At 40.1% G+C, this 144,179-nt stretch overlaps 3 protein-coding genes across 3 annotated transcripts; 2 read left to right on the forward strand and 1 right to left on the reverse strand.

Annotated features, from left to right (window-relative positions):
- The first annotated feature begins 3,587 nt into the window (after nucleotides 1-3,587).
- On the forward strand, nucleotides 3,588-59,483 carry zdhhc5a (zinc finger DHHC-type palmitoyltransferase 5a). The gene is made up of 12 exons (XM_059334415.1): nucleotides 3,588-4,093; nucleotides 16,556-18,651; nucleotides 26,584-26,705; nucleotides 30,597-30,754; nucleotides 33,084-33,256; nucleotides 34,344-34,446; nucleotides 36,782-36,873; nucleotides 37,637-37,763; nucleotides 39,407-39,515; nucleotides 39,654-39,763; nucleotides 44,859-46,015; nucleotides 52,184-59,483. The coding sequence occupies exons 2-12, from the start codon at nucleotides 18,488-18,490 to the stop codon at nucleotides 52,413-52,415; spliced, it is 2,547 nt and encodes an 848-aa protein (XP_059190398.1). The 5' UTR covers nucleotides 3,588-4,093; nucleotides 16,556-18,487; the 3' UTR covers nucleotides 52,416-59,483.
- A 2,845-nt stretch (nucleotides 59,484-62,328) lies between these two features.
- On the reverse strand, nucleotides 62,329-85,296 carry tmx2b (thioredoxin-related transmembrane protein 2b). Its single transcript, XM_059334431.1, has 8 exons — nucleotides 84,986-85,296; nucleotides 83,120-83,180; nucleotides 82,665-82,778; nucleotides 79,616-79,692; nucleotides 79,407-79,513; nucleotides 79,249-79,314; nucleotides 79,016-79,145; nucleotides 62,329-64,959 (listed from the first exon to the last, which is right to left on the reverse strand). Exons 1-8 carry the CDS (start codon nucleotides 85,172-85,174, stop codon nucleotides 64,780-64,782), a joined length of 924 nt encoding a protein of 307 aa, XP_059190414.1. The 5' UTR covers nucleotides 85,175-85,296; the 3' UTR covers nucleotides 62,329-64,779.
- Nucleotides 85,297-93,220: 7,924 nt separating this feature from the next.
- On the forward strand, nucleotides 93,221-127,783 carry LOC131972743 (dual specificity testis-specific protein kinase 1-like). Its single transcript, XM_059334441.1, has 10 exons — nucleotides 93,221-93,926; nucleotides 107,795-107,916; nucleotides 113,709-113,757; nucleotides 114,708-114,854; nucleotides 116,595-116,677; nucleotides 118,609-118,699; nucleotides 121,362-121,445; nucleotides 121,729-121,815; nucleotides 121,929-122,022; nucleotides 125,617-127,783. Exons 1-10 carry the CDS (start codon nucleotides 93,720-93,722, stop codon nucleotides 126,813-126,815), a joined length of 2,163 nt encoding a protein of 720 aa, XP_059190424.1. The 5' UTR covers nucleotides 93,221-93,719; the 3' UTR covers nucleotides 126,816-127,783.
- Nucleotides 127,784-144,179: the final 16,396 nt, after the last annotated feature.

Consider the following 144,179-nt stretch of genomic DNA (forward strand, 5'->3'; position numbering starts at 1 on the left):
GAGGGAGCGGAGGAGAGGTGTTGTGTGTGAAAATTTGGGAAGATTGAAGATCAATCGAGCAGCTGCATTCTGGATGAGTTGTAGAGGTCGGATGGCTTTGGCAGGCAGACCTGCCATGAGGGAGTTGCAGTAGTCCAGGCGTGAGATGACCAGTGCCTGGACCAGGACCTGAGCTGCCTTCTGGGTGAGAAACGGGCGGATTCTCCTGATGTTATGCAGCAAGAATCTGCAAGATCTGGTGGTGGCGGTGATGTTTGTTGAGAGGGACAGTTGGTTGTCAAGAGTTACGCCAAGGTTTTTGGCGGTTTCTGTGGAGGCAACCACTGTGTCCTGGACAGTGATGTGGAAGTCAGTGGTGGGAGAGCCTTTCCCTGGGAGGTAAAGTAGCTCAGTCTTTCCCAGGTTGAGTTTGAGGTGGTGCGAGGACATCCACTGGGAGATGTCGGCCAGACATGCAGAGATACGTGCTGCTGCACGTGTTTCAGACTGGGGAAATGAGAAGATTAGCTGGGTGTCGTCGGCATAGCTATGATAGGAGAAGCCATGCGAGTGGATGAGGGAGCCAAGGGAGTTGGTGTAAATCGAGAAGAGGAGCGGACCAAGGACCGAGCCTTGAGGGACCCCGGTGGTGAGTAGACAGGGTTCTGAAACAGAACCCCTCCAAGTTACACGGAAGGTGCGGTCCTTGAGATAGGATTTGAGCAGAGAGAGGGCGGAGCCAGATACTCCCAGGTGATGAAGGGTGGAGATGAGGATCTGGTGATCCACAGTGTCAAAAGCTGCAGAAAGGTCCAGTAGAACCACAACAGATGAGAGAGAGGCCGCCTTCGCCTTGTGAAGCTGTTCAGTCACAGCGAGAAGGGCAGTCTCTGTTGAGTGGCCCTTCTTGAAACCAGACTGGTGAGGGTCAAGGAGGTTGTTCCCATGCAGATAGGAGGACAGCTGATTGAAGATAGCCCGTTCCAGAGTTTTGGAGAGGAACGGCAGGAGAGAGACGGGTCTGTAATTGTCCACTAAGGATGGGTCGAGGGTGGATCTCTTTAGGAGAGGATTCACCCTCGCTTCCTAAGCGTGTTAGATCGTTCTAACACAGCTATTTTTTCATTTTTCTTTAAAAAAAAACATATGTAGACGTTCAGGAAGAACTCAGGACGCTCAAAGTGAAGTCGGATCAATGATAGGTATTATGGTTTTGCTAAAAATGCTTTCTGTTTGAGGACAGAAATTGCAGTCTGTCCACCTCTGCTTTCACTGGAACAGGTGTCAGTTAATTCTGTTGATTGCTTTGATCTGATTGCCTTTGATCTTTGATGTGATTACAGTTACAGATACACACACGCGCGTAAACGCGCACACTCCTCACACATGCATACACATGCTTCAAAAACACGCGCACACACGCGCCGCACACACACACACACAGACACACAGGTAACTTTATGTGATTTTAATTACACACACATACACACACACAAGTTACTTTATGCGATTTTCGCTACACACACACACACACAAATACAGTTACTCTCACACACACACACACACACACACACACACACACACACATTTTGAGGTTAAAGGGCATAGTTTGAAATCTCTGAAGAATCTGATCATAGTGTACACAGACCGGCAGTAGCCCCCGTGGCCCTTTCAGAATTTCCCCAGAGGAAATTTTCTAGTTTCTCATGTTTTTTTTCTATTTAACCTTTATTTAACCAGATAAAAAACCCATTGAGATCGAGACCTCTTTTACAAGGGTGACCTGGCCAAGAAGGCAGCAGCACACGTCAAAAGTTACAAGACAGACGAACAATAACAATAAACAGGCAGCGAAAAGTCCAACATATGTAAGTAATATGTACATAAGTACTAAAGTGCGAGTGAATAGGCGGTATAAATAGGTACTATAAATAAGCAGTATAAAGTGCAGCAGTGATAAATACAGTAGCAAATTAGGAACATGAGCACTGTGCAAAAGATTTACATTGACGTTTTTTGAGAGTTGTGCGAAATGCTCCCAAAGGAATAAATTCTGATAGTTTCAGCTCAGATTGAAGGGTATTCCAAGCAGAGGGGGCAGAGAAACTGAAAGCTTTTTTACCTTTTTCGGTCCAGACACGAGGGACAGAAAGGTGCACAATATCATTGGATCTGAGGTCATAACGGCTACCAGATCTCTTAAGGAAAGTGCATAGGTATATGGGAAGCAGGCCAAGAAGAGCCTTATAGATCATGGTCATCCAGTGCATATGACGTCTTACAGTAAGGGAGGGCATGCCAGCTTTAGCGTAGAGTTCACAATGGTGGGTGAGGCGGCTACAGCCAGTGATGAATCTCAGGGCACAGTGGTACACAGGAGTTAAAGATTGTAGGCAGGTGGCTGAAGCTGACATGTATACAACATCGCCATAGTCAAGTACAGACAAGAAGGTGGCTGAGACCAGAAGCTACTTCTATGTTACTTCATGCTGGCTGTGTGTTTCTTTGCTCTATCTTTTTAAATAGTATTCTTTGAATATATATATATTTTTAAATACAACAGATCATTATATGCATTTTTCCTTTCATACTTTATGAAAAAAATAGTTTTTGTATTATTTTATAAATTTTACACACATGGGTCAAAAATGACTAATACATCCAAATTTGATTTAAAATTAAATGACCTAATACTATGATAGTTATTTGTTTCAAATAGTTACTTTAGCAGTAAGAGGGGCCAAACACTCATCAATTTAATATATTTAACATGTTTATAATATAATTTTGTCACACATACAGTGTATTTGGAAGCGCTTCACATTTTCCACATTGTGTTATGTTACAACCTTATTCCAAAATTCATTCATTAATTTTCATTAAAATGATACACACAATACCCCATAATGAAATTTTTGACCAATGTTGTGCATTAGAAGCGTAATGATACAAAAAGGGTTTTTATTCAAAAAGTAAGAAATGAAAACAAAAAAATAGGATGTATGATGATCAAAAACAAGTTGATTGAGGAAAACCTGGAATACTGAATGGCGAAATTAATTTATTGCAAAGATATAGAAAATAAAAACTCTGATTCACATGGGTCTAAAGTGACCTAAGGGTTAATGTGGAGTTTGGTTGTGTGGCAACACAAAGGGGAGATTAAAATGACAGCAGGTCCTCTGAGGATAAACGCAGTGTGTGTGTGTGTGTGTGTGTGTGTGTGTGTGTGTGTGTCCACATCATGAGAATAAACACATACACACAACACAAGCACAGGTTAGTGTGTCACTTTGTCACATGAGAGGATTAAAATCTCATGTCAGACAGTTTATGTGATCGCAAGCGACAATAAATTATTCCATCAGCAGGCGTTGTCCCTGGTGGGGCTCAGCCAGCCAGTCCCGGACCAGCCAGTCCCTGACCGGACTCTGTGTTGCTGTGCTGGGGAATACATTTAATCACGATTTAGTGCAATCATGACGTTACTGTAAAGGAGGGAGGGTCACTGCCGGAGAACCAATAGGATACGCTATAGCTTGATTGACATCGTTACCGTCCAATCAGCGCTATTTCTATTGCGACAATCCTGCTGTTGTACCGAGGCATTAGAGTTTTGTAGTACTGACAAATATGTCGGCCGCTGGAAATCTCTTATCCCCCAATTTATTTTGACATATGAGAAGAACACACAGTTATTGTGGGATTATTGTCACCTGATTTTCTTCTATTTAGCTGACGTATTTGTAAACTGGCCTGCAAACAGATGCGAGCTATTTTAAAGTGAAGTGACAAGGCAAGCAGCTTCCACCCAGCTAACAGTAGAGCTAGGTGGGTAGTAGAAACGTCAGCCGTATGTGTGTGTGGCTAGCTAGTCAACATTAACGGTATGTGTACCAGCTCGGTACCGGACTAGCTAACGGTAGCCACCACAGCAAGATTCGTGACGTTACAGGTCGCTGTCACCGCTGAATGAGTCGCATGGATATAAATGGATGTAACGCTCAGGAGCTGTCTCTGCTGATTATTATCACAAGAGGAACCTACAGCACCAGGACTGGCACGGCCCGGTCACCGGGCTTGGACCCAGAACCAGAGTAAAGCCTCCGTACAGGTGAAGTGGTGTGGTAGCCTGCTGCTAGCCAGCGCTAACCACAGGAGAGCCGTTAGCTTTAGGCTAGCTAATGTAAATGTTAAGCTCATACAGTACTGAACCTTACTATTTACACCAACCAACCATCAGTTAGCTCTGCTTTGATGTGACTAATCTTATATGTAATACATTTCCCCTATATCCTTTGAGATGATTCTCATTATTATGATGCTAATACCGTTAACGCTAGTTATCTCCACCCTTCTTCCCTTTCATCCTGATGGACTCGTTAACGTTACCGTCAGCACTGCCATTAAAGGGAACACCGGGATTTGACTTATAGTGTCACTTTGCTTTTCATCGGGCGCAGTAATGTGCTGCCCACTGCTCCTTGCATGGTGTGTTCACTTGTGTGTAAAAAAAAAAAAAGAAAAAAGGATGGGTTAAATTTCCCCATTGTGGGATTAGTAAAAAGCAATTAACTAATCCCAGGTGTGTAGCTATTATCATCCTCATTGTTCGTCCCAAACCCAGCTTCACTAAAACCCAAGGTCCACTGTGGGCTGGATGTGGTTTACCTGGATCCATTGAAGCCCTGACTGCACCATTATATATGCACGCCGATTTGTGTTGTGATATGTTGATGTACACTTGCTAATCACAATTGTAGTGTAGTGACGACCCTTTGAAAGTGAATGGCTCATGTTTAGACTGAGTGGTGTCCACTAGCTGTCCAACCAGACGCTGCTGGGCCGTTTGACAGATCAGAGTTGCCACCTGTCCCTGTCACCTGGCTCAGCTGCATCCTCTTCCTGCCTTCTACACGTTAGTAAGGTGCAACGCTGCAACATTTCACTAAAATGGCAATCCAGAATTGGAGACTCGTGGTCAGGAAATTAGGTTGTTGGCAAGGCATCGTTTTATTTGGTGCATGTAGTGATGCTCCAGCACTGCCGTGACTGCAGCAGGCCATACACACCCAGGATCTATGTGTGGAAGTGCTGGCAGTGCTGTAGGCTCCTTTGAGATATAAGAAGGTGCCTTTGTGTCTGGGGATTTTCAAGCACCTACAGCATTGTAGAGCAGACATGGTGTCTGTTTAGGGCTGAGCGATATGGACCAAAAGTCCCGATATATTTAGGCTGAATATCGACATACGATATATATCCCGATATTTTTATCACAAAGTGAGAGCAAATGTTCAGTCAAAGTTAAAGCCAAATATGACATGTCACAAGTAGTTTTATTGAAATGGTTTATTTAAGTGAACATAAATACTGTAAAACAACAGGAGGACCTTTTTTTAAAAAAATTAAAGCTCCATAAAGTGCACATTTAAATAGAAAATATCCTTAATATTAATAGCCTATGAAATAAAATAGGACAATCTTTTTCTGAAATAAATATAATTATATGAGAAATGAATAATGAACCTTACAAGATAACTAAATATGACAACCCAAGTAAGGGCAGCATTTATATATAAAGCACTTATTAAGGTCTCATTCTATGTTTACTCTCTGAATGTAATCTGCTGTCATTTATTTAATTTTATTTTTATTTGTTAATACAGTCCACGATTTTTACATCCCTTATTGCACAGGAGTATTGGACATCATGGGTTACCAGGTCCATTTGACAGAGCTACAAATGTTAATTTTGGCCTTGCCATGTCATATTGTGACTGCCTGCCAAGTTTAAGCTAATACTGGGTAATAAACAGGAAGCCATATCCTGAATGGCTTTTAGGTTGAATAGAAGGGTGCACTTTATAAATCCCCTCCATACCTTTCATATTCATCTTATATTTGTTCTTGTACAAAGCAATAAGAGGAAAATAAGAAAATCCTTCATGTGATTTATCAAGCATGCACAGTTATGAATTAGCAGGGTAATGCATCCAGGGAGAACAGGCTGTGGGAGGGTGGTGAGGGTCCTTAAGGATGGAGGTAGTGAAGGAGTGGGAAAAACCTGCCTTTCTGAGACTCTGAAGGGGCGAGACACTGCTGGGTAGGGCTGTCAAAATTGCTCCAAAATGACATTCGAATATTCGCTCTAAAAAACACATAGGCTCAAACCATTTGAATATTTGCGCATGCCCATTACGCAATAACAGGAGGAGAAACTCATATGAGACATACCTACTTAAATAGATATTTTTATTTAAGTTTTACCATGAAACATACCTAAACAAAAGTTAAATAAATGAACTAACTGTAAAACTTAGACCTCTCTCTCACTCGCCCGCCTCTCTCTCTCTATGTGCGATGTGCATACTGATTTAACCCTTTGATGCACAACATATTTACCTTCTAATGCAGATCATGGATCAAAAATGACCCGCATTCATTTCTCTTGTTGTTTCATGCTGGCTGTGTGTTTGAATATCTTTTTTTTATTACAACAGATTATCAGATCATTATATCTATTTTTCCTTTCATACTTGTGTATGTTTTTTGTATTACACACATGGGTCAAAAATAACCTTGTGCATTAGAAGATTATTTATACAAAAAGTGATTAAATTGGCAATTTGAGTATATGTGTAACTGTTGTTGGAAACACTAGATTACATTGGAAAATCACATCTTTTAACATTTGAGACTAGAGCAACAAATAATAATTTCCATTGGAAAAACACCAATTTAAGAAAATAAGATAGTTAATATTTGTGTTTTCTTTGTCAGATTTTAAATTGGTGATTGGTGAATTGATGCACAACATATAAACACCTTCTAATGCACAACATGGGTCAAAAATTAGGATGTATGATGATCAAAAACAGTTATTTGAGGAAAACCTGCAATACTGAATGATGAAATTAATTTATTGCAAAGATATAGAATGTCTGTCATTGAACGGTCCGAGCGAGCTGTGCTGTGATAAACATGGAACAGCAACTTTTCTTTGACTTGAAACGGTAAATAATCAAACCAGTGGGGACCTGCAGTGCATAAAGCAAATGTCTCTGTGTGAATCAGGAGCGTGCGTACGAGCAGGCGAGAGAAAGAGAGAAGACACTGGGCGTGTAAAGGAAAAAATTGAAACGGGCCGGTCAGGAATGAAAAGAGGAAAATCACAGAATAAGTCCAGGACGTGAGTGAGTGAGGGAGGGAGGATCAGATGGTGGTTCAGGGAGCGACGAGGAACTGTAAGTAGCTGGACAGACTAGATCCTAATTGTGTTGGATATAAAGCGCCATATAGTCATCCCTACTGATTATTGACTGCTGGCAAGTCCTGTAATAAATGGTCTCTGTGGGGAGTGTCTGTTGTGAGTTTAGGGGGACACGCCAGCCAGAGCTGTAGTGAGTCTGACAACCCTGGTCACTTTCAGCAGTGAGTGACGCTGTGCAAATGCAGCTCCTGAGACCTGTCCCTGACATGTCATGCAGTGCGCCCACTCTTAAAGCAGCCACTGATGTGTTTTTTCCACAGTCAAATATTAATTTTCACAACCGAATCTTCGTTTAAAAAAAATTAGGGCTAGGACTCGATTAAAAAAATTAATCTAATTAATAAGAGGCTTTGTAATTAATTAATCGAAATTAATCGCATTTTAATCGCATATAAATATTTGACCTGAGAACAGTGAGAAGTAATTTTTTTTCACATGGATTTTTAGTCTACCATTGAATAATGACTGAATACATAAGCTTTAGCAACAAAAATATTGTTTATTTTTGTTCAAGTCCAACAGACCAGCGCAATTTTTGCCATCAAGTGTAGCAATAGTATATTTAGACACTAGCTGCTACATGTTTTGCATTGAGGTGATATTTGAGGCTCGATGTGCTGCGGTGATATGTGAATTCCTTGTTGCATAGCAACACAACCATGCTCTTATCGACGCTTCCATCCGTTGGTTTTTTGTAACAAAATGTCCCATCATCCATGGGGCCAACCAAAGCGCTCTCATCAGCTTCTTCCTTCATGTTCACTGTGGTTTGTTGTTGTCTGAACTCATGAACGCTAGTTGGTGCTCCAGTGTAATCGGTCCGCCTGAAACTCATCCAGTGAGAAACGTTCCGCGGTGCAAAAATAAGTGTGATTAAAATGTGTACATTTTTTAAGGCGTTAATTTTTGTGTAATTAATTAATCTTAATTAACGCATGAAAGTCCTGGCCCTAAAAAAAATATTTGAATATATATTTGAATTTCGAATATTGGTTGACAGCCCTACTGCTGGGCTGTTTTGATGGAAGCTGTGTTGTTGATGGTAGAGGTCAGGTGACTCAGAAGGGGTGTTCCATCAAGGTGGACTAGGTAAAAGCCTGGCTTATTATGATAAGTCTCACTAATTTAAGTGACAGATGCGTTCAATTAAAGTGGTTTATGTGACTCCCCGCTCAGTACCCATGGTAACTTATACCGCCAAACTAGCCTGCTCCGGGGCAGGCTAACTGTCGAGCTAACTTTAGCTGTGTGTCAAACTGTTTCTGATGGGCGGAAAGAAAATCCCAGAAGTCAGTTCCGCCATGTTTATGTTCGCTCGCACGTCACTTTTGTCATGTCCGTGCGGAAAGTTTAGACTCAGTTTTTTTTAATGTTACAGTCTGGTTTAGACCTTTTACCTCACAATGTGACGAGGCATGAATTTACACACCCATTTCAGTTATTCCATCTTTTAATTCATGCAACTTTTGGAGTGAACCCTTTAATTGAAAGCTAAGCATGTGGGTCAATGACGTATAAGGATTTTCAACAGGCCAAATTTAAACTACAAAAAAATAGCATGTCTATCGCAATTGTTCAAACATTCGGAATGTTGTGCACACTGAAATTAAAATAAAAAAGGAAATAAAGCGTTTTTTGTGCGTTTTTCATCTATATGAATTGGCCATGGCCAATATATCATGTAGTGCGACTGTGATTTATCTTAAAATGAGTTATTTTCCATAATGTGCTTAACATTGTTTGTTTTTTTTACAAGTTCTTAGTTATTTAAAGTGTTTAGAAACAAAGTATTTCAATTTCTTTTGATATTTTGTCATTTATGATTTCATATTTTTGTTCCATAATGTTACAGTCCCGTTCATAATTGTACTGACACAACAATAATTCTTCTAAATTACATTAAACGGATTTGAAAAAATAAAAGCTACCAGTCACTTCAGTATACTGGATCAGTGATTAATATTTCAGCTACAGAAACTAGATATTATATTTTGAATTCAGTACAGTTACTACTTTTATTGCTCGCACCACATGAGTGGTCACACCAAATGACATGAAGATATTATATAATAAATCTAGGTCAATAAATACGTCAATAAACAATACTTTTATTAAAAAACATAGAATTACATCCGGTAATAATGAAATCACAATAATAACAATACAAATAAAACAATTTAATAAATTTTTTGGAAACATGAAAAATCTCAAACATAAATGCACTTTGTGTTGAACAAATATTTCATATTTGATAATAAAAATCTGAATGTGCACAAGTATCTCTATCCATGGTCTTTGGCTCAGTGATATAAAAAGGCCATTTTCTGGCAAACTGTCTGAAGGATATGGAGAGATGCTGTTCTACCTGTTTGATACTGTGCATGGAGCTCAAGGAGGGACTTTGTTAAATCTCTTCTTTGTATTTTCATTTTTTTTTTGGTGATGCTGTCTTTTTTTTCCACCTAGAAGACAACTATTTTCATCTCTGGACAGAAAGTTGACAACTGCTTGCTTCCTTTCTGTTGACAGTTTCTTGGACCACCTTTGCTTGAATTTTTTGTCTTGCCATTAACCTCTTCTCTTTCCTTTTGAATTTGTTGTTTCGTTTTTTCATCTCAATTAGTTGTTTCCTGAGATGTATGACCTGCTTTTTCAGTTCACACTTCTCTTTCGTACGGGGCCCCTAAAGGGACATGGTGAAAATAAAAAAAAAACTTTGGCACTTTTCTCGTGAGCATGAGATGCATATTGCATGCGCGCATGGTGTCTGTAAGAACACCCTCTGCATTTCAGCTTGTTTCTGTATGACAATGACATTACAGGAGTTAGTTCGGCTATATTTTGACCTGGGGCTTCATTATAAGGACATTGCTGCTTTACTTGAAAAAAAAAGACAGTTGTTTTCCCAAGATAACGATATAATTAATTTGAGATCTTGAGAAAACCAAACAATAGTGTAGTCCAGACGCGTAGCCAGTAATGTAATGTATTTGTAACCCGGCCCGTGTGGGATGAGCCTCTCCACACCCTGGGACTCTGCGTTGTGTTGTTTATGATGATGAAGGGCGGAGGAGGGACCAGTCGGACACGGGTGGTCGTTATATTGCGGCTCGGACCGCGTCGTGCTTTATTTCTCACAACGTCTGGCAGCTCAACCTTAAACAGTACAAGTAAACACTGGCGTGAGACAACAGAAAGTCTAAAGGCTTCCACACTAACTGGTTGCCGTAGATCTGCGCAGTTTCTGTTACGCATGAGCTGTCCGTGGTATTGAAACAACAATCGCCATTAATGTGATAATTTTCTGTCTGATGCAGGTCTATGTTATGCTGTACGTTAACACTTTATCGAGCCTACTGATTGGGTACATCTGTAGTCGGCACTTTGTGCAATAAAATGATTTATTGTGCCGTGCGATAGAGCCGATACTGCATGTTTTGTCTTTACTGTTGTATTGTGTACAGCCTTTATCAAGCTCTGTTGTGAAAGTGTGCAAAAGTTTTTTAGTGTTCTTTATTTATTAATTTTGTTCTAGCTGTTAAGACAAAAAAACCCAAACGCACTAAATACAGTCTAAACCAGGACTTCTGCTGCTGCTCTGGTAAAATGTATACTGACATCATTCTCTAGTTTCTTTATCTCCAACTTAATTCATCACATTTTAGCTTTTTGTCTCCATATCAAGTTTTTGTTTTTCATTTCCCATAAACGTATGACGCTTGCAGATCGCGCCGACATCCTGTAAAAGAAAACGTGTCAAAGAGTAGCTGATTAGTTGCCAATTATTATTTAATTTCTCCGTTTCATCATTGCTTGCTGCTGTAGTTGTTCCAGCTGTGTCCTGCAGCAAGGTGCATGGTTATTATACACACTCTGTAGAATGACGATACAGCCCAAACATTATTACGTTTTCAGTTGTCCAAGTCCTTTTATGGCTGTTCAGATTTCTCCTGTTGAGATGTATCAGAATAATTAATATAGGACAGGGTTACTTCACCAAGTTAGGCCAATTAAATGTAAATTCATTGTAGTTGTGAGTTCTCCCAAGTTAGCCTACATCATAATTGTGAAAATACATCTGTTATCAGTCTGCAATTTTTTTGCCATGCCATCTCCCTGGCTGTTACTGGGAGCAGTATTGTCTTTTATTGTGACTGTCACTTTATATTGCTTATAAAGCTCCAACAGCATCATTTGCACGGTCGCTGAGGAAAAAGCAGCGCTCTTTTTGTGACTCACTTGATATCCTTCATAAAGATCCTTCAGTGTTGCTTTTCACCACTTTTTGCGTCATCTTATTGGCTGTTTCCGGCTGTTGCACAATTGATTAATACGGGCTGCTTATAAACTCCGCATTTGCACACAATGCTGTCTTGTCTAACCTGGGTTGAGTTAGCGTTGACTAGACTCTGCTGAGCTGAGCTGTGTTAGTAGAACGACTTAAACCTCAAGTGAAAGTTGGTGTTAATTTTAACCAGGCTTTTTCAATGAAGCCGCGGTTTGTCTAGCTGTGTTGATAGAACACCCCCCTGGTCGTCAGCTATATGAGCTCCCAGGAACTTAAGTTGCGGACCCTCTCCACACAGCACCATCAACTAGGGATGACGCCAATCGATCGGCAACTGATCGGATTGGCCCGATATGATGAAAAAACGTTCGATCGAAAAATCAGATCAAAGGTTAAAATCACCGATCGCACTATACATGTGCTTTACAAGTGTTTGTTATGGTGTGATATACATTCCGGATCCAAAGGTGGCGGTAGTGCGCCGAAAAGCTGCCGGTTTAAAACGAAGAAGTGTTGTGTTGTGGTCATGCAGCCTGCATGCACCTACACACACCATCAACATGTCTGCCATATGGAACTTTTTCCAAGTGAGTGAGTCCGATGTCACACACGCTAGCTGCAATTTATGCAAGCTTTTAGACATTTAGAGAAATGTTAGTATGAGAGTGAGCAATATTAATATGTTACACTGTACTGTGTAACAATGTGCAATAATGCCACCAATGTTCAGACTGCATTTTGAGTTTGTTTAGCCTGTTAAATAGACTCAATTTTATTTGAATTTTATTTGATACGATATATGCAACAATACAGCCATTTAAAATGGATAGTATCAATAAATGAACTTTCAACATGAAGCTCTTACCTGTTCTTGACTGCCCTATAGAGGTCAATCTAGGTAAGAGTAATGGTGGAGATGGCATCTGTGGATTGGTTGTTTCTGTCAGCAAACTGTAGTTAGGTCCAGCTTCTCAGGGAGACGGTTTTTAAGCTGAGCAGGATGTTTATAATGTCTTCAAAATCATCTTTCAGTTTCTCTCTACAGTCCTTTAGAACAGCCATTCTCAACCTTGGGATCCCAACCCCAATTGGGGTCGCGAGATGATGTCTGGGGGTCGCCAAATCATTTTGGAAAAAATATGAATAAAAATTAATATTAAATGACATAATTTCAGACAGGGAGATGTTTTAGTTGTTCTCTGCTTCATTATTAGTCCAGAATTCGTTGTATCAACTATGATCTGAACTGTGTGCGTGAGATTCTGTTCAGTGAGCACAGCGGAAAAAATAAACAAACAAAAAGAAAAAAAACTGGCGCGTTCTTGCTTTACCGCAGCTGCAGTTTGCTAGCAGCTAGCCATAACTGATGCTGGAAAAATGGAGTGATGGCTGCAAAGAAAAGCTCCAGACTTGGGTCAGCAGCAGTAGCAGCAGCAGGGGTCACAGGTCGACCAGCAGAAAGACTAACGGGACCACCAGCTGAGAAACGGAGGGCAGTGGGGCCGACACCGGCTAGGCTCCGTAAATATCAACCTGACTTCTTGAAGTATGGCTTTTCGTGCATGACAAAAAACAACACAGAATATCCACAGTGTGTCATTTGCTCTGAAGTGCTGGCAAACGAAAGCTTGAAACCAGAAAAACGAGAAGAGACAAGAGGGGGTGGGGGGTCGCCTGAATCTGTTGGCTGGTTGATGGCGGTGCACCTGCACCTGAGTCGTTTGTTGGTCTCAAACCGTTCATTGTTTAGTTCATCTGGTAGAGAGGGGTCATTGTGACATATCTGCGCAAACAGCCTCTTTGTCTCCCTGATCCCTGGGACTTTTTTCATAGCCAGACTGTATGCTGCAGTGTCCCCAGATTTAAATGCAGCATTACGGGCCCTTAAGGACTGGATGAATGGAGCAAAAGTAAGATAAAGTGTAAGAAGACAGGTCAATCCATCATGTCTGGCCTGAACAGGTGAACTCATTTGCCTATTGATTGAAGGGTTGAAGTCTCAAATTCATAAAGTGAACAACTGTGCACAGGCACTGTCTCTGCCTGTCTCCTCTGGTGAAGGTGCTGATTTTAAGAGGAGCAGTTGAGCTGTGTACAGCTCTGCTCAGACTTAAGTCCTGCACAGCAAAAGTGTTCTCATTGAAGACACGTACAACACATTGTCCTATAATAGGCTTTCACTGTAGATAATCTCTTGTTGAAAAGTGTAGTGTGTACACTCAATACTCTGGTCCTCTGAAAACTATGTTGTTTTATTCAAGCGCACAGTTTTTCAAGTTGAGAGCATGACTTATTGATTTCACATTCTGATTTTCTAATGCTTTCACTCACTCACTTAAATTGGGCTGCAGTTATCAATTTATTTTAGTAATCAAGTATTTTTCCACTCATTATTTACATGGTATTGTGGTAAACTAGTGTGGTTTTTGACATGCAAAACTGTGCAGAGTTTTTGTTTTATTCCATTTCGAAATAATCCCAAACTTTGGAGACAAATAATCACCTACTTTCTGACATTTTCTCTGGCCTGTCTCTTCTCTTCGCCCCTTGCTCTGTCTTCCTCTATTTTCCAATCCAGCCCAACATATCACGTTTTCTTCTTCTTATTTGAATTACTGTTGATTCTCTATCATATCGAACCAGTCTGGCCATTACCCTCTGACCTCTGGCATCACAAGGCATTTTGGCCCAGAGAACTGCCGCTCACTGTATATTTTCTCTTTTTCAGACCATTCTCTGTAAACCCTAGAGATTGTTGTGCGTAGATCAGCAGTTTGTGAAATACTCAGACCAGCCCGTGTGGCACCAACAACCATGCCACGTTCAAAGTCGGTTAACTCCCCATTCTGAAGCTTGCTTTGAACTTCAGCAGGCAGCAGGTCATCTTGACCATAGGCCTTTTCAAACTGCTGTTTCAACCCGCAACATTTATGGTTCCGTAACGTCTCACCTGCATAGAAAGCGCCAAAAGCAGCTCTTCAGAGGTCGTAACAGTGGCGTAGAATTGGTGGGACTGTTGGAAGAGGGACCACTATGAATCGGCCATCCCTGCAAGGCATAAAGTATGTGACGTATCATCAGAAACACGCCTCCCACTGAGTCCGACAGCAATCAAATCATGTTCAGTAACATGCACAACTACGGATGCCATCGCTTACTGTATACAAAGTGTTCGCCGCTTATTGTAAACAAACCGGCATGCCAATTGTGCACAGAGTATCCACCGCTTATTGTAAACAAAACGGCATCCTAACTGTACACAAATTGTCCACTCGTTGTTGTAAACAAACAGACATAGCTTCCTGTACACAAAGTGTCCACTGCTGATTGTAAACAAACAGAGGTCGGTAACCGAACACATACTGCTGCAGAGCTAACTGTGCAGCCTATTAGCACTGGTGCTGCTCTGTTGCACGTCACTATCATCTCCTTTCACCTTGTTCTGCGACATATATATGTGTGTATAATATCTATATCTATATATAGAGATGTACATAGATATAGATATACACTAATATATAGTTGTATGTGTAGAGGAAACTATAACTATACTTGATACAGGATACCTAAAGCCAGCACTGATATCAATATTTGTGAATTAAACAAATCTGATATAGTCTAATAGTAGTAGACATTCATAACATAAACACAACATTAATTTTCTGTTTATCTTAATATTTATGGTGAGATAGCAGATTAACAGTAAATGCCACATTGAATAAGTATGCACCATCTGAAAGCTGGGAACCTGAAGATTTATTATAGTTACAGCTCAGCCCTGTGTGTCAAGATGTTATAGTTATAATCTGTAATATATAATCTAACTAATTAATTAAAATGATTAAAGCAGGGACACTTCCTTTGCCCAGATCAGCAACTGGGCCTTTTTAAAGGGGAGAAAAAAGCCCCTGCTCTTTGTCAGGGATGAAAAAAGTCTGATCCGGACAGCTCATATTCAAATTAGGGGCGTTTCGGCGAGTGAAATGCGCCTCACTCCGGGTATTGGGCGGTAGTGGAAATAGCCCTAGTGTCCGTATACATAGGAAAGCTTTACCTCCCCTGCATGCCCTAGGACTCTTGCTTGTGGTTCAAGGTTTCATGAAGCTGTGAATATCCATATCTGCAGTAGGGTAATATCAGCCAATATGTCAGCCTGTCTGGTTGTTCAGTTTACAGCTTTCATAAAAACTAACTGCACCAAATAGGAAAATGCACTCTAAGCTAACAGTAGTGCTGAGATTCAAAGTCAGATGTTGACAATATAAGACAACTGACTTTCCAATTGTCTTTAATATCTCATCTAAAATGATTACCAAAACTGTGTCTTGTAAAAACCCATCACAGATGGGTTGGATTTTGTCAGACCCATGCCCTGGTTTCTTTACCACCAGCAAGAACTGTAAATGAACATATCCCTTCTGTTTTAAGGGCAACTACTGACTGATGGCCCTTTTGACCAAAATGTTTCAGGAAACCAAAGTGTTCCAGGAACTATGGAACCAGAAGAACTAGTCTCAGGAACGACAAGTCCATTCTGTGCATTCCTATTCGAGTTTTGACCTAATCCGAAGCAACCTGACAATAAGACAAATTAGACCCGGATACTTACTACTTAGTTTTAACACTAGGCAGAGTCATCCTGTTGTACTGATATCTAATTTGAATGTCAACATTATAAATTATGCTTTTAACTATTTGGTCCTGCCCTAATAAGGATCTATTTCTTTTACTTTAGCCACCTGCTGGAGACTGAAGGGGACACTGGCCCTATAGTTACTTTGGTAAAAAAAAAAAAAAATGCACAGATTTGTATTAAACCATACAACCACTTTCTCAGAAGGCTGTTCTGTTCATTTTTCCAGTGATCAAAACTCCTTTGAATTGGTGCTATTGAACATACGTGAGCATGAAAAAAACTAGTCAAACTAATCTGAATGTACTGTACCTGTATAATAAAGGTTTACAGACTAGAGTATTGAATCTTTTCTCAACTCTTGTTCCTCTCATTGCTACTGCAGGTGCAGCATCCTGACCAACCAGACTGGATTCACTTTTTTTTGTGACCCTGGACGGCCTTTTGAAATTCCTATTCACTAGTGCCACCTCCGTGTTTCATTCAAACACGCAAAGTGGTTCACGTCAACAGTTGAGGAGCCCACTGATCAGCACTGGATTCTGTTTTCAAGGTGGAGCAGGATACTTCAAACCTCAAACACTTCAGGATACAATGGCCCTAGGAATCACCATCTTCCAGACATAAAAGCTACTGCTTTTCCAATTGTTGTTGACGTCCTATTTAGGACGTTGCTCCAGAGAGGCTGTATCCTCCAGGGGAGTGTTGTGGGAGCATGTTATCCAAGCCTCAGTGCTCTGCACTGGGGATGGAGTCAGAGGGAAGGCCCTGATAGTCCCTGGAGAAGAAAAGAAGGCAAAACACAAATCGGCCTGTAGCTGGAAGACTGACAGTTACATAACGAACACCAGTGGGAGAACTGAGTTTTTCTATTTTGCCATTGCTGGCTTGTATGAAATAATACAATTATCTCACACATACCCCCCCAGCGCTCCAAATCAAGACTGTTAGTTTAGTTCTTTCTCAAAAATTGAATTTCCATGTACACTAATGGATGTTCTACTGGATTTTCCCCCAGATGTTTTGGAAAAAATCACATGCCCACTTCCTGCTTTTTATCTTCCAATCACATCCCTGGGGCAACTGGCAGGTGAGGTGGTTTGAATTGGCCACCGGCAGGGTTTAGGGATGCCCCGACACAGGAAAACCAGGTTACCCCACTGGCCGGTTTACAGACTGCTGTTTCTAATACGAGTCCTGGACTGAAAGCACGTAGTCTCCTCTAACAGAGAGCAAGGGGTTGTCACATTTTATTTTCAAGACATTTTCTAACATTGCTACGGCTGCCCAGACTGCTCATCTCTGGGTGCTAAAAACGTGAAATGAATGGGATTCTCCATACATTCTGCTAGCACAGGCTATAAACAAGCCCATTTCCCCTTTGAGGTCTTGACCTGCAATTTTTCTACACTGAGGACAGTCGTCATCCCAGCCTTTTTCTTCCAAGCTTCCCTCTCCATTTTCTCTTTCTTTCAGCCTCATTTCATGTCGTGCAGTTTCTTTTGGTCCATCTTGTAAATCCATCACCTACCAAAACGGCCTACCTCTGCCAACTCTTGTACCTCACGAAACTCCCATTTATAGACCCATCGAATCAAACGGGAGGAGTTTTAGCTGAGGTCTTCTGTCTGTCACGATGTGATTGGACTTTACAGTACCAAAACACTTAGGAACTAAGTTATTGTGTTTTAATGGAAGGATCAAAATAGTTTTTTAAAATCTCAGTCACGGTCATGTTTTTTTATTGCACTTTTATTATGTTTTTCACTCAGCCTTTATTCGCCTTGCTGTACAACAAATAGATATTTTTTTTTTTTAGACTGATTTTACTTTTGTGGAAACTGACCTGTGAGAATGATTAGTTTCTATTAGCTTGTATTTGTAATGGATTGACATGTTGTGTGGAACAGAGTCAAACTAGTGTTGTGTATTTACCTGTAATTTTTGTATGAGATAGTTGTCCAGACACCACCTACAATTTACAATCTCTGCGACTTGAACTTAAACACACACACACACACACACACACACACACACAAAGGATCATCAGGAATGACCTAAGAAAACACGTAATTGCTCCTCATCTCATTGTGGTGAAGAAGAGTATTTTCCTCTTTTCTACCTGAAAGAAGAAGCCCTCCTCAATTATCCCTCCATCTATTTTATCCTTTATATGTTTCCTTTTTACCACTTGTTAATTTCTGTGCCAATACTACTGATCCATTCATTGCAACACACCTAAAGGAACTCTGAATGATACATTCCTCAGCATAGCAGCAGTTGCTTAAAAGACACATACTCCTACACAAAGGAAGTGATGCCAGGTGGCAGCAGTAAGAGTGGAGGGCGGGGTCCGTCCTCATCTCCTCTCCCCCACGCCGTTGTCCAGCCCAGCAGACCACTGAGACCCTCCCGCTACGTCCCGGTGTCAGCAGCCACTTTCTTCCTGGTTGGCTCCACCACGCTCTTTTTCTGCTTCACGTGAGTGGCCACAGTGCATTGTCTTTATTATCATGCAATGTTTGAAGAAGAAATGTTTCACAACAGAGGTGATAATACAGAGCTGGGGCCTCATGTATCAAAGAGTGTGAAAGATGGCGTACTCTCAAAACTAGCAAGGTACCGAGGCAAACTTACCTACACATGTATCAAACTGTGCTTCCACCAGGTTCTGCTCACCTTTCCTTCATACATCCCAATCATCAGTACATTTTATTTAAAGAAGCCATTAAAACCAGTTAATATTCTTTTAGGTATTATTCCATCAGAAATTGAGAAGGAAGGAGATAAATATATGTATACAGTGATATGTAGCTGCATTAAAACAGATCACACGAAATTGGTTGGACGTTAATTCACCGTGCATCAACAAATCGAAAATAACAGTAGATGAGATTAAGGAAATGGAAAGAATCACCTATAAGTTGGCACCGCCTCTTGTAAAAAATGCATAAATGTGGCAGGGTGAATTGAATATGTGACGAAGCTGCTCATATTTGTAATCTCATAACCTGCAATAAAGTAAAAAAAACAAAAAAAAAACAAACATCACAATCGGCATGGAACTGAGCGCACATACAGGAGCCACCAACCACGCCCCGGTTCCTCCCGCAGATAAATACACAGATGACATACAAATTACTATAGATTGCCGGCATATATATATATATATAGAGAGAGAGAGAGAGAGAGAGATATATAAAAATAAATAAATTATTAAATTAGAGTAGTAAAAAACATAGATAACAATAAATAAGTAATAAATACAATTAAAGGGAAAACAAACAAAAAAACAAATATATATATATATATATATATATATATATATATATATATATATAATAATGGTTCTTTGTACATATACAATTGAGTTTGCTTGATTGGATTGGTGGTGATTTGACACCCTTGCTAGTTCAGCTCTGTAAGATCCTTTAAGCTGCATTAATCGATATTCTTTGATTAACAATTTATCAAAAGACTTCAACTTGTATCAGTGGCAGCTGGTGATTAGTTTGGCTGGTTGGTGAAACTAGGCAGGACATGAAGAATACCAGCCCATTATGTGATGTTATTTTACACTAGTCGGCTTATCTCTGCCAGTGGTGGAATAAGCTCATATCCTTTAAGTAAAAGTAACAATACTACAGTGTAAAATACTAATAATGGAACACATAGTCAATACAGAATTAATATTCAAAATTCACTTTACATGTTGGAGATCATCTTCAAAGTTGCTGTGAGACCTGATGTTATGTCTAGAGAGAAGGAAAGGCTGGCTGTCTTCTTTGACTCCAGTAAGGTCAGAAGAGGTCAATAAATAGTCAGTAAAATACCAAAACTAAGATGATAGTGATTTGAGGATAACATTGGTGCGTGTAATGCAGTGTATTACCTTCACCTACTACTAATTATTTGGCCTATTTACCCATCATCTCTTGTTAAGAGCAAGAGTGCGGCGGCAGGGATGCGAACTGGCGTCCCGTGGTTTAAAATGAAATAGATTGCAATGTACTTAACCATTACACTATTATAACATTGCTATGCCACTAAGAGTACTTGTACTATATAAAATATATCCTGCTATTATAAAATTTGACCAAATCTAAACTATGATAACTCTTTTTAGGATTACTTAAGATTAATTATAGATAAATATGCTGGTGCTATATTATGCTAATATAGGTGACGATTTAAATAGCTTGCTAATATGGCAAATGGATGCGTAGAACCTGATAATGTAATAAATTCCAGATAATGTAATAAAGTGCATTTCCCAATAATGTAATACACTTTTTTTTTTTTTTACCAATAATGTAATAAAGTATCACCAAGCACCTTTAGATTTCAAGAAGCTGTTGAATGCACTTGTGTGTCATGGATACCTTGATTGTGAAAAACGGATGAACCCTTCAGTGGCAGAGGAGCCAGACGTTTTTCACTAGAAGAGCGTAGTGGGTGGGAGGGTTTGTGGACCTGAACAAAGGAGTTTGAGCTGTGCCTGTTGCTATTTTGTAGGCAAGAGACAAGGCTTTGAATTTGATGAGGGTGGCAACGTTGAGGGGGGGTCACGAGCAGGTTTGGATGTTAGAGGATGGAGGTAGAGAGTGTCTGTGGCCTCGTTAACAGCAGGTGATGAAAATTCCTTAGGAGGAGGCAGGCTGGTCAAGATCTCGTTTGAGAGCTGGGTTGATGTAAGGGTCAGAACCTTTGACAAAAAAAGACCCATTTAGGAGGAACTTGAGTGTTCTCCAGCAGAGAGACCATGAATTTAATAAAGAAGTGGTCAGATAGATGTAGGGTGAGGATAACAGTCAAGTTTGCTGTGGAGCATTTGCGAGTCAAGATCAGATCCAGTGTATTGCTCGCTTTATGAGTAGGAAGGGTGGCGACCTGTTTGAGGTCAAAGGATGACAGAAGAAACAGGAAGTCAAAAGCTCATCAGGGAGGGCCGAGAGTGGCATGTCAAGCTCTACAAAGAAGTCCTCCAGTTGGCACCCTAGCTCTCGATTTACCGATCCATCTACGTTCCAACCCTCACCTATGGTCATGAGCTTTAGGTAGTGACCGAAAGAACAAGATCGCGGATACAAGCGGCCGAAATGAGCTTCCTCTGTAGGGTGGCTGGGCTCAGCCTTAGAGATAGGGTGAGGAGCTCAGACATCCGGAGGAAGCTTGGAGTAGAGCCGCTGCTCCTTCGCATCGAAAGGAGCCAGCTGAGGTGGTTTGGGCATCTGGTAAGAATCCTCCCGGGCGCCTCCTATTAGAGGTGTTCCGGGCACGTCCAACATGGTGGAGGGATTCTGCCTCTCACCTGGCCTGGGAACGCCTCGGGGTCCCCCAGGAGGAGCTGGACGTTTTGGCTGGGGAGAGGGGCACCTGGAATGCCCTGCTTATCCTGCTGCCCCAGCGACCCGGCCCCGGATAAGCGGACGAGAATGGATGGATGGATGGATGGATGAATGACAGGGATGTTTTCATAGCACGTTTCTTGAGTGAGTAGAAAATAAGTAAAAAGTGATTTACAGTCAGTGTCCTTGCTTGGTGGACTCGCACAGATGGACTTTACAGGTCTTTACCCAATTCAGTCTTCACACTGGGCTGACACTTCTGCTCAGTAAAGCAGTGTCTACATATCTCAGGGCGGTCCACTGCTGAACACACCCCTTCACGTCACTCAACCACGTAAGCCAATCGATGGCTAGCAAGTGCGCCATCACTTCCTGGCTAATGCAATATCTACAATATGCCCTTACAACCACATAACCATATGAAACCTAGTCAAACTCGAACAAAAATATGTAATAATTGATTATTATTTTATATTTGTACTCTCCCCTGCAGTTATGGTGTTTGTAGCCAAAGGGAAGTAGCAGGTAATCATGAGTAAAATTGTACAATCCACGCTCAACCAATAATATTAGAGCTTATCATGTTTTGGACCTTATTTTACAGCAACAGTAGAATCATGACAGGAAATGAGAGGAAAGGGAGAATCAAAACATTCAATGATCTAAGCAAGATGTGCACAAGGCACATTCCAATTCATGTTCTACACCCTTACCCCAAATATATATATATATATATAGTTAGGGTGTGCGTGTGTGCGTGTGTGTGTGTGTGTGTGTGTACGCGTGTACTTTCAGCTCTATGCTTCAGATTAGTGGGATGAAAATAGGCCAACATCTGTCACTCTGACAAATGCCTATCATCCAGTTTTTCTCCCGGAGTCTGTTGGTGTTCGTATCCCTGCAGTAACTCTTACACTTCTTCTTATTTTCTTACAATCTTATTAAGTGACCTAATTCATTCATTCATTTATTATCATTAACCGCTTATCCACACTTGTGTTGCGTGCAACCTGGTCTCACAGAAATCTGTGAAATAGCCACAGATTTGCTTAACTCAAAATCCGTGGAATAACCACGGAATCACTCAAATTTCTGTGAAACTGACACGGATTTCGCTACAATGCAAGTTAATGTCATATCCCAACCTGGTATTTTGTCCTATTGGTTCCGGCAGTCAGAACAAAAATCATGGTGGACAGTTCTCTCATTTTTAGTGAAAAAAAATCAATATTTTGACTTTGTTTCTGCATAAAAATGGATTTTGATTACATTTCTAGCGAGAAATATATGTTTTATTTTCTAAATATTCACTCAGTGAATGTACATAATCACTTTGTGGCGAAGATCTCACCAGAAAAAGACGATCCACTGTGTTTTATTTTGAAATCTCCCTGATCCTCTGTGTATTTAACGGATCAAACCTTCGCCCATTACATGCCTTGTGTCTGAGGTTGATTTGCTGATCAACATATTATTCTGTTGCAGCGGGAGACACTAATGTTAACAAAGTGACGACTTATGATCTACGAGTTACAACCTACGTTTGTCCGCTGTTTTATTTTGTAATCTACCGGATGTGTTGTGCGATCCTACCGGAAGTGCGATCTCATTGAATCGCGCTTCACTGTAAATGCCCCGGACTCTGCTCTCTTGTTTTAGTTAAAATATCTTCATTAAACAAACATTGTTGTTTTTTTTAGCATAGATAATATACATGCAGTATAATTATTTATTAGACAGTGTGTGATATTCCATGTATTGGGTAGAAATAGGTTTTCACAACCCTAAAACGGAAGAACTACAACAAGTATGCTGAGGTCTAGGGAGTTGTAGTTTTTTTAATAAAACAGGGTTTCCCCTAAAATTGGAAGTTGGAAATACTTAATTAGTGGCTTTCCAGGGTTTTGAGGGGATGTCAATCACATTTTTGGCATCAGACTTTAAATATTGTCTTGTTCAATGGGGGATTTTTTATTTTTTCAGCATATCCTAAACTCTCTCCCGCTCTGGTGTCAGCAAGCGAGAGGAGGACTTTATCGTGGCTCGTAACTTGTAGATCATAAGTCATCACTTTGTTAACATTAGTGTCTCCCGCTACAACAGAATAATATGTTGATCAGCAAATCAACCTCAGACACAAGACATGTAATGGGCGAAGGTTTGATCCGTTAAATACACAGAGGATCAGGGAGATTTCAAAATAAAATACAGCGGATCGTCTTTTTCTGGCGAGATCTTCGCCACAAAGTGATTATGTACATTCACTGAGTGAATATTTAGGAAATAAAACATATATTTCCCGCTAGAAATGTAATCAAATTCCATTTTTATGCAGAAACAAGTCAAAATATAGATTTTTTTTCCAGTAAAAATTAGACAACTGTCCATGTTTTTTGTTCTGACCGCCGGAACCTTGAAAGTCACGTGACTTGGACACAAACAGTCGTACCAATGGTAACCAATGGAAATTTGGGTTGGTTCTTTTTTAATTGTATTAATTTATTTATCTTGTATAGGTATGTAGCTGTAAACTGTAAAGGAGTCTCCAAACCTGAAAAGGTGCCAATGCTTTGGGGAAAAACAATATGTATAGTAATAAAAATTTTTGTCAGCAAATCGTATGAAAAGACCCAAACCATTGATAAATGTATCTGTGTGTATGACAGCCTGATATCGCTTCTGCCCTTTGTTGTTAATGACACATCAATGAGTCACACATTTGTTCCTTCATTAACATGAACACACATACTCTAGTTTATTTTTTACTCAGTCCCACATATACCGTCACAAATACTCACTACAACACCAAATTTGGATTTATCCGCCACTGAAAAAAAATCCTATCAAAGTGACTATTTATTTCTGTTTGAGCATTTTTTCTAAAAGTAAAATGACCAGCTGACCAAATTGATTTGCATTGCATTTAAGGTGTAAACCATTTTTCATAGATCTGTTTCAGTTAGGCAGTAAGACTACTGAGGGACAAACTAACAAATGTTTTGGTTTGGTCTTTCCATGACATTTGTTGATAAAAAGAAAAAATAGCTGAAAATGCCAGCCAACAGGTTTGAGCCTACGAACATGTAATAACAGCTCCATAGAATGTTAAACCAACTCTAAATCCAGGTTAATGCAAATCTATCTGCAGTCCTATCAACACAACTCCCAGTTATCCACATATGGGGAGCAATACCCTGGACCCCCTTCATTTTTGGTGTAACACATGAAATAGATATCAGTCTAAGACCTAACCAAACAAGAATTGGGTGAAATTATTATTATTATTATTATTATTATTATTAATAAGTATTATCATTATAATAATTATGATAATGTTAATAATGATCCTACTACTACTACTACTACTAATAATAATAATACTCTGTAAAAGGACCAAAACATATCCCCGCAACTTTTCTTCCAACTGCCTTGTATTGTCATTCTATTTGGACCATATACAGTCATGTGAAAAAATTAGGACACCCCATTAAATATTCAGTTCTTTATTAAGAAATGTTAACATACTGATGTCTAATCTTGTTTTTATTTATCTCTGGGAAAGAATATGATTTAATTGCAGATAAACAACAAAAAATAACCTTGATTTACTCATTAAACAAAAGATAACAACAAAAATGCATATTTTAACTGAGGAAAAAGTTAGGACACCCTACCCCCTAATAGCTAGTATTACCCCCTTTGGCTGAAATAACTTCAGTGAGACGCTTCTTGCAGCCATCTACCAGTCTCTGACATCGGTCTGAGGAAAGTTTGCCCCACTCTTCAACAAATTCTTTCAGCTGTGAGATGTTTGAGGGGTTTCTTGCATGTACAGCCCGTTTCAAGTCACCCCACAGCATCTCAATGGGATTAAGATCTGGGCTTTGGCTCGGCCATTCCACGACTCTCCATTTCTTAGTTTCCAGCCAGTCCCTGGTGGATTTTCTGGTATGTCCAGTTCCTCTTCAGCGTTAACTTTTTCACAGATGGTCTCACATGTTCCTCAAGCACTCTCTGATACACGGTAGAATTCATGGTGGATTCTATGACGGTGAGCTGGCCAGGTCCTGCTGCAGCAAAGCATCCCCAAACCATGACACTTCCACCTCCATGCTTCAAAGTTGGTATGAGGTTCTTTTTCTGGAATGCTGTATTTGGTTTAGGCCAAATATGTCTTCTGTTCTGGTGTCCAAATAATTCAATTTTGGACTCATCTGTCCAAAGAATATTATTCCAGAAGTCATGGTCTTTGTCTATGTTCTCGCTGGCAAACTTCATTCTGGCCTTTATGTTTTTCTTAGAGAGCAATGGTTTCCTCCTTGCACACCTCCCATGAAAGTTAAACTTGTGTAGTCTCTCTCTGATTGTAGGGGCACTTTCACATCAACAGTAGCAAGAGCCTGCTGTAGGTCCCGTAATGACATTTTAGGGTCTTTGGTGACTAATTTCAGCATCTTGCGGTCTGCTCTCCGGGTGAACTTGCTTGGACAGCCAGACCTGGGCATGTTGGCAGTTGTTTTGAATGTCCTCCACTTATAGATTATTTTCCGGACAGTGGAATGGTTGATGTCAAATTCTTTGGAGATTTTAAATCCCTTACCAGACTCACTAGCTGCTACAATCTTCTTTCTGAAGGCCTCAGACAGCTCTTTTGATCTCACCATGGTCTTCACTCTCACTTCAACAGTCAGCAGCACACCAAACTAAATGTCTGAGGTTTAAATAGGGCAAGCCTCCTTCAAAATGCTGAGTAACGATGTTCTAATCATGTGCACCTAATGTGATACACCTGTGTGTGATTTTAGCCATTTTAAGTAGGAATAAATGTGGGGGTGTCCTAATTTATTCCCCACCAGAAATTTCATTTTTTTTAAATTATATTTTACAGAAGGTTTTAAAATATAATTTATTCAGTTTAAATTGTTTAGTTGTATTACTTGAATCTCTCAGTATTGTTGAAATTGATATTAAATATCCATATGTCCAAATATGTGAAAAAAAACCACTTCTTTCCTTGTCTTGTTTTTCCTTTGAGCATCAGCCACTGTCTCTGTTCATGTTTCAGGTGTCCATGGCTTTCAGAGCGTTTCTCAGTAGCTGTGCCCATCTACAATGGAGTCATCTTCTTGTTTGTTTTGGCTAACTTCTGTATGGCCACATTCATGGACCCCGGCATCTTCCCGAGAGGTGAGTGCATGGATTGTTGAATAAACTGAACGTGATGTTCATGGGATATCGACAAAGTCCTGTCTTGAGTATGTTGATATTATTGTTGTCCTGAAATGTCAAGTTTGCATTTTGGCTTAATTTTTTAAAGTGTATGCATTTCTTGCTTATCCACACACAGGAATGTTCCCTTGTTACAGCCTCCAAACTCCTGTTTTCATTTTAACAGCATCGAAAAGATTGAAAACTTGGTGGATCATTGTCCATCAAGTGCAGAAGTTGACAATTCAGTTTGGTTTGGGTTGATTTGATTTTAAATGTGATCACCCGAGAGGAAGCCACAAATGTTGAAACTGGAGGTGAGGGCAAAGGTGTGAAATGCTGCAGAAGTGGAAAAAGGGCCAGTAAGCTTGTGCAACTCTTTCAGCGCTTCCAGCTGTTCACCTCAACGAGCTCTCCTGCAAATTGAAAGGTGGAGGAATGTGTTTTTACTAGGGCCGGGACTCGATTAAAAAAATTAATCTAAATAATTAGAGGCTTTGTAATTAATTAACCGAAATTAATCGCATATAAATATTTGATCTGAGAACAGTGAGAAGTAATTTTTTTCACATGGATTTTTAGTATACCATTGAATAATGACTGAATACATAAGCTTAAGCAACAAAAATATTGTTTATTTTTGTTCAAGTCCGACAGACCAGTGCAATTTTTGCCATTAAGTGTAGCAATAGCATATTTAGAAATATAGTACATTTCAGAAATTCAGGTAGCCTATTGGTAGGTAGACCTTCTGTAAACTATAATACTTTGGTTTTTTAAGTAAAACACAATCCACGCTAGCTACCACACTAGCCGCTAGCTGCTATATGTTTTGCATTGAGGTGATTCTTGAGACTGGATGTGCTGCGGTGACATGTGAATTCCTTGTTGCATAGCAACACAACCATGCTCTTATCGACGCTTCCATCCGTTGTTTTTTTGTAACTAAATGTCCCATCATCCACGGGGCCAACCAAAGCACTCTCATCAGCTTCTGTCTTCATGTTCACTGTGGTTTGTTGTTGTCTGAACTCATGAACGCTAGTTGGTGCTCCAGTATAATCGGTCCACCTGAAACTCATCCAGTGAGAAACGTTGCGATTAAAATGTGTCAATTTTTTTAACACGTTAATTTTTGTTTAATTAATTAATCTTAACGCGTTAAAGTCCTGGCCTTAGTTTTTACACTAACAGTGGCTGGTGTAGTCATGCGACAGTCTGTTCTCCTGTTTCTCCTAAACTGTTAACTTTTCTATTCCCCCATGATCTGCCACATACTGGTCAGTGTTTACATTCTGCTGAAGGCCAACGTACACGACGCACAGCCCACCTGGTACTGTGTGTGGAGCGAACAAACCCGGACTTGTTAGTAACCGTCCTCTGTATTTGGGTTCATGAGTTCATGACTGCTGTTACCTTTGTTAAAACCACAGACAGTTAATTAAATGTCCGACCAGAGAGGAGAATATTTCGGATCATTGTTTCACTACCGTCAGCAGAACCTGCGCAGCGAGCGGCCACTGGACTCATCTCTGGGGGGGATGAGACTGCCTACAGGTGCCAGATGGGAGTTCAAACAACCTGGAGCTCTAATGACGGAGGAGATGGTTCTGGATTTTAGGAAGAACACATCCCCACCTGCTCCCATCACCCAGTGTGACTCCCCAGTTGAAACTGTGGAAGCCTTCTGCTCCCTGGGCATCAAACTCACCTGGCACCTCACCTCACCAAGTGGAAGCTGAACATTAGCTCGCTCATCAGAAAAGCACAGCAGAGGATATACGTCCTGCAATAACTAGTTCCACCTGCCAAAGCCTATGGTGGTGCACTTCTACACTGTGATAGAGTCCACCCTCACCTCCTCCATCACCACCTGGTACCTTGCTGCCACCACCAAGGACAAGGGTAGACTGCAGCATTTAATTTGCTCTGTGGAGAAGGTGATTGGCTGTGGTCTCCAATCCCCCCAGACGCAAACTTTTTAATTAGGGCCTGATCACTAACGGGGCGAGGAACCTATTGTAATGGGTCCGTCTATTATTATAACAGCAAATTAATCACATTTTAAGGGGCTTTATCACACTCACCAAAGTTGTAACATAATTCAATCCCAGTGAAAATTTCTGTATCTTATTGGTCTCAGAAATGGGCCTGGCCCCTGGCACAGGTTTGTCTTAGAGACACGAAATTTCGTACATACATGTATCATGGGAAGACGCACCGAAAAGTCTCAAGAAGTCATACCCAAAAACGAACAAGAAGTCGGACATCTTGGATCGAAAGTGGCGTTCCATTTCCACGCCCCATACTTGAATGAACTCCTCCTACAGATTTGATCTGATCCACTTCAGACTAGGTCAGTGCCATCATAAGGCCTTTGCGATCAAAAGTTATTAAAAGCTCTACCGACCATCACACTATGTGGGAGTGGCATTGCGGCAAAATATGCTGTTTTTTCATAAAACACAAGACTGTAGAATTTGACCATACGTGTCTAATCTGCCTCAAACTTCTCCTTCATGATGAGGGTCCATCACTGAACAGTTCTACATAAAATATTTCACAAAGTGCCGCCCATTATGCTTTAACCACGCCCCCTTCATAACGAATGAACAGTTTGTCGTAGAGACTTGTATGAGGTGTCTGTGTACTCAGCAGAGCGTCCCTGTTTAACTGTTGATCCATTACCCCGCCCCTTTTGATTGTCCACGCCCATTTTTCTACAAACTTGTATGAGGTGTCAGTGTACTTAGAAGACACAGCCAAATTTCTTTGCTTCGCCCATTTTTGCTAGCCACACCCCCTTTAAAAACTCATCAGCCATTTGCCATACACTCTTTTCAGAGGTGTCGTTGCACTCGCCACACTGGTCCTATTTCATTGGTGTCACCTTGCCCCGCTCCCTTAACTTGGCCACGCCCCCTCGCATAACCAGCGGCCTCTTTGTCCTGGGTTCTTTTGGGAGGCGGCCGGCGATCGCGAGACCTGATGTGGCCTCAATGATGTCGAGAGCACAGGAAAAAAAACATAATGAAAGAACAAACAACAACAGACAGAACACCATCACTTGAGCGTGTTGGATAATTACTATGTGACCAGTTTAGTAAAGTGCTGAGGCTTGGTGTCATGTTGCCTATCAAGACTTTATAAAAGGAACCAATCTATATCTCGTTTCACAGATAAAGGTCCATCCCACCTTGTTTTACAATATGCAATGATGGCTGGAGTAACTGTCACCAGTGATGAATGGGAGTGCAGAGTGATAAACAGAGTCCAGTGGAGTGAGAGTGGAGGCAGAAGCATGTCTATAGATAAAATCAGAATAATCCAGAACTGATAAAAAGATAACCTGAATGATCTGTTTCCTACAGAACGAAGGGAAGTTTGTTTCGTATCCAATTTTTTGTTTTATTTTTCTTGCATGTATGTCAATATGAAATTTAAATGTGAGTTTGTGATCTAACCAGATGCCCAGATATTTGTATTCTGAAACCCTTTCATTACTGTATCCTGTTTAAGTGTTGATATGTAGACCATCATCTGCAATATTTCTGGCTCTTGAGAATATCATTATTCAATATGGGGTCTTGTCTGAATTGAGAAATAATTACAGGTTAAGAATTTGGAATACTCTCCTCTGGAAGTTTCTGGCCACTATACAGAACAGTTTCTTCCAATCTCACCAAGTTTCTTTAGTGTTATGTAAAAATTGAGTATGTGAACCTTTCTAGAGCTAAGGTTTTATTGGGAAAAAATGTGCTAAACCCTTGTTAGCTGTTAGGGTGATGAATTTGAATAGGTCAACAAAAACAGTATGCATATTCTGATTTGTTGTATGTCACCGTGTGTCTTCTGTTTCTGCCCCTGCAGCTGAGGAGGATGAGGATAAGGAGGATGATTTCCGTGCTCCCCTCTACAAGACGGTGGAGATCAGAGGGATCCAGGTCAGAATGAAGTGGTGTTCAACCTGCCGCTTCTACAGACCGCCACGCTGCTCCCACTGCTCTGTCTGCGACAACTGTGTCGAGGTGTGCTCACACTTACCCATTCACCTTTTACATAGAATGAATTAGGACATTATTCATGTACAGTCTCTGTATAAATGAAAAAAAGGACTGTAGAACCTGATAATGTAATAAATTCCTGATATTATAATAACCCCGATAATGTAATAAAAATCTGCACTTGAGTCCATTGAAAATTTAATACAACCTGATAATGTAATAACTTCCCAATGTAATAAAGTGCATTTCCCAATAATGTAATACACTTTTTACCAATAATTATTGGGGTTATTACATTATCTGTAATTTATTACATTATCAGTTTCTACAAGGAGGGGTGGAGGGGGGAAAAAACTGCTCAAGTTTTCATATTGCATATTGGAGTCTAAGCAGTTGAAGGCCACCTGTTTAATAAAACAAAATTAAAAAGAGAAAAAAAAAACAAAGAGAGAGAGGGGTAAATGAGCCAACTTGCAGTCTCAAGCATTTTCTGTTGAACATGAATTTATAGGCTGACAGCTGTCTGGCCATGTGAATTAGGGGTGTGCCATATCGTATCGTTCACGATTATACCGGTATATTTTTTTTTATGGGTAAAAAAAATGCATATCACGATATTGGCAACATGCCCTACTTCTTGACATAGTGGCATAAGGATTTCCTATTAATTACCTAGACCTTGGCGGCCCGCCAGAGTCTCTTGTGCTGCGCTAACTATTTATAATATAAAGTTATTTTGCGTTGTGTCTCTGCTCAGCAGTGTCTGTCACCCGTCAGTCAGTCAAAACCCCGACCCACCTCTCTGTCCTCCTCCGAGACATGCGCACGCATTCACACACACGCACTGAATATACCGAGCTGCCCTCCCACTGCGCTTCAAAACAAGCACCTACCTGTCTGTAATGTGTCAGTCCCGTCCCCACTCTCTCTCTGTGCGTCTGTGTGTGCGTGAGCCGATCTTAATACTATCAACTTGTCCTGTCAGAGGTCCAAACGGTCCAAACACACTGTTGCATTGTGCCGTTCGTTAGCCGCGAGCTAACATTAGCTAACAATTAAAGTTGTTTTAATCACAAAAAGCTACTATTACTTCCTGTCGCTATACAAATGCAGCTTTCAAAATAAGAGCACAGAATCCACCACAGAAATTACAAGAAGACTGTCAAAATAAGATGCCTTAAATAAAACATAGAATAACCTTTATTCTCCTTTACAATAATTAATTAAAATAGGCAATGATGTGTTTGTGAGGTGTTTGCTCACATTTAGCTCTCAAAGTGGACGAGATTGATCACATTGTACTATAAAATGTACAGACCCCCTAGAAGGTTATTTTTTATTATTATTCGCTAATACTCAAGTAAGTAATTTTTTTGTATTTGGCAACTGTTGAGATTTGCAATTTACACTACATTTAGATTTATGATTGATTTGTATTTTGTTGTACAATTTTTACTTATTTATACAGGCTAAAAAATAATTTTCTATATATTTTTCAGTATTTTTTAATATCGTCAAGAATATCGTTATCGCGAAAATACTCTGAAATATCGTGATAATCTTTTAGGGCCATATCGCCCACCCCTAATGTGAATATGTAATGCAAAATGCATCAACCTAACTGAGGGAATTAATGTAGGTGAGAACTTTCTTCGGATTATCAAATGCTCAACTGCAGCCAGCAGTAGCACTTGAGATGCCTATTACAGCCGCAAAATGTTTCTGTAACAGACACAAAGAAATTGTGTTTTCTCCCGACTCACTTAAAGGATTACATTACTGTGACAGCCAACACCAAAGTGCATTTGAGTCAATAACGATCAAAATGTATCAGGCTATATACAGCAGATACCAGCCCATTAAAAACATTTACAGTCTTTCAGACCGACTTGGGACATCCCTGATGTATTTACTGTATCTCACAAGTGAGTACACTCCTCAAATTTTTGTAAATATTTTATTATATCTTTTCATGAGACAACACTGTACACTGACTACTTAGCAGTGTATCAAAGTGTCATGTCTTCAGCTTGTATAACAGTGTTAAATTTACTGTCCTCTCATAATAACTCAATGCACAGCCAAAACTGTCTAAACTGCTGGCAACAAAAGTGAGTACACCCCTAAGTGAAAATCACACAAAATAATAGCTAGTCAGATATAAAAAAAATTCTCCATCTTTGTCTTCGTAGGCTCATCCAATGTGTGTATTGAAATTGAATGTTAATTGCAGATGCTGAATGAGAAAGTATTGAATGACAAAACACTTAATAATAACTGTTTTCATGCTATGAAGTGCAAACAAATACCAGAACTATTTCTTAGCGGTGTCTTTTAACCCTCCATAATCTAGGACTTTGACCACCATTGTCCTTGGGTGAACAACTGTATCGGCAGGAGGAACTACCGCTACTTCTTCCTCTTCCTCCTGTCTCTGACAGCTCACATCATGGCGGTGTTCGGATTTGGGCTGCTCTTTATCCTCTACCATCGGCAGAACATTGACCGCCTGCACGCCATCGTCACGTATCTTTCCCATGTATTGCTGTCCTATCCATTGTAAGATTGGGAATACTGATAAGTTATGATGTGGACTAGGGCTGCACGATTATGGCCAAAATGATAATCACGATTATTTTGATCAATATTGTAATCACCATTAATAATCACAATTATTTGTCACGTTGGGGAAAACATCTGTATACAATAGGAACAGTTTTTAGTCTGTGCACAGAGTTTAAGCTAACACCTCCTGTAGCAGCAGCACATACACACTGTACTGCTACAGAGATAACTCTTAGCCTGTTAGCAATTTGCAGACTGGACGCTAAGGGGTTAACATCCCCTCCGGCTCTGCAGCTGGGAAAGACTGCTGCAGGAGGACTTCAACTCGTTCTTACTCTTCTTAACGACCCATGACTCGTTAAGAAGAGTAAGAACGAGTCCTCAAAAGTCTCCAGTAACACCAGAAAAAGTCGCTGGATTTGTCGCCAGTCGCTTTTTTGAAAAATAGTCGCTAAGGGGGTCTGAAAAGTCGCTAAAAATAGCAACAAAGTTGCTAAGTTGGCAACACCGCTTCGCCGGCTTTTACAAATACCGCGTGTTATTGTGGCGTCGAGTACTACGTCACATCCTGCTTAGTGTTCTATCCAATCAGCAACCAGGCTTTTTTAGCGGAAAAAACGGCCCCGCCCCCTGGTGGTTGGTGGACTACTGGTGTAGAAAGTGCTTGATTAGATATGCAGGAGAGCCGCATTTTAAAATGGAAATATCGCCGATCAGGTTAATTTAATCGTGGTGGCCAAAATCGTGATCACAATTAAAATTTGATTAATTGTGCAACCCTAATGTGGACTGAAGCTCCTGCTTGGCTTCACCAGGTTCTTTTTGATGACTTATTTCAGTTCCTTGGAGGGTGTGCAGGACTGCACCCACAATTCTGAGACAAGTGATGAAGCTTGCCCTTTTTTTGCTTGAAGGTTAACCTTAAACACATTGTTTTAGTCCAGTTTATAGTTGCACATTGTTGGCTAAATCAAAATAGGGCAGGGCAATTTTCTGTCTGTTTAATCTGGCCTCTTAACTTTTTCCTTGACCCCCCTGGTGCTCTCAGGCTGGCAGTAATGTGTGTTGCAGGTCTCTTCTTCATCCCTGTTGCTGGCCTCACTGGCTTCCACATAGTGCTTGTGGCCAGAGGCAGGACAACCAATGAACAGGTGAGAAACTCATTTATTTCGTTGTGTGTTTAGTCATTCAACTATTTCCAAATGTAGAAACTTTATTCAAACATGAATAGATGGAATGTTGTTTTAATGCATTTTCAACTGCTATCTACTCATTCTTCAGCTTCAACTTTTAACAACATTCAAACTTCAAAATGTTCCACATCTTTATATAGTTATATGGGTGTAAATCACCTTTCAACTGTCTTTGGTTTTTTTCAAATATTCAAACTTCTTTGAAGCTTAGTTAAATGCTTTTTCAGATTTACATTAATGTGTTTTGAATGGACTGTTCAGAGGTTGAATGGGGGACTCAATAAAAATCTTACAGGGAAAAAATCCTTTGCACTATTTTCACTCGTCATATGTAATTTTCGGCTAAAATGTAGGAAAATGTGTGCTCTTTTAAACAAGGTAGTCGAGGAATAAAATTGACTTTTGCATTTGGCTCTGTAAGGAAAGTAACAGGAACTCCTATCAAGACCAGAAATGTATGGAGAAAGCAGATAGACAGTTGGGCATGGAAGCAAGTTAGAATTGCTTCCATGCCCAAATGTTTGACATAACACACACATTTGTGTAAATTAAGTGTTCAGTTGTTCAATTTGACTCATTTAGCAAATGGCTCCCCATGATTCATGCTACGTGACTGCTTGTTTAGTCATGACTGCAAAACCTCAGTGAGTCTGCAACTTGCCACAAATGGGTTTATACAGAAGAAGCCTGCTACAATGGGTTGTTATGGCAATGGTACACATGAAAATGGCCCCCACTAAGACCATATTGCTATGTGAATGTCCATGCTAGTCTTATTCCTATTCTTTGTGAACACTTTATGTAAAAGCAAGTGCACAAGAGTGACATGATACTACCAATAACTATAACATGACATCTGTTATAGTTATTGGCTATGGGCTATCGGCTGTGGCTCAGTTGGTAGAGCAGCTATACATTGATCGGATGGTTGGTGGTTCGATCCCCGACCATGGCAGCCTACATGTCGAAGTATCCTTGGGCAAGATACTGAATCCCAAATGGCTCCCGATGCTGCGTTCATCAGTGTGTGAATGAATTCCCAATGGTGCACTGCAAGAAAAGTGTTGATTTCTTATTTTAAGTGTTCAACATGTTTCTAGATTTAGTAATCTTAATCTTGTCAAGTGAAATTATCTGTCCATGCAGCAAGATCATTTCCCTCAGATTTAGTGTTTTTATCTTGTTTTCAGACACACCTTTTTTGCTGTGTGGCATGTGGCATGTTGTGCCCTGGTAGCCTCAGCCACCAGTATAAATGTGTGTGTGAATGGGTGAATGAGCGTAGTGTGTAGTGTAAAGTGCTTTGGATAAAATCGCCATATAAGTGCACTCCATTTACCATTCATGAACATGAAGGGGTCTATATGTCTGATGCTATAAGTGTCATTCTGTACATTCACAAAAGCAAGCTGATTGTGATAACCTATTAGTAGTGTTTGACACACACACACACACACACACACACACACACACAAAGGACTTAGACAGGACTTAGACATTTTCAGGATTCTTTAAAGCATTTTGAAAGTCTTTTAGTTAGAAACTCAATTCACACTGTACAATGTCCACATTTCTCAAACATTTTGGGAATTATTCAACATTTGAAAAGCAGTAATTCAGTACAACATTGGCTTTCAAATTCCAGCATTCACACTGCATTTTCTTCAGAAATGCCCTGTGTCTTCTCTAGTTGATATTTGAATATGTACAGTAAGACATCTTATAAATAAAAGCATTAGTTGGAGGGAAAATGGTGGGCAAAACCAGACATTTACACAATTTTACATTTTGACAATGTGCTGTTTCACATTTTACATACAATATGATAATCCTACTAGGCACATACATGTTCTCTCGGTAGCTATATTTGTTCTGCTGAGCAAGCCCCACATAGCAGTAACCAACCACAATTTAAAAAAATACCATTTTTAAAACTATGATTTCCCAAAACTGGCCTTAAATTGGGTAATGATAAATAACAACAACAACCATTTTTTGTCATTTGTCCAGAATTATATTAATTTCTAAGTTGCACAGTAACTGCCACTAATTCTACAGTTCTGCTAGGAGCTACTTTTTCCACCATCACTAAATGACCTGTCACCTCTACTTACAGATACATATTAAAAAGATTTCAGTAGCAGTGATGTTATTTAGGACAGATTTGGAGTCCATGCCATCCCGTATTTATTTTTAAATTTTTGAAACAAGTGACTCGATAAACAACACTTTATACTTTATTCATCCTCCCTCATATTTTGAATGCCTCTTTTGTTCTCTTTTTATTTTTCAGGTAACAGGGAAGTTCAGAGGAGGTGTTAACCCTTTCACCAATGGCTGTTGGAAGAATGTCTCTCATGTCCTCTGCAGCTCACAGGCACCCAGGTAAGAATTTTAACTTTTTAACCCATTAAAGCCGGGAAAGCATTACCGCATTTCTACCATTAAAACCAGGGGCGCTGTTGCGTTATTCTACTATTAAAGCTGGGAAAGTGGATACGTCGTTTTGTAGTATTTGTATTTTTTTCCACCTATTTTCGGTCTCTTGGCCAATGAAATGCATCAGAATACATGTGGGAGTGTCGCAATGCAACACGTTGATTTAAAAAAAATAAAATAAACTTAACTTCTCATGAAAGCCACAGGTATAAGCTCTCAAATACTTTTTGAATTTCATTTCCATCTGCTACAGAGGCTGAAAAATCTATTTTTTAGTAGACGTTGACAATTCTGTTGAATTTCCGGAACAACTTCAGGTTTTAGGGGGTTATTTTAAAATCGCCCAGAGGTTTTACAGGTATTTCCTTTCCAGGCGTTTTAGGCCTAAATGGGTTAACCTATTAGTTTCAGTGGTCGTCTGTTCATGATTGAACACATTACAGCCTTACAAATGCTTGTCTGTCCCCAAAGGCCATCAACGTGCTCCACTGCACAACAAAAGTTACATAGACATAAAACATTCGAATACCATCATTTGGGGAGTAAAATGGATTGTTAGGAACATCTGCAAGGATTTCATATTGAAAACTGCACTGATGATGAACAGCATATTTCAAGACTCAGTTAATGTTGCCAGTCCATTCAAAACAAAGCTTGTAACAACAGTGCAGTTGTGAAGCGCTTGGTCTATATGATGTGCTCTCTCCAGGTATCTGGGCAGAAAGAAGTGTGTGCAGAGTGTGTGTGTGCAGCCTCCCTTTCTGCGGCCACAGCTGACAGAGGCCCAACTGGCTGCAAAGATCCTGGACAACGGCATACAGGGAGACCTGCACCGGGTATGAACAGCAGAATGGGTTCTCATAGTGCCATAAATACCGCAGTTTTATCATCATTTTTTAATTTGATCATGAGATAAAGAAAATAATTGCTTTTTCTGTAGGTAATGTCATGTAAGGCTGAAGCTCAAATGTTTCTAATTTTCAAACTTCAAGTTTCAAATCTGTACTTTGCTTTCTGTAAGTTTGCTTTTAGGCTTATCCAGGTTTTAAAAACTGTTTCAATACATATATTCACATTCATATATTCAATACCAGAGTGTATATTCAATTTGTCATTTTTGATTATGCAGAAATCTAGGTTTGTAGAAATATTGCAGTGACGGTGGAGATGCACCACATTGGGAAAATGGCAAATAGCCACCTTCTCCAGACCTTTGACGTGACTGGTGGCTCCTTTTGGATGACTGGATGAGGATTGGTGGATTGTAATGTCAATCATTACTCTACAAAGTGGGTCACTTTGTAGAGTGATGTAACATTAAGCCATATAAACTTTTTTCATTGCTCCATCTTAAAGGAAAACAAAAGGGAAATATCGGATATTGATCCTTGTTTTCATTTTTTTATTCTAGCTTTGTCATATTGGCATGAGCAATTTCAGAAAAGCATATTAAGATCTTAACTCATATACAACAACTTCCTTACTTCCTACTAATTAGCAATAATTCTGAGGTTATTGAGGGAAAACTCTTAGTCAACTCTAGTCTACCAACACATTTTGAATGAACAGGCATGGTGTCCATGGCAGGACACCATGGAGGAGGCTGCTGCTTTCCAAAGAAACACTGCTGCCTGAAGTTTACCAAAGAGCAACGTGACACTCAACAACACTACTGGGAAAATGTTTAGTGGACTGATGGAACTAAGGTGGCACTGTTCATGAAGAACATGCAGCACTACATATGGTGTAAAAAGGACCCTGCTTTCCAACATGAGAACATCATCCCAACAGTGAAGTATGATGGAGGAGCATCATGACTTGGGGCTGTTTTGCTGCCTCAGGGCCTGGACCTCTTACTATCATTGAGGGGAAAATGTATTCCCAGTTTTATCAAGGTATTCTACAGGTTAATGTCAGGGTGTCTGTCTGCCAGCTGATCATCAGTAGAAGTTGGCTGATGCAGCAGGACAATGACCCTAAAAAATAAAGTAAATCTACTTCAGAATGACTTCCAATAGGTAAATCCACCTTTTGGAGAGTCCCAGTCGGAGCCCAGACCTCAATCCAACTGATACCGATACCTCCAGAGAGCCGTTCACACCAGACATCATTTCCATATGTCTGAGTTGAAGCAATTCTGAAAGCAAGAATGGTCCAAAATTCCTCCTGAACGTTCTGATCAGCAGCTATCAGAAGTGTTTGGTTGAGGTTATTGCTGCTAAAGGAGGTTCGACCAGTTATTAAATCAAGGGTTCACTTACTTTTTCCACCATCCCTTGAATGTTTAATGGATATGTTCAATAAAAACATGAAATGTTCTAATTGCTTGTGTGGTATTAGGTTAAGCACATTGTGTGTGTCTATTCGCATACTTTTTCTTGCAACTGTACATACATTATATCCAGTGATAATAAGACCTTTATTAAGTAATAGTAATTTAGTAAGTAATTCCTTGACTTTCTGTCTCTATTCTATTCAGTCAAAGTCCAGTCTGGAAATGATGGAGAGCCAGTCATGTGATGCAGAGCCACCTCCTCCTCCTAAACCAGAACTCCGCTACCCTGGAATCACCAGAGGAAATACAGAGGGTAATGCTCTCTAACTTCATACACCAGCTCTGACTGTCACCAGCTGTGCGCAGATGGACTTTGTCGTAACCTCTGGTTGTAAAACACGAAACATTGACTTCACAGTGATTTTTTTTTGTTCTCTGTCTTCCCTTTCAGAGTGCAGTCTGCTGAACAAAGCCCCTCCCACCCCCACCATGTACAAATACAGGCCCAACTACAGCCCTGGCAAGAACCACACAGCGCTCACACACGCTTACGCCAACCAGGTAATGCACACAAAAACATGCAGGAGAGACAGGTGATGTAGGACAGCCATTTTGGGTCAATTTTTGTAGCTCAAAATCACAATGAAAAATTAGCCTAAGAGGGCTTTATAATCTGTACAACATATGACAACGTCTGTCCTTTGACCCTCACTTAAGATAACTCCAGAACAAAACCTTTAAAAATGGAAAGAAAAAGAATAAAAACTCAGGACAAGCAACAGAGGAAGATTTTCAGAAGTGCAATAGATATTGGGCCTCATTCACCAATATCTTCTTAAGAATCTTCTCAGATTCTTTCTAAAGTCCTTCTTAAGAAGATTTTAAGATGACCCTACGTCAGATTCATCAACGTGTTCTTAAGCCGCTGAATTGTTCGCAGCCGTGTTCTTAAATTGATGAATGCCATCTCCTCGTAAATGTAGCGCACGTGCCAGGTGAGTCAAATTAACATAGGATTAGCATAGGTAACCGCCCATTAATGCCCATAAAAAGGACTGCAGGGCCGTGTGTAGACTCCACACAGAGGAAACAGCAACAGAATGCCTAAAGCAAAGCCTAAATCTGTTGGAGCACAGGTAAAAAGAAAAAAAAGCTTTAACAGTTCAGAACTAGAAGTTCTGCTGCAGGAGATCACTTGGAGGAAGAAAATTATATTTAGCAGCCTTAGTGCAGGTTGCAACAACACAAACAAAAAGGAGGCCTGGGAGGCAGTAACGCGTGCAGTGGAGGCATTAAAATGAACAAGAAATTGAAGAAACGATGTTCTAATAATTCTTTCCATGACTGTATATACACTGCTCAAAAAAATAAAGGGAACACTTAAACAACACAATGTACAGTAATTCCAAGTCAATCACATTTCTGTGAAATCAAACTGTATCACTAATGGACTGCATGATTTCCCATCTACGTGATTCATGTTAAAGCGTTGGCACATTTAATTTAATTAAAATGAAAAATGAAATGAATAAATAAATACATAAATATGAGGGAAATGTCACTGTAATGTATTTTAGTGAACTTAACAAAAGAAGACAACACAACCGTGCCAACATGTCAGCACTGAAATGTGCTTAAGAGTACTCCTGAGTGTTCCTAGGATTTGTTCTTACCTAAGAAAAATCCTGGATAGGAAAAAAATTCATGAATGCCACAATCTTCGTAAAATCTTCGTAAGTAGGACTTAAGAACAAATTTGTTCTTAAGAACGGTTCGTGAATGAGGCCCATTGTTTTTACAGAATAAGCAACAGAGTAAAATTACAATTTTGAAAATCCATGGATTTTTTTCAGGACACAAATTATACCAAGGATATTTATACTGGAGTTAGTGGGTTCCTGTACAAACCGAGTGAAACCAAAAGTATCAAGAAGGAGCGAAAATGCTATACATAGAAGTTTTATCAGCTGAATTCAGGGCAATATCGAAATGATAATTAAAATCACACCACAGTGAGTAACAGGGTCTGAGATGAATTCTCCAAATGGGGAATAAGGGCCAGGCAGCATGGAGCTTGTTGTCCTGGACAAGAAAACCTGATGAGTTATTAATTGAAACAGGATGCCTTATATTATATGATGGAAATATTAGTGTTCTGTGGACATGTTGGTGTGGGGATACAGTTATGATGCCCTTTCGTTTGGCAGTGGTAAAGATAATAATCCTATTTTTATGGTTTACATATTTGGTGAAAAATAATTAATGAGAAACACCATTGGCTTTAATCTGTTTTTACAGTAAAAAACCAGCAGCTGTGGTTGCCAGAACTTTACCGTAATAAATATGGTGCAACTTTTTCTAATATTACGGTAAAATGATATCAGCACTGTTGATTTCACGTTTAAGATTGCCATTTTATTCCATATTTTACCATAAAAAATAAAAAGTTTTTCCATCAAATGAAATGCTGTTCTGCCATATAATTGACAAGAAAATACTCTATAAGCTGATAAATTAAAGATTTTACCATTAAATATTACAGTATATTTTTGTTAGAGATATGGTGTTTAGTACATTTAACAGTGAGAAAAAGTATTTTTTACAAAAGATAAATGCAAAAATTACAGTGGTGGCTTGTATACATATATTACATTAAATAAATATTACAGTGTATTTAACAGTGGGGTAATGTATATATATTTTTTTTAATTAAAAAAATACTGTCTTGGCTGATTTATACATTTACGGTGTTTCGTTGTTACTGAAACTGAATTAACCCATTTATCATTTTACGGTCTTTTACTGTCATGGTTTAGCAGTTTTTCACCGTAAAATCTACAGACATTTTTTACACCACACTAACTATAAGCCTAGGAGTAATGATGGGGAGGGCACTCATATTTAAAATTGCCTGACTCTTATGTATGTGTTTCGGAGCATTTGTCCTTGTCTCTGCTTCTTTTGTCTCTTTGATTTCAGTCTAATGCATCTCCATTTTTGTTTGTTTTTCCTTTTTATTTCCTGTTGGTCGTCGGTTTGGTTTCTCAGTGGCTTTCTGTTGATCAGTATCAGTAAGTGATTGTTCTGAATGCATTATTTCCTTTCTTATCTTCACTTTGTTTCCTGCCCCTCTCTGTTTCCCCTTCTTTGGACATGGGTGGAGTACTGCTTAAATACATTTAAAGTGATTACAGACTAGTTTCATCTGTCTTGTCATTACAGCTTGGACAGAATGAAGATATCAGGCGTATAGAGAGAGTCGCTTTAAGTTCAAATCAAAGGATTGTTTGGGTGTACATTAGGGGTGTGCCATATCATATCGTTCACGATTATACCGGTATAATTTTTTTAGGGGTAAAAAAAAATGCATATGATATTGTCAACATTCATTCTTCTTGACGTAGTGGTATTAGGATTTTCCATTAATGACCTAGATTGTGGCGGCCCGCTATAGTCTGAGAGAGAGATGAGATTGATCACACTGTACTATAAAATGTACAAAATTTTCTCCTGGGGGGCCCCCGGACCCCCTAGATGGTTATTTTTATTATTTGCTAATGCTCAAGAGTCAACAGTAAAATTTTTGTGTTTGGCAACTGTTGAGATTTGCAATTTACACTACATTTAGATTTATGGTTGATTTTTATTTTGTTGGACAATTTTTGTTTATTTATATATTATTTTTTAATATCGTCAAGTATATCGTTGTCGCAAAAATACTCTGAAATATCGTGATAATCTTGTAGGGCCATATCGCCCACCCCTAGTGTACATCCGGACTGTTACAGATAAGTTCATTCTACTTAGTACTCTACCCATGTCTGTTCCATATCTTCCTTCCTGTCGACCCAGCACTCTGTAAAAGTATGGTTTTGATTCTTCTTCTTTTCCTTTTTCCTGTAGATTCTCAGCAGAGTTTGTAAAAAGAAGTTGTTCTCCTATAGCTCAGAAACGTTAAAAGCTCAAATTCACCTCAATCATCTGTTTCACTTCTGTCCTGCAAGTATCTTATTAAATCTAATTCTGAGGTTTCATGTTGCTGTCACCTGACTTGGTTTCTGTGGTTTGAGAAGACATTCCCTGATGACTCAGAAAGACAAAGATCAACGTCTCCTCTTCTCCTGTATTGTGGGCTTTTAGAGGTATTGGAGGAAGTGTATATACATTTGAAATTCAGTAACAAACATTAGCCCTTTTCATTCTGCATTCCTGCAAAAGTGCCAGCATTACCTTAGGATATTCATACTAATTACGTAACAGCATAATATTGACGTCCATTCACCTTGCCATGGAGCGTTGTGGAACAGAGTGGGAGGAGACGGTAGTGGCGTGTAATAGAGCAGCAGCAGTCATGTCAAATAAGCGACGGCAGCGACGAGTGCATTCAAAACAATGATGGCGGAATAACTGCATGTTGTGCTGTTTCTCGCTGTAGAGATTCTACAGACTCAAAGTTATTCTGCAATTCCCTTAACATGATTCGATTACTGTAGGACTCAAGTGAGAGACTCGTTGGTTGCACAAATAACGTATGTCACATATTTTCTATATTGCTGGCTCCACCGGTTCACATTGTTCCCACCTCGAAAAGTCTCGCCCCTGTAACGCCTCTGTTACTACTGCCAAAGGTGGTACAGAGCTGTGATCACGTTGTCCCACTGTTTGACATTCAGCTTCAAGAGGCGTAAACATTGTGGCTTGAAACGGCAGTCTGCTAGGGGCTATTAGCCCTGTTTCCACTAGGGGGGAAAATGGCCACCGGGAAAGTCTCAGGCCACACCCTCTCAAAAGTCCACTCACTCTGCGTGTCTCCATTACAAGTTAGCCTCCAGAGGGATTAAGAGACTCCAGAGGTGACGTTTGGTTTTTGATCGTTAGCAGCAGCACATACACACTGTACTGCTACAGAGCTAACTGTTAGCCTATTAGGAATTTGCAGACTGGACTGGAAGGGGTTAACATACCCTCCAGCTCTGCAGCTGGGAGAGACTGCTGCAGGAGGACTGTGCTGCTTCGACCGGCCCCGCAGCTCGTAAGAACGACTCTCCAATAACATCAGAAAAGTTGCTGGATTTGTCTCCAGTTGCTTTCCTGAAAAATAGTCGCTAAGGGGGTCTGAAAAGTCGCTAAATTTAGCAACAAAGTCACTAAGTTGGCAACACTGCTTCACCGGTTTTTACAAATGGTGTGTGTTGTTGTCGTGGAGAGTACTACGTCACATTCCGCTTAGCGATCTATCCAATCAGTAACCAGGCGGTTCTCAGGGGAGAAAAAAGTCCCGACTAAAGTCCACTCTGGACGACTCGTATTTAAATTAGGGTTGTTTCGGCGAGTGAGACCCGTCTCATTCAGGGTATTGGGCGGTAGTGGAAACAGCCCCATTGTCTATAAAAGTACCAACACAATGAACTCTGACATTTTTTCTGTTCCATTTAAGTTTGAACACTAGTTTTTTTTTTAACTCGAGGAATATTGTGTCTTAATTGTGATGGAAATATTAGCTAAAGCAACAGTTGAACTATTGTGTAAGGATATCAACAACAGATTGAGTTCTCACTCTAATTTGCTCAGCTTCTTGTTGTTTCTTTTCCCCTCTGTTGCCCCTTCTCTCCTCTACCTTCCTTCCTCTTTCTCTTCCTCCCCCTGCCTCCTCCAGTTGAGCCGAGGGGAGAGTGTTGGCAGTGCCAGGGACTCCTCTTCCTCCACCTCCTCCCTCCTTCAGGCCAGCCAGCAGCCAGGTTTCCGCTCCCAGCCCAGCTTGGACCGTAGGGACACTTCATCTGATCGAGTGGGTGAGGGAGGAGGTGGGGAGAGGAGGGAGGGGAGGAGAGAGGTGGGGGGAGGGGGAATCCCTGGCTATTCCCTTGGCGGACGCTCGTACCCCTCCTTCTCCGACCCTACGGTCCTGTCAGCAGTGACGTCGCGGTCTTCCAGCTCCACACACACCTCAGCAGGCGCCGTCCACGTCTCTGAGGCAACCACCAACTCAGCCAGCTTCAAGAGCTTAGCCAATCAGACACCCCCGCCTCACCACCCGTCCCGCAATGGTAGCCTGTCCTACGACAGCTTACTGGCAGGTGGGGAGGATTTCGACAAAGGGGTGGTTGTTGCTTCAGCAGCACCTGAAGTTTCCTCAGGGAGACCCTGCACACCAGCAGCAGGCGGCTACAGCTCCCCCTTCCAGTCGTCACAGCAGAGAGATGCTGAGATGCACTCCCAGTCCTCCAAGTCACCCCATCACTACCACCACTCCTCCCACCACCACCACCACCACTCCTACCTCCATCGCTCCTCCTCCTCCACGTCTTCCTCCCCACCGCCTCCTCCAGAGAGGGAGCGACTGTTGAGCGAGCTCCAATCTGGGGCTCACCCTCTACCTGGCAATCAGGCCTCGGCACCTCCATCATCCTCTGCGCCTCCTCCCCCACACCATCATCACCACCACCACCACCACCATCACCACCACCACGGCCATCACCACCACCACTCATCCTCCTCTTCCTCTACATCCCGCCCTCCTCGCTTTGCTGCTCCCCATGCACCACCCCACCACGCTTATCCCTACCGCACTCGATCCACTGACACCCCTCTGGGCTCCTCCTCCACCTCCACGACTCACCCTCCCCGCTCCCCGCACCCCCCGCCTCTGGGCAAATCGCTTTCTTACTCGAGCGCTGCCGCCGCTGAAATGCAGTACCGACTGGTCCGAAAGGCATCTGCGTCAGCTGGAGCGAATGCGGCGGGGGTAGGAGGAGGAAGTGGAGTGATAGGAGGAGGAGGAGGAGGAGGAGGAGGAGGAATACAAGCGCCAAAGTGAGTATGAATTGCGCCTTTTGTCAGGATGATTGGTTTGCTGTTAGCCCTGAAAAAACTCCTGCCCGCCTGAAAACCTGACTACTTGATTGACTGCTCCTCCTGCTCCTCCTCTTCCCTTCTCTCCTCCTCCTCCTACTGCCAGATTTCCTGTGAGTTCTTCCTTCTTTTCCCTTTGCATGTCTTTCATTAGTCTAAGGTTTCGTACTGTTAAATGCGTCATGCTTTTTGTTGTAGTCTTTGACATTATTATCCTAATTACTATAACCACTTCATTATTTAGTGCCTTTAGCAGACAAATCAGTCTCCATAACTACTGCATGAAGTGTCTGTCCATATGAAAGTTGTTTAATGTTGCAGCAGTGAATAGAGAAAGGGATGAGTTTATCACATTCGTCAGGCAATTCATCATGGCAATACATGTAACATGAATTAAGATGTAGAAAAACATAAAATGACAGCAACAGCACTGGAACAGAATGTAAAACTGTAGACTGAAAACATGTGAATTGACAATTTCAGGAATAACATTTCTACCATGTTATCAAAGATCTGTAACACATTGGGGTGTGACGAGATCTCGTGCCACGAGATTTGTGAGCTATCCAAACTTCTAATTGTGACCTATGGGGGCAGTGTTAGAGAAATGCATTGACGAAACCTTTAAAGTTAAATTATCTGACTCCAAAAGTAAATCCTCTTACCAATTCTCTGCGCAGATCGTTTGATGGGGAATGATGAGCAGGACACATCCAAGTTCTTAGTTTTTACATTTTATTACAATATGTCAAGAAATGTGCAGTTACAGAGTCACTGGGTTCAATCTACACGTCCCTGAGCGGAGAGAGAGGGCACACACACAGTGAATTACGCATGCAGATAGTCACCTTCGTCAAACAGATAGTGACACATGCACAGAGACAGAAAACAGAGACAGAATAACAGAGACAGAAAACAGAGACAGAATAACAGATTATCTCTAACAGCAGTAAAAGGAAAAGAAGAAGAGGAGGGGAAGCAGCAAGCAGCCAGAATGAAGTCGCAGGGGCGGCAGCTCCTTAAGAAGCGCTAGCCTATTAGCAGGACTGTGCCGCTTCAATTTGTTCTAACAGTTTTATTTAATTTTTTTATTTAACCTTTATTTAACCAGGTCGGTTCCACTGAGACACAAAGACCTCTTTTTCAGGGGAAGCCTGGCCAAGACAGCAGCAGGGTTAAACGTTACAACAATAAGACAGACAGTGCATCATGACAAGAACAGACAATAAAACATGGACGTACAATAAAATACAAGCAAGCCAGACAACACAGTAAGATAGGCATGGACAGTACAAGATCATGACATCATAAAAAACAAGTGCAAAGGCGACACGAGTCTGCTTCCAGATCTCTCAAGAGTTTTTTAAAGGATGTGACCGTATTAAGGTCCTGAAGATTGAGACTGCTCTGGAGCAGATTCCAGGATGAGGGAGCCCGATACATAAAAGCCTGTTTACCGAGTACAGTGCGGACTTTGGGAACAGTCAACCGGTATGTATCGTTGGAACGAAGACTGTATGTGCTATGGGTCCTGTTAATGTAGTCACGCAGGTATGTGGGGAGTAAACCTAGAATGGCCTTATAAATGAAACAATGCCAGTGAGTTAACCTGCGAGCGGCTAAGGACGGACACTCAACCCGGGCATATAAGGAGCAGTGATGTGTGAGAGCTTTGAAGCCTGTAACAAACCTAAAGGCACCATGGTACACAGTATCAAGGGATTGAAGACAATGTACAGGGGCATGCATATACAACAGATCACCATAGTCAAGCACAGGGAGAAAGGTAGCAGAAACTATTTTTTTCCTTGCAGCAAAGGAGAAACATGACTTGTTCCTGAAGAAAAAGCCCAGCTTAATTTTCAGCTTTATGATGAGGCTCTCAATGTGGGTTTTAAAAGTTAGGCGGTCATCAATTAAAATTCCCAAGTACTTGTAATGTGTAACCAACTCCATCTGGTTTCCCTGCAAGGAAAATATGCTGGGTGGAGGATCACTGACCTTTCTGCAGTTAGCTCTGTAGCAGTACAGTGTGTATGTTCTGCTGCTGCAGGAGGTGTTCACTTAGTGATCTCTGTTTGTTTACAACAAGCAGCGGACACTCTGTGCACAGTTAGTGATGGCGGTTAATTCAAGATCGCTATGTTTATTATAATTGGCCATGCTGCTATGATTTGATCAGCTGCTGATGTGCACAGTTAGCGATGGTGGCCACAGTTGAGTCCCCGTGTTTAATCCGTCGCTTATGTGATCACGGTCAAAACTGTCGCTAAGTGATTACGCCACGATGGAAAACCATAGTCATATATTGTGTCGTAGTTTTCTTAAAATCTCGTCTCGTCTCGTTCTTGTGAACCCAGTTTCGTGTCTCGTCTCGTGAGCTGAGAGTATCGTCACACCCCTAGTAACACATAAAAAGAGATTTTATCTGACAATGATGATTGTTTAGAATGGGTATTAGGTTAATTCTTGTTGGCACATCAAACTTTTGCATGACAACAGTTACCATGTGTGGTCTGTTCTTCTTCTGTCCTGCTCACTGTACTCCACAGCTGCATGGCTTTAGTTGCTCTGCTGTAGTTCTTTGACTGCATGAATGTCTCGTTGTCTGTCTGTGACCTCAATGGCTAAATGAACTGGACTGTGTAGAGTTTGCATTCGGCATATATTCTAGTTCACAGATCTGAAACTATTACAGGAAATGCTGTTCTTGATCATTTCTCCAGCAGAGCTAAAATTTCTTATCAACTATTAGGTGGGTGTGCTAGTGTAAAAGCTTACAGTGGAATTTAAATAAGACCAGGATAATTTTAGCATGCTTTAAAAGGTCAAACTAATAAATCCATCCGTCAATACCCTGTTCAATCAATCAATCAGCCAGAAGCACCTCATTAAGTCCATCAACCCCTTAGACGGGTCATCAAAACTCTTTGCCACTTTTCTTTTTCAAACTGTAGTGGGCTCAGTTTAAATGCTACAATGTTAACTGCTAAAGATACTGGTATCATATGAAACTAGAAAACCTAAAGAACCCATCTGTAACCATGTCAAGTTATTTTGTCAGGAAGGTGGTAAAAAAAAAACACTGACATTTTCAAATGGGTCCCTTGTCGTCCAATCTCCAGATTGAAAATTAGTTCTATGGGTACCTATGAATCTTCTCTTTACAAACACACCCACGAATGCTAATCCCATGCAGTAATGGACATGATCCAGAGCCATATATTTTTTTTCTCATGCAGTAAAATGTGTCATTTTGGCCTATTGTGTTTGAATATTTCTGCATTCTGGGGTCCCCAAACTGTGAATCTGTGAATTGCATATATTGGATATGACTGGAAAGCGGAGACTCTCGTGGATTCAACGGGGTTAATTTTATTTATGTGTGATGATGTTAGTCCCTGTAGTAGCCAGCTCATTGCGTTTTTTGAAACTTGACATCATTGTATAAAATAAGCTGCTGTTACCTCTAGGATAATCACAGCCGCAACAAACTAATTATAACTATAATCGTAATTGAATCGACACCTTCAACAAGGCCATGACCTACCTCTAAATGTTAGCAAAAGTGAAAAATAAATGGTGTATCTGCCCAATGCAGATTTCATGCAAGTATCTGCTATTCCTCAATCACATAGCACCATAGACTGTATATAAATAATAGATGTAGTCACCGTGACGTCCCCCATTGGTTTGTGGCCTGTTGGAAGCCTCGAGTTCAGCGTTATACTCGTCGCCATCTTGTTTCCGATATGCGGAGCAGACCATAATTGGACTGTGGCGGAGCGCGAGGGATCTGACGACACTGACTACAGCCTCTCTACACTGGCAACCCGACTGAGAGAAGCTGCTGCTAATTCATGTTAGCATTAATTGGAGCATTAACTGGGATGTTAGTTTTGGCTAGCAAAAAAACAAAAACAAAAAGTAGCTTTCTTACCTCAGAAAACTGAGCAGCGACTCCTTGGAGTGTCTGTTAGTCCAGCCAAACACTGAACAAGACATTTTTGCTGAACAAAACGTTCAAATAATAAAAAATAAACTTAAGTGTCATTAAGTGTAATAAGTCATTAAGTGAAAATACAGTATGAAAGGGTCAAAGTTATGAGACTAAATCGGTAAACGTCCTCTTTTCTATCTATATAACGTTATAGATAACTTTATTGACACGTTGCCGTGGATACGCATTGCTCTGCTTCTCTCCTGGTGACGGCTCGCCTTGTTTAGTGTCCTGTAGCCACGCCCCAAATCATACGATTCTTTATCTTCTATTATCTTCTAAATGGGGCCATTATTAGAACTATTGACATCCAATTGTCTTGAAGATGATTTTTTACTAGCGATTGAGACCATAATGTTGTCCTGAAATTTTTTTCTGAGGTAATAAATCAAGTCAGAAGTTTTCAAATTTTGCACTGAAATGAATGTGCAGATTTTTTTGCAGCCAAACTTAGCACCCCCTGCTGGAATTCTCCATGCTCAGACACGGAGATTGCTGCCTGCATAGCTCACTGCTTACTGCAGGGCTACTGAGGCCACGCCCCCTACATGCACTGTGCCTTCCTCCATCACATGCACACATGATTTCTAGAACCCTGGACCACACCTTTGAGCCCAGAGCACACCTATAGAGAGCAAACGAAACAACGTATTTTTGTAGGCCAACCCAGACAAAGCATCTCCATAAGGTCTATTGAGAATTCGCCTTAGGGATATTTGCAATGGATTTTTGATCATGGCAGAAAATAAACTCTGTGGCAAACAGACGTTTGGTTGCGTACGTCTTTATTCAGCAGGATAATCATCATAAATGAACGCTACTTTAATGATGTTTGAAGCGTTAATGCAGCCAACAGAAGTCAAATGCTAACATTATCCTTTAGTGAACTACACCAAGTTCACATGACTTCAGCGTCACTACTGTTGTGGTTCAGATGGTCTTTGACAAGATAACCAGCGGTTTTGACAAGCTAGCAAATCTGTAGCATAATGTATTGTTTGTTAACATAAATTACAGTCTGCAAGAGCACTGAGAAACATGACTAGAGACTCTAGTTGACTAGTGAGAGGGTTGTCCTCGCTGGTGTGATGACATTTAATGTCCCCCTTCAACCACTCTAGTCTCATTTATACGGTGGCCCTGAAGTGCAAAACACAACGGCAGTTGTTTTCTGTTTTGTGTTGTTGTTGTGTTTTCTGATTTGCAGTTGTGTTTTGCATTTCAGGGCCACCGTACATTTAGCCACTTGTTAGCAACCGCATTTTTAAGGACACATTAAAACAGGTCATTTTACTTCATCTTTGAGTGGGTGGGGTTGTTGTTCAATGAAAACAAATATTTCTGAAATTCCCAAGCTTAACTTTCCATGGGAAGTTTATGGACATTTTCCATCCCTTTGCAACCCTATTAATAACATGAAATCAATCAATAGTAATAAAGCTCATAATCAGCTTTTTTTGTGTAGAACATTATCATACACAGATGCCTTTTGGTCAGGGGTCTCAAATTCAAATTTCCTCGGGGCCGCTGGAGGCTGGACACAAAATTACTAAAAAAAAGACACAAAATTACTTAAAAAAAAGACAAAATTATTTTAAAAAGACAGAATTACCAAAAAAGATACAAAATTATTAAAAAAGACACAAAATTAATAAAAAGACACAAAATTATTAAATAGACACAAAATTATTAAAAAAGACACAAAATTAATAAAAAGACACAAAATTATTAAAAAAAAGACACCAAATTACCAAAAAAAAGTAATTAAAGGGACCTTCCACACACAACACGGTAAAGTGACATTCATATATAACTCACATTAAACTTTTATATCAAGGTGGGGGCCACAAAATATCATCACGAGGGCCGCAATTGATCCGCGGGCCGCAAGTTTGAGACCCATGCTCTAGGTGCTCTGCTGTCAATCACTCTGTGGCTGCTGCTGATGAATTGTCCAATCAACCATTTAGCTGTCAGTCTCTTGGTTTGTTAGCGAGAACACAAACCTTTGTTCCAGACTAAGTGAACTGAGACTGTACTAGTGACTTATGTGTTGTGGGAGTGACACAGCTGAAATGAACTTCCTCTCCTCAACTGTCACACTGATCTTTGTGTGTTTCTATAATCAGGGATGAGCTGATCCAGATGAAACCCCTGAGTCGGACCAATGGCGGCCAGCCCTTCTCCACCTCGTCTTGCTCCGCCCCTTCCTCTCCCGCTCACCCAGTCAGCGTGTCCCCCCGCCACAGAGTGGCCTATCCCAGTTCGGCATTGATGCAGAGTCCCACCCACAAGTCACAGGGTGGCGGCGTGAAGAAGGTGACAGGTGTCGGGGGCACTACCTACGAGATTTCTGTCTGAGTGACAAGCAGCCTTCTCTTAAGGACCAATGAGACAAAGTGGAGATTATGCTGTCTCCTGGGGTTTTACAATCCAACAAAGCACTGAGCGACTGTAGACCTGGACCTCTGAGGACCTCTGCAACTTTTTGTCCAGATCTCATTCCTCATGGCTGACTGTCCTGCCACATAGACCTCCACCTCAATAACTCTGCTGCTAAAATAAGAGGAAGACCAAGGTAGCCAGGATCTGCTGCCACTGGGCTATTTAAGACTACTGGACAAAAAAGGAAATGGATTTTCTCCTCACTGCAGCATAGTAGCGTGGTCATTGTGTGGGTATAGCAGCGCAAGGCATTAGCACTGCCGTCGCGGTGACTTTGATCCACCAATGAGCTCTGACTGGAGTTTAACTTAAAGTCATCAAAGGTTTTAATCAGCAATTTTGGACTCTGCATTAACCCATAAGAGCCCAGACCAGTTATCCTGAAAGGAAAATGATGGGGGATATACCACAGAACAAGTGGACCACACAGAACACAATTATGATGTTTTTAAAGAAAAATACTACCCCTAAATCAAGATCAAAGATCTGAGATGTGACATATACATTACAATTGGCGTTTATGGTATTTATGTTTATATTTCTTATTTAAAAAAACAAAAAAACTACAGAAACACAAAGCATTTTTTTCTGCTTACAGAAACAAATTTTTCTTTGCATCTCCAAAACATTAATCAACATTTTTTTTCAGATTTGTAACAAAATAATAATAAAAAATCAATAATAAATAAAAACAAGTAACCATTTGCCTTTTTGTCTGCATCTCCACAACATTTATCAAAATTGCGACACTAATAGGGCTGTTTAACGACAAATTATTTTTTGTTTTTAAGCAACAAAATAATAATAAATCAATAAATAAAAACAAATAACCATTTGCCTTTTTGTTTGCATCTCCATAACATATATGAAAATTGTGACTTTAATTTGTTCAGGAAATATAGTCAGAACAAGTTAATGCAATACAGGACACCCTATTAATGGATTAGAGTTGTTAAATGGGTTTAAATTTAGCCTCGTAAACAAAAAATACGCTTTTTAAAATTAGCTACATTTTCACATTTCTGTTTCCAGTCACAGCCACATTTTGGAGAAGTCACTTCTTGTCACAGTCACATGACCACCACACCAGGGTGTTGAGTATGTGTCGCTTAGGGATTTAATGAGTTAAGATGAAGCATAAAGCTGAATATGGGAGATTTTAGAAGATTTAAAGTGTTACACAGTCTCACCATGGGTTCTTATGGGTTAATATAAAAATTGGTGCAGATGTTTAATATTTCAACATTTTTCCACCATCACACTCACATTTCGAACATCATTGAACACATAAGGATAATGATAATGATTATGATGATGATAGTAATCACATGCATTAAAAGAGATCCAAATCAGAGTAGAATCCATTCAAAGTGAAGGGCTTCTCATAGACAACCAGTCTAGTATAAACTAAACGTGTCATCAGTCATATCAGATGGAGTCTGAGATAGTTCCTACAACAAGTTCTGGCAACATTTGTCTTCATCCACCAACTGCAGTGATTTCATTGGACCATGAACACAGATGGTGTGTGTGTGTGATGCAGAATCAGTGACTGCTGCCACTCGGCTCCAGGCCCCCATCTCCTTCACAGAAATGCACAACAGGAGCTCAGTAATCCAGCAACTAGTAGGATTTATTGTGAATGAGCTGGAAGGAGTCACACAGGAACTTTTCCATTGATGTTGCTGCGGGTATTGACTTGCCTTTCAATGGAGGGATGGAAAAGAACTAAACGCTGATTCCCTGTTTGAGTCATTTGTTGATTTATTCTTAGATGTGAATATGATTCCATGTTTGTACAGAGTGATGTGATTTTAAATGTGGATTTCTTTTTTCATACCAGACTGCAGCATGCACTACTATTACTACTAGCCAGTATAGGCCACTGTGGTCTGTTGGAACAAACAGGAAGTGAGGAAACTAAAGTGAACAAGAAAATCACGTGCAGACCTTTTGTTGTTAATAAGCTCCTAAAGAAAAGGCCGGTCTTTCTACAAAATTCATTCCTCGAGCAATTGCCTTGAAAATTAAAGTGTTTTTTATGTCACCTAATTCATTTGAAATTCTTTCATGGGAATTTCTATGGTGTTCTAGCTGTTGATAAATGAGTTTTTAATGATTACTTTTAAAATGGTGGTAAACAGAAGAAAGCAGCCTGTCTGATTGGTTCAGGTTGAATGCCTTATTTCTCACATCGTCACAAAAAAAAGGCTCTTAATCTTTGTAGCCGTCTATAAAATCGCCACCTGCATATGATCTTTATTCTATGACAGAGTACCATGGCTTCTGTTTTAAAACTTGATTTCAAGTATTAAGCCAGTGGCTCCATTTCTCTGTCTTACTATTTAGACTGGGGACTACATAAGCTTTAACCCTTTGATGCACAACATATTGACACCCTCTAATGCACAACATGGGTCAAAAATGACCTGCATTCCTTTCCCATGTTATGTAATGCTTGCTGTGTGTTTCTGTGCTCTCTTTTCTTTAAATATCTTGTTTTTGATAACAATAGATCATTATTTCCATTTTGCCTCTCATACTTTATGAAGAAAAAAAGTTTTTGTATTATTACATAGCTAACTATTTGGCTAAGTAGTGTGCTAAGCTAACTACGTAGCCAAGAAGTTAGCTAAGTAGTTAGCTTAGCAAGCTACTTAGCTAACTACTTAGCCAAGCTACTTAGCCAAGTAGTTAGCTTAGCAAGTTACTTAGCTAAATACTTATCCAAGAAGTTAGCTAGGTAGTTAGGATAGCAAGCTACTTAGCTAAAGCATTAGAAGAGTTGTGACACAAAATGGGATTTTATCAAAAAATGAATCACGAAAAAACATAAAATTAGGATGTATGATGATCAAAAATGGGGAAAACCTGGAATACTGAATGATATAAATAATTTCTTGCAAAGATATAGAACATACAAACTCATATATATCGGGTTACTTTAGACCCATGTTGTGCATCAAATAGTTAACTAAGCATAGCTTTAACTTAATGTTGGACTCATTTTACATGCTTAACCCTCTTGGTCCACTGTGGACATTTCCAGCCATATGTCATTTTCTACTTTTGTTTTGGCAATAATTTTGGCTGCGATACTGCAAATGACATGATTTTTGGAAGAAGGATTTCTTTCTTGATATATTTTGAAATTACATTTTTTCTAATGGGTCAATAATACACTGTGTACAAATTTACTACCCTGTCAGACCCTTCGGGCTGAAAATGTCCTCCTCCAAAAAATTTGCTATAAATATTTTTTTCTACTTTTTTTCTGCATAAACCTCTTAAACAACTTCTGCCCTGCTCAAAACTACCAAAGATTCAAAGATTTTGAGGATTTTAACCCTTAAAATGCCAGTTTGATTGCACAATGTCACTGTTTTTCCAAGAAAAAAAAAAAAAAAATTAGTTTGTTGAGTTAACTAAAAATGCATCAAAATCAATTTTGTTCTTATTTTTTGACATATCCAAGGCTGTGATAAAAACCAATGCCCCAGCCAAAAATTATTTATTATATGGAAAATAACTACATTTTTGTTTTGTTTTTCATAAAAAACATTGGTGACATTGTGCAATCAAATTGGCATTTAAAGGGTTAAAATGCCCAAAATGTTTAAACATTTGGTAGTTTTGAGCAGGGCTGAAGTTGTTCAAGAGGTTTATACAGAAAAAAGTGGAAAAAAATATTAATCTGTAAAGTTTTTATGGCATTTTTTTTGGAAGTGGACATTTTCAGGCCGAAGGGTCTGAAAGGGTCGTAAGTTTTAAATCTGACACTACACAAAAACTAAAAATGCATTCAAATAAATTTTGTCGCTTATCTTTGACATATCCAAGGCTGTGATAAAAACCAATGCCCCAGCCAAGAACTATTTATTATATGGAAAATAACTACAATTTTGTGTTTTTTTTCATAAAATACTTCAGTGACATTGTACAATCAAACTGGCATTTAAAGGGTTAAAATCCTTTGAATGTTTGGTAGTTTTGATTGGGGTAGAAGTTGTTTAGGAGGTTTATGCAGAATAAAGTAGAAAGGTAAAACATAGAAGAGGCTCCTGGTCGACTAAATCCAGTAGTGACGAGCTCACAGACATCTCTCCTTGTTGAACCATTGTTTGCAAAAGATTTCACATCCAAATTTGAGCATCAGATGGGATATATGGGATCAAGTCAAAGAACTGTGTTGCCCCAATTAAACTTGGAATCAGCTGTACAGTAAAAATAAAACTCTTTATGTGAGCGTTGTATTTTAGACTGACTTGAAATCTGAACAAATCCGTTTAACTTCATCGTAAATCTTTAAAAGTCAAATTGAGAGATTTCTGTCTCCTCTGCCTGTGAGTGAATGACACCACTTGTCTTAACTGCACATCAAAACACCTCACAGTATCATGTGGGTGTAAATATAAAAAATATTAGTATTACATCTGGATAAATAAACTATAATGGTATTGACAGAGAGCAGCAGCAGCAGCTGGACGACTGGACACTAGTAGTAACATTGCATGAGGAAACCTTGAAAATTGAATAATCTGACACCAACAGAAACTCCTCAGCATTTCTCTCTGCACAGATTGCTGATGGGGAATGATGAGCAGGAGACGTCCAAGTTCTCAGTTTAACAAAAGTTTATTACAATACGTCAAAAAATGTGCAGTTACAGAGCTCTGGGTTCAAATCTACATGTCCCTGAAACACAGATGGGTTCAGTTCGTGAAGTCTGAGCCACGTCTAATTTCCCTGAACCCATTAAATCCTCACAATTGTTTACAAAACATGCTGGTCGAATTCTTCCAGGAAGTTCCGCCTTCATCCGCTGATTCGCCAGTTTTAATCAATACAAAGGCACGTCATGCCACCTGGTTGCTTGCTGCCCGGAACAAGGCCGTGACATCAAGTCCTGACCTGCTGACAAACTTGTTAGGACAAACATTCTGCCTTGTTATGTCTTACAGAGATCCCTCACACAGGATTTTCATTCCGCTTTCCGCTTTCCGTGGTCTCACCGCTCTCTCCACACACACACACACACACATACACACACTCACAAATGCACACACGCACAGCAAAAACTGCATCAATATATCTGGATGTCATTGTTTGCAACATAATGAGAAGGCCAAAGGATTTTCACTGTCTTACATGGATTCTAAAGTCTAAAAAATATGAAACAGACAATAATATTCTTTGTGATCATAGAATCTTAATCAGTTTAAGCAAATTAAATATATGTAATCAAAGTAAATAAACTCAAACTCAAACCTCTCCAAGGTTTAGTGAATTATGCATACATAGTGACCTTTGATAGTGACCTGCGTTGCGCACAGAGACAGACAACAGAGACAGACAAAATAGACAGAATAATAAAATTATTTTAACAATTCCCTCTTTTGACCTCACATTCAAGAGGTCAGCTCAAACAAAATTATGAACAGTAGCAATATCAGTGAGCAGCAAAGCATGCATTTCAGAGTGGATTAATGTAATTTGATATGGGGAAGGGGATTTACCTTCGATGACCCTGGAGATGAGGCAGACACAGACACAGATAGAGAAATACACACAACACCACTATGCTTGTGTCGTCAATCTGTCAATTCCTATATATAATATAGTAATAATATAATAATACTAGAAAAATTCCTCTGGGGAAATTCTGAAAGGGCCACGGGGGCTACTGCCGGTGTGTGTACACTATGATGAGATTCTTCAGAGATTTATAACTATGCCCTTTAACCTCAAAATGTGTGTGCGCGCGCGCGCGCGCAGCGAAAATCGCATAAAGTTACCTGTGTGTGTAATTAAAATCACATAAAGTTACCTGTGTGTGTAATTAAAATCACACAAAGTTACCTGTGTGTGTGTTTGAAGCATATGTATGCATGTGTGAGGAGTGTGCGCGCTTACGCGCATGTGTGTGTGTGTGTGTGTGTGTGTCTGTAACTGTAATCACATCAAAGATCAAAGGCAATCAGATCAAAGCAATCAACAGAATTAACTGACACCTATTCCGGCAGAGTGCCAGCAGAGGTTGACAGACTAGAATTTCTGGCCTTGAACAGAAAGCATTTTTGGCAAAACCATAATACCTATCATTGATCCGACTTCACTTTGAGCCTCCTAAATTCTTCCTGAACGTCTACATATGTTTTTTTTTAAGAAAAATTTAAAAATAGCTTTGTTAGAGCGATCTAAAAAAACTGTTACATCTTCCTTCTTTAGAAATCTTCCTGCGTTTTTAATATGGGAGCCAATGAGGCTGTTGGTGTGTGTTGGTGGCACATCTGTGCGTCCTACGCCCAAACTGTAATTCTGACAGCTTTACCAGAGGATTGTGAGTGAGAAGACAAAATTTCCTACGTTTCTATGTATAAATTATTTCTGTAGAGTGGAATTTGCGGCCTGGAGCGCAGTTTTCAAATTTATTTTTTGACAATTTTTTCTCTCCCTACACTCTGGCGATGATGTCACACACTGTGACACGAACATTCCGTGCAATACACACCCATTATAATCTCAGAATTTCTCCAAAAATGATCATGGTCATTGAACAGGGATTGATAAAAAACTATATGACCTATCGGAATGTGGATTAATACACTGATACACAAGACTTGTGTCTACTGTTTAAAGTTTAAATGGAGTCTCTAGGTGAAATTATGCCGGAGAAGTAGACGTTTAAAAATCTCCAATTATTGTTCTTTTTCGCTCATTTTATTTCAGCCGTCCCATTCATTTCAATGCAAAATTTTGGGCAGTTTTTCGCGACTTACGTTGCGACTTACGTTGCGACTTACGTTACGACTTACGTTGCGAAAAATTCATATTCTGTAGAGAAAAGTAATAGCACACCGATCCCAATCAAACCGCACGTTTTGATATATAATTTGTCCTTCGCCCTTATAACCACTTTTATATATAGCGTGTTGTGCGTTCAGAGCTGGTCTTCTGCTGTTTTGTCCAACCGTGTCCGGTTGGTTCGCGACGAACTGTTTGTCATTCTGGAATCTGACGTCCAACAGGATCTTAGCCCTGTTGGTCATGTTCAGTGGTATGCCCCATCAGAATTCTTATCACACTGCAAAAACTGAAATCTGAGTAAAAATATCTTGAATCAAGGGGATATAGCTTATTTTTTGTCTGATAAGATAGTTCTTCTTAGTCAGCATCTCTTATGTTCGACTGTTTCACTTGTTTTAAGTGTTTTGGTCCTTAATTATCTAAATAAGATATTACAGCTTGTTACTGAGATTTTATGACCTATACTGAGTAAATACATGCTTGAAACTAGAATATCAAAAGTTACAAAGCTGTTTCATCAACACTTACAAGTATAAAACTGCTATTTCAAAGTAATAGTTTGTTATTTCAAGCATAACTAAGAAATCATAACTTTGACATAATTTTACCTCTTCACATACTTAAAACAAGCAGCCAGATGGAATCAATTGTTTTATTATCAATGAAACAATAAAAGTGTGTATTGTTGTGTAGTGTGTATGTTATTAACTAGCACATAGCTGTAAATTGACACTTGATATTTCAATATTTAACAAAAAAAAATTTTAAAATCACTTTTTATTAGTTAGAATAAACTAATTCTAAGGTATTTATGGTTTTGTTAAGATTAGATATTTTTACTTACTACCAAATTTTCTTGTTCCATTGGCAGATAATTTTGCTATTTTTTAAGCAAAATACACCTAATTTTTGTACTCTTTTTCTTATTTTTGAGAGGTGGCTTTTTGCAGTGCACAGTTCTCTGAGTCTTTATCAAGTCTAGTACTAACTAGAAAATTTCCTCTGGGGAAATTCTGAAAGGGCCACGGGGGCTACTGCCGGTGTGTGTACACTATGATGAGATTCTTCAGAGATTTCAAACAATTAATACTAGTAATGTTATGATACTATATAATATACACCTACAACAAGCATTCCTTTTCAAGTATTTATTCATACAGCAACCTATGACCTTTAACCTCAAAGTGTGTGTGTGTGTGTGAAACGTGTATCTGGAGGAGTGTGCACGCTTACGCGCATGTGTGTATCATCTGTAACTGTAATCACAGCAAAGATCAAAGGCAATCAGGGCAGAGCAATCAACAGAATTAACTGCCACCTGAATGTCCGGAACAGTGACAGCAGTCAGACTGGAATTTCTGGCCTCGAACACAAAGCATTTTTGGCAAAACCATAATACCTATCATTGATCTGACTTCACTTTGAGCGTCCTGAGTTCTTCCTGAACGTCTACATATGTTTTTTTTTAAGAAAAATGAAAAAATTGCTTTGTTAGAGCGATCTAAATAAACTGTTACATCTCCCTTTTTCAGAAATCTTCCTGTGTTTTTAATATGGGACCCAATGAGGCTGTTGGTGGTGTTGGTGGCACATCTGTGCATCCTACGCCCAAACTATAACTCTGACAGCTTTACCAGAGGATTGTGAGTGAGAAGACAAATTTTCCTATGTTTCTATGTATAAATTATTTCTGTAGAGTGGATATTTGCTGCCTGGAGCACAGTTTTCAAATGTATTTTTTGACATTTTTTTCTCTCCCTCTACACTCTGGTGATGATGTCACACACTGTGACACGAACATTCCGTGCAATACACACCCATTATAATCTCAGAATTTCTCACACACACACACACACACATATGACCTATCGAAACGCGGATTAATACACCGATACACAAGACTTGTCTCTACTGTTAAAAGTTTAAATGGAGTCTAGGTGAAATTATGCTGGAGAAGTAGACGTTTAGAAATCCCCAATTATTGTTCTTTTTCCCTCATTTTTTTTTGGCTGTCCCAAACATGTCAATGCAAAATTTTGCTTCGCCCCGAGCACTGGTCCCTACAGCTATTGCTGTATGGGACCAGTGCTCGGTGCGATTGCCCCGTGGCCCTAATTACAGATAAGGTAACTATTGTAGGTGATTTTAATATTCATGTTGACGTTGATAATAGCCTTAGTACTGCTTTTATCTCTTTATTAGATTTGATTGGCTTTAATCAGAAAGTCCATGAAGCCACTCATTCTTTTACCACCCTCGACCTTGTGCTGACGTATGGGATTGAAATTGAACATTTAATAGTTTTCCCACAGAATCATGTTTTATCAGACCATTATTTTATAATAATCTGATAGTGTTTTAGCTAAATCAAAGCAAGTGATTCCACCTGTGTTTAATTCTTTGTTATGCTCCAACATAAGAGGATCCCTAATTGATAATTTTGTTGATAGCACTGCAGATTCACTGTCAATGACGCTTTGAACGGCTTTATTGCCCCACTAAAAAAGAAAATAATAAAACAGAAAGTTAACTCCATGGTATGATTCTCAAACTCCTGAACTGAAGTAAATTTCCCGAAAGCTTGAAAGGAAATGTCATTACACCAACCTGGATAAATATCTTCTAACCTGGCAGGACAGTCTTAAAACATATAAGAAAGTCCTCCATAAAGCCAGATCAGCCTATTATTTGTCATTAATAGAGAAAAATAAGAACTCAAGATTTCTTTTCAGCACTGTAGCTAGGCTGACAGAGAGCCACAGCTCTATTGAACCATGTATTCCTATTGCCCTCACTAGAAAGTAATTTATGAGCTTCTTTAACAAGAAAATTTTATCTATTAGAGATAAAAATGCACCACTTTCACTGCTCACTCACACTGCTACATCTTTAAACCCAGGAACCTTAGAAACAGCTACGAACCCTGATATATAGATTGTGTTGCTGTTTAATGACATTATAAAATGTTTGGAGGTGATTCTGTTCCTCTGGTAATGGAAGAATGATTGCTGCATTTAAATGCTTCATGTGCACATTGTTTTATTGCATGAATAACAAAACAGGCCAGACTTCTTCATTCATTTGCAGGCACAAATATACATACAAGCCTTAATGCAGCTCAAATAAAATGCAACATGACAAAATATCAAATTAATTTCACAAGTAAAACACAAAACAACCATTTTAGTAATAAAATAATGATTAAGGAATAAACTCAGTCTCTTCAAAATGCTAATTTAAATAGAGAGAGTGTGTGTGTGTACCAGTGTACTACTACTACTACAAAAAAAATAGGAATGTTAGCAAGAGGGAAGCAGAAAATGATTTTAAAATACAATGGGTCAGAATTATTGATGTGCAAATGAGGCCTCATGAAGCATTTTCTTTATTTTCTGAGCCCACTAGATGGCGCCCTTGGTTCATTGAAAAAGGCTCTAGCAATGGTAATCAAGTGTGTTTTCAGCCCTTTGTTGAACAGAGAGCTCCATCTAGTGGAGTCAGAAAATACAGAAAATGCTTCATGAGGCTTCATTGGCACATCACTAGTCAGAAGCTCTCTTCACCCTTGGTCCAGTATTCAGCCAATCATTGTGCATGATGAGTGTCTGACATCATTTGGACATCAGAATCTGAGTAGAAGGCTGCGGGTCACATAAGAATGTAACACTGAATTAGCCTTAACTAATAACAAAGATGCGTGTCAAGTTGACCCCACTTAACTGTTAAACGGACTACAAAAGAGCAGCTGCTATCTCTGTGCATCACATCATGTCGGTCAGACGTGGGACTGCAGCTGGAAAGTGGAATGCAGTCAGTCCTGAAATGCTCATATCTCATGGAACACCGAGGACAATATAGCGTATAGAGTGTATTCAGGTGAGCCGGTTTCGCAATCCTCAGGACCCAGTGTGGATGTTGACTATGTTCCCCATCATGGTTTAGTATATTAGCTAGTGATGTGCCAATGAAGCCTCATGAAGCATTTTCTGTATTTTCTGACTCCACTAGATGGAGCTCTCTGTTCAACAAAGGGCTGAAAACACACTTGATTACCATTGCTGGAGACTTTTTCAATGAACCAATCTAGCTCCATCTAGTGGGCTCAGAAAATAAAGAAAATGCTTCATGAGGCTTCATTGGCACATCAATAGTATTAGCATGCTAATAACAGCAAATCTTCAGTAAACACATATTCCAGCCGTCTGCAGGTATTTGGTCACAAACCAAAAATATTGAACACTTTAAACAACAGACTCATCAGGAGTGCTGTGAATCCATCCAATAGCTGCACACATACTAAATGTAACATAGGGTTAGGGAATGTATGATGTCAATGAAAGAAAGACGGAGGAGTAGATGTGTTTTTGTGTGTGTGTGTGTGTGTGTGTGTGTGTGTGTGTGTGTGTGTGTTCATCTTCTTTTGTCTGTTCTAGTTTCCATTAGTTATATTGATTGATTGATTATTATTTATCACTTGACCCATACTGCCACAGCAACAAATAATACAGTAATGTGCATTAATAAGGGGATAAAGCAGATACTTCAAAGTAATGTAAAAGTTACTTGGTAACAAATTACTTTAAGATATGGAATAATTGGTAGAGTAGTTCAATGACTTACTGAGAGATGGAACTAGTAACTATAAATGACTAATTTCACTAAATTGCGCTTTAGTGAACAAAAACAACTGGAGGTTGAGAAAGTGGAAAGCTGCTCTTCAAAAAAAAATCTCTAACATTCTAACAGCTTATTAAGTGCAGCCCAAAGAAATGAAGAGCTGAAGAAAATGAGACACACATTGCAACAAGTGATGGAATGATGCTGAGCCGAGCCTGCTTTGTTCACTTTCGAGTCCATAGAGAGAAATAGAGATGCTGTTTAACACCACCCGTCTCAGGCAGATGTCTTCATGTTATACAAGCGCTCCTAAACTGGATCTCATTTCAAACCAAAACCAGCAGGAACCTGAATTAACTGTTTCATCAATTCTATGTAAAAACATGTGTACCACTGAGTTACAACTTAATTGACAGGAATATACACTTATTTGTAGAAGGTTTTGAAAAATTCTACCCTAACCTAATTAAATTAGTTGCATGAAAAAATCTAAAACATTAAAGTAGCATCACATTCACTGCTTCCTCACTGTTAATTAATAAGAAGTCAGCAGTCACTTCACAGCTTTAACCATTAGAAATGTCAGGCCTTACACTGGTATACTGGACTGGTTTTAGCTGTTTCCCAGTTTGCTCCTCTGCTGAAGTGTCCACTTGTTCTCTATTACAGAGGGGGAAACGCACATCTTGAATTATTTCCTTTAACTGGGGTTAAAGAGGCAGGAGGACTGTGGGAAACCTTCTCTTGATGACCCACAGAGACATCAGCCCTGCGAACAAAGTTAACATTTTGAAGAGGAGAGGGAAGAAGAAGAGGAGTTCCATTCAGAAGTGAGAGCTGATTGAACCAAAGGTTGTTATTTGTCTTTCTTGGACTCGGACTGCAGCTCCTCTTCATGGGCTCCTGGCTGCTCGGACTCATCTTCCTCAGGAACTGCTGGGAACTGGGACTGGCTAACCTTTTCTCCTTTGGTCTTGTTGAGCTTCTTGGATTTCTGGTAGAGTTCATTCAGGTTGAACTCTCGGATGATGTTCTCCTGTTGGAGAAAGACAGATTGAAATAAACTTCCACAGCAAGTCTCTGACAGTTTAAAGGGTTAGTTCAGATTTTTTTAAAGTGGGGTTTGTATGTTTTGTATGTAGGTGCATACCGACAGTCAATAGCTGCAAAAGATGGTCTGCGCCTTCCCAGTTTAGAGAACCAGGTGCACGTCTTATCAATGCTATACCCATTTACGTCTAAACTATATTTAGAATATGTCCACCATTTGGCACTATTTCTCAACAGATGAACTCAACCATATTCTTACACATTGGCGCACCTATCCTAACGATCTGCAGCAGTTTAATTTTGCGTAGGTACATTGAAGTTCTACTGTGAAGTTAGCGACACCGGCCACCATTTACCACCATTTAAGATGCATCCCAGGGGCCAGAGCTGGCGACATTGAATTCCATTTTAAACTACTGGCTAAGTGCAAATACATGCACAGTTTAATCAAGCTATGCTTAAAAATCGATTTTGGCATCTAATAGGACTTCTGTCATTGTCCCAGTTAACATGCAACTGAGAAAATTGAGGAACAGGAACGTCTCCTCCTCCTCAACACTGGGTGGAGATTGCATCATTTCAGCGGGTTAATACGGCACCCTTTCTGTTGACCTCAGTTTCACACTTTGTGCCGTTGCTACTGACCGGCTAATTTGACCGGCTAATGTGACACCAGCTAATGTGACCGGCTATTGCGACCGGCTATTGCGACCGGCTAATGCCACCGGCTAATGCGCCACCGGCCAATGCAAGATTTCTTGGATGTTTCTGTTCCGGGGTCATACGCCAGCGCGGGGGTGGAGCATCCGGAGCATGCTCACATGCGTTGTCTTTTCATACATGCCGGCGAAAAATCCTATCCCAATCACATTATCTGGGCTTCCTAATCAGAGTTGGAGAACTCCGACATCAGTCAGACTAACACGTTTATATGCTTACGTTTAGACTAACAGTTGTCCAGTTATAGTCAGATTAAGGCAATAATTTGTTTTCTTCAAGTGTCATTTAAACGTACTGAGTAAAGTGGTTATTCACGTCGGCAGTAATGAAACCCAGTTATGTCATTAGAGGGAACTAAAGTTAATGTGAAATCCAAATGTGACCAGCGATTATATGTTTAACCACGTCATCGTTGTCCAGCAAACAACGTGATCAACAAATACCGATCTTTATCATCTTAAGCTTTATTAGTAAACGAGTTAATATCAGATTGTGATATTGACTTATTTTGTATTACTGAAACCTGGCTGCAGGAGTTGCAGCTTTATATAAACCTTACAACCTTCGAACCTTCTAATCACTCAAAATCTAAATTAAACTACAAATCATCAGTTCTCAGTCTTTCACACCCAACCTGAACCCAACAGCCAGTCCTATTTGTCATAGTTCTGGTAATGTCAAGTTTAATACTAACTAGAAAATTTCTAAAGAAATTTTGATTGTGTGCTTGCCTCTGGACCATCATTCTCGTGGCTCAAATCAGCAGTCAAACAGGGACTCTGTCCTGAGTTCACAGACACCTCATACAAGTCTGTAGGACAAACGGTTCATTAGTTATGAAAGGGGGCGTGGCTAATCAAAAAGGGCGGGACTTTATGAAACATTGTTATGTATAAGTGGTCAGTGATGAACCATCATCATGCTTGACAAGTTTGAGGAAGATTGGACAATGTATGGTGAAGTTATAAGGTCTCATGTTTTATGAAGAACAACATGTCTGTTCACTTAGAGTAAACTGACAGTTATCAGTTAGAATGTCTGTGTTGGAGGAGGGAGGGGGGAGGGGGGAGGCTTTGGTAGCTAAGCAACCACGTGGCCAGGTGGAGTCGACCAATAAGAGCAGAGCAATCAACTGAAATTAACTGCTGTTGGAGACAGTTCCGCAGACAGAGGTGGACAAACTGAAAATTCTGGCCTCGAACAGAAAGCATTTTTGGTAAAACCATAATACCTATCATTGATCCGACTTCACTTTGAGCATCCTGAGTTCTTCCTCAACGTCTACATATATTTTTTTTTAAGAAAAATGAAAAAATAGCTTTGTTAGAGCGAATTCAAAAAACTCTTACATCTCCTTTTTTGAGATATCATCCTGCATTTTTAATATGGGAGCCAATGAGACTGTTTTTGGGTTTTGGTGGTGCATCTCTGCATCTCACGCCTAAACTATGACTCTGACAGCTTTACCAGAGGATTGTGAGTGAGAGGACAAATTTTCCTACGTTTCTATGTATAAATTATTTCTGTAGAGTGAAATTTGCGGCCTGGAGCACAGTTTTCAAATTTATTTTTTGACAATTCGTTCTCTCCCTCTACACTCTGTTTGATGACATCACCGCTCTAGACTCTCCATAGGGTTACATTGGGGGGATTTTTTGACGTGTTTTTGCCCAATAATTTGAAAACCGTTTGTCGAAACCCTTATAAAAGTCATAGCACCCTTGTCATGGGCGAGCCGGTCGATTTGATACCTTTTTTGTGTATGTGCGGCCAAAACTCTGGGAGGAGTAGTCGACCGAAAAATGACACGGAAGAAACGGAAGAAGAACTAGAAAATTTCTAAAGAAATTTTGATTATGTGCTTGCCTCTGGCCCTTGATTCTCGTTGCTTAGATCACCAGTTAAACAGGGACTCTGTCCTGAGTTCACAGACACCTCATACAAGTATCTAGGACAAACGGTTCAAAAGTTATGAAAGGGGGCGTGGCTAGTCAAAAGGGGCGGGGTTATCAATCACCAGTTAAACAGGGACTCCATGCCAAGTAAACTGACACTTTATACTAGTTTCTAGGACAAACGGTTCATTAGTTATTAAAGGGGCGTGGCTAATCAAAAAGGGCGGGAATTTATGAAATATTGTTATGTAAAAGTGGTCAGTGATGAACCATCATTATGCATGACAAGTTTGAGGAAGATTGGACAATGTATGGTCAAGTTATAAGGTCTCATGTTTTATGAAGTCTGTTCACTTAGAGTAAACTGACAGTTATCAGTTAGAATGTCTGTGTTGGAGGAGGGAGGGGGGAGGGGGGAGGCTTTGGTAGCTAAGCAACCACGTGGCCGGATGGAGTCGACCAATAAGAGCAGAGCAATCAACTGAAATTAACTGCTGTTGGAGACAGTTCCGCAGACAGAGGTGGACAAACTGAAAATTCTGGCCTTGAACAGAAAGCATTTTTGGCAAAACCATAATACCTATCATTGATCCGACTTCACTTTGAGCGTCCTGAGTTCTTCCTCAACGTCTACATATATTTTTTTTTAAGAAAAATGAAAAAATAGCTTCGTTAGAGCGATTTTAAAAAACTGTTAAATTTTTTTTTTTGAGAAATCTTTCTGCATTTTTAATATTGGAGCCAATGAGGCAGTTGGTGCGTTTTGTTTGTGCTTCTCTGTGTCCTGCGCCCAAACTATAACTCTGACAGCTTTACCAGAGGATTGTGAGTGAGAGGACAAATTTTCCTACGTTTCTGTGTATAAATTATTTCTGTAGAGTGAAATGTGCGGCCTGGAGCGCAGTTTTCAAATTTATTTTTTGACAATTCTTTCTCTCCCTCTACACTCTGTTTGATGACATCACCACTCTAGAGTCTCCATAGGGTTACATTGGGGGGATTTTTTGATGTGTTTTTGCCCAATAATTTGAAAACCGTTTGTCGAAACCCTCATAAAAGTCATAGCACACTTGTCATGGGAGAGCCGGTCGATTTGATACCTTTTTTGTATATGTGTGACCAAAACTCTGGGAGGAGTGGTCGACCGAAAAAACACCACGGAAGAAACGGAAGAATAACTAGAAACAGTGCCACGGGACTACTGCCGGATGATTCTCGTGGTTTAAATCAGCAGTTAAACAGGGACTCTGTCCTGAGTTCACAGACACCTCATACAAGTCTGTAGGACAAACGGTTCACTAGTTAGTAAAAAGGGGCGTGGCTACTCAAAGGGGGCGTGGCTTCAATCACCAGTCAAACAGGGACTCTGTCCTGAGTCCACAGACACCTCATACAAGTCTGTAGGACAAACGGTTCACTAGTTAGTAAAAAGGGGCGTGGCTACTCAAAGGGGGCGTGGCTTCAATCACCAGTCAAACAGGGACTCTGTCCTGAGTTCACAGACACCTCATACAAGTCTGTAGGACAAACGGTTCACTAGTTAGTAAAAGGGGCGTGGCTTATCAAAAGGGGCGGGGTTATCAATTAACAGTTAGACAGAGACGCCATGCTGAGTAATCTGACACCTCATACAAGTTTCTAGGACAAACGGTTCATTAGTTAAGAAAGGGGGCGTGGCTAATCAAAAAGGGCGGGAATTTATGAAATATTGTTATGTACAACTGGTCAGTGATGAGCCATCATCATGCATGACAAGTTTGAAGCAGATTGGACAATGTATGGTCAAGTTATAAGGTCTCGTGTTTAATGAAAGAACGCCATATCTGTTCAGTGAGAATGGGGTAAAATGGGGCGTGGCTTCAATTACCAGTCAAACAGGGACTCTGTCCTGAGTCCACAGACACCTCATACAAGTCTGTAGGACAAACGGTTCACTAGTTAAGAAAGGGGGCGTGGCTAATCAAAAAGGGCGGGAATTTATGAAATATTGTTATGTAGACAATCAGTGATGAGCCATCATCATGTATGACAAGTTTGAGGCAGATTGGACCATAGATATATATATATAAACACTAGATGGCTCACGCTCGCTGTTAGCCAACGGAGACCGACGTCCGTACACGGCTGCCATCTTACCACAGGCAGCTCGCCCACTCTTAACATCAGTCATGGTGCACGTAGCATTTAAATAACCATAGTTTGCTTAATTTGAACCGATTTTCAAACGGTTTGGTTTGTTATAAACCTCAGAGTTGTGGTTATGTGCCTGCATACTGAAGAATAATTTTAACCATGGACTTTCATAAAAAAACATTAAGCAGATAGGTAGAGTAATAGCTATAGGCCTACACACACAAGGTAGTTAGCCTATATTAAATCATTTATAAAACATTTAATCATTCCATGTATATTATGTTAGTAATATTTCTTTTATTATAACAATAATGACACATAAAATTAACATATATGTATTTATTTTCATTATAAATATGTCTTATGCCTTCCTGTATATCCATATACATAAACACACACATACATATATATGTACACACACACACACACACACACACATATATATCTCACAGAACGGATATAAAGAAAGGTGCATGTATATCCGTATCCAGGGCCGGAGTGGGGCCACTTTTCAGCCCGGGAATTTCAGGCCCAAGACCGGCCCACTTTTTCCATGGTAGTGGAAATTGGATAAATGAAGCAACAGTTCAGCTCTTACTATCCTGTAGTTTTTTTTATTAATACCATGGTTCAACAGATAATGTAAAGGTTAAATAATAATCCACTTAAGATGAGAAGTTAACAAAAAAAATTTCACTATTCCACAAGGATACAGTAGGTTGATAAATTAACAAAAGCATAAAATAAATAAAGCATTTGAAACATATCCCACTCTTCAATAAAGATGCATATTGAACTACTGTTTACAGTTCAACTCACAGTAGCTACACTATTTCTTACATTAAATAACTTTAATTCATATTGTTTACTCTGTTATCTTCTCTACCTGTCCCTGTAGTCATGGCCTCCTCATTGCAAATTTCGGGCTCATCATTTTCAGCAGGAGACTGACTTATCTGCTGCTCAGAAGCTACAAAGAAAAAATAATTTCACTGCATAGCCACAGATCAAGTTTGAGTTTTGTTATCAATATTTTCATAATATTTGCGAAGTCTATGAATCGCCATATATCAGGTGATATAAAAAGGCTTATATTTTAATTCAATTCAATGTTTTGCTTGCGAATAGGTTGACAACGCTTCAACGATATTAACCACGTTACAACGTTAGCCGAACAGTTACGTTGCATTAAGCCTATGTCTCTCTTTACCAGTTGCCACCTGTGTTTGTCCTCTCGAAAATAAATGTGTAAGCTTGGCACATTTGGCAGCATCCTCCTCCAATGCCTTTCTTTTCTTCAACCTGGCTTTTTCAGCCCCTCCTGGCCTCTTCCTCCCATCCATCCTCCCCGACGTGTATCGTTGAGATAGGGCTGGCCCAGCTATCGGTAGCCTACCTGAGAAAACTTTTTGGGAAAGACGGCTATGGACCCAACCAACTTTATTTGGGAGGGGAGAACTCCCTCGCATGGTACAACCCATGCTGAGGCTGCGGTGTCAGAATGCAAAACGTGTTTAGCGTACTTTAAGAGGAGATGGACTAACGTGAAAAATGTCAAATAAATAAATAAATAAATTATCGGCCGGCCCAAAAGTGAAGCGGCCCACCGGGAACTCTCCCGATTCTCCCGATTACCCACCCCGGCCTGTCCGTATCCAGACATGTGTGTGTGTGTGTGTGTGTGTGTTTATGTATATGGATATACAGGAAGGCATATTTACACACATTTATTTAGACATATTTATATTGAAAATAACAACTCTGAGGTTTATAACAAACCAAACCGTTTGAAAATCGGTTCAAATTAAGCAAACTATGGTTATTTAAATGCTACGTGCACCATGACTGATGTTAAGAGTGGGCGAGCTGCCTGTGGTAAGATGGCCGCCGTGTACGGACGCTGGTGACTCCGCCTCGAGCCATCTAGCCTTTCTTATATATATCTATGGATTGGACAATGTATGGTCAAGTTAAAAGAGTTAACTGTTTTCAGTTAAAATGTCTGTGTTGGAGGAGGGGAGAGGGAGGGGGGGAGCTTTGGTAGCTAAGCAACCACATGGCCAGGTGGAGTCGACCAATCAGAGCAGAGCAATCAACAGAAACTAACTGTCACTGACAATGCTTTGCTAAAGTGAGCAGCCAGAGTTGGACAAACTGAAAATTCTGGCCTCAAACAGAAAGCATTTTTGGCAAAACCATAATACCTATCACTGATCCGACTTCACTTTGAGCGTCCTGAGTTCTTCCTGAACGTCTACATGTATTTTTTTTTAAGAAAAATGAAAAAATAGCTTTGTTAGAGCGATCTAAAAAAACTGTTAAATCAGATTTTTTTTAAAATCCTCACGTGTTTTTAATATGGGACTCAATGGGGCAGTTGGTGTATTTTGGTGGGGCTTCTCTGTGTCCTGCGCCCAAACTATGACTCTGACAGCTTTACCAGAGGATTGTGAGTGAGACCACAAAATTTCCTACGTTTCTACGTATAAATTATTACTGTAGAGTGAAATTTGCGGCCTGGAGCGCAGTTTTCAAATTTATATTTTGACAATTCCTTCTCTCCCTCTCCACTCTGCTTGATGACATCACCACTCTGGACTCTGAACATTCCGCGCAATACACACACATGGGAAAATCGCCCTCCCCATTAGTTTGGAAAAATGGAAATGTTTTCACACTTCGTGCGAAAACTATACGTGCAATCGCTTTGAAATTTCACAGGACTAGAGTTAAATTCAGGCCCTACAACTTTCTGAATCGCTTCGGAATTTTACGAGCAACGGTTTGCAAATGGTGAGGCCCCAAAGTTGGCGCAATGCGTTCCGGATGGGCCAAAAAGTGCACGTTTGTGAACGTTGTGCGAAAACGTGCGCGCCGATCGCTAAAAAAAGTCATTCCACACGATTCCCGATTAGGGCGCAACTTTTGACGTTTTTACTTTTCGCGATTTCTCAAAGCTGCGAGACTAGTTACGCGCCAAAGTTTTTACGGAAGAATAATCTATAAAGAAACAAAATTCCAGGGAAATTTTGGAGTGCCACGGGACTACTGCCGGATGATTCTCGTGGATTAAATCAGCAGTTAAACCGGGACTCTGTCCTGAGTCCACAGACACCTCATACAAGTCTGTAGGACAAACGGTTCACTAGTTAGTAAAAAGGGGCGTGGCTAATCAAAGGGGGCGTGGCTTCAATCACCAGTCAAACAGGGACTCTGTCCTGAGTCCACAGACACCTCATACAAGTCTGTAGGACAAACATTACATTACATTACATTACATTACATTACATGTCATTTAGCAGACGCTTTTGTCCAAAGCGACTTACAATAACGGTTCACTAGTTAGTAAAAAGGGGCGTGGCTACTCAAAGGGGGCGTGGCTTCAATCACCAGTCAAACAGGGACTCTGTCCTGAGTTCACAGACACCTCATACAAGTCTGTAGGACAAACGGTTCACTAGTTAGTAAAAGGGGCGTGGCTTATCAAAAGGGGCGGGGTTATCAATCAACAGTTAGACAGGGACGCCATGCTGAGTAATCTGACACCTCATACAAATTTCTAGGACAAACGGTTCATTAGTTAAGAAAGGGGGCGTGGCTAATCAAAAAGGGCGGGAATTTATGAAATATTGTTATGTAGACAATCAGTGATGAGCCATCATCATGTATGACAAGTTTGAGGCAGATTGGACAATGTATGGTCAAGTTAAAAGAGTTAACTGTTTTCAGTTAAAATGTCTGTGTTGGAGGAGGGGAGAGGGAGGGGGGGGGGGCTTTGGTAGCTAAGCAACCACGTGGCCAGGTGGAGTCGACCAATCAGAGCAGAGCAATCAACAGAAATTAACTGTCACTGACAATGCTTTGCTAAAGTGAGCAGCCAGAGGTGGCCAAACTGAAAATTCTGGCCTCGAACAGAAAGCATTTTTGGCAAAACCATAACACCTATCACTAATCTGACTTCACTTTGAGCGTCCTGAGTTCTTCCTGAACGTCTACATATATTTTTTTTTAAGAAAAATGAAAAAATAGCTTTGTTAGAGCGATTTAAAAAAACTCTTACATCTGATTTTTTCAAAAATCCTCACGTGTTTTTAATATGGGACTCAATGGGGCAGTTGATGCGTTTTGGTGGCACTTGTCTGTGTCCTGCGCCCAAACTATAACTCTGACAGCTTTACCAGAGGATTGTGAGTGAGAAGACAAATTTTCCTCCGTTTCTATGTATAAATTATTTCTGTAGAGTGGAATTTGCGGCCTGGAGCGCAGTTTTCAAATTTATTTTTTGACAATTCCTTCTCTCCCTCTCCACTCTGCTTGATGACATCATCACTCTGGACTCTGAACATTCCGCGCAATACACACACATGGGAAAATCGCCCTCCCCATTAGTTTGGAAAAATGGAAATGTTTTCGCACTTCGTGCGAAAACTATACGTGCAATCGCTTTGAAATTTCACAGGACTAGAGTTAAATTCAGGCCCTACAACTTTCTAAATCGGTTCGGAATTTTACGAGCAACGGTTTGCGAATGGTGAGGCCCCAAAGTTGGCGCAATGCGTTCCGGATGGGCCAAAAAGTGCACGTTTGTGCACGTTGTGCGAAAACGTGCACGCCGATCGCTAAAAAAAGTCATTCCACACGATTCCCGATTAGGGCGCAACTTTTGACGTTTTTACTTTTCCCGATTTCTCAAAGCTGTGGGACTAGTTACGCGCCAAAGTTTTTACGGAAGAATAATCTATAATATATAAATAATAATAAACATGAGCAATAATAAGAGATGCCTCGCTGCTCAGCCGTGGCACTAATAATAATAAACACTAGAAACAAAATTCCAGGGAAATTTTGGAGTGCCACGGGAATACTGCCGGATGATTCTCGTGGTTTAAATCAGCAGTTAAACAGGGACTCTGTCCTGAGTTCACAGACACCTCATACAAGTCTGTAGGACAAACGGTTCACTAGTTAGTAAAAAGGGGCGTGGCTACTCAAAGGGGGCATGGCTTCAATCACCAGTCAAACAGGGACTCTGTCCTGAGTCCACAGACACCTCATACAAGTCTGTAGGACAAACGGTTCACTAGTTAGTAAAAAGGGGCGTGGCTACTCAAAGGGGGCGTGGCTTCAATCACCAGTCAAACAGGGAGTTCTGTCCTGAGTTCACAGACACCTCATACAAGTCTGTGGCACAAACGGGTCACTAGTTAGTAAAAAGGGGCGTGGCTACTCAAAGGGGGCGTGGCTTCAATCACCAGTCAAACAGGGACTCTGTCCTGAGTTCACAGGCACCTCATACAAGTCTGTAGGACAAACGGTTCACTAGTTAGTAAAAGGGGCGTGGCTTATCAAAAGGGGCGGGGTTATCAATTAACAGTTAGACAGAGACGCCATGCTGAGTAATCTGACACCTCATACAAGTTTCTAGGACAAACGGTTCATTAGTTAAGAAAGGGGGCGTGGCTAATCAAAAAGGGCGGGAATTTATGAAATATTGTTATTTAGAAGTGTTAAGGGCTGGACTCTGATGAACCATGAGAAGTTTGGACAAGATTGGACAAAGAATGGGAAAATTATAAGGATCTGATGTTTTATGGCGAGACGCCATATTTTGGCGCCATGCCACGCCCACATAGTGTGACCGTCGGTAAAGCTTTATACAACTTTTGATCCCAAAGGCCTTGTGATGCTACTGACCAAGTTTGAAGTCGATCGGGTAATATCTGTAGGAGGAGTTCGTTAAAGTATGCGACCTGGAAATGGGCAAAAACGATGACGAGTGCGAAATTCAATCCAAGATCGCCGACTTCCTGTACGTTTTCGGGTATGGGTTCTTGAGACTTTTTGGTGCGTCTTCCCATGATACATGTATGTACCAAATTTCGTGTGTGTACGTGAAAAAATCCTATATTGCTCTTTCGAAATTTTCAAGGGGGCGCTAGTGAGTCATTTTGCAAAGTCCATTCCCGAAAATACCAGAATACGAAAATTTCACGGGAGATTGACGTATATTCCAAATATGGTGAGTTTTTCAATTTGAGAAAGGCCCCAAAAAGGCGATTCATTACCCGGAAAAATTATAATAAAAAACGGACCAATTTCAATAGGGTCCTTGCACCGTTAGTGCTCGGTCCCTAATAATAATAAACGGACCAATTTCAATAGGGTCCTCGCACCGTTAGTGCTCGGTCCCTAAAAACACATGTAGCTTTCAAAATAAGAGCACATGGATGTGTTAGCAGAGTCCACCACAGAATTTACAAGAAGACTGTCAAAAGATAGAAAAGATTTAAGATGCCTTAAATAAAACATCTCTTTAACAATAATTCTCTAAAATATGCATATGCAAAGATGGAATAGTGGCATTAGAATGTGTGAGAGGGACCAAATTTAGGCTTTTAGGGCAAAAATGTTCTCTGGGGGACAGACTGACAGATTTATTTATTAAAGTTGCTATTTGCACTACTGTTTTGTATACTGTTTTATTGAATATTAAATGTAAAAAATAAATGGCTTGAATCTGCTGTATTTATTCATGTTTTACAAAGGGTTTAAAGGAACACTCCACCGTTTTTTCATATTAAAACATGTTAGTCAGTCAAGTAAGACGAGTTGATACAGACCTCTTGCGTCTCAATGCGTGCACTCAATCGCCCTGGCGCGCGGCGCCACTTGGCTAGCACTTAGCTTAGCCCAGTTCATTCATTAGGATCCAAACAGATGGACAGTTAGAAGCGACCAAACTCCTCCACGTTTTCCCTATTTAAATACAGCTACACGAGTAGTTAAACGACCAAGTATGGCGACACAAAATAAAACGTGGCGCTTTTCGAAGCGGATAAAAAGGAGAACTATAATGTATGGCGGAATAGCACTTGGGAGCACTTCGACTCGGCGCAGTAATATCATCACTCCTGAGGGGAGAAGATTTTTCAGGAGTGATGATATTACTGCGCCGAGTCGAAGTGCTCCCAAGTGCTATTCCGCCATACATTATAGGTCTCCTTTTTATCCGCTTCGAAAAGAGCCACGTTTTATTTTGTGTCGCCATACTTGGTCGTTTAACTACTCGTGTAGCTGGAGTTTGGTCGCTTCTAACTGTCCATCTGTTTGGATCCTAATGAATGAACTGGGCTAAGCTAAGTGCTAGCCAAGTGGCGCCGCGCGCCAGGGCGATTGAGTGCACGCATTGAGACGCAAGAGGTCTGTATCAACTCGTCTTACTTGACCGAATAACAAGTTTTAATATGAAAAAACGGTGGAGTGTTCCTTTAACCTGAGCAAGGCCTTACCACAATGATAATCATATCACAGTCATGCAGGTGTAGTATAACATTTTTTTAATAACATACTGGTATCGGATTGGTACTCTGTATTGGCCGACACCCACAGCACAAGTATCGGAATCGGTATCGGGAGGGAAAAATGGTATCAGAACATCTCTAACATATATGGACACTTTATTTGGCGAACACTGTCAGCTAAACTCTTGACAAGTCGTAAGTAAACTAAACACTAAACCACATACACACATATGCCAAAAAGTCCCCTACCAGCAATGTGTGACATATCCTCGTGTCTTTTTAAAAAAAACATTTTTAAGGAAGAGGCTACTTTTCAGCTGCTGCAGATTGACACTCATAATGCATAATTCAAATTCATCCTGCAGTGTTAATGTTTCCTTACAATAGCTTCAGGAGGAATCATTTGGTTAAAAAAAAACAAAAACAAACAGCTATGCAGTAGCATGGTTAGAATGAGCAGCCTGGGGTTTGATGTTTTGAAAAGACAGTGAAGTAGGGAAACATCCAAGTAATCGATTACATAAATAAGTCAATTTACATAATGTAAAGTGTGGGAGAGACCAAACAACATGGTGCTCTGCAAGCTCTGCAGATTAGAAATGGCGTATCACAGCAGTACTACTGCCATGCACAAGCATGTGAAGAAGGGCTGGGCGATATGGCCCTAAAGGAATATTACCATATTTCAGGGTATTTTTGCGATAACGATATTCTTGATATTACAAAATACTGAAAAATATATAGAAAATATGACTTTTTAGTCTGTATAAATAAAAATCATCCATAAATCTAAACGCAGAGTAAATTGCAAATCTTGACAGTTGCCAAATACAAAAAAAATACTCTAGACTCTTAAGTATTAGCAAATAATAAAAATAACCACCTAGGCGGTCTGGGGTCCCCCAGGGAGAGCATTTTCTACATTTTTAGGTAAACTGCATCAATTTCGTGCAATTTGAGAGCTAAATGTGAGCAAACTCCTCACATAACATTTTTCACAGTCAACAGGGCTTTCCACTAGGACATGGAGCAGCCAGACAGTGCTGACAAACAGCTGGCTAGGGGGGTCCTCTTGTAAATTCTGTGGTGGATTCTGTTAATACACTGTGCTCTTATTTTGAAAGCTGCATGTGTTTACTTTTTTTAGAAGTTGATTTTCTCATGGACTGCAAATCTTGAGTTTTTTTGTGTTCTTCTAGAAAGCAACTTAAATTTTCAACTTATTTTTCAGTGCATCCATCCATTATCCTTAAACACTTATCCAAAGTCTGGCGTGGGGTGCTGGGCTGATCCCAGCTGACATTGGGTGAGAGGCGGGTTACACCCTGGACATGTCGCCAGACTACCACAGGGCTGACATATAGAGACAGACAATCATTCATGCTCTCATTCACTTCTACCAGCAACTTAGAGTCACTATTAAACATTATACTGTATATGTATGAACAATGACTGTATATGACTCAATACTTGGTTGGGGCTATTTGACCTGAACTACTGGAAATGGAATACTGCATGTTTTTGGACTGTGGGAGGAAGCTGGAGGACCCGGAGAGAACCCACACACATGCAAACTGCACACAGAAGAGCCGCAAACCGACAACCCTCTTGCTGTTTTTCCATTATTGTTTGTTGTTTGATCGCTAAATGTAGATAACATTGCACTAAATTTATTTTACTTGAATGAAACAAGCTGTTGCATGAATTTTATTTTGGAAAGACTTTATATATTGGACTGTAAAACACAGACGGGGAAGGGCTATTTTCTGTTGGGAAATAATGCCTACATACTTCGTTATATTTTTTGTTTTAAAGAGAAGATGATTGAATACAACACTGAATATAATGACATGTTTTTAAAATGTATTTTGGGTAAATTTGTTGTTATACTATTCCAAAAGATATCGACATATTAATTGATAAAAATATTGTATAATTACTGAATACACAAGCCATGCATTTTCTGAAAGAGATGTGAAGTGTCCAGTCTGACCTCAGTGAAGCTCCAGGATACAGCTCTACCCTTCTTGTCCACCTGGGGGCGCCGCATTACCTCCATCCCTCCCTGAAACAATACCAAGGAGGGGAGCTGTTTGGACAGTGGTGAGGTCGACACCTTGTACCTACAGGACACAATTAAATCCAAACATGACACGGCATCAGTCTCTGACACAAACTTCTTAAAGACAACTGGGAATAAAAACACAGAGAGAGAAAATGTCTTACTTTTTGGAAACCTCTCCATAACGTCCAATGTCCACTTTACCAAACTTGAGCCCAGCACAGTTATACCTGAAATACAAGAACAAACAGCTAAGTCAATTGAGTTATCCTAATGTCAATGAGCAGACTCACAGTTCACTGGGTTGGCCAGGGAGTCTTACTTGAGAGAGAGATCAGCATAGACAGAAGCGAAGGACTGGCACTCTGGAGACCAGTTGGCAAAAAATTCAACAATCCATGTGACACGACTGTCTCTGTCCAGCTCATCCTAGACACACACAGTTTGAATTTATGATAAAAAAGAAATGGTAGTGATCATTGCTGAGGGTCAACACAAACTGCTGCTGCAAATTGTTCCATTGTGACTCACATCGATGGTTTTGTCGCTGAAGTACTTGATGTACTCTGGTCCCATGTAAAGAGGAGGCTTACAGGTCATCAGGAACACTAAGACACACAAAGAACCAACACAAGACATTGACCGATTTGCAGAATGAGGGCTGACAATTAATTCATTGACTGATAAGTTGACAGAAAAATAATGGTTGATAAGTTTATTATTTAAGTCATCCTCTGGATGGCAGCAAGACAGTGTGTGTGGGACTGACTGGGGATTTCCACCGGGCGCGTTACAGCAGCGTCACGTCAGCTTAGCGAGCCGGTCGTACGAGATCACGCGATAATCCTGACCATACGGGAGACCGCGAGATCCCGAGATAACTCTATTTATACAGTCTATGGATAAACTGTGTGTATAAAGTAAACAACAACAACAACAACAACCAACAGCTTACTTTGCTTCTCTGATGTGAAAGATCTGTTGATCTGACCATCTATCCTTATAAAAACAATATGTTATGTCATTAATGATTGTATGATGTTCCACTTCAACAATCAGTCTCTTGTCGTCCGTGTCGCCGATCCTCTGAGACCCTTTGATTGATTGATTGCTGATCTGGTGCCCCGGTCATAACATGATGTTGATGTGAAGTAGTTTTAGGCAGCATGAACTGCATATTGTGTTTTATTTTGAAAGGGGGCCGAAGTGTTTTACGTTGATTCTGAGTCGGACTTCCTGTCTGGTGCGATCTGCTCTGTTGAGATTTACGCGGTTTGGCAGCGGAGAAATAGAAGTCCTACCTAATGCTCGCGTAGAGAGCTGCTGAGACGCTGCTGTAACGTTCCGCAGCGCGCCCGGTGGAAATGCTCTCATTGATTAGAGTGTTACCTATTTGCAACGGCGAACAAGGCGCTGACGTGACGCTGCTGTAACGCGCCCGGTGGAAATCAGGCTTGAGTCAAAATAAAACACAGTGGCCCTCATCAATCAAAACCATAGGGTTCACATTTGATTCATTAAACGTTCGCATATCGCTAATCAGTGTGACTATGACCTGGCGTTGATAAATGTGGCGGATAAAAAACAAGCGTCATAATCACACCCTAATATATACTGGGTTTAGAGGCCTCGCCTCCAGGGTTTGACATCGAAGGATGCAATACAGTCAAGAAGAGCATTTTTTCACCTTTATTAGTTCCAGGGTATATACAGAAATACATATACGTTGAATTTAATACCTTTATTAATACCTTCACAATATATTTAAATACCGGCAACAAGAATAGATCTGCAACTGTATGGCAACCTTTTTAACTTCAGTGTTGGAGGTAACTAATTATAAATTAACTGATTACTGTATTTTCTTACTTCAAGGCAAATCAAGTACCTATATCACAGTTATTTGATACTTTCTGCTTTTATAGCAGCACTGAGCTATACACAGTTAACTGTTATTTAACCCTAACCCAAGACAAAATTATATTTCATTATGTGTAGGGAGAGCACACAGCACTTCTCCACCACTACACTATCATTCTTTCTAAATAAAGGGGCAGAAAATGATGGTTTAAAAAAGTTAAAAACAGAAAGGTTCAATGAAAGTACTTAAAAAGACTTAAAAAGTCAAAAGTAAAGTGACGAGTAAAGGAGTAAAAAAAATCCATCACGATTTAAAAAGGTACCTTGCACAAATTACTGTAACTGTAACCACAGAACCCAGTGTTTCCTGTAGGACATCTTTTCATCAGCGGGGGTAAAGGGTTATTTGTCCCCTGGCTGCTGCGAGTGTGTAAATATCAATCAGCAATTCATAAAGTATAAAAAATTAAACTCGACTGCAAAAGATGCATTAGAACCAGTGTTTCCCACAGGAGTTTCTGAGACTATGATGGGGCATCCCCGGATACATTTTTTGGCCCTAAAAGCCTAAATTTTGGGCCTCTCGCACATTCTAATGCCACTATTCCATCTTAATCATTGCATATTTAATGAACAGAATAAGGGTTCTTCTGTTTTATTCTAGGCATCATATTTTGACAGTCTTTTTTGTAAATTATGTGGTGGACTCTGCTAACACATCCACATGCTCTTATTTTGAAAGCTACAACACTTAGTAAATACATTCACCAGAAAACAAGACGGATGGTTCAAAAAATTTAATACCTCGTCAGATGACGTTTATTACTTTTTAATAGCCTTATTTTTGGCTAATTTCATCTACTACCTTTTGATACCTTTTAAAACACCGCGGCAACACTGACCATTTTACAAATAACACATAGGAGCAAAATATACATTTTAAGCAGGCACAGAAACATGCAGCGCCAGGGGTTTATGTTGGTTGAACAAATTTAACAGGGAATATAAAACATCCAGTAAAAAATTAAATAAAAGTATATTGTTATATTTATATTTATTACTCAAACAAGTCCAGTGAATATTTTAAAGTCAGAGCAAACTTAAAAGTTTTTTGGTTGCAGGAGATAAACAATGTTTTAAAGTAAGTTTTAATTTCAAAAGAAGAGGAATTTTTCAGAGGTAGAAATTGAAACGATGACATCCTAGGTGCAAGAGAACCGACTGTTTTTTGTTTGCCAGCCTAGAAAGTGGGATTAAAAAATTAGTCAAAAAATGCAGTGTGGAAGAAAATCAGTGCTGTAGTCAACACTCCTGGTGACGTTGATAGATTTCATTTATAGATCCGGAATATGTAAAGCCAATCAACCTATATAAAAACTGTTCCTATTGTTTGTTTAAAAGTAGTGCAATAAAAATACAGATATTTTCCCTAACATGACGAATAATCCTGATTAATAATTGTGATTACAATATTGATCAAAATAATCGCGATTATCATTTTAGCCATAATTGTGCAGCCCTACTTCATGGTGATGACGAAACAATAGTGTTTTTTTTTACAAAAAGAGTAAGAAGACATGAATGGTGTGATACACACACAGCACTTGTTAGGAGAATCATTCACTGTTGGTTAGATCCTTTCATTGGAAACTATACAAAGTCTGCAGATGATAAATCCCATCAGACCCTGGTTTCTCTACATTCATAATAGTAGACCTACCTATGCAGAGTGTCAGGTAGAGCAGTCCCATCCTGATGTCCAGTCTGAAGAACAGGATCACATTGGCCACTTTGCTGAACAGGATGATGTTGCCCACATGCTGCTCCACCGTTACTGACATGAACACATACAGAGAATCTTTACAGGCTAATGTCCAAAATCCATAACAATCAGCAGAAAGGATGATGCTTATCTGTCATCTCAACTTGCTAGCAGTGTTGCTTCTAGGATGTAACCAGTACAGGTTTTAGGGGATCATATTAACAGTCACAGTGGAGGATTACACTGACAGACAGATATCTGACTGTTAAGCATTAATGCTGGGCCTAGTGCATTGGTCTACTCTCACTTGTATCATAATGCATTGCTTCAAAATGGATTGCATCATAACATAGCATCATATTGCTGTTCAGGAGATCTAAATACAGAAGAAAACAGAAAAGACATTTACTCACTTGCTCGTCTGTTCTTCATCATAACGATGGCACTGAGGAACATGAGGATCTCCACCTCCCTCTGAGAACACAGACATGACATGTCTTCAAACCACTCTGTTTATTCTGAGGAGGGCTGGGCGATATATCGATATAAAAAGATATATTGATATATTTTAAATGTGATATGGAATTAGACCATATCACCGCTCAGGAAGGAAACGGGTTCTGTGTCCCAGAGATGAACATGCTTTGCTCCAAAATGTGCATATCAACCCAAGAACAAAAGCAAAAGACCTTGTGAAGATGCTGGCTGAAGCTGGTAAGAGTGAGTCATTATCCACAGTGAAACGAGTCCTGGGCTGAAAGGCCACTCTGCCAGGAAGAAGCCATTACTCCAAAAGAAACATAGAACAGCCAGATAACAGTTTTGTCAGACCACAGGACATGTCTCCAGAAATTAAGGTCTTTGTCCCTGTGTGCATTTGCAAACTGTAATCTGGCTTTTTTATGTTTCTTTTGGAGTTAATCTCTGGGACACAGAGTCCGTCTCCTTCCTGAGCGGTATGATGGCTGGACATTCCCATGGTGTTTATACTTGGGTATAATTATTTGAACAGATGAATGTGGCACCTTCAGGCATCTGGAAATTGCACCCAAGGATGAACCAGACTTGTGCAAGTCCACAATTCTCTTCCTGATATCTTGGTTGATTTCTTTTGACTTTCCCATGATGTTACACAAAGAAGCAGTGTGTTTCAGGTGTGCCTTAAAATACATCCACAGATGTGTCTTGAATTAACTCAGATGTTGTCAATAAACCTATCAGAAGCTTCCAAAGACATGACAGCATCATCTGGGCTTTCCCAAATTGTTTCAAGGCATAATAATGTTAGTGTATGTAAACTTTGAAGACTTTGAAGAAAGTATTAAAAAATTGTCTAGAAAAATCCTTCTCTCATTATTCTGGCATTTAGCAAATAGAAATAATTTTGGTAATCCTAACGGACCTAAAACAGGAAAAGTGATTGTCTGATTTCATGTCAGACAGTGAGAAAAAAAAGCATGTGTGTCTTTTTATATAGAGTATGTAAACTTCTGGTTTCAACTGTATATAAACTGTTTCAATAAAACTACTTGTAACATGTCATATTTGACTTTGACTGAACATTTGCTCTCACTTTGCGATAAAAATATTGGGATATATACTGTATATCGATATTCAGCCTAAATATATCGGGATATGAAGTTTGGTCCATATCACCCAGCCCTAATGGGTGATTCTCATGAACATGGTACAGCTCATAGCCAAACTCCAAGAGCATTGAATACATATTTTCTTTGACCCTTTATAACATGTACAATCTAAAGTCACTATATAATATGAATTTATAATCCATTTTAAAAAATGTAAGGCATTTTCTGACATTTTAGAGACACTGTGAGCAAAATTCATCAGCGTAACACATTTTTAAATAAAAAAAAATAACGAAAGGGGTTTTTTTTATGCTCAAGGGTAGCTGGTATGACCAAAATGTATTCTCTCGTTGTTAATAAAGATCTGGGGAAAAAAATGTCTCCATTTCTTTTCAATTATTTCAATAAACGCTGATTTACAAAGGCGGTGGGCTGTATAGAATAAATTATCTTAATTAATTTTAGTAAGTTACTAATTGCATTTTGTAATTTCAGAATCTCTGCCATTAACAAATCATGACATTTGTTGCCCGTTACGTCTGGCCTGTCATGATGAACAGCTAATGTCAGCTAACAGCTAAGCTAACTAAGCTAGCCTTAGCTGTCCGCCATGTCCAGGACCAGCTAGATAACGCTCATAATACCAGTCCTGTAAAAACACTGAGTGTGATGCCAGCTTGTTGTACAGACCCAGTCGAAGTCGCAGGAGTTGCCGTCCTCTCGCTGTGTGCTCAAATGGTCGCAGATGCCTGGCGTCTTGCGGACAGCTAGGAAGGCTACAGACATGAAGAGAGAGGCTATGTAGTAAGGCTTCAGCAGCCATTTGTACACCTGCGGCAGGTGGTAGAGGAAAGCGAATAACGGCGTTAGCAGAGCCATTTTTCTATTCAACTGACAAACTACAACTAATAAAGCCCGAACAGACCGAGGCAGCAGTGATGGAGCACTTCTCTTAATATCAATGGCTTCCAGACAGCTAGCGTGTGGAAGCAGCCGGAAGAAGAACTACCAAAATAAAACCAGTAATGATTACAAATTAAGCACTTTGTGAAATTAACATTCATGTTATTGTGCTTTAAAGTGAATTTTTAAACAAAAATCATATTGACACGTTTTTACACCCACGGTGGCCTTTTTTCATCAAGCTTAACATATAATCAATGCCTTTAATATGAAAGTGAAAGACGTAACTTCCTTTGCAGCTGTGGCTAACTCTTGGTAGCTTGTTTAAGCTTTGCCGTTTGCAAAATCATCAGAAGCGGAGAGAGGTGAGGACTGGAGGTCAATCAGGACGAACGTGAGCATTTATGTGGTCTAACCAGCTGCTCCTGGTCGTACAGGGGTCCAGACTCTGGACTCGTGGGGACAGAGTCTTCTCTGTGGCGGCCCCAAAGCTGTGGACCAGCCGACCTCTCCAGGTCAGAGCTGAACAGTCTGCTGAGCACTTTAAAACATTAACATTGGTGTTCAGTCCCAGCTAGGCAAGAATCCTGAGAGGCACCCTCCACTGTCAGGCCCGGGAGTGAGGACGTTTTTTGGGGCGTGGGGAGGTGGGGAGGACATTTTGGGAGGGTCATTTTCACCTGCCCTTTGAATTCGAGAGAGACCAGCGAGAGCGCAAATGTTCGAAAAGAAGAAGAGTATGCATATTCTGCGAGTAGCGGTGAGTTTCTGATTTTTATTATCCAGAGAAAGTAAATGCATGGTTTGTGTTCTTCGTCAATATACGTGCCGTTGTAATAGTAGTTATAGAAGTCATTAATGACGCAAATTACCGAATGTTATATGTCGGTTTGGGTTGTCGTTTTGAAGCTAAGTTAGATGACTTCAAAGTTTACTTTCACCAATGGTGGTTTGCATCAACACCTAATGATTCTTAACTTTTTAGTGCATAACGTAAAGTAACTGTTCGCATTTGTTTGTATGGAAGTTATGAAATATTTTTGTAAACTCTCCGTGCATTAATTGAGCATATTCACAAAGTTGAAAACATATTTTTGAACTCGTGGAATCAACATGTGGCAGAACTACATGGAACATTTTTACTTTTATTTTTCCACCTCTGTTGTATACTACAGTGTATAAAAAACCGAATAGTAACTGAAATGCTTCTGCACCATCAGTACTTTTATTTTTGATACTTGAGTATATTTTGCTTTTAACTGTCGCAGAAATTATCGAGTCCAGTTGAGAGGTTTGCTGTGGTGGTGTGTTTATTAAGAAGCATGCCGGCTTTCGTACTTTCGTAGTCATTATTACTTCTTCTACATAAGTATGGCCTCATTTACACTACCTGGTGCAAGTGGCCATTTTACCTGTAAGCAAAGACAAGAGGCTGTATACATTAATTTGAATTGAAGTTCATGTACTATAATTCAAACACATGATATAGCTTATTTTATGCTTTACAGTATGGTACGCTGTGGAAAGAAGACTTGGACGAGAACGAAAGAGAAGCAACCCTGGAGCCATTCAAATTCACATTTCACAACCCTGATGACATTTGGAGATTTTGTGAAGAAATAATAGAGAAAATAAATTATTTGGCTTATTGTGAATGTCCCACTGAGTGTGTGTGTGTGTGTGTGTGTGTGTGTGTGTGTGTGTGTGTGTGTGTGTGTGTGTGTGTGTGTGTGTGTGTGAGTAAAGGTATACAGAACATTAACTTGATCATGTTGTGACTTGGTGTTTTTTTTGTGTGTTTTTGTTTTCTCGTTGATCACTTAATAATTTTACATGGCTTATACTGTAGATATCAAGAGTTAGGGTAGTATTTCGTGTTACTTAGGTGTTCCAGCAGCACGAGAACATAATTAGCATAGACATAGAACCAAACATGAAATTTATGGTGGTTAACAATAAAAACACAGAATAATACAACAGAAAAACTAACTGAAACAAATGCATAGAAAAAGAGCAGTGCAATAAAGTCAAAATTAAATCATAATGAAAAAGGCGGTGAAGTAGGACCTACTCTGTATACTAATATAATGTACAGTATAGGCCTATGACATCTTATGAGATGTTGGCTTATGAATATGAGTAATAACTTAAGAGCAAATGTGTGCACTGACGAATCAAAAGTTTACTATACAAATAAAAACATTATATACAATAGACCGGGGATTGATATATTTTGTCATATTGTTTACAAATTAATTCATTTGTGAAGAAAACGATTCAACCGGAAGTGCATTCGCGATTTTATTTTGAAATGTATCCCTTGCATTTCCGGGCCTGAGAGTGGCGCCTGCGGCGGTACGGACATCACAGTGGAGGTCTGCAGTTTTATTTTGAAATGTATGCCGTGCACTTCCGGGCCTGACAGAGGAGGTCTGCAGTTTTATTTTGAAATGTATCCTGTGCACTTCCGGGCCTGACAGTGGAGGTCTGCAGCCAGGACCTCTTGAGAATCCTTGGCTTTTTTACTCTTTTCTTTTCTTTTTTAACTCTATTTTTAGATTTAGTTTTTATTAGTATTTTATTGTTTTACTGTTTTTATTATTTTATTGTTTTCATTGATTTTATTTATAACTATATTTGTTTATGATTGTATTGTATTTTAATAACTGTACAGCACTTTGGTCAACTTAGATTGTTTTTAAATGTGCTCTATAAATAAACCTTGACTTGATTTGAATGTGTCAAAACAGGTGCTGATTAGGGGGCACGGTGGCGCAGTTGGTAGCGCTCTCGCCTCACAGCTAGAAGGTCCTGGGTTCGATTCCCGCCAGGACGCTGTGGGCATTGGAGGCGTGTCCCCAGTCCGTAGAGCTGGTCGATGTCGCCAAAAGGGCCTTTCTGTGTGGAGTTTGCATGTTCTCCCCGTGTCCCCTAAGGATTGCCTTACTGGGACCTCTCACAAAAACATGCATTGATCCTGGTTGCTATAGAGCCTCCCTCTGGTCGGTCGGGGCGCCTGACGGGGGGGAGAGGAACCGGTGGGAATAACCCTCCCACGCGCTACGTCCCACCGGGGAATCTCCCCTTGTCCGGTGTCAAGAAGGCCACATGTATCGGAGGGAGCATGTGCTCAGTTCAGGGCTCTCCCCAGGTAGCGCCCAGGATCAAGATAGATAGGACAAACTGGGTGATAAAATGATAAAATGGGTTACAAAAATCGTGGGATAAAAATATAAAAAAAAAAAAACAGGTTGCTAAGATTGCTTAGAGAAGAGGTCACAGCTGATTCGTTCACATAATGTTATACCTGGTATAACGTATTAGTGAACTGAGATGTAATGCACTGGCCCTTGTTGGGGTTTCAGAGTGCAGGTGCAGAAATGTGCTTCCCTCCGTTCCTAAACACAATGGCCCTCATTTATCAAACGAGCGTACAACAGAAAGTGAACGTAAAGTGGGCGTACGATCATTTCTACGCAAGGCTCGGCATTTATCTATTTGGACGTGAGCGGAGGGTATGATCTCAGTCTGCTCTCAGCCCGACTGAGATCTGAAATGTGAATGTATAAGTTGAAAATATAAAATATAACTTTATTTGTTTAAGAAATAAGTATACCTTTGTTTGGTAACGTTACAATAAACTAAGTTAATTGATATACGGAAACTATATATATAAATATATGTATGTATATATATATATATGTATGTATATATATGTATATATATATATGTATGTATATATATATATATATATGTGTATATATATATATATATATGTGTGTGTGTATATATATGTATATATATATATATATATGTGTGTATATATATATATATATATATATATATCTCATGGGTGGATGTTGTACAAAAAAAATCAAAACATTTCTTCCGGTACAGTGACTGTCTTATACATGCTTTATCATCAATAAAAAGACCATTGGAAGAGAAAGAGATATTTTCATCTCTTTTGACCGTTTCAAGCTCCCGTACCGTAACACCATGAATAGACGTGCATCAAAATCCAAATGGCGGCTGGCTTGATGGCAGTAACGGAGCATTATCAGACATTATACGTATTTTTTCACATGACATGAGAAGAGGTTTTTATTGGATGGTACAGTAGCATGGTTCCATTGGTTAAAGTAAGGCTGGTCTATGGTCCAGGCCGGCAGACACTGCGGTGTTCTGTTCCCTCATCACTTCCTCCAGCGTCACCAAGGAGGCTAGCAGTAGCAACCATAGTAGCAGCTCTAGCATCCCTATCCTCTGCTCGGGGCTCCAGCCTGAGCCTCCAGACACACTGCGCATGTCCCAGACGCCATTTGAGCCCGTGTCTTCTCCTCCTTTTACACTCCTTGCGCCTCAAAAATTCTTTGTGGTTAATAAGGTGAAAGAAGTGTCATTTAACTCTATAGAGTTTGGGCTATTATGTCCATTTTTTAAATCATTTTCATCCTCCCTGTATACAACACTTAAAAATGTTTAAATGCCATGATGGTATATTTTTTTTCAGCACAACCTCCCCTATATGACCTAATAATAATTTATTTTTTATTCTGACTTACTGGATCAACATTTTGAACCAAAAAGAAACAAAGGAAAATCAACATAAATGTGATCTTGTGATTGTGATCCTGTCATCCAACTCTGGTTTTTATTCTAGTGTGACTCTATTTTATTTGTGTCTTGTGTGTTTAGCGTAACAATTTTGGTCATTTTGTGTATTTTTTTGGTCATTTTGTGTATTCTTTTAGTCATTTTGTGTCTTTTTTTGGTCATTTTTTGTCTTTTTAGTCCTAGCTTGTAGTACCCATAGACTGTAAAAATAAAGGTGGTACCCATACAGTCTGTTACAGTAATTGTTGTAACCTCTTTGGCTGTACCTGGTTGTACCCGTACCCGAGAGTATGACTCAAAAATTCTTTGTAGTTAATAAGGTTCAGAAAAGATTTGTTAGAACTGCAACATTCTCAAAACAACTAGATCCTTCTGCTCCCCTTTTCCAAAAATTCAAGATTATGACATTTTTCAGAATAATATATACTAAATATGCATAAGTATATGTATATTCCAAATTCCATTCCGAAAGCTTTCAGTGAATATTTCCCTGTCAACTCACAATTACATAAGTACAATACTAGACAATTAACAAGATTTCACCCTCATCACTATCATACTAGCCTTGGTTAATTCTCCTTAAAGTACAGAGGATCATTATTCGGTCGGGGCGCCTGACGGGGGGGAGAGGAACCGGTGGGAATAACGTGATCCTCCCACGCGCTACGTCCCACCGGGGAATCTCCCCCTGTCCGGTGTCAAGAAGGCCACACAGGGCCGGTTCTAGCCCATTGGCTGCCCTAGGCGATATTGAGATTTTGCGCCCCCCCCGAACCACATCCATTCCATGTATTCATTCTGATATAGGTACACTATGTTATATGTATTATGCTGTACACTAATATTCGATACATGAACTACAAGCAAGGTAATGGTCTCAGAACATTTTTATTTTTCGAAACTTTGGAACTTTACCAACAACTGAATTGAAAATACGAATAAATAAAAAAAACACAGATCTTCATCAAATTAAGAATGGCAAAGACTGAAAATAAATAAAATGTAGACATACAAATGCAATAAAAATAAACACAAATGAAATTTAAATTCCCCATGCTTTTTAAAAAATGTTTCGTTAATGAATGTTGTTAAAACAAAGATGTATGCTTGTGGCGCCCCCTGCCAATTTGGCGCCCTAGGCAGCCGCCTTGGTGGCCTGTAGGAATAACCGGCCCTGAGGCCACATGTATCGGAGGGAGCATGTGCTCAGTTCAGGGCTCTCCCCAGACCGACAGAGACGAGGTAGCGCCCAGGATCAAGATAGATAGGACAAACTGGGTGATAAAATGATAAAATGGGTTACAAAAATCGTGGGATAAAAATATAAAAAAAAAAAACAGGTTGCTAAGATTGCTTAGAGAAGAGGTCACAGCTGATTCGTTCACATAATGTTATACCTGGTATAACGTATTAGTGAACTGAGATGTAATGCACTGGCACTGTCAACTCACAATTACATAAGTACAATACTAGACAATTAACAAGATTTCACCCTCATCACTATCATACTAGCCTTGGTTAATTCTCCTTAAAATACAGAGGATCATTATTCTGGAATGATCAGTTTAATAGTTCAATACAGTTTTCCTCTCTGAATACACACATTTCTACACTTGTTTTATTTTACTTTTGTGTCATTATTTATTTATTTATCTATTTTCAAGTCAATATCTAATGCTAAAAACAAGAAAGCTATAAAACTGTGAGATTATGCTCCCACTTCAAAATGTTTGACTAAATTTAATTTGAATTACATTTTTTAATTATTATTTTACTACTATTAATGTATTAATGTTTACCCTGCTACTTCTGTTACTGCACTACTGCTGTGTATGTTCTGTAAATGAATGCGAAATAAAGGTTATAAAAAAAAAACTTTTACACTCCTTGCGGAAAACCTTTTATTTCTCAGTCTATAGTACCCATAGACTGTAAAAATAAGGTGGTACCCATACAGTCTCTTACAATAATTATTGTAACCTCTTTGGTTGTACCCTTTTTTCCCCAAAAAACTTTATGAGAAGTTCCAATTCCAGTCAGAACATTCATCTTGGGTAGAACAAAACAAAGTCTGGCATCACAAATTGAGAAAATAAATAAATATGAGACAAAGTGAATGAAATGCATAAGTCAGTACAGATGTAAATTAAACATAATAAAATAATTAAAAAGGAAGGAGAGGGAAAAAAGAAAAGGCAAGACATATTACATTTCTTCAAATATTTCTTGAACTATGTTAACAGTGTATACATTTGTTATTATCAATTATTTTGATACATTCAAGGTCGTTGTTGAATTCAATTTTAAAAACAGGAACAGGTTGACCTTTGGAAAATTTGGCTTTATGTATGTGGAATTTCGCTATTAGAATAATCAAATTAATCAAGTGTTGAATTTTCCTATCTTTATTGCTGTAATATAAAAGTATATCTATGGCTTTCAAATTAGTTCATAGGTTGGGATGTGAGGTGATGTAAACTTCAATTTTTTTTTCAAAAGGTGCCTGATTGTTTCCACTTAAGCATTACAAAATATTAAATACAATAATCTTTACTCTTTGGTTGTACCCGGTTGTACCCATACCCGAGAATATGACGTTATTTGACCCCGTGTCTTCTCCTTCTACTACCCTCCTTGCACAGCAGGAGTGGGAGAGGATCACAGGATCATGATTTATCTTCCTTTTGGCTTCTTTTATTTTGAAATTATTGTCTGCATTAGAGACGGCGGTCAAATGACGTCATATGCGTGGGATACCACCAGGATAGGATGGAAAGTCATTGTGAAGGTATAGGTACATGGACTCTTTAGGTTAGACATATTTTATTGTGAAGTGACAGGAAGCCGTGTGTGTTACTGCCGCTAGCTTGACTAGACGCCGCGCATGTTCATTACGGTATTGGTCCCACCGAGCGGCTGATGAAGCAGATCCAGACCGGATTAGAGACCGCAGAGACCGCCGAGCTGCCGACACATATCCCGGCCTCCAGCCTGGAGCTCCAGCCCGCCGTGGTGGAGAGGTAAGCCGTCGACTGAGCCTCTGCAGCTCGCTTGTCATTGACAGCTCCAATTATGAACAAGCTATATTTTGTATGGGCCAGGATAAATATGTGGTTTGGGTTTATTTATCGTTCGCCTGGGTCATATTAATATTTACTAGACGCAGTTGTTAAACCGTGGCCAAACGAGGCCTCTGAGTGTTTAGCTGCAGGTCTGGAGGTTATTATGGCTTATCGCCTGCTAGCACTGTGGCTACTATCCTCATGGCTCCGGTATGACTTATGTCTATATAGCATAATGTATGTACACCGTACAGGCCCGGTATGTCTCTCTGTCTGTTATACACTATACTGTATATGATTATTTTATATAATAAACGTAATAAATACTTCAACAGGGACCCCCCAACCCCTCCAGTGCAGCTGCAGCATCCATCATCAACCTCCAACCTGACCCAGCCTCCTCTCTGACCAGCACGGCCAGGTGACGTTCACGGACTGCAGGGATTTCTAATACCAGCGGGGCAGCAAATTGGATATATAAGTAATTTTACTTTTCCTGGGAGCCACAAGGACACTGGAGCCCAAATTAGGGGCACTTTAGAGGTGTGGATGAATGAAACACTCGCTAAAGTGGAATATTGATGATGCTTGTTGTATAATAAGATCTCCTGCAGCCTTCATCACAGTGGAGCATGGAACATAGATGTAATCAGAGTTCTCTGTGAGAAAAGATCTATTATCAGGCCATCCATATAATCCACAGGAGACGCTTTGATCACCTGACATCATGATGGTAAGAGCCACCATTGCTTGGTGTCTCAGGACTACTGTGGTCTAAAAGACATTTTGGTTCCACTGTGGGAACCAACCGAACACCTGGAGCGTGGTGGTCTGGCAGCACCATGGACTACCACGCCGAGTGCTGCTTCTGTGATCCAGAGGAGGGCCACAGCGGCCCGGATGAGCCGCCACTCCACAGTATCCATGCACCCAACCGGATCCGCCCGTCCTCGTACCGAGCCCTGAGGAGTGCTGTGTCAAGTCTGGCCCGCATCGATGACTTCTTCTGTGAGAAGATAGGTTCAGGCTTCTTCTCTGAGGTCTTCAAGGTATGTGACCGGTCCCACTTCTCCCTCCTCCCTCTGTAGGTTTCACATTACTGCTCAAACACTCAGTGTAGGGTCGGCCTGTCAGCCAGTCATCATCCACTTTCAGCAGCATCTTTCTCATCTGTCCATTTATCAAATCACCAAAACCAGTTGACAAGTAGACAACCTCTGAATCGTGGAGCCCTGGGGGGTCTGGGGCCCACCTGGCCTGGTTGGTCCTTTAGATTTTATGCCTGAGTAGGGCTGCACGACTATGGCCAAAATGATAATCACGATTATTTTAATCAATATTGTAACAGGTAGGGTATTTTTATTGCACTACTTTTAAACAAATAATAGGAACAGTTTTTACTGTGTGTACAGAGTGTCTGATGCTTGTTGTAAAGTAAACAAACAGAGATCGCTAAGTGAACACCTCCTGCAGCAGCAGCACATACACACTGTACTGCGACAGAGCTAACTGTTAGCTTATTAGCAATTTGCAGACTGGATGCTAAGGGGTTAACATCCCCTCCGGCTCTGCAGCTGGGAGAGACTGCTGGAGGAGGACTGTGCTACTTTGACTCGCTCTTAACAAGTCAACGGCCCCCGTGGCTCATTAATAAGAGTAAGAACAAGTCTCCAAAAGTCATCAATAACACCAGAAAAAGTCACTGGATTTGTTGCCAGTTTTTGAATAATAGTCGCTAAGGGGGTCTGAAAAGTTGCTAAATATAGCAACAAAGTTGCTAAGTTGGCAACACTGCTTCGCTGGCTTTTACAAATGGCGCGTGTTGTTGTGGCGTGGAGTACAACGTCACATCCTGCTTAGCCTTCGCTCGTTATTTATTTAGGCAGCTACATGAAACCTTAACTATGTGTCGCCCCCTGGGGGTTGGTGGACTACTGGTGTAGAAAGTGCTTGATTAGATATGCAGGAGAGCCGCATTTTAAAATGGAAATATCACCGACGATCAGGTTAATTTAATCGTGGCGGCCAAAATCGTTATCGCGATTAAAATTCAGTGAATTGTGCAGCCCTAGTTGATGAATGTCTTCTGATATAAGTTATGATTGTATGCAGGTGGTGACAGAAAAGGCCTAATGCTGCCTCATACCAAAATAAGGATAGATGACATCCACACGATGACATTTCCACATTCTATCAGTGCATCCCTTTGACTGATACCTTCACAAAGCCAAAGATATTTAGTTCATCAAGACGTAAGCACGAGGAAATGTTCACATCTGAGTGGTTGAAACTTGTTGTTGTCTTTTCTTAATAAAAGACTTTAACATGAGACGGATAGTGAACTGTGGACAACATTTATAACATGAAATAATGTTTTCAGTTACATTATTCAGACACAGAAAGAAACTACAAACCAAAAACACCCAAACTTGAATTTACCCATCAGCATGTTATATTGTAACGTTTTTGGTTCATATATAAGTGTACACACACACATACAGACTTACCTAAAACAACATAATATACCACACACTTAATCAAAGCTGCATTTCTGATCGTGTTCATGAATACAGTAGTGTTCAATATAATAGCAGTCCAATGTGACTAACCAGATTAATCCAGGTTTTTAGTATATTTTTTATTGCTACATGGCAAACAAGGTACCAGTAGGTCCAGTAGATTCTCAGAAAACCAACAAGACCCAGCATTCATGATATGTACACTCTTAAGGCTGTGCAATTGGGCAATTAGTTGAAAGGGTTTTAGTGCTGATCAGAGGTGTTAAAAGTATTCACATTCATTACTCCAGTAGAAGTATAGATACTAGGGTTTGGTACATGAGAGCCTCGTCTCTACCACAGACATCTTCCTGCTAGGCTACGTCTGCTTTCCCTGCTGGAGTGTGACGTGTGTCATGTGCAGGTATGATGAATGGTACAAACCAATAAGGTGTCAGAATGGTATGTTTCTACTTCTCATCCAACCGCAATCGCATTCACTCTATCTGGATGGAGCAATTTATCTGGATAGGGGTTTTTGTGTGTAATGAAAACAAGCCGAAATGAAATGGGAGTAAGAAGGCTAATTTTAAAATTTGAGGAGTAGAAAGTACTGATGAATTGCGTGAAAATGTAAGGAGTTAAGTAAATAGTCAGCTAAAAAATAATTACTTCAGGAAAGTATAAATTCCCAAAATGTCTTTTTTTTGTTTTTGGATCAATTTTTTTTATTGTTTTTTCCATTTAGTTTAAAAATAAACAAACAAGCAGGTGTGGCAAGCATCAATTGGGCAATAATAGCAACAGCAACAAAGAAGATAAAATGGTAGTGTAGCATAACAAAAAAAAAAAAAAGAATAAATAACTGGCAATACTACCAAATTTCTGCTTAAGGAAGGTAACGAAGTATTTGTACTTTGTTACTTGACACCTCTGGAGCTGATGAGCATAAGTTAGCGTGCTAGCATATAAGGTCTGGGCTTGTTGGTGCTCGGTGACAGTTTTTTGTCCCAGTTTTAGGTGACAACATTTCCACTGATCACCTCCACTACATCAGGAAGTGTGATCCAGCTAGTAGTTGTCATGCTACACAGGCCTCGCTCTGTGCACAGTGGAACCTGGTTAACAGAGCAGCAGACACATCCTGCTGGCCCCCTCTGTGTTCAGGCTCATATTCATGTTTATAGGTTTTAAGAGATTGTCCGTTTGTGTGTATTTGTTGTGTGTGCGGTGACAAGCTGATAGGGGGGCGGGTCCTTCTGTCCAGACTAAGTAGATGACTCTCACACTGTGTGTGTGTGTGTGTGTGTGTGTGTGTGTGTGGTCTGTTTTTCTCCTCCTAGTAACCTTTTATGTATGTACGTAAATGATCACCAGTCCAAACAGCCTCCACATCTATTAGGGCTGCACAATGAACTGAAATTCGATTGTATGAGCTGCAGAGAAACCATATTCTTCAGAATGGGGAAAAAATGTGTTTGGATCAGATGGAGTGCCAGTTGGAATCAAGTTTGTTAACCCTTTGCTGCACAACATGGGTCTAAAGTGACCCAATACCGTTGTTATGTTCTATATCTTTGCAATAAATTATTTTCATCATTCAGTATTCCAGGTTTTCCTCAATTAGTTTTTTTTGATCATCATACATCCTAATTTTCTGTTTTCCTTTATTAGTTTTTGAATAAAATCCCTTTTTGTGTCACTACTCTTCTGCACAACATTGGTGAAAAATGACCCATATCCATTTTTTAGCTAAGTAGCTTGCTAAGCTAACTACTTAGCTAACTTCTTGGCTAGGTAGTTAGCTTAGCAAGCTACTTAGCCAAGTAGTTATCTATGTAATAATACAAAGACTTTTTTTCTTCATAAAATATGAGAGGCAAAATGGAAATAATGATCTGTTGTTATCAAAACAAAGATATTTAAAGTATACTTGGAATATTCAATCATAAAATAAGTTGATATCAAAAGATAGAGCACAGAAACGCACAGCAGCATTAAATAACATTTTTGTCCATGTTGTGTATTAGAAGGGGGGTCAATATGTTGTGCATCAAAGGGTTAATTTCTTTGAACTGTTTGGTAATGTCAGGGTTGATACTAGGGCTGGGCGATATAGACCAAAAGTCATATCCCAATATATTTAGGCTGAATATCGATATACGATATATATTCAGATATTTTTATCGCAAAGTGGTTGAATGGACATGGACTTCTTTTGCCTGCGAACACTTTAAGCCCATAGTGCAGCAGTGGCCTTTTTAATAATTTTTATTTTTAAGTTTGATTTAGATTATTTGACAAATGGCCACTACAACAGCAATGACAGGATCATTTGAAATACTAAAAGTTTTTGGATAACATGATTCTGTAGAAACATGACAAAAGATAGAGAAACGCAGATAAACGGCAATTTAACAAATTATTAATTAACAAAGCATACTAATTGAGCAAAACGTAAACCAAAGATATGATAAGGTGTCATTATCAGTAGTGTGGGTGAGTGTATGCATGAGTGTAGCTGTCATGTGAAAAGAGGATGATTTGTGTCCGCAAACAAAACAACAAATGCGGATGAGTGACCGCCCCAGGCTCCAGGTAGGCGGGGTTATATAGTTATATTGTTGTTATTATAGTCAAGCATTTCTCATGAAGTCCATTTAAATAAAGCATATCCTTAACCTTGAAAACATAACAGTTTAAACAAAGCATTTTTTGAAACTTTGCAATCAATGTGCAAACCCTGTAGAGAGTGTATTGAAGAGGTTCATTAGGCCTACTGATTTTTTACACTGTTTCTCTATATTGTATCGTAGTGGAAACAGCCCTTATGTACAGTAGTGTTCAAAATAATGGCAGCCCAATGTGACTAACCAGATTAATCCAGGTTGTCAGTATATTTTTATTGCTACATGGCAAACAAGGTACCAGTAGCTGAGGTCAATTTACAAGATAAATTAAAGCTGCAAGCAGCGATGAACTGGCCCGAGCAGAGTGCACTGCAAATTATTTGTTTCTTGCCAAGATAAAAAAAACTTTTGATTTAGAAGTGTTAGAAAATGTATCTCGTTTTAAGAGTTCATTTATTATTCTAAGCGTTCAACATGCTTATTTCTAGATTCAATAATCTTAATTTAAGAAATCTTGTCAAGTGAAATTATCTGTCCATGCAGCAAGATCATTTCCCTCAGATTTAGTCTTTTTATCTGGTTTTTAGACACCTTTTTTGCAGTGCAGAGTTGTACTATTGTCAATAGATGCGGTAGGACCTCCAGGCCTCTAGCGGTATGTAGGGACATGCTGGTCCCCATTCATCTATGTGTGACGCCCACACTGCAGCGTCACAAACCCGGTCCAAAAGTACAGAGTTTCCCTTTTATCTCTCTTCTTCGTCCTCATCCAGGTCTAATAGCAGGTGAGGGAACAGTGTTTAGATTTTTAGATTCCCAATGCGATCCATTTATCAATATAATGCATATAAACTAGAGCATCACACCATGCTGGTAGAAGAGTGGGTAGCTGCACCAGAGACACACCTTCAGTTAGCAGCTGCAACAACTTGAATTCTACTGGGAATCCACACTGGGTTATATGGGAAGCAATACACTGAGAAAACACTACAAAGTATTGTCTGTCCTCAGATGTGATTTCAAGCTAAAAAACAACAAAAAACTGATCGCTGCAGGGTAGCTGCTGAATGCTCCAAAATCACTCCATATTGTGTGAGTATTTTTAGAACTTGGGATGATATTTTACGGTCTCATGGCAGGTGATTGTAGGACTGTACCAATTAGGGGTGGAGGCATTCTTGTACTCCCTTCCCAAACATTTCCTGTAACCTATTTATCTGTTTGAATGTTAAGACAGACCAGGATTTTTTCCAAACTTCACAATAGTGACATTCTGGGAATGTCAGAGTGACATGTAATTCATTTTCATATCAAGACATGACACACCTTTCTTTGCTGACTTTGAAAAATGTGCATGCCACAGTATTCCTTGTTAAGTTGTTTAAAAGAGCTAATTAATTATCATATTTTCAAGGATGGAAAGTGCCACAAATTACACATTTCCTACTGGGAGACTTCACCGAAAAATGAAAAATATTTGTCATTTACACTGAATCTGACATGAATATACATGTTCCATGCATTCCACCAAAAACGTAAGTTTAAACCGGTACACAATCATCTATTCCCACACTGAACCTCACAGACAGAGACAGGCTTGTTGGTTCATGTGTGCTGTACTGTAAAAAAATGTTACAATGAGGTTGCATTTGTTTTGGGCGGCACCAAAGAAACATGTTATTGTAACAAATGTGTATGCTGAGCTTTATTGTGGTGGGTTTTTTTTTATCATTCATGACCAAACTGGACAGAGGCTTAAGTGTTTATCATATGTGTTTATTATAAGTTATACGTTTCCCAGTCTTAATGGTCAGTTTATACTGGTTAGCTTATAATACATTTGAGACGTGTGCTAATGCTCATTGTAATAGGATCTGCTCTCTGATAACGCTGTCTCTTATCCTGTATGGTCAGGTTTTATGGTATACCTCTCACAACAAATACATCATTTCTGACAGATAAAGTTCATAGCATAACAGCAGCTGATACAATTAATACATTACTTGACAATGAAGTGTGTTCACCCATATTTTGTAGTATAGTGAAAAGCCAGTTCAACAGCTGTTTCAACTGCTGTTTTTGCCCATTTGGATTAATCAATTAATGTATTATGTACTATGTATTACTGTATTAATTCCTATTGCTAAAAACATGTAGCTTTCAAAATAAGAGCACATGGATGTGTTAACAGAGTCCACCACACAATTTACTAGAAGACTTTGTTCAGGTCCCCCCATTATAGTTTCTCAAAATACTGTGGAAAACACTGGTTCTAAAGCTTGTTTTGCAGTCAAGTGTAATTTTTTATACTTTCTAAATTGCTGATGGACATTTACACGCGAACAGCATCAAAGGGACAAATAACCCTTTACCCCTACTACCTAAAAAAAAAAAACCTTGGAGGAACACTGCATCACATAGAAGATTAGTTTGTACAAATTCTCTTTTACTGTAGAGTTGAGTTGTTGATGAAGCCTTTGTGTCTGATTTCAGTTGTGCTCCCAAAATTGCTCTGCCCACCATTAAATACATCAGAACTTTTTAAACAGTTAACAAATGCCACCACAAACTAGGGGTGTGCCATATTTTTTTATGGGTAAAAAAAATGCATATCATGATATTAGCAACATTCCTACTTCTTGACGTAGTGGTGTAAGGACTTCCCATTAATGACCTAGACTGTGGCGGCCCGCAATAGTCTCATGTGCTGCGCTAATGTCACATTTCAAGCTACTGAAAGTATATCTACACTATTTATAATATCAATTTATTTTGCGTTTTGTCTCTCTGTACTAGTGTCTGTCACCTGACCCGCACCTCTTCATCCTCCTCCGAGACATGCGCACGCATTCACACATTTAAACACGCGCGCTGGATACAGCAAGCTGCCGTGCCCATAGATATATCTATGGCCGTGCCTTCCTACTCCCCATGTGCATCTGCGTGTGCGCACGCCAATATAAATCCTATCAACCTGTCCGATCTTGTCAGAGGTCCAAACGGCCTAAACACACTGTTGCATTATGCCGTTCGTTAGCCGCAAGCTAACAATAGCTAACAATTAAAGTTGTTTTAAACACAAAAAGCTACTATTACTTCTTGTCGCTAAACAATGCAGCTTTCAAAAGAAAAGATAAGCCCTCAAAATAAGATGCCTTAAATAAAACATGGAAGAACCCTTATTCTCCTTTACAACAATGAATTAAATTAGGCAATGATTAAGATCAGTGTATATGATGGAATAGTGGCATTAGAATGTGTGAGAGGCACTAAATTTGGGCTTTTATGAAAAAAAATTCTCTAGTCCGCACTGTCTGGCTGTTCCATGTCCTAGTGGAAAGCCCTGTTGACTGAAAAATGTTATGTGAGTTGTTTGCTTACATTTCACATGCTCTCAAAATGGATGAGATTGATCACATTGTACTATAAATGTACAACATTTTCTCCCGGGTACCCCCTGGACCCCCTAGATGGTTATTTTTATTATTTGCTAATACACACGAGTAAAGAGTACATTTTTTGTATTTGGCAACTGTTCTTGCAATTTACGCTACATTTAGATTTATGATTGATTTTTATTTGTTGTACGATTTTTTATTTATTTATACAGACTAAAAAATCTTTTTCTATATATTTTTCAGTATTTTTTTATATTGTCAAGTATATCGTTATCGCAAAAATACTATATTACAATAAATATAGTGATAATCTTTTAGGGCCATATCGCCCACCCCTACCACAAACAAGCGTCCAGTGGTCAGTGGTCGATGACAGTTATCGGGATTTTCCCAACTCTGTAATGCACATGACAGTGTTATTCAGGTTTAATATTCTTGCTGTTTTCCTATTCATCCTGCTCTGTATCAGAGTGTGTGTGTGTGTGTGTGTGTGTGTGTGTGTGTGTGTGTGTGTGTGTGTGTGTGTGTGTGTGTGTGTGTGTGTGTGTGTGTGTGTGTGTGTGTGTGTGTGTGTGTGTGTGTGTGTGTGTGTGTGTGTGTGTGTGTGTGTGTGTGTGTGTGTGTGTGTGCGTGCGTGCGTGCACCTTCTTTCTGCTGCTGGGCCAGGACTCAGTAATGGCCCAGTGGATTTGTTCAGATCAGGAGGAGTGATGGGAAATCCAGAAAGCCTATTAGTGCTAAGCTATTAATACACACACACAGACACACACACAGACACACACACAGACACACACACACACACACACATAGATGCATTCACTCGCAGGTCCAGACACTGGCTGAACTTTAGCAGGCACACATTAGCAATCAGTGACCCCTCCAGTCAGTCACATTAGAACAAACCCAGTGTCACTGCAGCTGCACATGATTATGAACTGTGACACTCCTTTAAGAAGTGAAAACCTAGGGGTTTATTTCCAGACTTGTCAAATTATCAGAATAAATAACTGCCGTCCTGCAACTTAAATTATGTTATTTTTAGCCTGCTACACTAAAATTGTCAACAAATCTTAGACATGTAGACTGCCTTGGTCCACGATTGAACCACAGACCTTCCAATCAGGGGCGGGTCAGCCACAGCCGCTCCAGGTCTGTTGCCTGTTCTGTTTTCATGATAAACTATTTAAACAAATACCTGTTTTTTATTTTAATGAATGAGTAACTAGAACAGTATTAATTGCACTCAAAATAAGTAAGGGTTTCTTATACAGCTGTTGGCAGCTGTGACATACAGTATAAATATATAAATATATGATTAGAGAAACAACAAATGCAGATGCTCCACACAGGTGCACTCCATACTACTATCAAGCAATCAACATCCACTCATACGCTGTTGGCTTAATCTATAAAAATGCTAAGCTCAGCTCATTCTGATTTTTCAGGGGAGACGATCTAAATGACATTAAAAGAGTCATTGTTGGGGCAGTGATGGCAGGAGCTTTGGTCACAGAAAGTGCTCAACTGGCTTTGTATCCATAGGACAACTTAGTAAAGGGACATCTGCATTTAGAGCCATGGGAAATTGAAATTGAAAACTGCAAAAATGATATATTTCATTTAATGTTTGAAAATACATGCTTATTTTGAATTTAATGCCAACAACAACTTTTAAAAAAGTTTGGAGAGAGCCAACAAAAAAAAACAGTTTGGAACATTCCACAGGTAAATGGGTTAACTGTTAAACTGTTAAAAGGTGATAGTACAGTCAGGGAAAAATATATTAGACCACCCTTGATTTCTTCTATGTTTTGTTCATTTTAATGCCTGGTACAACTATTGAAGGCAGAACGATTTGGGAAAATAATCGTATTGCTATTTTTTTTCACTAATATTGCGATTTGCGATTGAATATGTGATTCTTTTTTTAAATTCCTCATCTCTTGTCTTGTCACAGGCAATAAATCATTCTACAGTCTAACCAACACAACACTATAGACTCGGCATATAAACTGTTGTTTCCTGTTGGCAACCTCTATAGATTTTAATGAATCCATCTATGGATGGATGGAGTTATACTTTCAAACATTTCTGTCGGTGATCACCGTCGGGTGGTACTGGGCTGACTTGTTACACTGCGGTGGTCAGATTTTTTTTTTTAACGAGGCCATTGTCACAGCAGCAGCACATCAAGTTGTTGCTTCTTCTTCGTTTTAGCAGCCTGTGCTGCTCTTGTACTCCTTCTCTTCTTACCTTATAATCGCAGCCTTGATGATAGAAATCGCGTTCTATTATATCGTGATATGATTGCAAATGCAATTAATCGTTCAGCCCTACAGCTAAAGGTACATTTAGTTGGACAAATATAATAATAACAACAAAAATAGCTCATAAGAGTTTAATTTAAGAGCTAATATCTAGCCATTTTCCATGGTTTTCTTGATAAGGATTTTGGGTATTATTATTATACTGGGTGCATGATTGGTGAATCATATTATGTATGCAGATTATGTTCCTGTAACGCTGGTCTCTAGCTGCTACTTACTAAATGTTCTGTGTATGGTTTTGAAAGTAATATCAGATTTAATGCCAGATGGAGTGTTGTTATGATCTGACCATGGCAGCCTATATGTCGAAGTATCCTTGAGCAAGATACTAAACCCCAAATTGCTCCTGCGTTCATCAGTGTGAGAATGAATTCCCAATGGTGGCAGGTGGCACCGTTTAGGGTAGCCTCTGCCACCTGTATGAATGTCTGTGTGAACGGGTGAATGAGCGCAGTCTGTAGTGTAAAGCGCCTTGAGTGGTCACAAAGCGAGTAGAAAAGTGCTATATGTAAGTGCATGTCCATTTACCATTAAAACCAAGAAGACAAATGTCTAAGATGTCCAAACTTTAAATTGTCTGATAAAAATAGAGTTTGTAATAAGGTAGTAAGGAAGTAATAAGGTTATCTCGTCCATTTTATGGACTACCGTGAAGGACCGTTACAAAGCCGTGAAGGACAGTTGCATTCTGCTCATCAGGGAGACTTGGCTTCACTCACTGCTATTGAGCTAGCACCGCACAGCGTCAGGACAGAACTGTAGACTCCGGTAAGAGTAGAGGAGGGGGGCTCTGTGTGTATGTGAACAACAGGTGGCGCACCAACACAGTGAATGTAGACAGCCACTGCTCCCTGGACATGGAGCACATGGCTGCTAGATGCAGACCCATTTACCTCCGGAGAAAGTTTATTGTGGTCATGATAACTGCTGTTTACATTCCACCGGACGCTAATGCTAGCTTGGCTATCGGACCTTTGCATGGGAGCATTAGCAAACAGCAGAGCATGTATCCAGGTGCTGTGCAGATTGTAGCTGGGGACTTTAACCATGCAGATTTAAAGGCAGCATAATCCCTGCATATACCCCCACAGGAAAACTGCTGCTATCATCACAAAAACTGTACAAACCTGGCCTGAGATTGCCTCTCAGCAGCTGCAGGACTGTTTTACCAGGACTAACTGGGGGGTATTTGAAGACCAGGACCTGGTGTTTGAAGACAGTGTTCTATGCTATAATAAGAACTGCATAGACACTGTCACATTGGACAAACGCATCTGGATATACCCCAATCAGAAACCCTGGATGACTCAGGAGGTTCAGCAATTTCTAAAAGAAAGGAATACTCCCTTCAGGTCTGGTGACAGAGCCCTCTACGGCACAGCCTGAGCTAATCTGAAGAGAGGCATAGTCAAAGCAGACTGCGGAAGGAGGATTGAGGACCAATTGGACAGCGACAACAGCAGAAAAGTGTGGCAGGGGGTACAGCAGCTCACCAGCTAGAGAGACAGCAACAGAGCTGCCAGAGGTGACATGAGGAGTTTCACCTCTTCTTTGCCCGTTTTGAGGTGACACCACCTTGGTCACCAGCTAACAGTAGAGGAGCATGAGGTGAGGCGCTCACTGCAAGCCGTCAACCCTACGAAGGCTGCTCGACCTGATGGTGTCCTTGGACACGTTCTGATGGACTGTGCATTCCAGTTGGCTGGGGTCTTCACCAGGATTTACAACTGGTCCCTAGCCATGTCTGAAATCCTTCCACGATAGTCTCCCTGCCTAAACCCCCCACATCTGATGACTGGCCAGTCGCACTAACCCTGATTATGATGACGTGCTTTGAAAAGCTGGTCGGGAGTCACATCACAGCTCATCTCCCCAGTAGTCTTGACCCCCACCTGTTTGCCTACAGAGGGAACCGATCCACAGAGTAGCCACAGCCCTCTATGCTGCTCTGTCCCACCTGGAGCAGCAGGGGAGCTATACACAAATAATCTTTGTGGATTACAGTTCTGCATTCAACACCATCCTCCCACACAAACTTGTGGTAACACTGGAGGGCTTTCACCAACCACCTGCTCATGGATTAACAGCTTCCTGTCTGGCCGTAAACACAAAGTCAGAGTGGGAAAACATACATCCAAGTCTCCCCCTGCTCTACTCCCTATACATGCACAACTGTACCCCCACCCACCACAACAACACCATTGTGAAGTTTGCTGATGACAACACAATGGTGGGGCTCATCAACGAGGGAGATGAGTCAGCATATAGAGATGAGGTGGAGCAACTGACATCATGGGCCAGAGACAATAATCATCCATCCATCCTTCCTTTTTAATCCGCTTATCTGGGGCCGGGTTGCGACGGGCAGCAGGCTAAGCAGGGCATTCCAGATGTCCCTCTCCCTAGCCACAACGTCCAGCTCCTCCTGGGGGACCCCGAGGCGTTCCCAGGCCAAGAGAGAGATATAATCCCTCCACCGTGTTCTGGGTCTTCCCCAGGGCCTCTTACCAGTTGGACGTGCCTGGAACACCGTTAACGGGAGGTGCCTGGGAGGCATCCTTACCAGATGCCCAAACCACCAGGCAGCATTTTAACTACCTCGACGACCCTTGCCAGGGATGCTGATGAGTCTTCCCCTGAGTCTTCAGACTCTGCCTCCTCCACAGAGGACGTGTTGGCTGGATTAAGGAGTTCCTCAAAGTGCTCTTTCCACCGTCTGATGACATCCCTAGGTCGGGTCAGCAGATCTCCTCCCCCGCTGAACACAGCTTGAGCCAAGCCCTCCTCTCTTCAGCGGAGTGTCCCAAACATGCAGCCACAGATCTGATGATACGATAATGAAATTGATCATCGATCTTTAGAGTGCTCTGGTACCAGGTACACTTATGAGCAGCTCTATGTTCAAACATGGTGTTTGTTATGGACAATCCATGACTAGCACAGAAGTCCAATAACAAAACACCACTCGGGTTCAGATTGGGCAGGCCGTTCCTCCCAATCACCCCCCTCCAGTGACAATAACCTGCTCCTTAATACCACAAAAACTAAGGAGTAGATTATTGACTTTAGGAGAAACCGGACATTCCCCCACTAGTCATCAGTGGGAACTGCGTGGAGAGGGTAGGAGACTTCTGCTTCCTGGGGGTCCAAAACAGGAGGGCCTGAAAAAGGCCCAACAGAGACTCTACTTCCTGAGGACTTTGAGAAGTAACAACATAACTCAGAGCCACAATTGAGAGTATACTGATTTACTGCATGTGTGTGTGGTGCACAAGCTGCACAGTGGCTAAGACGAAAGTGCTCCAAAGGGTCATAGACACAGCCCAGAAAATCACTGGCTGCCTCTTGGGCGGCTGTGGCTCAGTTGAGCTGTGGCTCAGTCAGTTGCCCCCCAACCGAAGGGTTGGTGGTTCGATCCCTGACCGTCGCAGCCTACATGTCGAAGTATCCTTGAGCAAGATGCTGAACCCCAAATTGCTCCTGATGCTGCGTTCATTGGTGTGTGAATGAATTCCCAATGGTGGCAGGTGGCACCGTTTAGGGTAGCCTCTGCCACCTGTATCAATGTGTGTGTGAAAGGGTGAATGAGCGCAGTCTGTAGTGTAAAGGGCTTTGAGTGGTCACAAAGCAACTAGAAAAGCGATATATAAGTGCAGGTCCATTTACTTCTCCTCACACTGGAAGAACTACACAGTTCCTGCTGCCTGAAAAAGGCTGAGGACATAATTAATGACAATTCCAACCCCGGACACTCACTTTTTGAACTGTTGCCATCAGGCAAAATATACAGATCCATAAAAACAAGGACAAACAGATTCAGGAACAGTTTTTATCCAAAGAATTAACCAACACAAAAAAATGTTTTCTGATCGTCGGCAATAGGCAAACCTATTTGAACATTTATACACTGGCACAACCGTAGTAGTTGTTGTTGTGCTTTTATCTTTGATGTTACCCCAACCCTTACCCAACAAATGACAGTATTTTCATTTATTTTTTCTGTTGAAGCACCACACAATGACATACCTCTGTTTGACTATAAACTTTCTCTGGTTGTTCTCCAGGTGCAGCATCGGATCACAGGGCAGGTGATGGCACTGAAAATGAACACTCTGGCTAGCAACAAAGCTAACATGCTACGAGAAGTGCAGCTCATGAACAGGCTTTGCCACCCCAACATACTCAGGTAGGCAATAATGTATATCCAAGCCTTTTTGTTGCTCTGATCAGCTTCAGTCAGTGTTGATTTTTATTGTAATCCACTTTTTAATATTCAGTGTGATGATGGCAAGTTTTTTTTTTTCAACATACTTGAGATTTTGTGTTTTTGTATTTTCTGTTCCCTCTAATCAGAGTCTACCCTGTACTTCCACAGTTGTGCAATATCTTCTCCTTCTTTGTGTTCATGCAAAGACTTCCTACTTGCAATATAGATCCAAATTTCAAGAGGTTTTTTGATGATACAAATTAAGCAATATCTGATCAAATTTCGGCAAATCGGCATATCAGTAAAAAAAAAAATTCTGTCAAGCAAATAAAGTAAGAGCTTCTTATTTGCTTAATTGTGTCCATCAATAAATTACCGTATTTCCTAGTTTCCATAGTTGGAGGGGCTTCTATTAATAAAAAATCAGTTTGGGACCTGGCTAATAATAGGGGCAGGCTATTATTTGAAGGAGGCTTTTATTAAAAAAAGAAAATCAAAGCAGCTCTGACGGCACTTTTTAGAGTGTTTTACACAGCACATTGTAGCCAGTTACCCGGATGTCAGCCATATTGGAAGTACTCGGATGTAAACAAACAATGAACAGCACACTGAATGTTCATTTTAAGCAGGATTTAAAATGTCTAAACTACTAAAAAGCCCAGAAGAATGCGTAAACAGCTCAACTTTACAGAGAATGACTAGGACAGCGGGAGAAACAACCATATTTACCTACAGTACTAACTCGTGTGGCCAAACTTCAAAATACAGGTGTTGTGTGGAAATCTGTTACCCGTCAAATGATGTTTCCTGAATGGTGTTCTCCGTAGCATCACCTCCCCGGTTGGAGTTAGGATTTAAGTTTAAGGTTAGGCCTTGTAGAGATAACTGTTTGGGGTTAAGGTAAACTTGGGCTCATGTTAACAACTTAAAGGAGGACTGGTTGGGGTCAGGGGTCAGGTTGGTGCAGGTTAAGGTAAGGGGGACACATATCGACGGGGGAACAGACTTTGACATAACACCGGTAAGACACACGAAAGAGGCCGGCTTTTATTTACTAAAAATTGTTTTTACACCCGGTTACTAAATGAGGCCGGTCATTAATAGGGGCCCGGCTTTAAATTGAAGAAATACGGTAAGTAACTGAGCCTGGACAGTGAAGCCAAGGTGGAAGTGCCTTAAACCTGCATTCTTTCTAATGGCCAGCAGGGGATGACACCACTGGTTGCAAAACGGAATTCATTTCAATAGGAACATGACCCCACTTCTGACTTGGATTTATTACCTTAGTAAACATTCTCAAAGAGTTTTAAGTCTTTAAGTTTTTAAGTCTTCTTCAATACAGCAAGATGTTCATTTCGTAAATCTTGGTCTAATTTACAGTGAAATAGCCAATAAAGCAGGGAATACTTCAGGATGATGGGACCTCGTGATGACAGGTCACTACCACAGTTTACTGTGTATTTTTGTTGAAAAACTTTCACAGTAGATGGAGTTATTTATCTTTAATTTGTGTATTACCTACAGTAGATGGAGGTACTTATCAATAGTCTGTGTATTACCTACAGTATATGGAGGTATTTATCAATAGTCTGTGTATTACCTACAGTATATGGAGGTATTTATCTATAGTCTGTGTATTACCTACAGTAGATGGAGGTATTTATCTATAGTCAGTGTATTACCTACAGTAGATGGAGGTATTTATCTATAGTCAGCATATTATGTACAGTAGATGGAGGTATTTATCTATAGTCTGTGTATTACCTACAGTAGATGGAGGTATTTATCTATAGTCTGTGTATTACCTACAGTAGATGGAGGTATTTACGTCCAGGTTCTCAATTTAACATAGTTTTATTACAATGCGTCAAGAAATGTGCATTATACAGAGATCTCCGGGTCCAAAACTCTACATGTCCCTGATACACACAGACGGGTTTCAGTTCGTGAAGTCTGAACCTCGCCTCTTTCCCTCAGACCCAATATTTATCCTAACAATTGTTTACTAAACATGAAGGTAGATTTCTTCCAGGAAGTTCCGCCTTCTTGATCCGTTGATTCGTCAGTTTTAATCAATACAGGGAAACATCATGACACCGGGCCACAATCTTCTGATGGCCGGCACATCAAGTCCTGACCTGGCCTCTTCTCCAGAACATTCAACAAAACCTCCTGCCTTGTTATGTCTTACAGATATAATTTGGAGCCACTTATTTTTTCAATGTCTAAATGTATTCTAAAGTCTAAAAAATATGAAACACAATATATTCTTTGTGATTATAGAATCTTAATCAGTTTAAGCAAATTAAATATATGTAATCAAAGTAATCACAGTTTCTAAACCAACATTAACACACAAACATAATCATTGTATCAAAATCATATTGCCTGATTAATATATAAATGCATAGAGAGGGAGATAGTACCAAGGCTGACCTTTGATAGTGACCTGCGTCACGCACAGAGACAGACAACAGAGACAGACAACAGGGAGTCACAAAAAGAAGCAGAATAATCAAGCAATCAAATCATTTAACAAAATAGGGAATAATCAATTTATTCTAACAATCCCTCTTTTGACCTCTCATCCAAGAGGTCAACTAAAACATGTCTTCGTCTTCCGCATTGTCACAATTATGAACAGTAGCAATATCAGTGAGCAGCAAAGCATGCATTTCAGAGTGGATTAATGTAATTTGATATGGGGAAGGGGATTTACCTTTGATGACCCTGGAGATGAGGCAGATACAGACAGAACAGATACAAAAGACACACACACAACACACAACACCACTATGGTTGTGTCGTCAATATGTCAATTCCTATATATAATATAGTAATAATATAATAATATTACCACCATACGGTACTCTGTGTCCTGGTGTGGGTGGTCCACTCTCCCCCCTCAGCTCCAGGTGACACAGAACAGAGAGCACCATAACCAGAGATATCTAGCAGAGCAACACAGCCGTATCCAAAGCAATCTTTCTGTAATATTTATCCCAAAAATGTTTGCAGTATATAATGTCAAGCACAATTGATTATATGAATATAATTTTGTCATGAATGTATGATTCTCACAGCATATACGTTGCTGTTTCAACCTGATATGGACCTGCCCAACGTGGTTCTGTCCACTTCCTTTTGATGACCTTCAGCCACACCCACTCAGAGGGTCTTGCACCCATACCCGAGCTTTTCTCTGTCTGGAGCTGTCATGTCTCCTGGACCTGTGTAGACTGAAGGCTTCCAGTGCAATTAATGTACAGCAAAAGGAAGTGGACGGAATTTATTCTAACAGTATTACCTACAGTAGATGGAGGTATTTATCTATAGACTTTTTCTTGATCGTGTACCTGCCATCATGGTTTCCCAGAAATACCAGGCCATGCCTGGTATGCCATCTGTTGACAAATTAAACCTTGGTGATCATTGGCCTTTTGAGCAAGACAATGATCCCAAGTACACCTCCAAGTCAACCAAAGTGTGGTTGAGAAAAAGATCTTGGAACGTGTTGGAGTGGCCATTTGAAATCCAACAGCCGCTTAGGAAAATTGGTCCAATCATAGGACCACCTACCTCTCTAACTTTTTTTTTATTTTTTAACTCTGCTTGTAACTGCAGTAACCATTTAAGCTCTAGTTTTTATCATTGAACAATGCATCTTTTCCAACTTCAACACAAGGTTGTGTTAAACTAAGTGACAAAGCGTGAACATCAGGGCAAGCTTTCACATACCTGTTATTTATATATGAGGATGGGGAAATTTCTCAAGTCATTAAATAGTTCCGTCCGTTTTAAATCCAGTTTTCATGTTAAGGATAAACAAATATACCCGGCGTAACAAGTGAAATGACAAAAACGGAGGTCCCATCCTTTGGCCTGGGACGTTGCATGATTTAATTTCATTAAAGATGGTTTGAATTATTGTTAAACATCATATCTAATTATGGATGCATGGTGTAGATTCATGTAAAGGAAAGCAAAGAAGAAAATGTTACGGAATACTGCCTAATGCAGTAAGGTTCTCAGGTATTCTGCATTGCTTTTAAAAAACATATTCTCCTGTGTTTTCAAGGTCCATCTGAATGCATCATGCCCCAAAAAAACTGTACAAAGCCATGTATTCTGTAAAGTTGAGATTGAGTGAAGCAGTAATAAAATGCTATACAGAAACAAAATTTTACCAAAAAATAAGTAACTAAGACTTCAAAAGCTTTAAGTAACTAAAACCCGTCAGAACCTGCTCAAATGTTTTCCCAGCAGCACAACTGTGTTGTCAGCTTACTACTTAAGTACAAACACAGCACAGCAACATTAATGTGTATGCTCTTTTTATCTTTAGCGGATAGTCACACTAAGGCCAGACTATATCTCAAATGATAGTCTGGAGACCACCTATTTCTCCGTAGTGGAGGCATGGTTTACGATCCTCCAGAGCCGTTTATTGGGTGCTACGAATGTATATCATAAGCGTCTGTACGTAGCTCTTAGCCAATTGTGTCAATTATACCAGACATATGTAGAGCGACAGAAATTCGACGAGGAAGCATCGAGGAAGAAGACGACTGATGTTTACATGATGGTGCTGAACGATTATTGCTGTTTGTCCAAGATATATATCAAGGAAGAAGGACACTCCACATATGCACACTCTTCAGACATATATTTTTCCAAAAAAACTACGAGATAGGGTTTAACTAGACGACCACAACGACCGGGGTCTTGCTAAACCCCATTAGCTTAGCCACTAACGGGGCTAGTTGGTAGATTAGGCTTTTGCCAAATCCTGTCGGAAGCAAGGCTAAAACATCCTTTTTGGTGGTGATAAAGGAGTGTAAAGCCGAACGTTGTTCTTCTTTTAAAGTAAACTTTGGCTCTAAACTATCTAGAACACTGTCTACAGCTAGATCCAAAGAGAGCTTCCCCTCTGCTGCAGCCATGTTGGATCTGTAAGCAAACTACAAGCTTCCATCTGTCTAATAGTATGTGTCATCGTCTTGGCATCCCTCCTCGTTCTGTGATTGATACCAAAAGCAGGGCTAAGAAAAGTCTTGCAGTTCGAAACTAAATCGAGTGCGCAAGGCAACATGGATATACCCAGGCGAAGTCAATCAGATAGAATGTTAATACATTTTTCACCAGCAGCACCACTGTGTTGTTAGCCAGCAGCTAACTGTACCTGGCAGATAATAAACACTGACATGCATGATTACTAAGTTTACTCCCATTTACGGTGCTGTGCTAGTGCAGTAGCTTAACTCGTTTTCATAACGAGTAAAACAAAAGGATAGAAAAACAAAAAAATAAGTGTGTTTATGATTGACTGAATCCAGGTTTTAAAAACAGCAGCCTGGACAACCACGCCGTAAACTATTCTTTACCACTGACAGTGCAGATGTACCTCCATTTGGTTGAAAGAGTTAAGCACGAGTTACGTCGAAGATGATGCCAAGGCGGCTTCATGTGGCATTGCCAGTGTAAGCTGAGAATCCTGCTTAAACCGTGGGAACTATTAGTCATAAACAAAGTCGACCTGGTACCAATATTGAGCTGACTTGAGTCGAGCTGTACCAGGCATCGGAAATGAGGCAAGGAAGGACAAGGCTCAAACTTGGACATTCCAGTATGCCAATTCCAAGCACTTTAAAGGTCTTGGTTATTTTTTTTTTTTTTTTTGGATCCAAGCACTTTCCAGACCCAAGGCAAACAGGATTCTAGAAAATCGCCTGAAGTATTTTTAAAAGTCATATTTCTTTCCCTCTCCTCAGGTTTCTTGGGGTCTGTGTGCATGAAGGTCAACTCCACGCCCTGACTGAGGTAAAACCTATATCTTCTCATGTTGCCATATTTGTTCAGCTTCTTGAAAAGTCTAAAGTATTCTTGGTGTTGGTCTCTCTCTACTATTCTCTATGGCCTATGGCCTTTGGCTTTTCCCCATTTATTCTCCACCCATTTCCTTGTACATCTGAAAATAAAGGATAAAGCACTAGAAACACCATATGGCAGAAAAAAATGTTGAAGTTACTCAAACACAATCACAAATGCAGCTGCTAGACTTCCAAAGGCTGTATGTGTCTAGGGTTAGACTGAACATAGTGATCCTCTCCACCAGAGGACTGTTCACTTTGAACTTACCCAGTCTTATCTTTTAAAAAAGGCAAATATTTTTCAGTACAAACACAGTGAGGCTCATAATTTTCTAACAACAATACACCTAAGAAAACAAAGATGACATCATTTCATCATAAACCTGCTCTTTATTAAAAGTCATATACAGTAATAGAAAATAAGGACTGTAAAACACATGACAGAGTTTGAGTTAGTTAATCCACACTACCAAAAGACTAATACACAAAATACACTGTGGCTCTGATTAACAAACACACCCAGACCAACAAATCCACAATGTTCAAGATCACTTTTTTCAGAATCAGAATCGGAAAACCTTTATTGTCATTGCACAGGGTAGTACAACGAAAATTCAACCCGTCCAAAACGTATAAAAAACACACAAACAATATAACAGAGGTGAACAGGACAGGAAGACAAAGATGAAGAGAGAAAGAAAGAAATACAGTTAAATAAGACTGAAGGATTCTTACTTATTCCACCAATCACATAGAGGAGGTATCCTTGACAATGTTATGAGCAGTGCTTGTATCTTTGGAATGGCAATAAATGATTAATGCGCAGTGTTTTATTTTGACACACATAACACACATAAATATCTGCGTTAAGATGAATACATGTTGCTGTTCTCTCTGTAGTACATCAATGGAGGAAACCTGGAGCAGCTGTTGGACAGTGACCTGTACCTGTCTTGGTGCGTCAGAATTGGTCTGTCTCTGGATATCGCCAGAGGGCTGCAGTACCTGCACAACAAGGGTATATTCCACAGAGACCTCACCTCCAAGGTACAGCACACAGGAACGAGCGCCCTTCATCAGGGCTGTATGTGCTGCTTTGCTTAGTAGTCTAATTTAAGACTTTGCCTAGAGACAGAACAAGTGATGCTTAAGATCTGTAAAGTCGAGAGAACAGTTACTTGCATCCGTTACTGTTGCTAGGAGATGAGGTGAATGTCTTTGATCCTGTCGCCTGTTAACCCATTTAGGCCTAAAACGCCTGGAAAAAATGCCTGTAAAACTTATGGGCGATTTTAAAATAACCCCTTAAAACCTGAAGTTTTTCTGGGAATTCAGCCTCCGTAGCAGATAGAAATGAAATTCAAAAAGTATTTGAGAGCTTATAGCTGTTATATCTGAGCTCCCTCCGCTATAGTCATCTTCCACCATGATTTCAAAGTTCTGGAAAAAATCCCATGTTGCATTGTGACACTCCCACATGTATTCTGATGCATTTCATTGGACAAGAGACCGAAATGCGGTAATGCTTTCCTGGCTTAAATAGGATAACACAAAGCAGAAAAGTAGCTTTTAAAGTAAATGAATGACAGCTAACCTCATCTGAAAGTTTCTGTAGCCATGGCAGCAAGGAGGGAGCATATCAGTTTCCACTTAACCCTCTGGGTCCACTGTGGACATTTTCAGCCATTTCAGTCATTTTTCACTTTTGTTTTGGCAATAATTTTGGCTGATACTGAAAATGACATGATTTTTGGAAGAAGGATTTTTTTTCTTGATATATTTTGAAATTAAATTTTTTTTTCTAATGGGTCAATAATAACTGTACAAATTTACTACACTTTCAGACCCTTCGGGCTAAAAACGTCCACCTCCGAAAAAAATGCTATAAAAACTTTACAGATTAATATTTTTTTCTACTTTTTTCTGCATAAACCTCTTAAACAACTTCTGCCCTGTTCAAACCTACCAATCATTTAAAGACTTTGAGGATTTTAGCCCTTTAAATGCCAGTTTGATTGCACGGTGTCATTGTTTTTCAAAGAAAAAACAGAAAAAAATTGAGCTATTTTCGATCTAATAAATAATTTTTGGCTGGGGCATTGGTTTTTATCACAGCCTTGGATATGTCAAAGATTAAGAAAAAAATTATTTTGATGCATTTTTAGTTTTTGTGTAGTGTCATATTTAAAATGTAAAAATCTCTTTATGGCCATTTGATGGCAGACATGTCCGTTCTAAATAATGCTATAAAAATATTACTGATATATATTTTATCAACTATTTTGGGTTAATCTTTCAATCAACTTCAGTCCTAATAAAAAATCAAATATTTATTTTCAGTATTTTAACCCTTTAAATGGCAGTTTGATTCCATGATGTCACTGTATGTATGTATGTATGTTAGCAAATAAATAAATAAAAGAGATGATGTGATGACATGAGCAGAAAAATCTCTAAAAATGGTTGAAGTAAAAGCCAAATTAAAAAGATAAGTCTTAAGTTTGCTCTTTAAAATCTGAACAGTCTCTGATGGCCTCAGGTCTTCAGGGCGGCTGTTCCACAAATGTGGACCACAGTGAGAAAACGACGCCTCACCATGGGTTTTAGTTCTTACTTTTGGTTTTATTAAACAGAGGACTCATGTTCCACAATGATTTATTTCATCAGGACCTGGACAAATTAAACCCAAGTTATCTGCATGGCATGACTGGAGGTCAGAAAGAAAGTATTTAATGAATGAATAACAGTTGTTTGTAGATCTCACCTCGTGTTTCTTCTCCTGTCCAGAACTGTCTGGTGCGCTGTGATAATGGCATGTTCACCGCTGTGGTGGGAGACTTTGGCCTGGCAGAGAAGATTCCTGATTACAGGTCAGTGGGGTCCTTATAAGAGAATTGCTGTCTGCAATAAAGTCTGATGTCATTCTTCACTAGAAAACATTGTGTGAGCCAAAAGGAGATGACGCCTTACTCAAACATGCTGTGAATGAGACAACTGAATGATTTGTACAAAAAGCAAACAGATGCGTATCTATTGACAAGCCAATATAGATGTGTTTCAGAATTAGACCCATGTTAGTGTGTCTTTTTTTCTGTATTATATGTTGATGAATTCCTTCTCAATGAGCGTATTCTTTCATGGGTTGGGTATTTGGCTTTTCTTCATTTAGCATTAGTTCCTTAATTTATGAAGTAATTGCTGGCACAGAGGTGGATTGTGCACCAATTTTGCACAAATATGACTTAGTAAGATACTCAGATTGTTAATTCTTTAAAAAAGTATACATTGCACATTGTTTTGCATTGTCAGCCAGTTCTATAACTGAAAACACAGAGATAAATAAATGAAAATGAAAGTTGCAAGCAGCATTGATCGGGCCCTCACAAATGGGGTGAGACTGGAAGATGCAACTGTGTATTTCCATGACCATTGGCTACTGGACACAAGTTGGATGTTTTTCTTTTGTTGGCATAATTATCTCAAGAAATGTACAGTAGTTACAATAGGGCTGTTTCCACTACCGCCCAATACCCAGAATGAGGCGGGTCTCACTCACCAAAACCCCCCTAATTTGAATACGAGCCGTCCGGAGCAGACTTTTGTCGGGACTTTTATCGTCCCTGTGGAAGAGCAGGGTCTTTTTTCTCCCCCGAAAAACAGCCTGGATACTGATTGGATAGATCACTAAGCGGGATGTGACTCTACGCGACACACGCCATTTGTAAAAGCCGGTGAAGCAGTATTTCCAACTTACCAACTTTGTTGCTATATTTAGCGACTTTTCAGACCCCCCTCAAGAAAGCGACTGGAGACAAATCCAGCAACTTTTTCTCGTGTTATTGGAGACTCATTCTTACTCTTTTAGTAAGAATGACTCGAAGTGGCACAGTCCTCCTGCAGCAGTCTCTCCCAGCTGCAGAGCCAGAGGGGATGTTTACCCCTTAGCGTCCAGTCTGCAAATTGCTAATAGGCTAACAGTTAGCTCTGTAGCAGTACAGTGTGTATGTGCTGCTGCTACAGGAGGTGTTCACTTAGTGATCTCGGTTTGTTTACAAAAGGCACCGGACACTGTACACAGTCATTTCAGTCAATTCACGATCACTGTGTTTATGATCAGCGGAGACTCTGTGCATAATTAGCCATGCTGCTTTCTTTATGATCAGCTGCTGACGTTTTGCACAGTTAGCAATGGCGGCCACAGTTGAGTGTTTAATCCATCGCATATGTGACGTCATGGTCAAAACTGTCGCTAAGCGATTACGTGACGGTCGAAAACCATACGTCACCTCCAGAGTCTCTAAATCCCTCTGGGGGCTAACTTGTAATGGAGACTTAGCAGACTTATGAGAGGGTGTGGCCTGAGACTTTCCTGGCCACTTTCCTCCCTAGTGGAAACACGGCTTATATCCAGTATCTCAACACATCTTTTGTGTTTTTAAAGCCTTTAGGTTTGAGAAAGTCCCCTTTAATGTTGTTTGGTATTTATATGGGAAACAAAATAACAACAAAACAAAATAACAACAAAACTAATAAAATAAATAGCTAAATAAACATCAGTAGTATGTGTTAAGTATCATTAAATCACTGACCATTTAAATATAAAATAAACAGCTCTCAGCATTTCTTTATCACCCAAACATCAATCCCTTCATTAGTGCATATCAGACAACAAATATGTCAAAACTAATATTTATACATATGTCTGTGATGGGCTATCCCATGGGATATCCCTATTAGCTCACAGCAAAAAGTGACTGTGAATGAGTGCCTGATCTCAGGGGAAACCCTGCTGTGTTTGCAGTGATGGTGCAGGGAAGCAGCCTCTGGCCATCGTGGGCTCCCCCTACTGGATGGCCCCTGAAGTTCTGAGAGGAGAGCTGTACAATGAGAAGGTAAACCTGCTTCTGGACTACAGTACTGTCTCGCTTCACACAACTTATGTGGGTTTCATTGATCATGAGTGTGTAAAAATGGCTTTTGGAATTATTAATAATTATGGTAACACTTTATATTAGGGAATACACATTCAACATTAATTAGTTGCTGATGAGCATGCAAATAAGTAACATATTGGCTCTTAATTAGTCATTACTAAGTAGTTATTAATGCCTTATTCTGCATGGCCTTATTATACAACCAGTAAGACATTAACTAAGTTTTCCCTCAATAACCTCAGAATTATTGCTTATTGAGGGTTGGTAGATTGTAATGTCAATCATTACTATAAAAAAGTGGGGCACTGGTAAACTAACATTGGCGCAAAGTTATTGAGGGAAAAGACAATAATTATCAAAAAATTACCATATTAATAAAAGTTGAAAGAATTTTGGATTGTTTTTTTTTAAACTGAGGGGCAAATTCACAAAGGAGGGATTACGGCTGCTGATAGCACCATGAATTGCAACCGCTATCTGCCCCGTCATAAGGACCTATTCACTAAAGATATTAGGATGTCTACATGCCCACAAAGTTTTGAAGTACATTTACACAAAAGGCACAACAGCGGGTCTCCATTGTTAATTTAAATATCCAGAGTCAGACCAGTGGGACTCATCGCTTTTTCCTAATTTGTTGTGGTCTTTAGCGATGTCCTGCCTAGCCCGGCGAACCTCTTCACCTGGGGAAAGGTGGAGACCCCGAATTGCTTTCTGTGCTCAGCAAGGGGAAGCCAAAAAGCTCTCGGTGAGGGCCGTTACAACTGGCGCCATAACCAGGTGCTGAAACCAATTTGCGGAAACCATCAGCAAAGGTATCAGCAGCTGCAGCCTAGTGAATACTTAAAAACAAGCTCAGAGAGATGGGAGTGGATCTTTCCTTCATCTCGTGGATCACAGATTACCTGACAGGAAGACCACAGTATGTCAGGTTGGGGAACTTTGTTTCTGGGACATTAATGAGCAGCACAGGGGCTCCACAAGGCATTGTTCTGGCTCCATTCCTGTTCACACTGTACACAGCTTCAAATACAACTCTGAGTCCTGCCACATCCAGAAGTACTCCAACGACACTGCTATTGTGGCGTGTATCCGGAATGGACAGGAATCTGAATATAGGGATCTGATAAAAGCCTTCAGTGACTGGAGTCACAAGAACTATCTCCTACTGAACACGTCAAAGACTAAGGAAATGATCAGAGATTTTCGCAGGCTCAAGCCCCCCCTTCAGCCAGTGAATACCTGTGGGGTGGACATTGAGGTGGTGCCAAGTTCTAAGTATCTAGGTGTATACCTGGATAATAAGTTGGACTGGTCCCTAAACACAGACGCTCTCTACAAAAAGGGGCAGATCGGCCTCTTTTTCTTCTTGAAGCTCAGATCTCTGGACATCTGTAGTGCGATGCTGCAGATGATTTATCAGTCTGTGGTGGTAGTGTGTTGTTTTATGCTGCAGTCTGCTGGGGAGGCAGCATCAGACACAGAGATGCAAGGCGGTTGGACAGACTGGTCTAAAGAGCTGGTTCTGTGGTTGGAGCCAGGTTGGACACACTGGAGGAGGTGGTGGAGAGATGACCTGGCAACATGTTCCAGGCCATCCTGAAATACCCAGATCATCTGCTACACAAAACCTTTATGGACCAAAAAAAGATCCTTCTCTCCTACAGCCATCAGGCTGTCTCATTCTAACAGAGATTCTACCAGACTAACTGAATTTACCCTTGGGGATGAATAAAGTAATTTTGATTTGATTTGATTGATTGTAACACCGCCAGTGCAATAGCTTTTGTGAAGGCACCCAAGACCAGGACACAAGACTGTGGCAGCAGGAATCCTGTCAACAGCCCGAAACTGTCAGCTTTTAGTGGACGTGGAGAAACAGCTAAGATTCCCACAGCACATCATGAGCACCACTTTGAGGGCAGATATACTTCTTGTCTCCGAGGCTACCTAGAACATCCTCATCATTGAACTGACGGTGTCTTGGAAAGACCGCTTGGGAGAGGCTCATGAAAGGAAGAGGACCAAATACGAACATTTGGTAACAGGCTGTCGATAGCAGGGCTGGAAGGCGGAGTGCATGCCCATTGAAGTAGGCTGTAGAGGATTTGTGGGGCAATCACTCCACAGAGCACTCAGTGCACTGGGCATCACAGGAGGAGCAAGGACCAGAGCCATCAATAACATCACCGAGGCAGCTGAGAAAGCCTCAAGATGGCTCTGGATCTGGAGAGAAGGTCCATGGAGACAAGCGAATGCCATCTGAACACACACCGTGGTCTGATCAACCGTGGTGGGGTCGCCTGGAAGAGGGTTTTATGATGTTGACAGACCCGAAACACCCGAGGACACCAGGTCACATCACTGATGATGTGTTCAGGAGCATCACAAGATCTTTTGCAGCTTGTTTTCTAAATGCTGCGCATGTGTTCTCAAATTGATGAAGATGTTTTCTTAATTTGCTCATGTTTTGTGTATTTGCATATGTTTTCTTAAGTTGCAGTGCTGTGAACTTTCAGGGCCACCGTGTATTGGTGTTGGTATCAGTTCTCTACTACCCGTAGGGTGGGTGAAATGTAGTGAGATGTTTGTGTTACAGGCTCTCCTCTCCTCTGCTCAGGTGGATGTGTTTGCATACGGCATCATCCTGTGTGAGATCATTGCTCGGATTGAGGCTGATCCTGACTTCTTACCCAGGACAGAGGTACCCAGCCTTCATGTCTGCTTGTGTATGATGCAAAGGATTGATGTGTGGCACCCTCACAACACAGGAACATATAGCTGCTATATTTAACGGAGGGAAGAATAATGTTTTCCATGTCAATGTTCCAAACTGCTTTTAGAAGAAAACTATTTCAGTAGAGAAACATGGAAACTAGCTGCAGTTGTTCGTGTTGCAGTGATAGGACCTGAACTAAATGTGCCTGTATGTGTCATTTTATAACCCTGTGTGTGTGGTGTGTGTGTGTGTGTGTGTGTGTGTGTAGGACTTTGGTCTGGACGTGGCAGCATTTGAGAGCATGGTTGGTGATTGTCCAGCTGCGTTATTTAGCCTCGCTGTCACCTGCTGTAATGTAAGTGAACACACACTGTCTCATTATTTATAACTCAAATTCAAAGTGTACATCTCTGAGTCTTCAAATGTTCTGATATTTTGTCTGTCTTTATGTCTTTGTGTTGTTTTCAGATGAGTGCAGAGAGGCGTCCCTCATTCTCTGACATTGTCTTCACATTGGAGGACATGGAGCGAGAAGAAGATAGGGAGAAGCCCATTGCACTTGGTAAAAAGATGAAATTGAATTTTTAAAAAGTGTCTTCATTAAATATGAAGCACATTTTCTAAATGTCTCTAATCTGACCTGCCATAGTCTCGTGTGCTGCGCTAACTTCACTTTTCAAGCTTCTGAAAGTATAGTACAGTACACCATTCATAATATAAAATAATTTTGCGATGTGTTGCTGTTGCTCAGCAGAGCCAGTCAACCCTGACCCACCTCTCCGTCCTCATCCGAGACATGGGCGCGCATTCACACACTTACACGCGCACTAATCAGTCCCGCCCCCACATCATCTCTCCGTGTGTGTGTGTGTGTGTGTCCGTCTGCGCGAGGCGAACTAAATACAGATCCAAACACGCTGTTGCATTATGCCGTTCGTTAGCCGCAAGCTAAAATTAGCTAACAATTAAAGTTGTTTTAATCACAGAAAGCTAATCTGTGACGAATTACTTCCTGTCACTAAACATACAGCTTTCAAAATAAGAGCACAGTGTGTTAACAGAATCCACCACAGAATTTACAAGAAAACTGTCAAAATAAGATGCCTTAAATGAAACATAAAAGAACACTTATTCTCCTTTACAATAATTCTTAAGATATGCAATCATTCAGATCAGTGTATATGATGGAATAGTGGCATTAGAATGTGTAAGCCAGCTATTTTTCTTCACTGGCTGGCTACTCCATGTCCGAGTGGAAAGCATGTTGACAGCACACTGGTAGAGCGAGTACCATTAAGGCTGAGTCCTTGCCCGGGTTCGAATCTGGCCTGAGGTCCCTTTGCCGCATGTCCTCCCTTCTGTCTCCCCCTTTCTCGGTCTCTTTCAATAAAAAAGCATGAAAAATGCCCCCCCCCCAAAAAAAAAAGATTCTACAATACGGTATCTCCCAACTGTGAAGAATTTTATGTGAGGTGTTTGCTCTCATTTAGCTCTCAAAGTGCAAGAGATTGATACATTTTACTTATAAAAGTACCAAATTTTCTCCCGGGGGGGATGCCCCCTGACCCAGACCAAATGGTTTGATGTCATACTATACATACTATACAGATATTATACATACTGTACATACATTCTACACATACTGTATATATATCTATGCATACTATAAATACTCTATATACATTCAATGCATACTGTACACACATTCTGTCATTTCCTCCTGATGACCCATCGGTCTCTGCTCGGGTCTCTGACTGCCTCTCTGACATAACCACTTGGATGAAGGCGCATCACCTCCAGCTGAACCTCTCAAAAACTGAACTGCTGGTCCTCCCTGCTAAACCTACAATACACCACAACATCAACATCAAAATTGGCTCCCTTTGTCTTGCCCCCACCAAGGTGGTGAGAAACTTAGGTGTGCTGATTGATGACCAACTCACTTTTTCCAGTCATGTCGCCTCAGTTACCTGGTCATCCAGTGGCGGGCGGTGCATTTCACACTTGGGCCTTCAGTGATGTCCAACTTAGTCAATATTTATGCCAGCATTTATAACACCAGGACTGGAGAGTAGTTAGAAACACACTTAAGCACTACTAGGCATTGCATCACCTCAGTTGTGTACAAAATGGGCTATTATCCGGCGCATTTTAAAAATCAACAATACGGCATTAGCAATTAAAACATATCTGATATGCTACTGTCAAAACTTAAAAATAAAAGGGTCTTTAAAATTATCTTTCCAAAAAGTTTTATTAAATGAGTCCACAAAGAATATGCAAGCTTTAACAACATTGTACAATAAATTGCAAAATCGCAGTTTAATATCAGAAAGACACTAACAAGACGGCCATACTTTGGCGACAGCAACACAATAAACAAGTCTCTTTGTGAAAAAAACGTTTTCATGTCAATACGTGACGTATCACGACTTTCTGTGACCTGTTGCTTTGAGTACAACCACACAGCTGCGCCAATGCGCCAGATTATTTACATACCGTTAACAGTCCCGGGTGAGACTGTGTTGATATGCATAGCACTGCTGTGGCTCAAACTAGTAAGTATCCATATCCAATCACAGGACGCGTAAATGTCACGTTCAACGTGAGGCCAGCTAGAGGGCCTTACTGACACAACTCGTGATCTGATTGGCTATCGCAACTATCTATCAACTGTATTTGCCCGTTCACTTACAGTGCACAGACGCCCGCATTGTTGAAGGCCCAGGCAGATTTCATAAAGCCTGGCAACATAAGATAGCTGAATTCTGATTGGATAAAAGCTCTAACCTAAAAACAACAGCACTGGAAGGAGCATAATATGACATGAGGAGAATATGAATACTTTTAGATATTTAGGGAAAGTAAATGAAAAATTAAATTAACCTTTATCATAATCATGATCAATTTCTGGTTATGTTAGGCCAGCAGAGAAGGCCTTGCTGGCCCTGACGGCCCACCACTGCGGTCATCCCGCTTTGCACTTTACAACATCAGAAAAATCAGACCTTACCTAACTCAACATGCCACTCAACTCTTGACACAAGCTGTTGTCATCTCAAAACTTGACTACTGTAACGCCCTCCTGACAGGCCTGCCAGCCTGCACAACAAAACTGCTTCAGATGATCCAGGACGCGGCGGTGCGCCTGGTCTACAACCAGCCAAAAAGGTCACATGTCACACCGCTGCTCATTGAGCTCCACTGGCTTCCTGTTGCAGCATCAAATTCAGATCTCTATTGCTGCCCACAGAGTTGTCTCTGGTACTGCTCCTACCTGCCTGAACGCCCTGATTCAGACATCCACGCTCTTCCAATGAACGGCACCTGGCTCTGCCCCCCGTTGGTCCAAGGCAATCCAGACTCTTTACATTTCTTGTTCCCCGCTGGTGGAACACACTACCAGTTCCAACCAGAGCAGGGGCGTTCCTCTCTACCTTTAAAAAAACCCAGCTCTTCAGAGAGCATCTTCTTCCTAGCACCACACGATAATTCTACTCCTTAAAGAATTATCACTAGCACTTATTGATGCAATAATAGCTCTTTTTGCACTATACCTTCATTGTTTGCTTTTAGTCTTCCTGTAAGTCGCTTTGGATAAAAGCGTCTGCTAAATGACTAAATGTAAATGTAAATGTACCATACATAATGTATACAATACTATACATACAAAATGATTGGTAATAATCAACTTCTTCATTAATTAGACCCCTTCCCACCTTTCAATTATACCTTCTTACACATTTAGGCCTACCATTGGGGTTTAGTTTCAACTTAACAGCTTTCAGCATCCACTGCATTTTCTGAGGAAATGCATTTTGTAGTTATTATTATTGTTAATATTATTATTATTGTTGTTATGGTTATATTATTAGAGGAAGGGCACTATCTTTGAATAACTCTGCAGCCATAATCTTAATAGCCTGGTGGGGGCAACTGTGTCCCTATCAACCCCTCTTTCTTATTTGCATATTGAACATTAATTTAGGGATATTTGATTGAGGAAACAGTTGAGGGTATTTTGGTTGAACTTCAGCTACACACCACCGAAGGATTCATGGTTTAATTTGTCTGTTACATTCTTTGACTCTCTCTGGCTCATTTTCCACTCCACTTTACTCACTCACTTGTCTTCCTCCTTCCCTCCTTTTCTCAGAACCGGTGGCGGTGGAGGTCAGTCCATACCGCCGCCTCAGTTCTCCTTGCCAACCCGCTGACCGCAGCCAGCAACGGCAAGGCCTGGCAAGGAGCCAGTCAGACATGTTGCCCCCGGCGACCCCGACCCCTCCTCTCCTTGGGACCCCTGCGAGGGTCAACCCATTCTCTCTCAGACAGGATCTGAATGGGGGGCGGTGTAAACTCTTAGACACACCTAGCAAGTCTGTCATCTCCCTGACCTTCACCCTCCCAGCACTCCGAGACCCCTGTTCCTCCCCCCACCTGCTCAGAGGGATAGCAGGAACAAGAACACTGCCAAGGAGATGCCAGTCACTGCCCTGTACTCCAGAGCTCAGCAGGACTGTCACCTCGCCAAAAGACACGGAGGAGAAGGAGGAAGAAGTCATTAAAAGAGGGATTGGGGAGGATGTGAAGAAAGACATTCAAGAGAAGACAGGGCTGTCAGTTGAAAGGTCACAGATGGAGCAGATGGAGATAACAGACAAGAGAGAGTTGTTAGAGGAGGGGGGTGGAGTGGGAGAGGATTCAGGTCTTCCTGTCGTACTGGAGATGGTTTCTCTGGAGCGATTAGAGGAGGAGGAAGAGGAGGGTGATGTGTGTCTAACAGAACCCATGGACTGTACCAAGTCTCCTGAGCCAGCTGAGGGGGTCAACTCAGCTGGAAGACCCCTGCTCACTTCCACTTCTTCTACCTCCTTACAGACCAATGGCTGGCGACTCCCCATCTCCAACCCCCTGCCCTCCTTGCCTGCTCTGCCACGACTGGATAACAACAACAGCTCAGGCCTTGTCATTGGCCAGCAGGTGCAGTGGGGCCGAGGAGGGCGGGCTAACGGTTACAGTGTAACACAGGTCCAGCCCTCTGACCCAAGCGACCCGTCTGAGCAGGATGAGGTCATTTCCTGTCCTGGCTGCTGTCTGGTGGGTCTGAGTTTTCCCTCAGTGTGCCTCCGTGGTTCAGCTGCTGTTCCCGCCCCACGCAGAAGGGCCTCGTTACCACGGCAGCGACCCTACCGAAACCTCAACGGTACCATAACTGGTGGCAGCGCTTCCTTATCAACAACAGGCGCCACGGCAACCAAAGCTCTTTTGTGTCGTAGCACAAACGGACTAGTGATGGGTGGGCCCTCAGTGCCATGTGAGCCAGGCCGCTCTCTGCCAGAGGCCCAGACTTAAAAACACAAATGATTGAACTTGTGACAAACTTAGCAGCACTACATGTTGCTATGGTAAAACTGAGACTCCCGTACCGACCCCAGAATCTGAGATGTGTGGTTATTCTGTGCAGTAGTCGCTAACCAGAGTGCTACCTGGTGGTCCACTGGATTAAATACAACAAGTCACTGTGACAGTGAAGAAGGTGGAGGTGTAATATGACGGGTGGCTAAGACAAAGGAGCACAGCTGAACACGGAGCACTACTGCTGCTGCAGCCCCCTGTTTACTGAAGCACACACACTGCAAAAAAGGTGTCTAAAAACAAGATAAAAACACTAAGTCTGAGGGAAATGATCTTGCTACATGGACAGATAATTTCACTTGACAAGATTTCTTAAATTAAGATTATAAAATCTAGAAATAAGCATGTTTAACACTTAAAATAAGAAATCAACTCTTAAAACAAGATAAATTATCTAACACTTCTAAATTTCTAACATTATCTAACACTTCTAAAGTTTTTGTTCATCGCTGCTTGCAGCTTTAATTTATCTTGTTTTTAGAGTTAAATTCTTATTTTAAGCGTTCAACATGCTTATTTCTAGATTAATAATCTTAATTTAAGAAGTCTTGTCAAGTGAAATTATCTGTCCATGCAGCAAGATCATTTCCCTCAGAGTTAGTGTTTTTATCTTGTTTTTAGACACACCTTTTTTGCAGTGCAGTGGACTCACAGTGAAGTCATCTGTGCTGGCTTAAAGTATACTGCTGTTTATATGTACTGGGTCTTATTTTTGCAGTTGTGGCCATCATTTCTATCAGTAATAATAACATGGTGCTGATGAGGCAAGTCTGATCTGTGATGGATGTTTCCAGTGGACACAGAATAAAGACATGCTTGGACTGCTGATGTTTGTTGCTCAGATTTCATTGATTGTAGTGATGTTACTGTGTTACAAGTTATCAGCAATTACGATAGTTAGTGTAGATATGAATGATGGCCCAAACTACAAAAATAAATAAGAAATAAGAGCAGGATTATTATTAAATAAGTAAGTACAGATTTTGGTAACAGTCGGGTCCGTTTATGGAGGAAGTTTGGGAGAAACAAACCGTTTTATTTTACAAGGCAATGCTGGCAGTGTCCTTCTGCAGGCCCATTCTCACTCCACACTGGTAAACCTTCTAAAAGGAGTGAAAAGAAAGGGAAACTCCACATGTGAAGCACAGAAAACACTGTTTTTTATTGTATTCCATTGATTAGCAGTAGCTACAGTGGGAATATTTCTTAAAGTAATAAAGATGATTTACTTCATACATTTTTGTGTGTGTGTGTGTGTGTGTGTGTGTGTGTGTGTGTGTGTGTGTGTGTGTGTGTGTGTGTGTGTGTGTGTGTGTGTGTGTGTGTGTGTGTGTGTGTGTGTGTGTGTGTGTGTGTGTGTGTGTGTGTGTGTGTGTGTGTGTGTGTGTGTGTGTGTGTGTGTGTGTGTGTGTGTGTGTGTGTGTGTGTGTGTGTGTGTGTGTGTGTGTGTGTGTGTGTGTGTGTGTGTGTGTGTGTGTGTGTGTGTGTGTGTGTGTGTGTGTGTGTGTGTGTGTGTGTGTAGGGTAGAGTGATGGATACATTCCTGATGTTAAACCACTTTTCACTTAATTTCTATGTTCTGTTCTTCTCTACAGCTAGAAACCTGCGTGCAATAATCTGCTAATAAATATGGCTGTGCATAACTCTCTGTACTAAATTATTGAAGTAACTACAGTTTTCAATTCAATTGATAAACGTTCAAAAGTTACCGTTAAAGTAACACTATGAAATGTAATGCTGCTATAAAATAAACATAAAAACATTAGCTGTGAAATTGCAGCTCTCACCAGGATAGTACAGGTAGATTTATTGTTGATCCGGATAAGGCTTGTAGAACCTGATAATGTAATAACCCCGATAATGTAATAAAAATCTGCACTTGAGTCCATTGAAAATGTAATAAAAACTGATAATGGAATAACTTCCCAATAATGTAATTAAGTGCATTTCCCAATAATGTAATACACTTTTTTACCAATAATGTATTAAAGTATAACATTAATGGAAGGTTTTTGATCAAATCAAAGATGGCGGAAAATCCAATATGGCCGAAAAACCCCATTGAGGATGCATCGAGCTTGGATTGGCCCAAGGGTTCCAGTGATACATCCTTTGTGAAAAACGGGTCAAAAGTTAATAAACATTCAACTTTGACCTGTTGTTGGCGCTACAGCTCTTGAGCTAGAGTTGCCTACACAGTATCACCACTTGAACCCAAGTAATGGGTGGTCTGCTGTTAAATTATTACAATATTGGGGAATTATTACATTATCAGGACTTGTGAAATGAAGGCTAACCTGATAATGTAATAACCTCCCATTAATGTTATACTTTTTTACATTATTGGTAAAAAAGTGTATTGCATTATTGGGAACTGCATTTTATTACATTATCAGGTTTTATTACATTTTCAATGGACTCAAGTGCAGATTTTTATTACATTATCAGGGTTATTACATTATCGGGAATTTATGACATTATCAGGTTCTACAAGGCTTAACAACATTTTTTCCACTCTTGCGGTGAGCTCTTGTCCTCCACCTGTTACAGTCCATTGAACAGATTGAACCAGTGTCCTATAAATAATAAGACATCTATGAGGATGCTGCTTTATCCTGTGTTGCGCATATTGATTATTAGCCTGGAAACCAGACAAATAAGCCAAGCTCACTTAAATCAGGAGAGACTTTTGACTTTTTCAAGTCAAGTTTTTTCTTTGACATGCACAAAGTGATGTAAAATGTGAATAGTCTTTGGGGATTGGACCCCATGGGAACTTTATATATATTAAGGGGGTAATGAAGGCTTAACCCTTTGATGCACAACATATAAACCCCTTCTAATGCACAACATGGGTAAAAAATTACCCTCATTCATTTCTCATGTTATTTCATCAGGGTTCGTACACTTTAGTAGTGGTCAAATTCAAGCATTTTTCAAAGACTTTCAAGGTAAATTTTCAAGCTTTTCCAGTGACTTACACCTGTTGTAAATTGCATGTTTTAGATGAGTACTTACATACTAAAAGGGGGATATTTCACTGAACCATACCAACAGCGATGGTATTACACTTTTAGGAGGAACGGCCTTCATTTCAGATATATATTACATTATATATATTACATTGAACATGTGATTATTTATAGTCTATAGATGGATATAGTCACATTGCAAGAGAAATACAGTAAGAATTTCAAGCATTTACAAGCACTTTATCCAAAAGCCAAGCACTTTTTAAACCTTGAAAAGACAACATTTAAATTCAAGCATTTTCTAGGAAGCACTCGTACGAACCCTGTTTCATGCTGGCTGTGTGTTTGAATATTTTTTTTATTACAACAGATCATTATATGCAATTTTCCTTTCATACTTTTTTTTTTTTTTTGCCAACATTCTTTTTTTTAAAATTGTTTTCACAATATTACAAAAACAACAACAAAGAAATACAATTGCATGTATTGAACAAACATGTCAACCCCACCCCCGGCCCTTACAGGATTTCAAATTCTTCGTTGGGAATCAGGTTAGTGAGTTCATTATACATAAGAAAAGATAAACAATATTGAAACAAAAATATTTCTGTAATATTAAGTACTGCAAAGCGCTACTGTTTACATGTCCCCGGGCTCTCCCAACACATAAGACAAGTCTGTCCTCAATACATAGCAAATAAAAGGATCCCAGATCTGGTGGAAATTATGTTGTTGGTGTTTTATTGTATATGTAATTTTTTTTTTAAAGGGAGAGTTGAAGACAGTTCAGACAACCACCTCTTTACACTTGGGCTACTGGTATTTTTCCATGAGAAGGCTATTACTCTCTTTGCCATTAGGACACTTAAGTCTACAAATATCCATTGATGTGTTTTAAACTTCAAATTATCTGGATATAGACCAAGTATAAACAAATGTGGGATTAAAGGTATTTGAATCTGTAAAATATTCTGAATAGAATACATTGTTTTATTTCTTGCCAGAATTTTTGTATTTTTGTACATTGCCAGATACAGTGGAAAAATGTACCTTTTTCCTTCTCACATTTAACACAAATATCAGGTATAGTGCTGTTATATTTGTGAAGCTTTTCTGAAGTGATTTTCACAGGTATATGTATGCATCGATACAAACGACAGAGAATGTTTTCCGAAAGCATTACCTTTGAATTTACCCTCCCTGCCCCCATCCCCCACCCCTCTACATGGGAATCGAATAACAATCATAACAGTTCACAAACAATTACACAAATAAGACCATTCATTTTTCTTTAGTAAAAAATCTTTAACTTCAAGAAAAAGAATGTCCAGAAACATATGCAGCCAGTGTTCCAGCGATAGATTGTGGGGAAGGAGCCAAACATCCATCCATCCATTTTCCTCCGTTTATCCGGGGCCGGGTCGCGGGGGCAGCAGGTTAAGCAGGGCATTCCCGACGTCCCTCCCCCCAGCCAAAACGTCCAGTTCCTCCTGGGGGACCCCGAGGCGTTCCCAAGCCAGGAGAGAGATATAATCCCTCCACCGTGTTCTGGGTCTTCCCTGTGGCATCCTACCAGTTGGACGTGCGCGGAACACCTCTAACGGGAGGCGCCAAACCTGTACAACCATTTTTTTGGCAGCGGTCAGACCTGCAAGCCAAATTTTTCTAGAACTTTCACTCATACAAATTTTTGAGAGTCATCATCCAGAAGATGTAAAGCAGGGTCCATGGGTAGTTTAAAGTCAATTACATCCCACAGTGTCCGTGCAACAATTTTCCAAAAGTTATAAATCTTGGGGCAGTCCCACATTATATGCATACTGTATTTTGGGAGCAAAACAAACAGAATGGGTGTGGTGCCTGGCCCACTAAGTGTCTAATTCTGGGCGTAAGGTATGCTCTATGAGCTATCTTCATATGAATAAAGTGATGATTAGGATTATGTGAGGCGCCACATATGTTCTTCCAGCTAGTCTCCAAATTTATCTCTCTACCCCCAAGTACCGTTAAACGCTCCCATTCCACCAGTGGCGGTTCTACACAGGGGCCTACAGGGGCCACTGCCCCTGTGAAGAAGCCCCTTGGCCCCTGCTGTGGCCCCTGTGTCAAATTAATAATAAAATTCACAATTTATAACGATGAACGACAGAACAATTCTTACCTATTTTTTGTTCAAACAATATCTCATTGTACACAAAAGGAACCTAGAATGTGTACATTGTATAATCAGCTAAATGTAAAGCTAAATATAAAGATCATTCTCACTGTACTGCACTTTCAAAATAAAAAGAGTAATTGTGCACAAAAATGAGAAATGTCATTGTCGTACAAAAAATAACTGTTAATGTTGGTAAGTCTCATTGTTTCAATCAATATAGTTCTTCCAAATATGAGACTTTTAGCTAAAATAAAGGTTTTGAATGCTTAAATATCATTTTTGATTATTTTTAATGTGCCCCTCTGATTAAACACTGGCCCCTCCTTGGCCCCCAAAGTAAAATTGGTCTAGAACCGCCACTGCATTCCACTGTGCAAGACTTCAGAGACAAAAAAGATATGAGGACTGGCCTTCTGACAACCTTCACCAGGGCACTGTTTATGGGTGGAGAAGGGCTGAAACAAATGTACCTAGAGTTTTAAAGTTGGTACACGATTGGCTGATGAGATCCTGAAAGTTGTTTGGTTAAGTGAGTGAACGTCCATAATCAGTGAGTTAGCAGAAACAGGAGGGATGAATGAGAGAGATCATTGTGTACTAATGAGCAAAAATCTTTCTGATTAAACTTACACTGATCTACTTTTTCATCAGGAAATACTTACATGCACAGAGTGATGGAAATGTGAATGGTCTTATTAGGCACCATTTATTAGGCCGATTAGACACCATAGGGACGTCATAAAGAGGAGAGTATTGTGTAAGTAGAACAGGAAACCCCCTTAAATAAAAGAATGATAAAGGAATATCATTCTCACTACGACTATACAATGATTACATGCATTGCATAATGATTTATGCCGAGAATGAGGTAATGTTGACAATGTTGCCAGGTATAAAAAATGTCTGTAGATTTTACGGTGAAAAACTGCTAAACCATGACAGTAAAATACCGTAAAATGATAAATGGGTTAATTCAGTTTCAGTTACAATGAAACACCGTAAATGTATATATCATGCATAAAAAAAATGTTTACATAAAAATAAATAAATACTCCACTGTAAAAAATTCACTGGCTACAAAAGTATACTGTAATATATATACAAGACATCACTGTAATTTATGCATTTATTTTTTGTAAAAAAAAAACTTTCACACTGTTAAATGTACTAAACACCATATCTCTAATGTCATGAACCTGCTCATAGATCATGACAAAAACAAGGGAGACCACACATGTATTCAAGTTATAAAAAAATAATGTTTATTTAATTAATTGAAAACACAAAGAAACTTAATTATGTGAGTCAGTATATCAGTGGTGATGTGCATGCATGCATGCAATGTGGTGAAATGCAGGTGTATAAGCTGAAAGTAACTAACAAACTAGACAAAACCGACTAAAACAAACGTGTATATGTATTTTTCAGTACAAGCAAGGAAACAATGTAACTATGGTTACATTACATCATATGCAAAACACATTTGAGACACATGAAATCTCCAGCCTACTGTTAAAGAAAGAAAGAAAAATATTTGAGTCACTTACTCACCATGGCTACTGTATATTTCCGACAGAGGAACATGTTTTTTCTTACAGCTGTGCGCGTAATGAAGTCATCAGTAATGGCATCCAGGTGTCGGCTCCTTGTAATGTTTTTGTGACAGTTCAATACCGGTGAGTCTTCCCTGTCCCATCGTGGTGCGCATATAAGTTTTAAGTCGCCACAGGCCTGAGAAAGACCTTTCTGATGTGCAGGAGGTCACAGGAACAGTGAGTCCAAGTCTGATTAGTTTGGTGAGTTCTGGAAGCAGGGTCCGTGGCGGCTCTCCCTTCTCTCCTTTCAAGAAATCTGTACTGAACTTCTGCAGGTGCTGAAGTAAACCATTTGCTTTGCCGCCTGCGTCACTTTAACCTTCTGAGGACAGGTTGTCAAGAAACTCCAATAGCGCACTGTAATTTGAAGCAATTGACTGTAGCGAAGCAGCTTTCATTGTCCCGCGTGTTGGGCACAGAGGGCGCAGAGACGGCCCGTCTGCGTTTTGGAAATCCTGAAACCAAGCGAGTCGTTTTGGTGAATTTCGTATCAGTGTTATCAGCTCACGAATGAGTGACATGAAGTTCCGACACTCAGCAATGTTATGGGCGACATCCTGTACGACCAAGTTCATCACATGTGCCATACAGTGGACGTAAAGCGCTCGAGGCTCCAGTTCTTTTACGCGATCCCTGACATATTCGATGCGCCATCATAACACTGACCTCTGCAATTTTTGATAGGCAGGGAAAGTCTCATCAGTACATCCTTAAACAGGTCGAAAAGTGAAAGTGTGCTAGTGGTCTGGTAAAATCCTATGAAAAGTTCCTCTATTTCCAAACATTCAGTAACAACAGGGAAGCACACAGACACCTGTTCCTTGACGGTGATGTCTGCTGTCTCATCCATGACTATGGAGAAAAACTCAGCACGCTTTATCTCCTCTATTAGTGTTCGCAGAACATCATGTGCAAACAGTTCAGTCATTTCGTTGAGAATTTCATGTGAAAGCCACTTTGACTCATTGCAAGCAAGCCAGAACTGTATTTCTGGGATGTCTTGTGCGCGCAAGTTTAGCAGCAGTCTCAAGTTTGACTCCGTGTCATCATGACCCCGAATGGCTAGTCCTTGACATGCCAGATATTGTACAGAAGACAAAATACTCATCAACGCAGTTCTTGCTTCAGCCATTTGCCTTTGCTTGGCGGCAGAGAGAGCAGTTGCTACATTAACTCCCGAATTAGCAGCACTTGTGATTCTAGCAGCAGCTCGATGAACATTTGACTTCTCGTGGCATCGAAATCTTTCCATTGCCTTACCCCAACTGCAAAAGCCATCTTTTACAAAAGCCTTGTAAGAATCCATGTCACGTCCTGTACACGGTAATGGGGCATGCATCTTGTCAGCAGCATAACATACTTCACAAAGCACTTTGTTTCTTGATGTGTCGTACGTAATCCACGGAAATTTAGCTTTCCAGCTAGCTTGGTACTTCCTTCCCTGCGGACCCTTGCTGCTGTCTGTGTCGCTGGTGCTACCGCTGCCGCCGCCACTGCTGCTGCTGCTGGGAGCATTGGTGGTGGTGGTAGACTCTGGTAGACTTTCTCTTGTTTTTTTAATAACAAACTTCTCCATTTTTAACCGCTGATAAGTAACCGAACTTCACATTTTGCTGTACGTCTGTGAACGTAATGGACCGTTGCTTAGCGATAGCCAATAGCTGTCCGACTGATATCAATGGGTGTTGGCTGACCCGCACAGAGCTATAATAATTTTAATTGGATAATGCGATTCAAATAGATACAGATCCTTTTAAAGATGCAGATTTATATTCAAGGCAAGGCAAGGCAAGGCAAGTTTATTTGTATAGCACAATTCAACACAAGGTAATTCAAAGTGCTTTACATACACATTAAAAACAGCAAGACACAATTGAAAACAATAAAAACAGTCAATTAAAACAGGGAAGATACAGCAGGATAAAAAAAAAGAGATAAAATATTAAAAAGCACAAGTCAAACATTGTGTAGTTAAAAAGTAAGGGCAGTAGAGTAGAGCAGATAAGTGTTAAAGTTAAGAGTACGCTTCATTAAACAATAGTGTTTTTAGTCCTGATTTAAAGGAGCTGACCGATTCATTCATTTATTTATTTTTTGATCAGACATCGCAATTGGCCAGTGGGTGCTCAAACTTTTCAGTGGGTGCTCGAGCCCCGGAGCACCCGCGGGATCGGCGCCTATGGCTCCTCCTACAAAAGACAAATACAACATGCCACAACACACAGAGGGGGAGGGGCTCAGTATTTTCTTGTCAATTATATGGCAAAACAGCGTTTCTTTTGGTGGGAAAACTTTTTATTTATACGGTAAAAAATTGAATAAAATGGCAATCTTGAACGTGAAATCAACAGTGCCAATATCTTTTTACCGTAATATTAAAAAAGTTTTTTTTTTTTTTTTTTTTACAGTGTATAAGCTTGCAATCTTGTAAACAAATTTAGGAAACATGTAAAAGTGGGTTGATTTGAAGCCCAACAATTTAATGGGTTCTTTAGTAGTTTGTCTGTTAATTTGAGCTTCTTTTGTCGAAAAAAAACTCAGTTTTGACACTTTCATAATTACATGGTGTGTGAGGTGATTAAGTAGAACTTAATGAAAGGTAATTTAAATCCAAACATAAATATAAGGCCATGACACCAGAAATTAAGGTTATAAGACCAACCTAAATGAAATGTTAATTATGGTCTGACGACCAAAAAGGGAATACCATGAATGATGCATGTTACAAAGACCATGGTGTAATAAGACTTTTTAGTGGGGCGGATTAGCTGAACAATTGTTCACTTTGTGATAAAAGCATGAAATTTAGTAGATGTGTTGGTGAATATGTTTCAAACAAATCTGGATATTGGGCCACCTCAAAAGCGCCCCCCTAGTGGCCGTGGCAGGCATTTGTTATATAAATAAATCAATGATGAATAAAAACTGCCCTTTTAATAATACCAACTGGTGATGAATTGTATATTGTTGGAAAGCCTGATTAGTCACCTTTACAACGAGGTACAGCTTGTAAGGATCGTGCATTCATGGAATGAGCAACGGGGCTAAACATGTGGGTAGCACCCCCCAAAAATGTGCATCCCCTGTGGGGCGGAATAGCTCAATAAATCACAAGAATTGTTTATTTTGTGATAGAAGCACACAATTTGGTGGATGTGTTGGTGGATATGTTTCAAACAAATCTGTATATTAGGCCATTGCAAATTCGCCCCCTAGTGGCCATAGCAGTCTTTTTCTTCGTTAAAATTACAAAAAATATTGAAATTATATCTTAAAATATTTAAAAAATTTAAACTAAATATACAAACATAAATAAAAAAATGTAAATACACATATTAAATTAACAAAAATCCAGTTAGACACTCTTTCAGTTATTTTTCCTGCCACACCACAATCCGGCTAGCCATCGAGCTAGCTAGCAAATGAGCTAGCTAGCATTTGCTTCCTGGGAAAAGCAGTGCAGTGGACTGTCCATCAAGGTATGTCTAAATATTTTATTTCATCTGTTATAATTATGAATAAAATAGGCTATGAACATCATAAAGGCTAAAGAGAAAAACAATCATCATGGGCCTTGGTGGAAAAGTAAATTAGCAAGATAGCAAAAATAGGTACTTAAGCTAGCTAGTTAGCTTGGAACATGTATCAGTGGCTGTTGGGTGTGAAAGCTTAATAAGACACTGTTAAATTATGTCCTGTGGAATGTGGACATCCTTCTCTGCACACACACACACACACACAGGCACACACACACTATATGTAATGTCTCCTTTGCCCATGTGGTTCTTTTTTTCTTTTTATCAAATGTATTTTATAACTCTATAACAGTTAGTCAGGCGGCTTAGGACCAGATTTGAGAAGAAAGGGGACACGCTGGACAAAAGCACCAAAATTTTTCCACATGCTCTCTATCACCAAAGGTTTCACCTTTTGGGAGGAGCCACTTCATCAAGATTGCAGATAGGAGACGGCAGCCATATAAGCCATAAGTCTATGAGAACCAATATATCTTCCAAGCCACTTAGAAGGTCAATCTTGGTGTGAAAATATACATTTTCTGGGTCAAAGAATCATTTAAAGCTATTGAGAATATCACTGGATGACTCACTGTAAATAATTTGTTGATCAAGATCTGACATGAGATGAAAGCGTACCCTTGATTTTTTTTAGCAGTGTACATGGCAGCTAATCTGAACTCTCCCGTGAACATTGATTCCAAACAGTTTCAACTCAGGATACCCTGCTGGAGCACTTGAAGCGAGTTGCCCAGTCTGAGTGAAAATGAACATATCTATTTGATCAAATAATCATCTAGTGATATTCTCAATAGCTTTAAATGATTCCTGGACCCAGAAAATGTAGATTTTGACACCAAGATTGACCTTCTAAGTGGCTTGGAAGATATAGCATTTCTCATAGACTTTATATGGCTGCCATCACCGTAATCTTGATGAAGTGGCTCCTACTAAAAATTGAAACCTATAATGATAGAGAGTATGTGGAAAAAATGTGGTGCTTTTGTCCGGCGTGTCCCCTTTATTTGGCTAAGCCGCCTGACTAAGTCACACACCTCAGTACAAGGATTTTGCCAGAAAGAGTAACCTGCTACAAGTAACCCTAGTAGAATTTTTAAAATGTATGATTTTTTTCTCTGTCTAAATGTGTTTTGTTTTTATTGTTGCAGGTCATACAATATTGAAAATGATTTTTTCTTTTTAAGGAGCAACAGAAGAATACAAGCCAAAGAGGAGACCATAGCCTGTGAATGGGAATATCAAGACCTAATAAAATGTTATACAAAGTTAATGTTCTTTTCTATTAAACTGTAATAAAGCTTTTGTCACTTTAACATGTCTCTAAATTATATTTGTGGTGCTGAAAACATGAAACAGCAGCTGTAGGGTAGGCAAAGCATTCCATGCCAGTAACCACCGGCGGCCATTTTTAAAAATGGCCACTTTTAAATGGCCATTTTTAAAAATGGCCGCCACAGCCATCAGCAGTAAGTTCTAAGTGTACTCTTAAATAAAGAGAGGGTGTCTGCCTCCTGTTCTGAGACTGGGAGATGATTCCACAAGAGAGGAGCTTGATAACTGAAGGCTCTGGCTCCCAATCTACTTTTAAGGACTTTCGGAACCACAAGTAAGCTAGAATTTTGGGAGCGTAGTGCTCTAGAAGGGTAATCTGGCACTATGAGAGTGCTTACAATGAATGAGGTCAGCAGTGATCAGAAATGCTGAATAAGTAAAGCACAGTAACAAGCGTAACAGCACCACCACCAGTTATATGCATGACTTCCCAGAAGACAGGGTGTAGATATTTTGATTTTCAAGTATGCAAGATAACTGTATGCATATGTATTCATAGCAGAATACAATTAGTACATGGAAAGTATATGGAGCATAAATATGTAGCCTTAAAGTCATCTTGATGCTAAAATGACTTTTCATTCCCTCTCTGCACCCGAATGCCTCTTCTTGCACTGTTACCGTGGTGAGTGAACAGAACAGAACAGAGAACACCTGCAGGAGAGACAAACCCACAGAAAAACCAATTATTGCATACTGTTGCCTTTTAAGTGTAACGGGCGTGCATTGTCTTTAACAGTTTTATATCAGGATTAATGCACGTCCATTAACCCTTATAAGTTCTGCGTTGTGTTCTATGTTGGGCTGAAGGAAAGAAGGACCCGGACCACGATCAGCTGCTGGTTGCTCTTTTAATGAAGGCAGGACGGTGGATCTGTCTGTACAAATCAACAGAAAAACAAACAAGGCTCTGTAACATGCAGTCTTCTCCACACAGCACACAGGTCTCAAGCTCCTCCTCTCAGCTAATCTGGCACGAACTGCATATACATATGTGACTGATACTACTTTTTAGTATTAACAGAAAAAATACTTTTAAATAAAAATGTGAAAATGAATTATATAAATTATGAAATGCTCAATGTATTTAATAACATGAATTTCTTTTACATGCTCAATACAACCAGTGTAAACACCATGCCAAATGAATTATAATAAACACAATGCACACACCTGTACAAATCAACAGAAAAACAAACAAGGCTCTGTAACATGCAGTCTTCTCCACACAGCACACATGTCTCAAGCTCCTGTTAACAATTGAGCATACAGAAAACCCTGTAAACTAGTATGTGGAAACGTGTATATTTCATGCTCACAAAAAGTCAGTTTACAAAGTTTATATTCAATTAACACATTAACTGCATGTTCACAACCTAGAACCTTACATTTATACATGCATAAAACAAGGTTTGCATTGTCCAGAAACCGAAATAAATGTTCAAAAATAACGAGCAAAACTAGAAAATTTCCTCTGGGGAAATTCTGAAAGGGCCACGGGGGCTACTGCCGGTGTGTGTACACTATAATGACATTTTTCAGAGATTTCAAACTATGCCCTTTAACCTCAAAGTGTGTGTGTGTGTGTGTGTGTGTGTGAGAGTGAGAAATGTGTACCTAGAGGAGTGTGCGCGCTTACGCGCGCATTTGTGTGTGTGTAGCGAAATACACATAAAGTTACCTGTGTGTGTGTGTGTGCTTGAAGCATGTGTATGCATGTGTGAGTAGTGTGCGCGCTTACGCGTGCATTTGTGTGTATGTGTGTGTGCTAACGAGCATGTGTGTGTGTGTATCTGTAACTGTAATCACATCAAAGATCACAGGCAATCAGATCAAAGCAATCAACAGAATTAACTGACACCAACTGCCAAAGTTCCATAACACAGGTGGACAGACTGAAATTTCTGGCCTCGAACAGAAAGCATTTTTGGCAAAACCATAATACCTATCATTGATCCGACTTCACTTTGAGCGTCCTGAGTTTTTCCTGAACGTCTACATATGTTTTTTTTTAAGAAAAATTAAAAAATAGCTTTGTTAGAGCAATCTAATAAAAAAAGTGTTAGATCTCCCTTCTTCAGAAATCTTCCTGCGTTTTTAATATTGGAGCCAATGAGGCTGTTGGTGCGTGTTGGTGGCGCATCTGTGCGTCCTACGCCCAAACTATAACTCTGACAGCTTTACCAGAGGATTGTGAGTGAGAAGACAAATTTTCCTACGTTTCTATGTATAAATTATTTCTGCAGAGTGGAATTTGCTGGAGCGCAGTTTTCAAATTTATTTTTTGACAATTTTTTCTTTCCCTCTACAGTCTTGCGATGATGTCACACACTGTGACATGAACATACTAGGAAAAACTGGGAAACAAATTGAGAAAAAAGTCTAGAAAATTTAGAGAAGGATCTAGGACAACCTAGAAGGTGATATTAAAAAAAATCTAGAGATCTAGAGCTTTTCTAGATTTTTCTTGATTATTTTCTAGATTTTTCTTAATCCTTCTCTAGATTTTCGAAAGCATTTCTAGATATTTCTAGATCTTTTCCTGGATTTTCTAGATATTTGTTTTCTATATCATGTTCTAGATTCTTTTAAAATCTTTTTCTGGATTTTTTTCCTAGTTTTTACAAGAGCATTTCTAGATCATTTTCTAGATTTTTCTAGATCCTTTTAATTTTTCGAAATCTTTCTAGATATTTCTAGATTATTTTCTAGATTTTTCTTGATCTTTCTCTAGATTTTTCTAAAGCATTTCTAGATTTGAGAAAAAAATCTAGAAAATCCAGAAAAATATCAAAGCATTTCTAGATGTTTTTCTGGATTATCTTGTAAAAACTAGGAAAAAAATCCATAAAAAGATTTTTTAAAAATCTAGAATATGATCTAGAAAACAAATATCTAGAAAATCCAGAAAAAGATCTAGAAATATCTAGAAAAGTTTTCGAAATCTAGATTTTTCTGGATCCTTTTAATTTTTCGAAATCTTTTCTAGATGTTTCTAGATTTTTCTTGATCCTTCTATAGATTTTTCTAAAGCATTTCTAGATTCTAGAAAAATAATCTAGAAAATCTAGAAAAAGATCTAGAACTAGGCTTGCAAGCAGGACTGTACGGGACCGAGCAGAGTGGAGCCGTCGGGCTTGCAACTAGGCTTGCAAGCAGGAAAAAAATCTAGAGATCTAGAGCTTTTCTAGATTTTTCTAGATTATTTTCTAGATTTTTCTTAATCCTTCTCTAGATTTTCGAAAGCATTTCTAGATATTTCTAGATCTTTTTCTGGATTTTCTAGATATTTGTTTTCTATATCATGTTCTAGATTCTTTTAAAATCTTTTTCTGGATTTTTTCCCTAGTTTTTACAAGAGCATTTCTAGATCATTTTCTAGATTTTTCTTGATCTTTCTCTAGATTTTTCTAAAGCATTTCTAGATTCGAGAAAAAAATCTAGAAAATCCAGAAAAATATCAAAGCATTTCTAGATATTTTTTTTGATTATCTTGTAAAAACTAGGAAAAAAATCCAGAAAAAGATTTAAAAAAAATCTAGAATATGATCTAGAAAACAAATATATAAAAAATCCAGAAAAAGATCTAGAAATATCTAGAAATGCTTTCGAAATCTAGATTTTTCTAGATCCTTTTAATTTTTTGAAATCTTTTCTAGATGTTTCTAGATTTTTCTTGATCCTTCTATAGATTTTTCTAAAGCATTTCTAGATTCTAGAAAAATAATCTAGAAAATCTAGAAAAAGATCTAGAACTAGGCTTGCAAGCAGGACTGAACGGGACCGAGCAGAGTGGAGCCGTCGGAGGAGGCCACGTCGGGCGTGGTGATGTTGGCAGTTGCCTGTAGCCAGTGGGGGGCGCTATGACTGTGTGTCAACAATGACATGTGGGTGTGGTCAGTGCTGGACCCTCATCAGGTGTGGGAAATTTGGGACAGATTGGACAATGTATGGTCAAGTTATACGGTCTCGTGTGTTGTGGCGAGACGGCATAATTTGCCGCCATGCCACTCCCACATATTGTGACAGTCAGTAAAGCTTTTGATAACTTTTGATCCCAAAGGCCTTGTGATGGTACTGACCAACTTTGAAGTCAATCAGGTTAAATTTGTAGGAGAAGTTCATTAAAATATGAAATGTGGTCATTTAATGAAAGGGGGCGTGGATATAGCATAAGGGGTGGGGCTTTATGAAATATTATGATTTAGAAGTGTTAAAGGCTAGACTCTGTCGAAGCATGAGCAGTTTGGAGCAGATCAGATAAAGAATGGAGAAGTTATATAACGATCTCGTGTTTTATGGCGAGACGCCACATTTTGGCGCCATGCCACATGTGGTGTATCTGATCGGGCACTCGGTGCTCGACTATTAGAGGCTGCACTAGAGATGCGCAGAGGGTGATTGCTTCTGTCTGTTGTCTTGGAGTTGAATGCAGAGTAAAGGGTTCGCCGGTTATAACCTCGCCTCCGTGTGGATTATTTATCATAACCTGAAGGACCCACGAGTATAACTAAGAGTCACACAACAACATATACAAATACAACATGGTGTCAGAACACAGAGTTACGGAGTGAGCCGAGGAACTGTGCTAGCAAGATAGACAAGCTAAAAGCGCTAGCATTCTGCTAACACCGGACAGCTAAGACGGGAAGATGGAGCAGTTCAAGCCACCGTCACAGCTAATACTCACCGGCAATGTCGCTGAAAACTGTCGCAGATGGGAACAACGCTTTCGCCCGTACATGATTGCTTCAGGTGCGTCAGAGAAAGAGGAGGAGGTTAAAATAGCCATCCTGCTTCATACTATAGGCGAGGAAGCATTGGAAGTGTATAACACACTCTATGTTGTTCCATCTGGAGATGACATATTGATGGAGGATGTTATCATAGCATTCAAAGACTACTGCAGCCCGCAGAACAATGTTGTGTTTGAACGGCATCAGTTCTGGTCCCATGCGATGTCATCAGGAATTACAGTGGACAGATTTATCACAGAGTTGCGTCAGAAAAGTAAAGACTGTGAGTTTGACCGAAGTGAAGATGATATGCTGAGGGACTAGCTCGTGTTCAGCATTAATGATCCCCGTCTTAAAGAAAGACTACTCCGTGAAAATGGACTTACACTTCAAAGAGCCATTGACATATGTAGGTCAACAGAACTTGCCAAGACACAAATACAGGCGATGCAGATGACCCCTGTCACATATGATGCTCCGGTTGACGCTGTGGAAAAAGCAAAAGGACACAAACGAACAAGCAACAGGTTCAACAAGTCCAAAAAGCAGACAACAATGAACTGCCAGAAATGTGGAAGACAGCATGAGCCACGCCAATGCCCAGCTTACGTGGGCAGTGCGGAAAAAATAATCACTTCTCCAAGGTTTGTCGCACAGTTGGTGAGAAACGTGACAACTTTAAAACAAAGACTGTACATAACATTGAGAGTGAAGTGGACTCCTTGTATATTGGCATGATCAGTAATGGACAAAAAGCAGCGAGCCTCACAAAGAACAGTAAATGATTTGAAACAGCCAGCATCAAAGGTGTAGCAATAAAATTCGAACTTGATACAGGCGCTTTGGTGGAGCCCGCCTGCCTTCATGTGGTGTTGCGTCTCTGCAATGTAAAACCACCAGACACACAGCCACCATAGAGTTCCATGTGACCAGAGAGGCAGACAAAGGGATTCTGGGAGGTGAAGCATGTAC

Source organism: Centropristis striata, chromosome 1 (genome assembly GCF_030273125.1).
Source record: "Centropristis striata isolate RG_2023a ecotype Rhode Island chromosome 1, C.striata_1.0, whole genome shotgun sequence".
Lineage (NCBI taxonomy): Eukaryota > Metazoa > Chordata > Actinopteri > Perciformes > Serranidae > Centropristis > Centropristis striata.

Coding starts and splice junctions, on each gene's coding strand:
- zdhhc5a (XM_059334415.1), top strand. CDS start 18,488: ATGCCAGGTGGCAGCAGTAAGAGTGGAGGGCGGGGTCCGTCCTCATCT. Junction 18,652..26,583: donor ACGCTCTTTTTCTGCTTCAC/GTGAGTGGCCAC, acceptor TTCATGTTTCAG/GTGTCCATGGCTTTCAGAGC. Junction 39,764..44,858: donor CACACGCTTACGCCAACCAG/GTAATGCACACA, acceptor TGCCTCCTCCAG/TTGAGCCGAGGGGAGAGTGT.
- tmx2b (XM_059334431.1), bottom strand. CDS start 85,174: ATGGCTCTGCTAACGCCGTTATTCGCTTTCCTCTACCACCTGCCGCAG. Junction 79,514..79,615: donor TCAGCGACAAAACCATCGAT/GTGAGTCACAAT, acceptor GTGTGTGTCTAG/GATGAGCTGGACAGAGACAG. Junction 79,146..79,248: donor TATGGAGAGGTTTCCAAAAA/GTAAGACATTTT, acceptor TGTGTCCTGTAG/GTACAAGGTGTCGACCTCAC.
- LOC131972743 (XM_059334441.1), top strand. CDS start 93,720: ATGGACTACCACGCCGAGTGCTGCTTCTGTGATCCAGAGGAGGGCCAC. Junction 107,917..113,708: donor TGCCACCCCAACATACTCAG/GTAGGCAATAAT, acceptor CCCTCTCCTCAG/GTTTCTTGGGGTCTGTGTGC. Junction 118,700..121,361: donor GAGAGCTGTACAATGAGAAG/GTAAACCTGCTT, acceptor TCCTCTGCTCAG/GTGGATGTGTTTGCATACGG.